This window comes from Cnephaeus nilssonii (genome assembly GCF_951640355.1).
Source record: "Cnephaeus nilssonii genome assembly, chromosome: 23".
In the NCBI taxonomy this organism is placed as follows: Eukaryota; Metazoa; Chordata; class Mammalia; order Chiroptera; family Vespertilionidae; genus Cnephaeus; species Cnephaeus nilssonii.
Window position 1 is genome coordinate 14030932 of NC_137094.1, and position 138370 is coordinate 14169301.

Consider the following 138370-nt stretch of genomic DNA (forward strand, 5'->3'; position numbering starts at 1 on the left):
GCATCTGAAAAGATGTTCAACATCGCTAATTACCAGAGAAACGGAAATCAAAACCACAAAGAGATCCCACGTCACACCCACGAGGATGGCCACTATAAATGCACACACACTTAACCCTCTGAAAATAACGAGCATTAGTGAGGATGCGGAGAAATTGGAACCCTTGGGCACTGCTGGTAGGATTATAAAATGGGTACAACTACAGTAGAAAACAGTATGGTGGTTCCTCAAAAGTTATATATACTTCATGTACACATCCAGAAGAATGGAAGCAGGATCTCAAAGGAACATTTGCCCACCCATGTTCACAGCAGCACTATTCACAGTAGCCGAGAGGTGGGAACCATCCGCATGTCCATCGCTGGATAAGTAGAGAAACAAAATGTGCTATATCCACACAAGGGAATAATATTCAGCCTCAAAAAGGAAGGAAAACCTACAACATGGAAGAAACATGAGATTCCACTGACATGAGGCATCGAAAGTAGGCAAACTCATATATAGAAACAGAAAGACAAACGGTGGCTGCCCGGGGCTGGGGAAGGGAGAAACGGGGAGATGTTGGTTAATGGTTATAGAGCAGTGGTTCCCAACGTGGGGCACACGCCCCACAGGGGGGCAATTTGATGTTTAAGGGGGGCAATTCGAGAAGGAGTTGTTAACAGTGAATTTTTTGCATTTGTTATGGTTCTAGGGGCCTCACATACAGTATATAAATACTGTGGCATATTTGTGCATTTCAATTTTCTAGCCTATGTTTTGAAACTTTATTTGCTATTTTTTTCTATCACTTCATATTATTATTTTTAACAATTTCTTAGTGATTTCTTCCTCCGGACTTCAGCTGTCCTTTCGTTCTTTTCTCTTTCATGGATGCCATGTTCTTTGGAAGCTTGTTTAGACCAAATCCGTGGCCTTTGAGGCTTCCTCCACGTGATAGGAGTGCACTTTTTGAAGAATAAGAATTCTATGTCACAGGGTGGGCATCAGGATTTTAGAGATGCTGAGGTGGGGGCGTGGCCAAAAAAGGTGGGGAACCACTGGTCTAGAGTTTCAGTTTTGCAAGACAAAAAAATTCTAGAGATCTGTGCCTCAACAATGTGACTGTGCTTAACACCCTGACTTCGACAGTTACAAATGGCTCAGATGCAGCAAGGTCCTCCACATTCCCTTCTGTCTGTCTCTTGCTTCAGCCGTGTTTGGACAGAACACACCTAGAGACGCCCCTCTTCCAGCCTCAGACCACCCTCAACCTCTTTCCTGTTGCCACCTTCGTTCCAGACCAGCCAATACCTTTCCAGATCAGCCAATACCATTCCAGACCAGCCAACACCTTTCCAGACCACCAACACCATTCCAGACCAGCCAACACCATTCCAGACCACCAACACCATTCCAGATCAGCCAACACCATTTTTTGAGCTCAACTCCTTATTGCCCAGCAACCATGAGCTCCCCAATTCCTCAATCCTCCCAGCCAGGTGGAGGCCCCCTCAGCCACCGCGCCCCCTGCATCTGCGGCCGCCCTCGCCTACCTCTCTCTGGGCTTCTGCTTCCACCTCCACGCGGGGCTCTGGCGGGCGAGGCCACTCCTTCCCGAGCGCCCAGCGGAGAAGCCGAGGGCGCCCAGAGGCTCCGGGAGAGGCAAAGCCAGGGGAGCGGCCGCGCCCTCCTCCAGGACAGGCCGGGCCCCCCACGGGGAATGGGGCCACACGCAGGCCGCCGTGGAAGCCGCCAGGGCCCTGGGGAGAGCCTGGACCAGGCCCTTCGGGTCTGCAGACCCCGGGTTCTGCCCACGCAGACCCTCAGGCTGTGACTTCCGGGAGAACCACTTCCGGGCGAGGAGGTGAGAAACTCATCAGGAAGATGGACCACACCTGACCCCCCTCCCGCTGCCGGCCCCCAGGAGGTCCATCCTCAAGCAGGACTAGGAGCCTGTGGAGCCCAGAGGCCTATGAGGGGTCCCTGTGCACCCCGGGGTGTCTGGCTTCTGCCTGAGCCGCTGCCTGCAACCACTGGGCAGCCTTCTAATCACCCCGGAGCCCTGGCCCATGCCTTGGACCAAATGGAAACAAGCTTTTTGCAACAACAACAACAACAAATGGCTAACATGGGTACATTCTTTGCTATGTGTTTTGACCATCACAATTAAAAAAAAAACACACACATTTAAAGCCCTACCCAGAAAAAATATTTTACCATCTTTTTTAAAAAATATATATTTTATTGATTTTTTACAGAGAGGAAGGGAGAGGGAATAGAGAGCTAGAAACATTGATGAGAGAGAAACATCAATCAGCTGCCTCCTGCACACTCCCCACTGGGGATGTGCCCACAACCAAGGTACATGCCCTTGGCTGGAATCGAACCTGGAACCCTTCAGTCCGCAGGCCGACGCTCTATCCACTGAGCCAAACCGGCTTCGGCTATTTTACCATCTTAACCACATTATGGGTACAATTCCTTATGTGTGTAACAATCCTTTACACAAAGAAAAAGAAATTAAAAAAAAAAAGATAAATAAAAATGCAAAAATCCATTCTTGTGCCGGCCTTACAAAAGCAGGCGGTGGCTCGATGTGGCCCCCAGGCTCCCTGTGCCGGAACATTCCACACACGACCCAGACTTGGTAACATATAAAGGCTTTCCTCCAGGACTGAGGAATGTCATCGTAGACATGAGACCATCGTGTGGCTGTTAAGACCGGCACCGCCTCAGCCCTAGCTGGTGTGGCTCGATGGCTAGAGCGTCAGCCTGCGGACTGAAGGGTCCCAGGTTCGATGCCAGTCAAGGGCACCTGCCCGGGTTGCAGGCTTGGTCCCCAGTGGGGGTCGTGCAGGAGGCAGGCCAGGTGGCAAGATTCTCTCTCATCACGGATGCCTCTCTCTCTCTCCCTTCCTCTCTGAAATCAGTAAAGACAAAACAAAAAAACAGCCTCCTGACCCGCAAGTCCTGCCCTGTCTGTCAGCAGCCTTCCCTGGAGGCCCACTGTGTGCGAAGCTCTGTGGGAATCAGCGGGCAGTTAAGTGGGAAACTGAGGCCAGGGCTTAGCCGTGGGTGGCCGTGGAGGGTTGGCGTTGATCCACAGCTCACCCAGCCCCGCCTCAGCAGTAGCTCCCTGGGGTCACGGCGGCCTTGAAGGGCACTGCAGGCCAGGTGGTGGGCAGGAATGCATTTGGTTTTTGCAGAAAAACAACCACAGATCCAATTTCAAGGCGTTTAGTCTCTCCACTCCCTCCTTCCATTCTTCCCTTAGCAGCTGCCTGAACTGGAACCCCTCGGAGGGGCGGGGCGGTGGCCACAGGCACCCCGCAGGGCTCCGCGGGAATCTCTGAGCCCCACCCGTCCTGCTGTGGGGGCCAGGGAGCAGCTTGGCTTCCTTGGGTGGGGTGCAAGGGGGACAGAGGAGTCCCTAGGCTCAGTGAGGACCAAGCCTGGGTGGTTCCGACATCAAAGCTCGACACTGCAAGACCCACCCTGGGAATTCAACCAAGAAGAACAAAAAAAAAAAAAAGAAGAAACAAAATCAGTTTTCCGCCCACAGGAGCCAGAATTTTCGGTAGCCAAAGCGACCAATGGTCAGAGATATCTATTTGGTTGTTGTTAATCCTCACCCGAGAAAATGTTTCCGTTGATTTTTAGAGAGAATGGAAGGGAGGGGGAGAGACAGACAGAGAGAGAAACATCAATGTGAGAGAGACACACCCACTGGCTGCCTCCTGGGGATGGAGCCTACAACCCAGGTACGTGCCCTTGACTGGAATTGAACCCAGGACCCTTCCCACTGTGGGCGGATGCTCTATCCATTGAGCCAAACCGGCCATGGCTGGCCAGAGATCTCTTTAACCTGTACAAGGACTCTACGCCCCCTCAGGAACCTTCTCCGCTCTCCCTTCTCCTGAAAAAAGGAGTGAAGTCGCTGCCCATGTGCATGGAAACCCGACCGAGGTGTCAGCCCCAAATGGTGGGTGCGTAGCCATTGACAACCATGTAATCAGTTGCAACTTGCCAATAACTGCCAATAATTTCAAGCGTGGTGTTTTTTCTCTCCTCCATGTCCTTCTCGCCGCTCTCTGCTTTCAAACCCATCTATGTGTATTGTACCTTCTCTAGGCAAGGGATGGACGAGGATTCCATGGAGTATAAGAAGACCCGCCCACCAAGTATTTCTATTTGAGACACCTGTGGACTGGCCAGGGGCGTTAGATGGACAGGACAGGAAAAAAACCACAAATGCCAAAAGAACTCTAGCCGGTTTAGCTCAGTGGATAGAGGGTCAGCCTGCGGACTGAAGGGTCCCGGGTTCGATTCCCGGTCAAGGGCACATGCCCCGGTTGCGGACTCGATCCCCAGTGTGGGGCGTGCAGGAGGCAGCCGATCCATGATTCTCTCTCATCAGTGATATTTCTATCTCTCTTTCCCTCTCCCTTCCTCTCTGAAATCAATAAAAATATATGAAAAAGAAAAGTTACATAGAATCTTTGCCAGTGAGGAGCGTCCCTTTAAAATCAGCGGTTCCGACCTAACCGGTTTGGCTCAGTGGATAAAGCGTCGGCCTGCGGACTCAAGGGTCCCAGGTTCGATTGCGGTCAAGGGCATGTACATTGGTTGCGGGCACATACCCAGTGGGGGGTGTGCAGGAGGCAGCTAATCGATGTTTCTCATCGATGTTTCTGGCTCTCTGTCCCTCTCCCTTCCTCTCTGTAAAAAATCAATAAAATATATATTTAAATGAATAAATAAAATAAAATCAGCGGTTCCCAAATTGCCAGGCTGTGAATTATTGACACAAAGTGTCCTATGGCCCAACGCGTTTGGGAGACAAGCGGGCTTCCTTGTCTGAAATGGAGATGTCATTGGCACCCACACTGTGACAGTCTTAGGGGCACAGCCTACGCAGGGCATCACGAGGCCTCAGGCGCCAGAGCGCACTACCGGGCAGTTCAAGACAGGGTGTGCAGCGGGTCCCAGCCGTGACCTTGAAACCGTCCTTTCTCCGTGCCCGGTTTCCCACAATCAGTGCGAGTGAATGCTCGAGCCTCCTTCTCCCCCTGAAATTTTCTCGAAAGCCCCGCCGTGCTGCTCCCTCTGTCCTCAGATCTCCTAAAGCCCCTGGGTGTCCCCAACGTAGCACCCACCCCCGTCTCCTGCTGTTTGTACGGCTCCACCCTCATGCCAGCCAGCTCGTGCGGAACACATGGCAAGTGCTCCCTGACGACGCGTGACCCGGAGCGCTATGCTCCGACGTCATGAATCGGGGCAGACCCGGGACGCAAGCTGGCGTTGGCCCGTTGGCTGTGTGGTCTTGGCAAAGTGACCTCCCCTCTCTGGGCTTTCTTTCCTTCCACTGGGCTTCACACGGGTGCTGTGAGCACTCAAGTGCCCCGCACACAGTCCACACGTAATGTTTGCTGTTTGTATGACGAACCCCGAGTGTGTTCTGTGCTGGCTGAGCAGGGGGGGCATGGCCGGCGCGTGAAGAGCCAGGTCTCAAGGGCAGCTCCCAAACGCTGGCCAAAACACAGGGAGATTGTTTGCGTATCTCTTCTGAGATCTCGGAGCACTAGAAAAAATCTCCACTTATCTTGCCCTAACCGGTTTGGCTCAGTGGATAGAGTGTCAGCCTGCGGACTGAAGGGTCCCAGGTTCGATTCTGGTCAAGGGCATGTGCCTTGGTTGCGGGCACATCCCCAGTATGTGCAGGAGGCAGCTGATCGATGTTTCTCTCTCATCGGTGTTTCTAGCTCTCTATCCCTCTCCCTTCCTCTCTGTAAAGTATCAATAAAATATATATATTTTTTCAAAATCTCCACTTATCTGTGTTCACAGGCGTTCCTTGACATAGGTTGGAATCCAGTAGAATCACCCTCGGGCCCAGGGGTGAGTGGCCGGCTCAAGGTCACTGCCAGGGTCAACCACAGGCTGGGAATAGAAACTGGCTCCCCGCCACCTCTTTGTCTCCGTGGCTTCCTCCCACTGTGGTTTTGGCAAAGAGGACGCGCCCGGGAGGGATGCAGCCACCGGAGTGAAGGTCAAAGCCCAGCATCTGTGTTTCGCGCGGCCCCGAGGACGCCTCTGTTCCTTCGTCCGCCCACGGGCGGGCTGATCTACCCAGCAGCCTCCTGTCCCCTCTGAGCGCTCAAAATAGTACTCCCTGACCTCCATTCCCCCGCGATGCCGGTGAGAGGGACGGAGGCTGCCCCGCGGTGCCACGTGGAAGGGCTGGTGCGCTCACGGCGGGCCCCTGACCTCAGGCCTGTCTGCGTGGACGTGCCTCTCTCACTGCTTTCCCCATCACTGCACTCACACCAGCTCCTCAGAAGGACCCGCAAGTCCCCTGGCGGCTCCCGTAACCAGCGAAGGACCTCTGCGGCCAGTCCCCTGCCCAAGCACACAGGACCCAGTTGGCAACCGCTCACGTGTGTCTGCAAAAGCAGTCAAGTTCAGGAAAAAGGCAGGACAGAAAGCCACAGGACAAAGGCAGTGAGAAAACTCATCGTGTGTGTGTGTGTGTGTGTGTGTGTGTGTGTGTGTGTGTCTGTGTGTGTGTGTGTGTGTGTGTCTGTGTGTGTGTGTGTGTGTGTGTGTGTCTCAAACCCCTCCCTGCCCTCCCTCTATGGTTACTCAGGGCTCCCTGCGTTACAATGACAACAGTTAATAATTTATGGAGAACCATACTGCATCCAGCGGCTCCCGTGACCTCCCAGTTTCACCCCCCTCCCCCGGGGAGTTGACTACCTGAGCCATTAGGACAGAATGGGAGGCAGAAGGTGGCCAGGTAAGGGACAGGGACCTACCTTAGGGCCTCACCAAGGGCTGGGAGAAGTGGTATGAGCAGGTGACAGAGGACAATGGAAGGGCCTGGTCTGCCTACCTCCCCGGCGCTCGCGATCTGGGGCCGGTGGGAAGCGGCTAGGAAAGGATACAGGTGGTAGGGGTGAATTCCTGCCCCAGCTGTCAGGCCACCTCCGCTGTCCCCACGCATGCCTGGAGTGACTCCGGGATGACCCGGACGGTCCTGGTGAGAGGCATGCATAAAGAGCTCGGAGTGAAGACCAGGAATCCTAACCGCTAGGCTCAGTGGATAAAGCGTCGGCCTGCGGACTGAGGGGTCCCAGGTTCGGGTCCGGTCAAGGGCATGTACTTTGGTTGCGGGCACATCCCCAGTAGGGGGTGTGCAGGAGGCAGCTGATGGATGTTTCTCTCTCATCCATGTTTCTAACTCTCTATCCCTCTCCCTTCCTCTGTAAAAAATCAATAAAATATATTTATATATATATATATATATATGTATATATATATATATATATATATATATATACATATATATATATATATATAAATATATTTTATATATATATATTTGATTTCAGAGAGGAAGGGAGAGACAGAAACATCAATGATGAGAGAGAATCATTGATCGGCTGCCTCCCGCCCACCCCACACTGGGGATCGAGCCCACAACCCGGGCCTGTGCCCTGACCGGGAATTGAACTGTGACCTCCTGGTTCCTAGGTCCACACTCAACCCCTGAGCCACGCCGGCCGGGTGGGAGGCACCTTCCTGCCCTGTTTTGTGCAAAGAGAGCATTGCCTATAGCTGAGGCAGCAAACACGCGGGACTGGCTCCCGCAGGAGACCTGGATGGAGGCTCTGTGGAGAAGGCATTGGATCCGAGCTGGGAGGTCAAAGCCGCTCAGGACGGAAAATGCAGGAAGACGGGCAGCAGGAAGGCAGAAAAGCCGGAGTTTGAATATAAATACTAGAACTGGGCTTCTCCAATGTGTGTGCTGTGAGTCCCTTCACTCAGAGGAAAAGAGTCGACAGGTTTCTCCCTCCACCACGTAACGTGGTGAGAGACCCCAGATGACTGGAATTAATGGGAAGACTGGAGCAGCTTGAGATAAGACACCAGTGAGGTCACGTCTGGCTTGGGTTAAGTATCCTCCGTAGATTAGTCACTCTTGCTAGATAAAAGGTGAAGACGCTGTCATGGGATAAACTTAAATCCTGCTGCAAACTGGCTCCCTTTGGTTCCTGGCTGGGCGCCGCCAGGCTGTGGAGTCCCAGGACACCTCTCCCCACAAGAGGACCAGTCAGCTCTGAGATCTTTGCAAACTCCTGTGGTCCAGGACCCCAGACCCCCGATGAGAGGCGGGCCGCTCAGACCAGAGGAAGGTGGCGAGAAGGCCCACAGAAAGGTCGCCTCTGTCTTCAGGACAAGAGCCAGCCTGGCCTAGCCAAAGGCTCGGGCCCCCAGGCTCCACTCACCTCCTCTTCACCTCTGGGCCTTGGAGCTGTGCCTGGAGTAATTCCTTCCATTTATTTACAGGAACAAAGACTTTCCAGGGGCATTGTTTCAACGGACCTCCCACGACAAGCAGATGAGAGGGAGGTTCTGATTGGTTAAGTCAGTGGTCGGCAAACTCATTAGTCAACAGAGCCAAATATCAACCGTACAACGATTGAAATTTCTTTTGAGAGCCAAATTTTTTAAACTTCTTCTAATGCCACTTCTTCAAAATAGACTCGCCCAGGCCGTGGTATTTTGTGGAAGAGCCACACTCAAGGGGCCAAAGAGCCGCATGTGGCTCGCGAGCCGTGGTTTGTTGACCACTGGGTTAGGTGATCGGGCAGGGCCTCCAACCAGGAACGTGGACCATTGAAACGCTGGAGTAAAGGTTCCTAGGTTGACCCGGCCGGTGAGGCTCAGTGGTTGAGCATCGACCTATGAACCAGGACATCATGATTCGATTCCCGGTCAGGGCACATGCCCGGGTTGCAGGCTCAATCCCCAGTGTGGTGTGTGCAGGAGGCAGCCAGTCAATGACTCTCTCTGATCATTGATGTTTCTCCCTCTCTCTCCCTCTCCCTCCCTGAAGTCAATACGGTTGTCCCATCTTGTCCCTGCAGTCTAGGGCTGTCAGAGGCCTGGGAGAGGCTGAGAATGGTTTTCTGGTCCCTGGCATCCAGCCCACGTACTCCTTCATGGCACTGTACTGTCTCCCACCACCCTGCCAGGGGACCCTCTCTTGTCCCCCCCAAGGCCACAGGCTTCAGAGAACTGACCAGCTGTGGGGGACAGCTGGCCAGGGCTGGTCTCCAAGGAAGAGCTTCTGTTCTCCAAAGGGACTCACTGAGGGCCCAGAAATGGACCCATTTCCCCCAGGTTCTTGCTGCAGCCCCGTCACCCCACACACCCTCTGACTCCCTGTTGGGTCCTTGAAATTTCATTTCACAGCTACCTGGCTGCTATCAGGGCATCGGGTTGTAATCCCCTTTAGTGTTGGCCCGGCGCCCCAAACAGGCCCCACAGCTGCTACCTCTGCGGCAGACCCCTCCTCCCCCACTCTGCGGCCTGGCCAGCCCGCCTGCCCTCTTGGTGGCCGGCTCTGCAGCCCTGGCCAAGAAGTTTCTCCGGGCCGAAACCGGTTTGGCTCAGTGGATAGAGCCTCAGCCTGCAGACTTAAGGGTCCCAGGTTCGATTCCCGTCAAGGGCACCTACGTTGGTTGTGGGCACATCCCCAGTAAGGGGCGTGCAGGAGGCAGCTGATCGATGTTTCTCTCTCATCGATGTTTCTAACTCTCTCTCTCTCTCTTCCTCTCTGTAAAAAATCAATAAAATATATATTTTTTTTAAAAAAGAAGAAGTTTCTCTGGGCAGGCGGCTTGGGACCATGAACCAACAGCGGGGCTGACACTGACCCCCACCCCCGGAAGCTGAGCTCTCCCAGGATCTGGAGGAACCTGGGTCTGCACTGGGGGGAGGGTAGTGGGTGGGGGGTGCTCCACCTACCTGACCGCATCGTCCATGAAGCTCTCCCTCTAAGAAGCTCAGTCCGTGTCCCTCTGCGCCGGGTGCTCCCAGGCCACCAGCCTCTGGCACCCCGTAAAGCTCTGGCCACAGCGGCGCCCGCTATGATGAAAGTCGGCCGGAAGCGTCTTCTCCTCCACCACCTCTCGGTTATCCCTGCTCTTGGCCAGGAGGGTGGGAGAAAGTAGAGAAAATCACAATGACCTTAGCTGTTGTATCTTACACTTCCCAATGTTTTTGTTTTTTTTTAATAAAAACACATGCTTGCCCTAACCCGTTTGGCTCAGTGGACAGAGCGTCGGCCTGCGGACTGAGGGGTCCCAGGTTCGAATCTGGTCTAGGGCATGTACCTTGGTTGCGGGCACATCCCCAGTAGGGAGTGTGCAGGAGGCAGCTGATCGATGTTTCTCTGTCATCGATGTTTCTAACTCTCTATCCCTCTCCCTTCCTCTCTGTAAAAAATCAATAAATTATACTTTTAAAAAAAACACACACATGCTTATGTTATTTCTCTCCATCCTCAGAATAAAAGGACATCTGGTCCACTGTAGATTCCAATGTGGGTGTCTCTTTCTCCCAATGAGGTTGGAAGGGAAGACATTGTTATCCCCGTTTTATCACCAAAAAAACCCCACACACACAAGCAAACAATAGACCGAGGCCATCATTCAAGATTCAAGATGAACTATATATATAGACGTGGGCCCTAGACTCAAGTACAGCTTTCCTGGCTGCAACGCCCAGCTCCCGGAATCCTGAGGTTGATACATGATCCTTCCTTCCTCTTAAATCCCCATCCAATCAATCCTGTGGATGCTACAGCTTTTACAATCTCTCAAATGGGTACCATCCATCCTCACTATTCCTGGCGCAGTTCGAGGCGCTTTAAATCTATTCACGAATCGAATCCTCATAGAACACCCAGGCGGGCATCGTCCTGATTCTCATTCCACGGCGGGGGAAACGGGTGCACGTAGGAGTGAGTCATTGCCCAACGTCCACCTGCTTGGCGGCACGCAGGCCCAGGCGGGCTGGTCCCTGCGCCTGGGCTTGTTGTAAGTGCCTGCCTGTCTCAGACTTGGTAAGTCCTTGAAGGCAAGAACTGCCTCGTTTTGTTCTTTTTTTAATGTACTTTTATTGATTTCAGAGAGGAAGGGAGAGGGAGAGAGATTGAGAAACATCAATGATGAGAGAGAATCATGGATGGGCTGCCTCCTGCACGCCCCACACTGGGGATCGAGCCCACAACCCAGGCATGTGACCTGACAGGGAATGGAACCGTGACCTCCTGATTCATAGGTCGACGCTCAACCACTGAGCCACACCGGCGGGGCCAAGAACTGCCTTTTGATCCTTATTCCCAAGCCCTGAGCGCAGTATCTGGCACGCAGCCTATGCCCCGTAACTAGCCAGGGAATTAACGTTGCAGTAACTAAGGAAGCCAGAGGGAAGTCCTACTGTTTCATTCTAAACTCTCAGAGCTCAAACTGGTCATGAATTCTTCCCTCTGCTGTGACCCAAGATATTCAACAGCCATAAAAACAGGTCACTGACCCTAACCAGTTTGGCTCAGTGGATAGAGCATCGGCCTGCGGACTGAAGGGTCCCGGGTTCACTTCCGGTCAAGGGCATGTACCTTGGTTGCAGGCACATCCCCAGTAGGGGGTGTGCAGGAGGCAGCTGATCGATGTTTCTAACTCTCTATCCCTCTTCCTTCCTCTCTGTAAAAAATCAATAAAATGTATTAAAAACAAACAAACCAACGGGTCACGGATTGCAAGCTAGTCCATCCTTAGATGGGCTGGGAGGAACCGGCCCTCCCAAGGCGGGCTCTGAAGGACCCGGTGCAGAGTTCCTGGGGGTTCAATCTCCCGTGTCTGTGCTTAGACTCAGCAGGCCCCCCACAAAAACGGAGGAAGCGGCTCCCAAGCTTCCCCACAGGCGCGGGGAGGGGAAGGCTTGCAGAACATCCGAGGGAATCAGCTGCTCAGGTTGGGACCCGGCCAGCACATGTGACAACACAGGGTGGCACACGGCAAATCGCGGCCTAATGGGAGCCATCTGGTTGGGAGGACTGGCCAACTGGAGGCACGGGGGGGGGGGGGGGGCTGGAAACCGCCCAGAGCGCACCCTTATCTGGGGAAACGATGAGTCAGCCCGAAAACGACAAAACGTTTCGTGAAGTCCTTCGCAACGGGCCCCGCAGAACCTATTCTTGGAGGAGGCGGAGTTGGGTAACTCCATCACAGAGGACTCCAAGCTCCAGGATGCCTGGCCTGAGCGCGGACCAGGCCTCGTTAGCGTGGACCTGGCTGAGCACGGACCTGGGTGAACATGGACCTGGCTGAGCACGGACCTGGGTGAACATGGACCTGGCTGAGCACGGACCTGGGTGAACATGGACCTGGCTGAGCAGGGACCTGGGTGAACATGGACCTGGCTGAGCACGGACCTGGGTAAACATGGACCTGGCTGAGCACGGACCTGGGTGAACATGGACCTGGCTGAGCAGGGACCTGGGTGAACATGGACCTGGCTGAGCATGGACCTGGGTGAACATGGACTTAGCTGAGCAGGGAGGACCTGGGTGAACTTGGACCTGGCTGAGCAGGGACCTGGGTGAACATGGACCTGGCTGAGCAGGGATCTGGGTGAACATGGACTTGGCTGAGCAGGGACCTGGGTGAACATGGACCTGGCTGAGCACGGACCTGGGTGAACATGGACCTGGCTGAGCAGGGACCTGGGTGCGCTAAACCTTCATTGCTGTGTCGGGGGCAACACGGGCAGGAGGCCATTATTTTGCAGCCAGTCCAGCTGTGCAAGGCAAGATGTGACCGGAAGTGCTGGCCTCGCTGGGGACAACGTAGCCTTGGTCCTGGAGACCAGCGTCCTTCTGTGTCTTCTTCTCTCCGCCGCCGTGAGTCACCGTTGCCCGAAAAAACCAAAAAGCAAACCGATGACCAGGTCTCCGATCTCCCGCAGCCTCCTCCTGGCCGCAGCTGCCCAGGCTCCTGCCAGAACTCCGCTGCACCCACACCCTGGTCCAAGAAGCCCACCTCGGCGGCGGCGGGAGAAGGCTGCACTGATCCTGAGCAGCTGGGAGGCGTCCTGACACCCAGAAGGGGCGCAGGAGTTCAACGCCCGCCCGTAGCTTCAAAGCGGCTGTGTCCCGGGCCCCTTGGCCTCTGCGTCTGGCCCGGAGGCGAGGGGCCGGCATCGGCCACCTGGACCTGCACCGGGAAATAACACAGCAATCACCAGGCACTTGCCCTGACTGCCCCCCTGCCCCGGGGAGTTGGGGGGCTTCCTACAGGCCTGTTTGTGCTGGTAGGGGGGGGGGGGGGGGGCGGGGCTCCAAGGTCAGGGTGCGCTGCACTGCCATTTCTGTCCGGGCTTGCTCAGAGCTGAGCCCGGGCCTCCCAGCTGAGCAGAGCGGGGAGATGGACTCTCTGGGCACCACATCGCCACTTGCCCTCCTACGTCGTGTCCCTACGTCGCCTGTGGGTGAGCCTGAGGCCTGTGGTCTCTTCCCGGATGGAGAGGAGGCAGCTCGGGCCTAAGGATGCCCCCAGCACCAGGCCTCCCAAAACCATCGCCTCAGGGGTCTGGACTTGCCTGAGCAGGGAGTGGGGGAGCCAGCCAGGAGGGCACCTCCGTGGCCTCCATCCTTGCAGCCCCAGGGCCCGAAGGACCAGCTGCAGTTCCTGGGCAGTTATGCAACCCGAGAGGAAGCTGGTGGGGGGAGACTTGGGACGGGGCTTTGAGAACAGGCGGGTACGGTGTGGCTGGGTGCAGGGAGAGCAGAGATCACCCACCCATTCACACGCAGACCCCATCCCGGCCTTTCGCAGAGGGAGGGAGAGGGGGAGGGAGGGCCTGGGTGCCTTCCGATGGGAAATGGAGAGAGAAGGCTGAGCCCATCAGGGTGGGTTGGTGACCCACACCTAGAAGAAAGGCGGCCCGGAAGCCAAGATGGACACGTTTCCCAGCCCTGACCCCTATGCCCACGGCAGCTCTGGAGACCAGACACTCCACGGGGCCGTGATTAAAGAAGAACGTTTCCCGACAGACGGGTGGGAGGCAGTCTCCCCGAATGGCTCCTGCTGGCCGTCAGCAAATGTGGACAGAGCGGGCCTGGCCGGGGCGCTCGGTGACAGAGGTCAGCGGCTGCCCTCCCGGCCCTGCAGCCCCGCAGACAGACCTTAAAGGGGAGCCCAGGGGAGCAGGCAGGAGCTCCCGCGACCAGACACCCCGGCCTGCCACTGGTCAGACACCAGAGACACGGGACACCGCGTCTTTGTCCCGAAGACAAAAGCTTCGCATGTTTCACGCCGGTTCCCTTTCACCGCGGCGGGAAGGCCGGCTACGGTGAGAAGGGAACGGAGCAAAGGAGAGGAATGGGGTGAGCGAGTAATGACGTGTGGGGAGAGTGAGAATGGAGCGAGAGGCTGGGGGGGAGGGGGGGCGGACAATGGCTCCTAGGCCTGATGGGGAAGGAGGCCGGACAGGCACCCAATCAGCCCTGATTTCCCTCCGGGACCTGCTTATCTCTGCATCTGCCCTCCCACAGCCACCCAGCGCTGGGAACTTGGTCGCTTTCCCTGTCTCCCTTCCTGACGGCGATGGGTGGCCTGGTTCCTGCCACCCCAGGCGGCCAGCCCTTGCTCGTGGCCTCTAAAGAGAAAGAGGGGGGGAAGACCTTGCTCCCCGTGTTTCTCGTGGTCACTGCTCACGCCAATGCCCCCTTTCCCAACTGGTCACTCTGGGCACCTCTGCCACGAAGCCCACCATGTTCTGGGGACCCCGGCCTCCCAGGAGGGAAGGGCTGAGCCTGCTCCCTAGAAGCGAGTCTCTGTACCTTTGCTCACACGATCTCTCTCTCTACCCAAAAGCCAAGCCGTTCCGTCCAAAGGCCATCATCGGACCTTGACGTTCAAAACCCAGGTCCTCTGGGCAGCTTTTTCGGGTGCCTGCCCTCACTTCACCTTCTCTGCTCAGCGGAGCTTTGTGACCTGATTGTGAAGACTGTTCAGTGCGGCCAGCAGCGCGAACATACGTTGCCTTTCCGTGCTGTGCCCTCTCCCCTCCCTTCACAAAACCCAGGTGAGTCCCAGGCAGATGCTCAGGACATGTTGACTGACTGGTTGGACTGAATGACGGGGGACGTGACAGTTGTGATCAATCAAGAGTGCACAGTCGGCCACGGCCGGCGTGGCCCAGTGGTTGAGCATCCTCCTATGAACCAGGAGGTCACGGTTCGATTCCCGGTCAGGGCACGTGCCCGGGTTGCAGGCTCAATGCCCAGTAGGGGGCGGGCAGGAGGCAACCGATCCATGATTCTCTCTCATCATTGATGTTTCTCCCTCTCCCTTCCTCCCTGAAATCGATAAAAATACTTTTTTTTTTTTAAAGAGTCCAGAGTCACCATTTCCCAGCCACCCGAGAGCTTCCACCGCAGAGCCCGCCGCTGGGTAGCGATGTCATCTGATTTATTAATTAAAGTGAACACCATTCAACCCAAAGCTCCAGGGCCTGGTTTAAAAAAAAAGAGCCAGAGCGTTTCAAAAATGATAAAAATAGCATTTCGCAGTCTAGAAATAGCTGAACTTCATTCCCAGTGCTTTGGTCACAGCATCAATCCCCACGTCCCCGCCTCCCTGCCTGCGTCAGCCCCCACCAACTGGTTGCCACCGTGCCCACCGTGCCCACCGTGCCCACCGTGCCCACCTTGCCCACATGCTGCCTTTGGTGAGTAACAGAACTCCTGCCAGGGAGGGCTAATTGGGTTAATGGAGTGACTACCCAATTGTTCTCTCTCTGTAGCCCAACCCGGCCCCCTGGCTGTTTTCCGACTACCTGCCCCTCATCTGCTCCAGGATCGCTCATTTGCAACAACAACGTCCATTGTGGTCCACATGTGGGACTCTGGGGTTTGAAGCGAAATCTCCCGAAGGCGGAGAACAGAAGATGCTGCTATTTTGGTTTGTCGCAGCCCACAATGGGGCCATTCTCCGGGGCTGATGGGCATGTGGGAAATCTGAGACGCCCCGGGACCCCGGCCAGGGCGCAGTGTGCTGAGGAGGAGGGCGGGGAGCAGGTGGGGATAAGATCCCGACCTCCTCTTCCCGGTGGACTTGGGTTTGCATTTCATTTTAATCGGTTTCAGATGAAACGGACCAGCCAGGAGCCTCTGGAATCTCAGGGCCCTCACCTTTGGCCTTTGGCCTTTGGCCCACGCACCGAGGCCCGGGGTTGGGCAGTGCGTGACCTGGCCTGGCCCAGCTTTCCCCGGAGAAGGCAGCGCTGCGGGTGGCCTTTCCCATCCCCGAGGCTCAGGGGGAGCCTGCTCTCTCACAACACCCTGGAAAAAAACAAGGCATCTTTCCTCTGTCGTTTTTTGAGGTGCATTCGCTCTGTTCCACCTGGAATGGCTCCTCACCTGCCCCAAGCAGGGGAATGCCAGGGTTCCTGGAGTGGGGTGGACCTGGGGCAGAGAGAGGCCGCTCTGAGTCGCACCTGGGGGGTGGCTTCTCGGGGGCGGGTGGCATGAGGGTGCTAGCTCAGTCTTGGATGTCTGATCCCCTGCAGGGGGCTCTGGGAAGGCGCCTTGCTTCTTAGGGTGACCTCTCTCTCCGCCTTTGCCCCTCCCTCCCTGCCCCGCCCCACCCCCAGCCTGCAGTCCCAGGGCAATTCTAGGGCCCACCGTCACAGGATCTGGGGGAGCCGCAGGGGGGTGCTCCATCAATGCCTATCTCTGCCTCTGGCTTGTTTGCAAACTTGCCTCACCCCTCCCTGCGCGCCCGGCTGCTCCCGTGAGCATGCGAGCGAGCGCCTCTGCTTGCCTGCAGCCCCCCTGGTGACAGACAGACAAGGAGGAGGTGCTCAGTAAGGACCCCATGAATTCAGCCGGCTGGGAAGTTCCCGCCCATCAAACAGGAGCCCGGCTCTGTCCCGCAAGGAAGGGATGGCGCAAAAGGTAACCAGACCCACCACCACCCACCAGCTAAGCCAGGGGCGTGGGCCCCATGGGGACCCTGTCCTTCGGGGAGACCGGCGTCTCCATGCGACCGTCTGCACACCACTGCCCTCCGCTGGACGCCGGGCCAAAGCGGCCCAGACCCGCTCCGTGTCACATTGCTTCCCTCCCCTTCTGGGCACGACTACTGGGCAGACCGGTTTCTGGGCTGGCTCCCCCTCCCAGGTCTGTGCCACCCCCACCCCCCTTGCCCCTGGCTGCCAGCACTGAGTCCCTGTAACCTGGGAAGGGACGGGGCACAGGGCGCACCGTGGGTGCAGGCAAGCGCTCCTGGCATGATGAGGACGATGAATACCAGAATCCATTTAAGAGCCCACCCTGTTCTGAGTGTAGCACAGCTCCGGCATGGACAGTTCGGGGAAGACAGCCGAGACCCGCACAGAGGAGCAAAAAGCTCCGGGAAGGAGAATTCGAAAACAACCAGTCATTTCTCTGTGTCTCAATAACAAAACCTCCCTCCTTTGGGAAAAGGTAGAGGAGAGGAAAAAGGAACGCGGGCACTGCCAAGCCCTGTGGCTGAGACCTCCCCTCCCTCCCTGGCACACGTCTCTGTCTTCAATGACAGGGGCTGGAGAATCGGCCCTATTTCCCCTGCCCCTGACCTCGTTAGCTTGTAAGCACTCCGCCCCGCACAATGAATGGCCTGAGAAAGTTACTGAATCCCTGGCAGGCGGATCTAGTTTATGAGTGGCTAAAACGTTGCCAGTGGCCCTAACCGGTTTGGCTCGGTGGATAGAGCGTCGGCCTGCGGACTGAAGGGTCCCATGTTTGATTCTGGTCAAGGGCACATACCTGGGCTCAATCCCCAGTGCAGGGGCATGCAGAAGGCAGCCGATCAATGATTCTCTCTCATCATTGATGTTTCTATCTCTCTCTCCCTCTCCCTTCCTCTCTGAAATCAATAAAAATAAAATAAAATAAAATAAAAGAGGTCTCGGGCTGCCAGGCTGGGTACGCAGCTGGAGCCTTATAACATGCACATCTGCTTAAAGCCCTTCCCTGGACAGGAAAAACAAAATCTATAGTAGCAGAAAGCAGATTCGTGATCGTCTGGGGCAAGGGGTGGGGGTGGGGAGATTGAATATAAAGAAATATTAGGGAACATTTGGGAGGTGAAGAAATAGTCTGTGTTTAGATTGCGGTATTGGGCATATGGGTATACACTCAGCGGGTACATTTGTCAAAATGCATCCAACTGGGCATTTAAAACGAAAACGTTCTATTGTATGTAAAATATGCCTCAATACACGTAATTAAAGAACGACACCCTTCTAGGCTACCCCATTGCCTGGAGGACAAAGCTCTAATTTCTTATCCTGCTGAAGTATTGATATGGCTTCTTTCCTGGTTTTCTCTCCCCCTCCCCCCTTAACCCCTCTCCCTGCCCCCGTTTCCTAAACACGGGTCACATGAAATGCACAGCAGATCTAACATGGGCCTAGATCTCCCTGACCCACAGGTGGTCATTCTTCTCTCGTGCTCCCACTGACCCTGACATGAGGGATGTCAAGTTTTCGGTTGCGTGTGGTGAACACACGATGCCACGCACAGATGATGGATGATGGAGTTGTACACGTGCAACCTGTACACCTGTATTATTAACCAATGTCACCCCGATAAATCCAATTAAAAAATAAAGAGCTTGCCGAAACCGGTTTGGCTCAGTGGATAGAGCATCGGCCTGCGGACTCAAGGGTCCCGGGTTCGATTCCGGTCAAGGGCATGTACCTTGGTTGCAGACACATCCCCAGTGGGAGGTGTGCAGGAGGCAGCTGATTGATGTTTCTCTCTCATCGATGTTTCTATCTCTCTAACCCTCTCCCTTTCCTCTCTGTAAAAAATCAATAAAATATATTTTAAAAAATAAAAATAAAGAGCTTTCAGTTGCACTCTTTGTTTATGTCTCCCCTCTCCTTACTAGACTGTGGTGTTGTTGAAGGAACCTGGGCCTTTGACCATTGCCGATAGGGCGGCGGGACGGACGCTCCTCCAGTCCTGCAGGGGGCGCTGCGGGAGCGGCCAGCTGCCTCCCAGCTCTCGACTTCTCTGGGCCACTCCAAAAAAAAAAATCACACGCTCGGGGCCCCGCCCCTTTGCAACAACCCTACTTCTCATTGGTCGGAGGCCGTTCCGGCCGTCCAATGAGACGAGGCGTTGGTGCGAGGAGGCGCCACCATCTTGGTCGGCTGGGCCCCGGGGTCGGGTGGTGGTGGCGGCGGGAGGTAGGAAGGTAGGTGGGCCGGGCCGAGCCGCTCCGGTCCCGGCCTTGCCTCCCTCTCCGGTTCCGCCGCGGGCCCACGATGCCGCAGTTCCAGACCTGGGAGGAGTTCAGTCGCGCGGCCGAGAAGCTCTACCTCGCCGACCCTATGAAGGTACGTGGCCGGCGGGCCGGTGCCTCCGGGCCCCGCCCCGGGTCAGGGGTCCCCCCGGCCGCCCGCCCGGCCCCCGGAGGCTGCTCTGCACTTGGGGGAGAGGGGCCTGGGGCTGAGAGAGATGGACCCGTCCAAGTCCCACTGTTCCCACTGCCTCTGATGAGCGGCCCGGGAAGGCCCTGAAATGGGCAAAAATCGGGGTCCTTTCGGGGTCCTCAGCCCCCCTTCCCCGGCCTTTCCCCGTCCCCCAATCCCCAGGACTTTTGTGGGTTTACGTGTCTCTAAGGGCCGGGCTCCTCCCCCACAGCTTCACTTCCTGTCCCTGGATTTGCTGCCCATTTCCCCGCCGACGCCAGGGCGGTAGGGTTCCTCGTGTAAAATAAAAATAAAACGGTCAACATGCTTGAAAAAACCCCAATTTGGAGGCATCGACACCCCCGAGAATAGCGCTGCTTCATCAGCTGGAGAAGGTGAGGGCGCTTGCACCCTTTCCTCAGCACGACGCCCTTAAACGTCAAGGTTTGCAAACCATTTTAGGGGGGCTTATGGATTCATAGGGCTTCCCCCCCCCTCCCCCAACAGAAGTTAGGCCATTATTTTAAAAAGCTAAGGTTTATTTTATGGTCATTGTCTAAAACTCACTTGGAACACCCGCTTGTTAACCAAAAAGTCCTGCTAGCTCTCTAAACCTTGATAAAAAAACAAGAAGCTGTAGGGTATTTTGTTCCGTTCTTTACCATAAAATGGTAATGTACGACGAGAGGAGTTAGACGTTTTTCTAATTCGTTTGCTCATGTAAACGAGTACTTTGTGGATGGGCGCGGTTCCTGGCTTCCTCTCTGCATGATTGATTCTTCACTCACGCCATGTCCCGGGGAGACTGGACAGGACGTTTGTCCAGGGGTCCCGTACCGCTGTCTAAGAATATTTTTTTAAAATATATTTTATTGATTTTTTACAGAGAGGAAGGGAGAGGGATAGAGAGTTAGAAACAGATGATAGAGAAACATCGATCAGCTGCCTCCTGCACACCTACTGGGGATGTGCCCGCAACCAAGGTACATGCCCTTGGCCGGAATAGAACCTGGGACCCTTCAGTCCGCAGGCCGACGCTCTCCACTGAGCCAAACCGGTTTCGGCTAAACTAAGAATATTTTATCAGGGAAAAGGAGACCAGCTCCCATCCAGAGTCGCCCCTGTTTAAATGCGACGGAGCCCGCCGTGCAGGAAGCGTGTCTAGAATAAGCAGGGGAGAGGACGCAGCTCAGAAAATGCCAGTGGCCTAAAAACATCTGCATTTTCATGACAGCCTTCTACTGGTTTTTTATTAATTTTTTTTTATAGGGAGGTGAGGGGATGTGGGGGAGAGTGAATTTCACTTTTATTGAGTGCCTTTTTTGTGATAGGTTTTTTGCATATGTTTATATGTGTAATTTAGGTGGACAGTTCACCCCTTTAGGAAGATGATGAAACCACCTTAGATCAATTAAATGGCATCCGTAGTCCAAAATGACGCTATAGTTTGAACCCAGAACTCTCAACCCCAACTCCGTATCTCTACCTGCCAGGACTCAAGAAGTAAATAAGTTCTGTCAGGCCCTGGCTGGTGTTGCCCAGTGGATAGAGCCTCAGCTTGCGGATTGAAGGGTCCTGGGTTCGATTCCGGTCAAGGGCACATGCCTGGGTTGCGGGCTCAATTCCCCCATAGGGGGCCAGCAGGAGGCAGCTGATTAATGATTCTCTCTCATCATTGATGTTTTTCTCTCTCTCCCTTTCCCTTCCTCTCTGAAATCAATAAAAATACATTTTTTAAAAAATATATATATATATATATTTTATTGATTTTTTACAGAGAGGAAGGGAGAGGGATAGAGAGCTAGAAACATCGATAAGAGAGAATCATCGACCAGCTGCCTCCTGCACACCCCCCACCGGGGATGTGTCCACAGCCAATGTACATGCCCTTGACCAGAATCGAACCTGGGACCTTTCAGTCCGCAGACCGACGCTCTATCCACTGAGCCAAACCGGTTTCGGCTAAAAATACATTTTTAAAAAAAAAAAGTTTTGTCAGAACTCTCTGAACATGTCCTCTCTCCCCCCACCACAGTGAACCTGTAGCTGGTACACGTCCCCGTCGCCATCCTCTCTGACTTCGCTCTAATTGGAGGTGGTGTTACTGCTGGACCATGTGGTCTGTCTGCCTTCTGAGCCCTCCTTCACTCTTACCCCACAACTGTCTACAAAACACAAAAACCCAGTCCTCTCGTTTTCTGCTTAAAAGCCAGTTCTTCGTTGATGGCTGGGTCAAGTTCAGACTTCCAGCTGCGGTCTGACCCTCTCTCGGTCTTCCTGGCTCTGTCGCCCCCATTTCCCCATCCTCAGCTCTAGCCTCAGGAGCCGCAGCACTCACTGGCTCACCCAGCCTGTGCCTTCAGCCTTTAGCCTTCAGCCTTCAGCCTTCAGCCTTCAGCCTACCTTCTTCCCTAATAGAAAAGCATCTCTTTCCAAAGCCGCCTCCATGGAACCGTACACTTCCCCTCCCCCAGTCTAAGGCACTTCCTTTCAGCATTTTACCTGCAGGTGCCTTTCTGTAGGACTGAATTCATGCTCTCTTGTGCTTGGGTTATCTGTGGTTGGTAGAATTCAAAGTTGCTGGAAGAGTAAGAATCCTGATTTCTCTCTCTCTTCATGGCATCTGAGTTGGTAACTTAAGATGCCCCCAAGGTACAGAATGAACCCTCTTACAATAATACTTTGACCCTTTAACTCTCATTTCTCCTAATGAAGGCAGTGAGTCTTCTTTTAACATAGCTGTCATACTTAGCATTTTAAAGTTTCATTTTGTTCCTGGAGAATTGAAATTTTGTAAATATGTAAAGCTGAATTTAACAATTCAATAAATAGAGTCGGGTAATCTAAAGATAATGAACCTGGTTGTTATTATTTATATCTACCTAAGTGCTTGGTGATTCCCTTTCCTCCCTCGCCAAGACAGATCTGGATGGCGTGTCTTTGTTTTTTTTCAGTCCCAGGAGAGCAGAGCATAATGGGAGGTCTGGAGGTTACCGCTCTGGTGGGCCTTATGATGCAGTTTGCAGAATGGTCTTGATGCTTCTGGTACTGCATTGTAACCATTTTATTTATTTATTTTTTTTTTATTCATTTTTTTTGCATTGTAACCATTTTAGACTATGTTCCTGGTTTAGCTTATAGCTACTTAGCACTTTCTGAAACACTAAACGAGAATTATTTATATTGGTTAGCCAAAAACTAATACGTTATTATGAACCCATCATTTAAAGAAATAATGTTCATGGAAATTGCAAACTCTTGGGAAATGTCTTTTATTGAAATATGCTAATATCTAAACCATGTTCATGGCTACTAATTATTTAATACTGGACAACAAAAAGTGTTGTGTAGCATGGCACTTGATATAGGAGTTATTCTAGATTTGGGAAACTTGTTGAGGGAGGCTTCTTTTCAAGGCAGAATTCTGCTTTTTGGTAACAGTGCATCATGTGGCCTCACTGTAAAGACATGATTTTGCTGAATACGTTAGCCTCATTCACCTCCTGAGCCATGGGAAAGGGCGTGTGAACTGGCTTCCAGAGGAATAGATTCGGACTTAACTCACCATTTCTGCTGTGTGACCCCCTCCTCCTCTCCCGCCCCCTTCTTTTTCCTTCATTCCTCTGTGGCTGAGTGTTGGATTAGTTATCCGCTGAGGGTTAATGTTGGGGCCCTGCAGACTAACTTGACAAAAGACAGATTAACGGGGAAATACTACCTATGAACTGGAGTTCATAAAGAAATAGGAGGCGGCCGTTAGAATCAGGAACCTGTATACCAGCTTAACAAAGCGTGATGAAGTGCAGAACTGAGGCTAGAAAAAGAAAAGGTTTTGGGATCCTGGGAAGGGGTACAACTTAATGGGAAGGTGGTGAGAAAATGTATGGTAAATAATCGTTGATTGGTACAGTTTGTTGTGCAGGTAAGAATCCTGTGTAAAGGAGAGGGGACAGTTATGTCACCTTCACACAGGTGATTTATGTCCTGCTGTTGGCAAGAAAAGGCAGAGCCCTATTGCCTTCAGTTCGTCCAGTCCTTATGCCAAGTGGCTCTTTGGAGATGGCATGCTTTGACCCCTTCAGTATATGTTTTTATTGGCTGGAAATGCCAAACCACCTTAAATCTTTTTACAAAATAAATGGTAGCAATAGGAGTGAACTATAATGCTGTGTATCTACCTCATTTCAGTAAGTTTACAGTAAAGGTGACTTTGAACATTTTGGCTATTAATTCTAAAGGATCATTTTGGCCAACCTGAAGACTAAATTATTTATGAGAAAGATCTTCTGACTTCACTGTTTCTAAATATGTATTTTTTGTTTCAGGCACGTGTGGTTCTCAAATATAGGCATTCTGATGGGAGTTTGTGTATTAAAGTAACAGATGATTTAGTTGTAAGTATACATATTTTTTATTTGTTGCATACTTTCAGATTTGAGTTAATAATTTGTTTAAAATTACTTACATAGGATTTATGCAGATTGCCCGTTAGGACTCTTATTTTGCATTTCATTCCGAAGTCAAGAACCACATTCTAGATTAGAAGCTACTTTCATAGGCTCTTGAGGAATTAATTTAACTTCATTAAGATAGCATGCTGGGTGTAGTTTAATAATTGCTCTATTTGGACCTTAATCCAGAGGAATATAGAGGCCAAAGCTGGATATGAGGGGACAAAGGTTTTCGTACGGGCACGTGAGAAGTAAGTGATGGTATTGGAACACAAGATACCGGTTTCTCCTTCGCTCTCTGCTCACTCTTGTCACTTGCTCCATCCCCTTCACTCGGTGCCTCTGCCATGCGCTCTCTGCAGGCCGGGCTCCCTCCGCTGCAGCTCGTGGTGTGGGCTCTCTTGGCAGCTCGTAATTTTCAAGCCCAGAAGTCTCCTCGCCTCCTACCTTACTTGACCTCCTGGCTGCTTTTGATACAGAAAACCACTCTCCTAGAAATCATTATTTTGGCGTCTGTGTCTCCATTTTATCTTGTTTTCTTTTTCTTTAAAAAAATTTTTTTTCTTGTTCTCTTTTTCTCTGTTTCTGTTTGATTCTTTGCTCATTGCTTCACTGACGTGCCCCCAGCGATGTGGATTTCTCCAGGACTCTGTCCTTGGTTGTCTTTTGAAACCACTTGTGGAGTAATCTGTCCAGCCATTAAATGCAGTGCTGCCTGTAGCTGCCTAGTCTCAGTTTTGCACATTTACCTCGTACTGTTTTCTGACTTCTGACTAGTTCTAAGCTGAGCACCCCAACCTCAGTACTCCTCAGTCAGCCTGTCTAGAATGGAACGTCACTTCTTCTCAAACGGGCTCCTGCTTCCTAGTTTCAGTTGCACTTCCTGCTTGAGGATCATGTGGTCCCTTCCAGCCCGTCATTCTCGTGTCCACTCTTTCTTCAGTTGAAGAACCTTGAACCTCTGGTACATTCTGTCCACTTGTCTGGGCATTTGGGGGTTGAGGATTCGAGCCCCGCATTTATTTCCTGTCATGAACTCTCCATCTTCACTGTTAGTCTCTTAAGCTTAGGGTCTTGTCATCATCGCTTGCCTGGACTATTAGAATAGTCTCCTGACTCCCTGCTTCCAGTTCCTGCTTCAGTCGTCCTGGACGGCTGCCGGAGTGGTTTCAAAAATGCGAATCTGATTGTCCTCACCCCTTAAAACCTCCCGTGGCTCCCCATCACTCACGTACACTCCACCCTCACACCCCCTAAGCTCTGTCTTCCCTATGTTAATTAAAAACTCAAGACAAGTTCTTCTCATCAGACCACAGCAGCATTTAACATGTTGCCTAACTGGTCATTTCTGAGAAGCTTCTGATAGTTCATGCAGTGTTTTTACCCACAGCAGTGACAGATTTAAGGGGTGTGATTTTCTTAGTATCACCTCCAGAGAGAATAGAGCGCACAACGTTAGCAAAGACATACATTTTTACCCAGTCAGACATCTGGTACACTGTGGATCATCTGCTTCTGCATCGTTAATGTGTGCTTTTACAATTTCTGACAGTGTCTGGTATATAGAACAGACCAAGCTCAAGATGTAAAGAAGATTGAGAAATTCCACAGTCAACTGATGCGACTTATGGTAGCCAAGGAATCCCGCAGTGTTGCCATGGAAACGGACTGACTGGTTTGAAATGAAGACTGTTTGCTATGTTCTTGGGAAGTAAATATCTTTTGAATTGGAGGCAGTGTTGGGACAGAAAATCCTTACTGTAACTAAGTGGGCTGTTCAGAAGCCGAGAGACAATTTTTTGTGCTTTGCTTCTTAATGTTTACTTTAGAGAGCTAGGAATGCAAATGCTTTCCGTGAGAAAGCCTTTATTTATTTTTGGAAATGGAACAAGAAATGTGTCTATCTTGGAAACTTTCTGCAGATTATTTGATGCTGGGAAAAATATGTAATTATTTCTTTCAGTAAGTTTGTAGCAATAATTTGAAAATGAGATACCAGGAAAAAGCCTATTCTACCTTAAGTTTAGTTTATTTGTCTTTAAAAAAAATTTAAATGTAACCATTTTGCTGGGTTGATCATTTCTTTTGGGGCGTAACATTTGTGCAGTTGATGACCAACAAATATAAAATATGGTAACGAGAATTAACTGTGCACAGCAGTACACTGATTGTGTACAGTATAGTCTAGTCTCAGTTATATCTAAAAGTAATTATGAAAACAAGTATGCTTTATCTTGAACTTTCCAAACTATTTTTGAATATAAGGGATTGTTAGTATTATGCTTATTGAGCAAACTTTGAGTCTAGTTTTCAGTGCTTAAATCACATGAACAGAACGGTCACTGATAGACTGAAGCCACCACATTACAGGGCACCTGTCGCATCTTTCCCTTGTGGAGGTTCTCAGAAGGGCTAAGGATTATGCGAACTGTTAACTCTGCGTGCCTCTTCGATACCCCTGCCCATTCCTCTCATTGCTTAACCGAGGGGTTAAGCACGACTATCACAGCTGTTATGCTTCCATTAAGCCAGAAGAATATTATTTGATATTTATCTTATATCTGTAACCTGAATTTTACCAACCAATGTAATGTCATATGTTGATTCCTACATTAAAATATTTTTGTTAGGAATTTGTCGTGTTGAGCAGCATTTTAATATGGAAAGTTCTATGAGCCATATGAATTTTGACATGTTTCAAAGAGGTCAGTAAATTATGTGAATATATATTGTTTCTCTTGAAATTTTTAACTTTACAAGAATTACTCATTTCTTGACTGGCATCTACTGTATTCATTTAGTCTAAATTGAGCATAATGATACTGTAAGTAAATTTTGTTTTGTTTCTTGGTACTCTACATTTCTCTGAGCTGTCCTGTGTTAATTAAAAGCTCAAGACCTGAGTTTCCATGGCAAGGTTCTTTTCTTGATTAAGGAAAGTGATCTAATAGTGTAGGGTTTTTGCGTTGGTGGCGTTTTCTCCCCCCATAATTAATGGGATCAGGAGTTTTTTGGGCCTTTTTTTCTTTCTCATTTACATCTTCCACTTTTTAACACTCCTTTACAAAGGCAACCAGGAAGGGAGGGGCTAGCATTTGGGTCCTTTGCGTCCTTAGGAGCTGACAGCAGAGTCGTTAAGAGCAGAGATCCCAAGGCAGACTGCCGGGCTGCAGTTCTGTCTCCTCTGCTTTCTGCTTCTGTGGTCCCTAAGACCCTTCTGGAAGCTTCCATCTTCTTCTGTGAATTGGGTGAGCAATACTCAGGACTTTCTGAGGATTAAATGGCATAATCCTATAATCCTATAGTGCCTGGAACATAGTAAGCTCAATAAATGGTAGCCATTACCATAAGTGGCTAGCTCTTACGCTTTCTCATCATTAAAATTGAACGATTATTTATTGGTAATAGCTGCCTTTTCTACCAAGCTATGTCTGTTATTAAATGCCCTTTTTTTGCATTTGGGAAATATAAGATTGCCCTCATAGAGTGTTCTTATGGGGGGATGGAGGGTGTGGAAAACTTGTGTTTATTTGTGGCTGCACAAAATAAAGTGATTGAGAACTGGTTGGTGATAAGTGGTAAATATACTTGATTATAAAAATGGTGAGAAGACAGATATGAAACAATGCTATGTAATATTCTTAAAAAATATTCTCTCTGCAGGACATTTTGTAAGTTAGCCATTTAGTATCGCCACCCCCACCCACTCCTTTAATGTCGATTGGATTTATAATCTGTTAATCTTGAAATAGGTAATCTATATATAAAGCCTAAGTGACTGGCCAACCAGCCGACAGGCCAGTAGCTATGACATGCACTGACCACCAGGGGGCAGACGCTCAAGGCAGAAGCGAAACTACAGGCATGGAAACATGGACCAGACCGATGAATCTCAAGGGGGAGCGGGGAGGGGGGAAGAGATTAACCAAAGATCTTATATGCAGGTGGGGTCCCTCCGCCTGGCCTGTGGGGATCGGGCTGAAATCGGCTCTCCGACATCCCCCGAGGGGTCCCAGATTGCCAGGGGGTGCCGGCCAGGCTGAGGAACCCCACTGGTGCATGAATCTGTGCACCAGGCTGCTAGTACTTTTATAATGAGTAATGGGTGATACGCCCTTTTGACAAGTTAACTATAATAAAATACATGCAGGGTCTGGTGCAATCACTGATCTTTCCATTGGCTGTTTATTGGTAAGAATCTAAAGAGCAGGGAGTGCCCAGGCGTAGCCCCCTGGTGAAAAAGAAGGAAGCAAAAGCTTGAGGTGGGAGCAGATAGAGAAATACATATCTAGAGAGAGAGTTATAAAGCCAATGCATGTTCGCTTCATATTAATACAGATGCCATTTCAGACATGTCCCATTACTGAAATATTTCAATGTGTGTTTTTAAGATCACGGATATTCATTTAGAAAAAATTCAAAATCAAGATAGTAACCATTAACATAACACTATTATTTAACCTACAGATCTTCAAGTATCCCCAGTTGTCCCAAAAACATACTTTTTAAAATATATTTTTTTAATTGATTTTTACAGAGAGGAAGGGAGAGGGATAGAGAGTTAGAAACATCAATGAGAGAGAAACATCGATCAGCTGCCTCCTGCACACCCCCTACTGGGGATGTGCCCGAAACCCAGGTACATGCCCTTCACCGGAATCGAACCTGGGACCCTTGAGTCCGCAGGCCGAGGCTCTATCCACTGAGCCACACCGGTCAGGGCCCAACAACATTGTTTACAGAAACCATTTCTGGTCCAGGGTCAGTCTAGAATAGAGCGCTGCCGTTCCTTTTCATGCCCCATGCCTGGTCTTTCCTGGCATTCACACTTCTGACCTTGGCCTTGTGAAGCGTAGAGGCCCGTTACTTTGTAGGCTGTTACTTAGAGTCGTCTGTTTCCTCATGATTGATTCATATCTCACATTTTGGGCGTAGAGGACGTTGTTTTCTTCCCAGTGAGTCGGGGGTCGGTCTAGATTTTACACAAAGTTTTCCCTTCGCACGTTATTTTCCGTTCTGCCCGATGTACCTGGAAACTCGCCAGAAGCTTGGACAGAGGAACAGCCTTTGTTCTGATTTTAAAAATAATTTATTCCAGGGAGCACTTCATACGCATTCTTCTGCTCCATACCAACGGCGTCGGGCCAAAGGCGGCGGAACTGTGTCTACATCTGGCCCTGCTGAGTCGGACTCTCTTTTTTATGGACTGCGTATATGTAGATTGTACTTGGAAATATCTTAGTGTTGCCGAAGCCGGTTTGGCTCAGGGGATAGAGCGTCGGCCTGCGGACTCAAAGGTCCCGGGTTCGATTCCGGTCGAGGGCATGTACCTTGGTTGCGGGCACATCCCCAGTGGGGGTGTGCAGGAGGCAGCTGGTGGATGTTTCTCTCTCATCGATGTTTCTAACTCTCTATCCCTCTCTCTTCCTCTCTGTGAAAAATCAATAAAATATATTTTAAAAAAAGAAAGAAATATCTTAGTGTCTTGGGTTTCATATCCTAAGGAGTGAGGTTACAACCTCACCGCCGTTACTTTACATAACAAGTTTGAGATATAATCCACTTACTATAAAAATTCCCCCCATAAAATGTGCAGTTCAATCTTTTTTTTTTTTTTTCGTAAATTCAGAGTGTGGTTCCCTGCGGGTCCAGAGGTTTAGGGGAACCCTTAGGGCGGCCCCTCAGGTCCCCGAGGGGGGCGGGACCGGACCCGGATGTCCCGCTGCGCTGGGCCCAGCCGGGAACGCCCCTTGGGGGGGGGGACACTGGGCGGGGTCAGTGCCTGTGCTCCGCAGATCAGAACCGGGAGCTGGAGGGACCGTGTGCGGGTCCCCGCAGGAGCCTGCGAGCCGGGAACCGACGACCGTAAGCGCCCGGGGCGGGGCGCGTGGTGCGCAGCTCGGGGCCCAGGGCGCTCCGGCGGCGCGATCGCGCGGGGAGTGGGGGGGCGGGGGCGGGGCCGCGGGCTGGGGACGCTGTGGGGCCGCACCGTCCGGCCGGGCCCCCTGCAACTTGCAGACAGACCTCGGTTTCTATTGGTGTCGTGCGCCGCCTCCCCTCCCTCCCCGATGCCCCGGGGGCGCGGGCGGGAAGAGGCCACGGTCAGGGTGTGCGGGAGATGGTGACTCCACGGTGCCTCTGGACCCCACAGGGACATGCCCGCGCGTGTCCCCCGAGGCCTGCCACCTGTCCTGCAGTCGCGGTGGCTCTGCCCGCCTTGTTCCCTCGGAGGGCCGGGCTGGCCCTGCGTGCGGCAGAGGGAACTTGGCCTTGGGGCTGTGAGAGTTCATGTAGCCGAAGCCCAGGAATGTGATCGTCCGGGGGGAGTGCCAGACTCCACGGCCCGCCCTGGCAGCGCGCACTGACCCACAAGCTGTGGATCCATCGGGGCTCCTGGCCCCTCACGTGGGGCCCCTTCTGCAGCCTTGGGGGTGGGAGGTGGGGGGCTAGCAATGCTGTCATCCTAATTTTGACGCTCCCCTTTTTTTTTTATTGATTTCTGAGAGGAAGGGAGAGAGAGAGAGAGAAATAAGGAGGAGAGAGAATCATTGATCAGCTGCCTCCTGCAGGCCCCCTACTGGGGATCGAGCCCGCAACCTGGGCATGTGCCCTTGATCGGAATGGAACCCAGGCCCCTTCAGTCCCCAGGCCGATGCTCTATCCACTGAGCCACACCAGCCAGCGCGGCAGAGAGACTTTCAGAGAAAGAGCATCCCCAACCTCCTCCCGCGGCGTCCTGGTTCGCGTGCGGTGTGTAGGCCCAGCACCAATGCCCAGGCCCCTCCCCTCCACATCCGAGCCCAACATGCCCGGGCTTCGTGGTTGTTTACCCGACACCTTGACTCTCCCCCGCCCAGCGTCCTGCCCAGGCCCAGACACGTGAAGGCAGGAGCTCCCCAGACTCCATGTCTTCAGTCCGCAAAGACATGGAACACAGCCGGGCTTCCCAGTATGGAAGGGCCCAATGCGGGCTGCTCGCCACAGCTGAAGGAACAGCCCTGAGCACACCCACTCGGGGCCGGCGTGGCACAGAGCAGGCCCGTGGCGACCTGCGGACCCTCGGATCTCACGCTCCAAACCCGCCTCCCATAGGGCCTCGATCCCACCGTTAGGGATGCATTCCTTTGAGCGCTAATGCTGATGTGGAAAGAGAACTGGCACGGGAGACGGCTCATGTCCTAGCCTGCCATGCACGCCACCCTCCCAGGGCCTCATCCGTAAAACGGCGGCGAGGTGGGGCTCTCCAGTCTGCAAGGCCCTGCAGCCCTACTGTGTGATGGCTCTGTGGTTAAGAAGTCTAACGGGATCTTCGGGAAAGGAATCATGTGGGAGGGCAGTGGGCAGTTTTGATGGGGCCTGGGTGGGCCCTGCAGCGTATGCCAGGCCCACTGAGGGCGGTTTCAATAGAGGCAAAGTCTGGCCCTGGGGCGGGGGGGGGCAAACCTCAGACAGCAAGGGCCCAGACTGAGGCCGGAGAGTCCCTTGCCCAGCCCAGCTGGCCTGCTGGGGTCACTGTGGGCCGGCCGCCTGCCGGTGCTCTTGGTAGACAGGCCCCGTGGTCGGCAAACGGCGGCTCGCGAGCCACATGCGGCTCTTTGGCCCCTTGAGTGTGGCTCTTCCACGAAATACCACGGCCTGGGCGAGTCTATTTTGAAGAAGTGGCGTTAGAAGAAGTTTAAGTTTAAAAAATGTGGCTCTCAAAAGAAATTTCAATCCTTGTACTGTTGGTATTTGGCTCTGTTGACTAATGAGTTTGCCGACCACGGGTCTAGGCCAGCACTTTAGGAGCAGAGCTGTGTGGGGAAGGTGGGGAGGCTGCAGCAGGGAGCAGGCACCCCAGCAGTCCCCTCCCCCCAGAGGGAGCCAAAGCTTTGCCAGGGACACAGCCACCCCTGAGGAGGGAGGAGCGGTGGGTGCTCGGAACAGCTCCCTCTCACCAGGAGAGAAGGGTGCAAGCCTACCCGTGACCCTTGAACCCCACGGGCTTGACCTGGGCGGGTCCACTTACACGTGGATTGTTCTCAATAAATATACTGGAAGATTTTTATTTTTTTTATTTTTATTTGGAGATTTGCAACAATTTGAAAAGATTCTCAGACGAATCTTTTATTTTGGAAGATGTTTTGGAGATGCGCGACCATTTGAAAAAAAAAAACTCGCAGATGAAACTCCCTATCTTCTTAATCACATGTTCTTTCCCTTAGTTTACTTTAGTGGAACAGTACAGTATGTAACGCCTATAACACAGAATATGTGTCAATCGACTATTGATGTGATCGGTAAGGCTTCCGGTCAACAGTAGGTCATTAGTAATTAAGGTCTTGGGGGAGTCCAAAGTTACATGTGGATTTTCGACGGCGTGGGGTGTCGGTGCCCCTAACCCCCCACCTTGTCCAAGGGTGAACTGTGTAACTCCACACACAGTTGTGCAAACCAAGTTCAAAGGGTAGCAGCCTCTTCTCCCATCCAGGTCTGTTTACTTTCCCCAGGGGTCAGAGTTCATCCTTTCTCTCCCTGATAGGGCTGCTTTCCCTCTCTGAGGCAGGGGCCAGGTAGGGCCTGAGAAATCCTGTGGGCTGGCCCTGCCGGGGCATCCGGGGTGAGTTCATGAAATGTTTAACCAAGTACAGCAGGCTCAGGTTCAAGTTGATGGTTTTGTATGGCCCGGGAATGATGTGGTAAACACCCAATGGCCCTTGGCAGAGAGAAGGTTCCCTCCAAGGCCGGCCTCCAGCCCCCTCCGGACGGACGGCTGGGACCTGGGGTGCAGCCTTCGTGCCCCCGGGTCCCGCCTCTCCGTCGTCGGCTTTTGTTGCCTGGCGGGTGGGCACTGTTCTCCTGAGGAGCCCACTCCGTGCCCGGTCCAGGCGCAGCAGAGCCAGGCCCGTGTGGCTCCCCCAGGCCTGAGGGGACGTGCTTGCAGGAGGCGGGGAGATGCTCTTCTCCTTGGGGAGTTCAGAGACTTTCCAGAAGATTCTCTGGCTAGCCCACAGAGGACCCCAGGCCGTGTCCCGGTCAGGAACAGACGTGCGTGCTGCCTTTAGCTCTTGGGAAGATGGATACGCAGACTCACTGAAGTCAGATGTCTTGTTGGCGCCCACTTGGCATCTCTGAGCTTCACTTTTAAATCTCCTTAAACCAGAAAAAATACCCCTTGCTTCTCAGGGTTACTGTAGTACAGGAGAGGATGTGTGTACTGTCCCGTGTCACAGCCCAGGGCTTCTCTGGGCTTCCTCACGGAGCTGTGGCCCTACTGTGAGCCAGTGAGAGCCGCAGGGAGGCAGGGAGCCAGGGCCCAGGAGCGGGAGGGCTGAGTGTCCCTGTGTGGAGTGTGAGAGCCGAGCAGGCTCCTCCGGAGACCAGGGCGTGGGCTCCCCACCCTCCCCCTGGGCCACCACCTCGTGGCCTCCCCCCCCCCCCACACACACACACCGCCCCCAGCGGCTCAGCCTGGGCCTTGCCTTTCCCTGTGGCTGTGTGACCTTTGCTACAGTGAGTGGTGGCTCTGGTGTGTTCCTCTTCGTTTGAGAACTGCAGACAGACACTTGGGCCTTTGGGAACGGAAGAGAAATAGTTGGCACCAGCGCCAAGGCCCTGTTTACGAGGGCAGCTCTGGAGTCTGGCTCTCAGGCCAGCTCGGGGGGGCATGGGGCTCCGTCCCCGCTCTCTGGTGGGTCTGCCTGGGGCCCAGTTGTCCCGGGAGGAGGCAGGAGAGGCGGGCCCAGCCACCAGGGGAGCGGGAGGCGCCCGCCCTGGCCTGGTTCCCGGCCTCCTTCGCACAGAGGCAGGGCTGTCCGCCCCCCAGGCCCCTGGTCGGCAAACCGCGGCTCGCGAGCCACGTGTGGCTCTTTGGCCCCTTGAGTGTGGCTCTTCCACAAAACACCACGGCCTGGGTGAGTCTATGTTGAAGAAGTGGCGTTAGAAGAAGTTTACGTTTAAAAAATGTGGCTCTCCAAAGAAATGTCAGTCGTTGTCCTGTTGATAGTTGGCTCTGCTGATTAATGAGTTTGCCAACCACTGCCCCGAGACATGGCAGCAAGCACGCTAACCCCCCTACCCCTCCAAGATACCAGCAACCTGGAACATTCCGAGGAACCCTGGCCCTGGTCTTTTTAAAAAATTACTTAATATATTTTTATTGATTTCAGAGAGGAAGGGGGAGAGAGAGAAACATCAAAGAGGAGAGAAAAATCACTGATCCACTGCCTCCCGCACGCCCCCTACTGGGGATGGAGCCCACAACCCGGGCATGTGCCCTTGACCAGGAATCCAACGGTGACCTCCTGGTTCCCAGGTCAACACTCAACCCCTGAGCCACGCCGGCCGGGCTGCCTGGTGCCCAGGGCTGTTCCACTTGAAGCATCAGCTCGTTCACTACGTCCCGGGCTAGAAGGTGGCTCTGAGCCAGGGCCCAGCCTACAGCCCATCCTGTTGCTCACGGTTGAGGACCAGCCGGCCTGGGGAGAGGAGGGAGGGGCAGAGCGCGGTGGATGGTGGGAAAGGAATCTAACAGGCGTCTCATATGGCCACTCCTATGATCCCTGACACAGGAGGCCTCGACTCAGAGGACTGCCAAGTATTGAAAGGCCACAAGCGTACTGTGTTTTCCTCGTAGGCGGTGAACTGTGTTCCACTTGGGTTGTGTCCCCTGGTAATTCAGAACCAGTGGAAACCTTGACAGCTCTCATTGTAATTGGCGGAACATGAGCTGGACCAGGACGTCGCATGAAACTCCCCGGGATGACCACGTGAGCCCTTCTGGGCGGGGACAGTCTGGTCCATCTTGCGTTATACAACTCACAGCTGGAAGGTGTATGAATGAGTTTATGGGGGGGCGGGGGCGCAGCTCAGGGGCATTTAAAATCTGTGGAGGGCCCGGCCGGCGTGGCTCAGTGGTTGAGCATCGACCTATGAACCAGGAGGTCACGGTTCGATTCCTGGTCAGGGCACATGCCTGGGTTGCAGGCTCGATCCCCAGTGTGGGGCATGCAGGAGGCAGCTGATCAATGATTCTCTTTCATCATGGATGTTTCTATCCCTCTCTCCCTCTCCCTTCCTCTTTGGCATCAATAATATATATATATATATATATATATATATATATATATATATATATATACACATACATACATACATATATATATATATATACACACACACATACATATATATATATACACACACACACACATATATATATATATATTTTTTTTTTTAAAGTATAGTAAATATATAAACTAGTAACCGGGTCATTTATCATTATCAAGTATTATGTACCGTACATAATTCTATGTGCTGTATTTTTTTAAAAATATATTTTATTGATTTTTTTACACTGAGGAAGGGAGAGGGATAGAGAGTTAGAAACATCAATTAGCTGCCTCCTGCACACCTCCTACTGGGGATGTGCCCGCAACCAAGGTACATGCCCTTGGCCGGAATCGAACCTGGGACCCTTCAGTCCGCAGGCCGATGCTCTATCCACTGAGCCAAGCCGGTCCGGGCATGTGTGCTGTGTTTTTAGAGTGCGGTCAGAGCAGTAGGATTGCTTATACTGGCATCACCGCTAACACGTGAGTCATGACTGCGCTGTGAGGACACTCGGTGATAGGGATTTTTCAGCTCCTTTGTAATCTCAAGGTCTTTCATGTGGTCCGTCAGCGACCAAAGCGTGGTTATGCGGAACCTGACTATACATATGTTGTATCGATCACCAAAAAGTAGTATTAGTTCATCTGTTTGTCTCTGTGGAGCATGAACGGCTGCAGGTACAGGGCTGTATCTTATTTCCCGGGTCATAGGCACGCGCAGTATTTGAGGGACCACCCTCTGGCCCGAGACCAAATTTATACTTACTTAGCTAAGGCACGGGTCCAACTCTCTTATTGCCTTTAAAAAACAAACGACTCCCTGATACTTCACAGACCAAGTTCAGATAACAGGAAAAAGAGTTCACTTGAGCTTTTACTATCCATCTTAAAATGCATCGTGTGTTTTCAGCCTTGCATTTTTGCTCCAAGCATAACAGAAATATTATGTTCCAGTTATGAAACTTATATGCCTCTTATCAGTGCCAGAGAACAAAGCACCTACTCTATTTGGCCTCCTATATTTAAATTATCCCCAGAAAGACAGAAGTAAACTAATAAATCACTTCACTTGTCACTTTCAAACAGTTTACATTGCGTCCGCCTCCTGAGGGTCATGGTCATCACATTCCTCAACCAGCTTTTTCCACTTGAACTCATTCCTAATTTTTCCCCACATTTCATAACTGCATGCCCAGAACTTGACCTCACTACAGAACTGGGGGGATTACACTGTATTTAATCTCATTTCTTCTCTGAGTAGCCAGTTATTTATTGCTCATCATGTTTAGCCTCTTATAACTAAACTAGAGGCCTGGTGCACGAAATTCGTGCACAGGTGGGGTCCCTAGGCCTGGCTGGCAATCAGGGCCAATCTGTGGGGCGACCAGCGAGGTGATTGGGGCTCCCCCCCCCCGCCGCTTGCACCCACCTTGGCCGGCCTGGTGCTGCCCGCTCACCGGCCCCGCCCCCACCACCACCACTGGTCGCCTCCCTTTGTGGGGCAACCAGCAGGGTGATCAGGGGGCCCCCACTGGCACCTGCCTTGGCTGGCCTGGGGCCTGCAAGCTGGGGGCAGCTCCTGCATTGAGCGTCTGCCCCCTGGTGGTCAGTGCGCATCATAGCAACCAGTCATTCTGCTGTTTGGTCGATTTGCATATTAGGCTTTTATTATATAGGATGACCACTGTCCTCCAGTTAGTGTGTTTAAAAATAATTAGGCCGCTTTACAACAAAAACTACACTTTTCTTACTAGGTTAGCTCATCACTTTTCAGAAAGAGTATTGCGATTCAAAGGGGAAAAAAATGCTTTCATTCACAAAGGCTTCCCGTCCCTCGTCCCCCTACCCCGTCAGCAACATGTGTTGTCAGAATTCTGGAAAAGTGCACGAAAAACAACAACAATCTCATTGGATAGCGTGTGTTTCTGCGAGTTCAGCCCTCGTGGCACGGGCTGGCATCACCAAGCGGACACTCCCATTTTGTACCGTGTCACTGCGGGATTTTTCACCGTGCCTCCTAAATGGTGAGACTGCCTCTTGAAGCGATTAGGGCATTTCCTACACCAGCAGGGGCTGACCACACGGGAGAGATAAGAAGAGCTCTCCTTGGGAACCTGGAGGCGTAGCAAATGGGATTCTGCCCCCCGATGCTGCGAATGCAATTTCTCAGGCGGACAGAAAGTGAGGTCTGAGCCCACCTCCGGGGACGTGGCTGGCAAAAGGCTGATGTGCACACTCCTAGGTCTGGACCCAACCAACGTGTCTCCTCCATATGTTTACCCAGAGTCACAGGGTGGGATGTCCATTGCATCAACGAGTCTGCCTGCTGTCCTTCTTCCTCCCAAGTCAGCCCTTGGTGGGGAAGGAGAGCGGACCCCAGGCGTCCACGCCATGCACTTCCTTACGTCCAGCCTACGAACGCACACAGACCATGACGGGGCTCCGGGGCGTGGGCTGCATAATCTAATCGGGACGGAGTCCCTCTGGGGTCTCCTCCAGCACAGAGCGATCCCCCACGGCAGTAAGGGATTTGGCACCTGCTCTGAGCCAGGCAATCTTCACAAACAGCCCGTGAGGTTGCATGATTACCCCCATTTTACAGACAAGATCGTAGAGGCTCACACCAAGATACCTCATAATTAAAATGACAAAGGTTAAAGACAAAGGAAGAATTTAAAAGCAGCAAGAGAAAGACAGTTATCTACAGGCGAGTTCCCACAGTTGGTCAGCCAATTTCTCAAGAGAAACATTTCAAGGCCAGAAGGGATTAGCACGAACTATTCCAAGTGATGGAAAGCGAGGACCTTCAACCAAGATTACTCTCCCTAGCAAGGCTATCATTTAAAATTAAAGGAGAAATAAAGAGCTTCCCAAACGAGAAAAAGCTAAAGGAGTTTGTTACCGCCAAACCAGCATTGTAAGAAATGTTAAAGGGCCTGGAATAAAAGAAGAAGGAAGGAGGGAGAGTGAAGAGGAGGAGGAGAAGCAGCAGCAGCAGCAAGAGGAAATAGTTAAAAGAATAAAATGGCAATATGTATGTACTTATCAGTCATCACTTTAAATGTAAATGGATTAAATGCTCCAAATAACATAGAGGAACTGAATGGATAAGAAAACAAGACCCATATATACTGAGTGGCCAGATTATTATGATCTCTGAGAGGCCTGGTGCATGAATTCGTGCATGGGTGGGTCCGGCCAGCCTGGCCAGGGGGAGGGGACATGGGCGGTTGGCCGGCCTGCCTGCTGGTCGAACTCCTGGTCGAGGGGACAATTCGCATATTAGCCTTTTATTATATAGGATATACACTGAGTGGCCAGATTATTATGCGTTCAGAGATCATCATCATCTGGCCACTCAGTGTATATGCTGTCTACAAGAGACCCACCTCCGAAAGACAGACACACACAGACTAAAAAAGTAAAGGGATAGAAAAGGCTACTTCATACAAATGGGAAGTTTTCAAAAAGCTGGGAAGTAATACTTGTATCAGACACAATAGACTTTAAAACAAAGGCTATCAGCGGAGAAAACGGACACTGGATTTGCACTGGGGTGCAGGAAGGAGGAGGGAAGTTCCATTCCTGGACCGCTGTGGAGGCGTATTTCAAGGAACAGCCCCCCAGGGCCCATTGCTCAGTGTAGAGGGGCAGCTCCTGGCAGGAGCAAGCCTGGGGTCCTCGGCAAGCCCCCCCCCCTGCTCCCCATCCCTCCCGGGCCCTGTGGGGAGTAGAGAGCACATGGGGTGGGGTTTCCTAACAAGCTCCTCCCTGCCTTGGGGTTGGGTGGGAGAGGGCGGGACTACTAGGTAATTCGCACACCATGGTAACACCTGCTTTGTAATCTGTGACCAGTGGCTCCACAGCACCACCCCTGAGCTAAATATCAATATTCTTATTATCTTAACTAGAGGCCCAATGCATGAAGATTCGTGCAAAAATGGGCTTTCCTTCCCCTGGCTGCTGGCACCGCCTTCACTCCAGCCGGAGCCACCTTTCCGCTTTCCCACGCTGTCCAGAGGCCCGAAGCTGCTGGGCGGTGCGGGACGCCCCCTGCCGCTCGGTTCTTGCATATGCAAATTAACCCACCATCTTTGTTGGGTTAATTTGCATATTCATTCCCGATTGGTTGGTGGGCATCACGAAGGTACGGTCAATTTGCATCTTTCTCTTTTATTAGTGTAGATTAGGATGCAAGAGAAAGGGCTTCAAATTTTCTCCTTGTGAGGTGGGAGCATGTAGAAGAGAGTGTAAGGGGGATATATGGTGATGGAAGGAGACTTGACTTGGGTGGTGAACAAACAAAATACAATATACAGATGGTGTATTATACATTCTACACCTAAAACCTACATAATCTTATTAACCAATGACGCCCCCAATAAATTCAATTTAAAAAAAACAATAACACTAACATGAAAAACAATCTCCTTGAATCTGTTACGTTGCCCGGACGGTGCTGGAGTGGGCCATCGTTACGCCCCTCATTCCGGATTTCCTGCGTTTATTGATTTATTTTTTAAAATATATTTTGATTGAGTTCAGAGAGGAAGGGAGAGGGAGATAGAAACATCGACGATGAGAGAGAATCATCGATCGGCTGCCTTCTGCACGCCACTACCCCCAATCAGAGGTCGAGCCTGCAACCCGGGGGGCGGGGGGAAGGCCATCAGCCCCCGAGAATCGAACCGTGACCTCCTGGTTCATAGGTCGGCGTTCAACCACGGAGCCACGCCGGCCGGGCTGGATTTCCTGTGTCCTCACTTTCTCTCTGGGCCTGGGGTTCCGTTTGCTGCCCGAAGACGAGGGGCGAGAACCACACCTCACACCCTTCCGATCAGCGGAGGCGGCAGGACCGTGCAATTGTGAAAAGACCTCGGCAAGCGAGGCCGGGCCTACCTCCCCGGGGCATGGAGCTCCACCACTGAGCGTCCTGCTTCTTCACAAGGACGTGGTCCGAGGCCGGGCCGGCGGCTCCCGCGTGGACGGGGCAGCGCTGGGATCATCCTGCCCAGAAACAGAAAGTCGGTCACCAATCCCAGAGGGAAGTGGCCGTGGTGCTCCCGTCTCTGTGCTGACCTCAGGCCAGGAGGGTGGCTTTGCCAAGCTCACCACAGACGCTGAAGAAGTGGACCCTTCTAGATTGTTCCTTCTGATTCCAGACCCCCTGACAACCCTGGGCAAAATGTGTCTGACTCGCTTCCACGACGGGGGCTGCACCAATATCGGCGGAGTGCCTCGCTGTGCCAGGGAGTGCGCTGGGCCCTGGGGGCAGGGCAGCAACCAGGACAGACAAGCTCCAGGCGGTGGTGGTGCCGCCCGGCTGCCCGGGGAACCGCGTCCACCTGCTCCTGTTGCCGGGGCAGCTCGGCTCGCTGCCTTCCGTCCCCTCCCGCACGCTCCCCGCAGGGCCTGAGCCCCACCCGGCCTGCAGCTATCAGGCAGGCTACCGCTGGCCCCGCTCCATCTTCTCAAAGGGAGGATTGCCCCGCCCTGGCCAGTGTGGCTCAGTGGATAGAGTGTCGGCCTGTGGACCGAAAGGTCCCGGGTTTGATCCCGGTCAAGGGCACAAGCCCAGGTTGCAGGCTCCATCCCCAGTGTGGGGCGTGCAGGAGGCAGCCGATCCATGATTCTCTCTCATCATGGATGCCTCTCTCTCTCTGTCCCTCTCCCTTCCTCTCTGAAATCAATAAAAATATATATTTTTTAAAAAGGTGGGATTTCCTGGCAGGGATGGAGGGTCTCTGTAGAAATGGAAGGAGCTGTTGCAAGTTGTCTTTTCTGAATTCCTTGAAACAGGAGGGACTCCTCCCCCGATCCTTCGCCTTGTTGAATCCCAGCTGACACATAGGCCAGGCACTGCTGCATGTGGGGTTGAAGGGTGAGAGCCGTGGCCCGTCTAGGGGGGGAGGGGGGCCCACGCTGACACAGCGCCGGCCACATCCCATCTCCGGCTGGGATGGCGGAGGCCTGCTCTCTGGCGCGGCCGAGACTTCCCTCGCGCGAAGGCAAAGAGGCCTTGAGCTCCTTCAGAGCTTCTCAGCCGAAAGGGGGAGATGGCCGTTTAACGGGGGACACGCGGGCTGGGTATGGGCCCCAGCAAAACTGCTCCGCCGAGCGGATTCTCGGAAGCACGCCCGCGGCCTGAGAGATGGGGTTGGCGAGCTGTCGCAGGGATCAAACTGTGGGTGCCAAGCGCTGTGGTCCAGAGGAGGGCGCTGGGCAGGGGGGGGGCTGGGTCGGAGTGGCATGGGGACTTGGTGACGGGTGGGCGAGAGGGGAGAGTCAGAGGGTTCCAGGGACTGAGTATGGGAACTAGGAGGTCAGCAGGGTCACGGTCCGGAAACAGGGCCCTGGATTTGGTGCAGGAAGCCCGGGGAGCCAACCCCAGGGGTTCCCCGCCAGGAAGTCCCATTTCTGCACCACTGTTCCCGGAACAGCCTCCCGGGGCCCAATGTTCGAAGGGCCTCAGCAAGCCCCCCGCCCCCCAGGGTCCTGTGGGGGATAGAGGGCACCTAGGCTGGGTCTCCTAGCAGGTCCCCCCCCCCCCCCCCGTGGGCTTGGGTGGGAGAGGTCAGGAGGAGGGCTCTCCCCCAGGGCTCAGGCCGGGCCGGTGGTCTCGGGGGCTGATGGCCTTCCCCCCTCTACAGGCGTCATGTGGCTGGAAATCCTCCTCACCTCGGTGCTGGGCCTCGTCATCTACTGGTTCGCCTCCCGGGACAAGGAGGACACACTGCCGCTTGGAGATGGGTGGTGGGGGCCCGGGGCCAGGCCCACAGCCCCGGAGGACGAGAGCATCCGGCCTTTCAAGGTGGAAACGTCGGACGAGGAGATCAACGTAAGGCCCCTCTTTCCGGGCAGGGCTGAGCAGAGGGAGGCAGGGAACCCTCCCCCCCCCCCCGCCCCGTTTCCCTGAGACTGGGGAGGGGGCCGGGCGGGGGAAAGGGCCACGAGTGCCCGGGTGGGAGAGGGGGTGCCCGCTGGACCCAGTTTCGTGTCTCACCTCCTTTGTGGCCATTTGGAACCTGGGAGGAGCTTAAAGGAGAAAGCGAGCGGGTTGTCAGGCCCCGGGCGGAGAGCAGGCCACGGTGACCTCAGACGCTGAAGCACAGAGAACCTGCTGCGGGGCCAGCGCTGGTGAAGCACCTACTGTGTGCCAGCCACTCACGGTCCCGTCCAGGCCCTGCAGCCCTCCCGTGGGGTGAGGTCTTTGTTCTCAGCGCAGAGCTGCAGAAACTGAAGCTCCGAGAGGGAAAGCAGTTCATCCCAGGTGACGGAGATCGCGTGCAGGATTGGGCCCGAGGTCTGCCCAGCTGTGAAGCCTTGTCCCTCTCCACATGGGGCCGGAGGCAGGAAGGACGTGACCAGCGGGGTGGGCTGATCCGAGAGGCGGGTCCCAGCAGCCCCACGAGGGTGGGTGGGGCCTGGGATGTCCCCGCCCATTTTTGCTTTCCTTCTGGGGGTCTGGGAGCACCTACTGTGTGCTGGCACTATGCTGGGTGCTTGGAAGACCGAGAGATTCTCCCCTCACCTAGCTCAGAGTTCAGTCGTCAAGGAAAGAAATGCGCAGAGAGAAAAGTTAACCAAAATCAGGTTAAAAGGGATAAATGCCCTCAGACGTGCCGAGAAAAACGTCACAGGAGTTCTGAGAAAGGAGGGATTGTTGAAAAGCAGAAACCGAGCCGCCGCCGGGAGAAGGCAGCTGCAGCTCCTTGGAGCACCTGATAGGCCTCGCTGTTTAGGACGGAGGCCGAGCCCTGAGGATAGCGCCTTTAGTGCCGTGGTCGGCAAACCGCGGCTCGCGAGCCACATGCGGCTCTTTGGCCCCTTGAGTGTGGCTCTTCCACAAGACACCACGGCCTGGGCGAGTCTATGTTGAAGAAGTGGCGTTAGAAGAAGTTTACGTTTAAACAATTTGGCTCTCCAAAGAAATTTCAATCGTTGTACTGTTGATATTTGGCTCTGTGGACGAATGAGTTTGCCGACCACTGCTTTAGCGGGAGCCTAACTTTCCAAAATCTGTTTGGGGGTGACCCCAATGCTTGGAGGGGGACACCCCGGGAAGACTCCATCAGCTAAACGAACTTCCCCCAGCCGGGGCTGGTGTCTTGGTCTGATGGACGCCCATCAGACTTGAGCTCTCTTTTATCCCAACTCAGTTATAATCTATTAATTATTCGGTGCTGTATATCAGAGTGGGCGAACCACAGCTCCTGGGACAAACCCCTCCTGCCACCTGATTTTATACAGCCCCCATGCTAAGAATCATTTTTATCTTTTTTTAAAGATGCTTTTTCTCATTTTATTTTATTTTTTAAAATATATTTTATTAATTTCAGAGAGGAAGGGAGAGGGAGAGAAACATCCATGATGCGAGAGAATCATGTATCAGCTGCCTCCTGCACGCCCCACACTGGGAGGCGAGCCCACAACCCGGGCATGTGCCCTGACCAGGAATCAAACCGTGACCTCCTGGTTCATAGGTCGACGCTTAACCACTGAGCCACGCCGGCCAGGCAGTGTTTATATCTTTAAATGATTGAAAACAATCAAAAGAAGAAGAATGTTTCATGGCGTGAAAATATGACATTCAGGTTCAGGTTCATAGTTTTGCTGGGACACAGCCTCACCCACTCCTCCACGTACCGTCGTGCATGGTGCTCTGAGGACAGTGAAGGAGTGTCAGGTCAGAAGCTTAAAATACTGGCTACCTGGCCCTCTACCGAAAAGACTGGCCAGCTCCTGCACGCAGAAGCCTAGATCAACTAAAGATGCGTGTTGTTCATACATTTAAAAACTGAAAGATGAGAAATAAACCTGAAGTCAAAAGCAAGGAACCTGGGCCCTCACCGGTGTGGCTCGGTGGCCGAGTGTCAACCCGTGAACCAAGAGGTCACCGGTTCAGTTCCTGGTCAGGGCATAGCTCTCTATCCCGCTCCCTTCCTCTCGCTCTAAAAAAAAATCAATAAAAACACATATATTTTAGCCCTGGCTGGTTTTGGCTCAGTGGATAGAGCGTTGGCATGTGGACTCAAAGGTCCCGGGTTTGATTCCGGTCAAGGGCACATGCCCGGGTTGCGGGCTCCATCCCCAGTAGGGGGCGTGCAGGAGGCAGCTGATCCATGATTCTCTCTCATCATTGATGTTTCTCCCTCTCCCTTCCTCTCTGAAATCAATAAAAATATATATTTTTAAAAAACATATATATTTTAAAAAGTAAAGAACATGAGCCCTGGCCAGTTTGGCTCAGTGGACAGAGAGCATCAGCCTATGGACTGAAGGGTCCCAGGTTCGATTCCCGGTCAGGGCACATGCCCAGGTTGTGGGCTCCATCCCCAGTGTGGGGCGTGCAGGAGGCAGCCGATCCATGATTCTCTCTCATCACTGGTGTTTCTATCTCTCTCTCCCTCTCCCTTTCTCTCTGAAGTCAATAAAAATATTATTTTTAAAAAAAATAAGGAAAGAACATGAGCTTTAGGAACAGCCACTGTGATGGGAAACACGGAGGTGTCTTCTGGGTTACACCGGACACCCCAGAGCAAAGGGCCAGGCCAGTGGCCTGCGCACCCTCTGGCTTTGCCTCTGCGGGAGCGTAGGGCTTGCTCTGTCCTCGGGGAACACACCTCCTCTGTGCTCTGCCCGCCCACCCCTCTCTCCCTGGGGCCCTCACCCTGCTCCAGGATTTGTACCGAAGGATCGAGAAGGTCCGTCTGACCCCGCCGCTGGAGGACAGCCGCTTCCACTACGGTTTCAACTCCAACTACCTGAAGAAAGTCCTCTCCTACTGGCGGGACGGCTTCGACTGGAGGAAGCAGGTGGCTGTTCTCAACAGATACCCGCACTTCAAGACCAAGATCGAAGGTAAGTTTCCATCACGCCAGCGGGAGGGGGCGACGTCACGGGCGCGGCCTTCGCACCCGCCGGACGTGGCTCAGACAAGGCTGAGACCCAGGCCCCAGGAACTGGTCGTTGAGATGTTCTTTCCAAGTTATCACAAGCCCTGTCCGGCTGGGCTCAGTGGATAGAGCGTCGGCCTGCGGACCGAAGGGTCCCGGGTTCGATTCTGGCCAAGGGCGCATGCCTGGGTTGCAGGCTCGATCCCCAGTGGGGGGCGTGCAGGAGGCAGCCGATCCATGATTCTCTCTCATCATGGATGTTTCTATCTTTCTCTCCTCCCTTCCTCTCTGAAATCAATAAAGAAATATATTTTTTAATAGTTAAAAAATAAAAGTTAGCCGAAACCGGTTTGGCTCAGTGGATAGAGCGTCGGCCTGCGGACTGAAGGGTCCCGGGTTCGATTCCGGTCAAGGGCATGTACCTTGGTGGCGGGCACATCCCCAGTAGGGGGTGTGCAGGAGGCAGCTGATCGATGTTTCTCGCTCTCCCTTCCTCTCTGTAAAAAATCAATAAAATATATTAAAAAAATAAAAATAAAAGTTATCACAAGACGCAGACATCATGCAGAACCCCAACAAATGCAACAGTTGAAGCCCAAGTTCCCACGCCATCGCCCGGCCCCCATGGTGCTGAGCTGGCCGCCTCCCGTCCCTGCCCCCACCCCCGCCCCGTCCCTGGCCCCCCAGCCTGGGGCTGGTCCAAGGCCTCCCTCCTCCCGCTCTGCACGCTGCTGTCCTCCCTCATGTTCCCATCTCGTCAAGGTCCTCCCAGCCCTGCACTGACCTCTGTGCTCCAGGCTGCTCAAGGCTCAACCCCCACCCCAGTGTTGTGTCCTCGTCCCCACTGACCTCACCATTTCATCCTCCCTGGTCTGTGGTGAGCCTCTGGCTCCAGCCCCCCGCCTGAGCCTCCCACACCAACCCAGCTGGCTCTCCAGACTCCCAGCCCGTCCCAGCTCAGGCCCAAGGCCATGACCTCTCCCCACACCCTCCCCTCACCACCCACCAGGCCCAGCACGGCGTCTGAGCCCAGCGTGGCTCCTCACCCAGCAGCCTGGGCCTGGAGCAGCCTGCGGGCACCACAGGCCGATAGAGAAACCAGGAGAACATGTCCTCCTCGCAGGAGGAAATTCTGAAAATTCAAATACTTAAAATTCAAAAAGTACAGAAGGATACGCAGTGAAAATGAATCGCCCCCAGCCCCCAGCCCAGGGACATCCGCTTCCAGGGAGAGCTGTGTACATGCAAGCACGTATGTCTATATGGGTTTTGTGCTTTTTTTCCTAATTTTATCCCCCAATGACAATGCGATCAAACTTGAATTAAAAATAACCTCCCATCCTGCAATGTGCCTCAAAGGAGGCAAGATTCCCAACTAAAATAAACCGGAGGATGGGGGCAATTTGAGCAGCATAGAAGGGTGGCCAGGATGTATTGCTCAGTGAAAAAAAAAAAAATAAGGTTCCAAAATAGAATGTGTGTAGGGTTCTGTTTGGATTAAAGGAAGGGATGTTCTCTAAGCATTTTTTAAAAAAATATATTTTTGTTGATTTCAGAAAGGAAGGCAGGGAGAGAGAGAGAGAGAGCAACATCAATGATGAGAGAGAAACATTGATCAGCTGCCTCCTGCACACTTCCTACTGGGGATGTGCCCGCAGCCAAGGTACATGCCCTTGACCGGAATTGAACCCGGGACCCTTCAGTCTGCAGGCCGATGCTCTATCCCTGAGCCAAACCGGTCAGAGCTGTTTTCTGTTTTTACCCTAAATACGCATTACTGGTGAAATGAAATAACTACAGAACGTTAGCCAGGCAGGGCCGTCAGTTCCAGCCCCCGTGGTGGAGGTCTCAGGGGTGGACAGCAGCCTGGCCTTGTTTGCTGTGACCCCCCCCCCAGATGCTGCCCGGGCCCCTCGCTGGGGAAGGGGCTGCCCTCAAGGAACCCCTGGGAGCCGGGAATCCATCCACCTGCCCCGGTCAGACGGTGTCCCCAGTGCCCAGCACTCGACCTTAAAAAAAGTCTCCGCTGACAAAATAAAATCATTCATTTAATATAGGTAGAAAATATGCCGTTAAGATGCATTAAGTATGCACTTCATGGTGCAGAAAAATTAGAGAGCACATGTAACCCCAAAAAGAACATGAAAGCACTTGCCATTCTCCTGCTCAGAGAGAGTTGGGTAATGCCAAACGTTGGGCGCCATTTAGCGCCGGTGGTCTTGATCCGGCATCTAGAAGGGTTCAGCAATCTGGAGAAGTGGCTGTGCATAAATTAAATAAGAGTCCAGAGACGAAACATAATTTTGAAAGGCATTTGGGAGCTGGGGGGGGTGGGGTGCGGGCAGAGGAGCTTGGCTGAAGAAACCAAGTTCTTGTCTCAGGACCCCTTGCTTTTTATTAACACAATTTGTCCTAAGGCAAGGTGGAGATATACACATCAAAGGCCAGGATTAGGAACAGAATCCATTGTCAGATTGGGGAATTGCCTTCCGCTGTTCAGGTGTTTGGCCAGCAGGAGGCAATAACATGTAGAGTAAGATGCCCTGAGCTGTCTGGCAGCAAACAATCATCCCTTTCAGGTTTGGGGAAATGCCTTTCAGCCATTCCTGCAGGCAATAACATATGTGACTCAGCCCTTGTTGAGTCCCCACGTTCCATCAACCTTTCGATGAAACTCTTGCAATTATGACATGCTGGAACTGGCTTCCGGCAATTGGGGTTTTTTGTGGGTTTTGTTTTTTTACATTTTGGTAAGTTATCCTCCCATACTTTACAATTCATACGCACGCAGAAGAAATGTGTGCAGACATAGGGCTGTTTACGACAACTGGACCAGACGTCCCCCACAGAGCAATATATCACGAACGGTGTCCTGTCGGATAAATGCACATACATGCTGTCTTTTTAAACAACGGTATTGCATTCCAGGGCACTGTTGGACTTCAATCTATCCCTTACTCTGTGGCTAAGACACATGGGCATTTCCCCCGATACTTAAACTACTAAACAAGTGTTCAGTGAGCCCTGCCAGGAGCCAGGACCTGTTCTGGGAAATAACAGTGCATGACCACCCGGCCCTGGCCCCGGCCCTGGCCCTGGCTGGGCACTGGGGCCTCATGGAGTTCCCCTTCTCGCAGGAAGGCCGTGGAGGCTGAGTGAGGGCCCATACAGCTGGCGCGAGTGTAAGCGCCCGGCCAGTGCTGGTGGTTCCTGCTGTTAGTTACCACTGTGATCTGTACCCCGGGGTGGGGAGCTGAGGTGGCAGAACCCGCTGGCTGAGCTCCCAGCTGCAGGGCCCTGGCCCCCTCGCCCCCCCTCGCCCCCCGTGACTGTGGTCTGCCCCCCCCCCCGCCAGGGCTGGACATCCACTTCATCCACGTGAAGCCCCCACAGCTGCCCCCCGGCCGCACCGCCAAGCCCTTGCTGATGGTGCACGGCTGGCCCGGCTGCTTCTATGAGTTCTACAACATCATCCCGCTCCTCACGGACCCCAAGAGCCACGGCCTGAGCGACGAGCACGTGTTCGAAGTCATCTGCCCCTCCATTCCCGGCTACGGCTTCTCGGAGGCGTCCTCCAAGAAGGGTAGGTAGGGGCTGCTGGGGCCCGGGGGCCGCCCTCCCCCCGTGGGGCCAGGCGTTCCCACCAGCTCTCCCGGGGCACGGAGGGAGGAGGGCAAAGGAGGGCATAGCCATCAGGGGAGGGCCCAGGCCTCTTCGCAGGGTCTGAGAAGTATGGTGGGCCTGACCCACGTGGCTCCGTGGTTGAGCGTCGACCTATGAACCAGGACAGTGGTCGGCAAACCGCTGCTCGCGAGCCACATGTGGCTCTTTGGCCCCTTGAGTTTTTAGCAAAGGCCAGCTTAGGAGGACCCTAATTAAGTTAATAACAATGTACCTACCTATATAGTTTAAGTTTAAAAAATGTGGCTCTCAAAAAGAAATGTCAATCGTTGTCCTGTTGATATTTGGCTCTGTGGACTAATGAGTTTGCCGACCACTGGACCAGGAGGTCACAGTTCGATTCCCAGTCAGGGCACATGCGGTTTGGGCCCCAGGATTCCTGCTCTCCTCCTGAGCTGCTCTTGGCTAGCCTGGGGCCAGGGGTGAGGAATTTCACAGGACATGGGGGTGACGGCTCCATGACACGCTGTCACACCCCCCACCCCCCGCCCCCCGTCTCCCACAACCAGGCTTGAACTCCGTGGCCACCGCCAGGATCTTCTACAAGCTGATGCTGCGGCTGGGCTTCCAGGAGTTCTATGCCCAAGGCGGGGACTGGGGGTCCCTGATCTGCACCAACATAGCGCAGCTGGTGCCCAGGTGAGGGTCCTTCAGGTGTGTGTGAGCATGCGTGTGGGCACAGCACCCACCCGCCGGCCGTCTGTGCAGCCATCGGGGAGGCTCACGCTGCCCCCCTCCCACCCCCGATGGGGACATGGTGTGGAGCCTTGGAGGGTGCTGGGATGCTGAGCCAGGGGAGGGGGGTTCCCTGTCGCCCAGCTGCACCCGGGCACTGGGGACACCGTCCGACCAGGGTTGGTGACGCCGGGCCAGATGCCCAGGCAGAGAGGGCAAGGTCAGGGAATAGACCTTCCTGACGGACCGAATGCCGAAGCAGAACTTTCTAGAGACTCTGTATTTTCTCGCCAACCGGCCCCTGCGCCTCCGATGGCCACCCCAGGGGGTTGGGTGCCGCAGGGGGCTGGCCCCGGCGTCCTCTCCCTCCTCTGCTTCTCCCCTCCCCGCTGCCCCCGACACCCGCCGAGCCTCACCGGCCCCTCTCCGCCCCCAGCCACGTGAAAGGCCTGCACCTGAACATGGCCTTCGTGCTGAGGAACTTCCACACCCTGACCCTGTTCCTGGGGCCGCGTTTCCGGAAGCTTTTCGGCTACACCGAGCGGGACATGGAGCTCATGTACCCCTTGAAGGAGAAGATGTTCTACAGCCTCATCAGGGAGAGCGGCTACATGCACATCCAGTGCACCAAGCCGGACACCGTGGGTGCGTGCCCGAGGGGCTCCGCGGGGGGGGTGGGGGCGGGGGGAGGTGGTTTACATCCGTTCCATCCGGGAGGGCTCCCGACCAGGGGACCCCCAGCACCCCCAGGGGCCCCCAGCACCCCCAGGGGCCCTGCTCACAGGTGACAGCCTCTTGGAGGAACTCGGAGGTCTTCTGACCCTTAAACCGCAGTTTTCCATAGCAGCGAGCGAGGTGATGGGTCGCCATCCAACTCTCGAACATTCCCGCTGAGCAGCTGTCATATTCCTGGGGGCTTTGACTCCTGACCCCTCCACCCCTGAGGGATGGAGAGCGGTGGGGGGTGGAGGGGTGTGGGAGGAGGAAGTCTGGGGGGGGCAGAGGAGGGGGTACCCCAGGGCACAGAAGAGGGGGGGTCCCCCATGACACCAGGGGAGGACCCAGCAACTCTTTCTGCCGCCAGGATCCTGTTCAAGGATCATTAGGAAAAAAGACTGAGGAAGTCAAAAGGTAAGGTCCTACCCAGGTACAGGGAACACAGGTTACAGGTTTTCCTTCCCTCGCCGATGGATAAAGGAATCAGCAGAAGGTAAACCGGCACCACGCACAGGCAGTTAGGAACCCTGACGTTAAGGGGCTAGCGCCGTGGCCGGCAAACGGCGGCTCGCGAGCCACATGCGGCTCTTGGGCCCCTGGAGTGTGGCTCTTCCACAAAATACCACGGCCTGGGCGCGTCTATGTTGAAGACGTGGCATTAGAAGGAGTTTAAGTTTAAAAAATGTGGCTCTCGAAAGAAATTTCAATCGTTGTACTGTTGATATTTGGCTCTATTGACTGATGAGTTTGCCGACCACTGGAGTGGGCACAGAGCGTCAGCATCCACAATAATCGCCATTTACACCCCCACTGGCTTCCCCATGAACAAACATCCCTGGCGTGACGCCCCGTCTTCTGCAGTTTACAGCGTTCTGAACCAGCTCTGAGACCGGGGAAGAGGGGACCCCAGAGAGTCCCCTAACCCTGGGAGCGCCCGCTAGGTGACTCCCCGAACCCCACTCAGACAGCACCCATTTCGAAGTCCCGGATAGTTTTCAGGGCAGCCCCGTGCCCCACACACGCCAAGCCGCTCACGGAGAGAACAGCGCTTCCTTCCTAAAACCGGTTCTCCCGTGAGGATACAAACGTGACCACACTCGTTGGCAAAACATCGAAGGATGCGAAAAGCGCAAAACAGAAACGACCGTCCCCTGTCACCTCTCACCACCCTCCACCCTACCCCCCCCCCTACCCCCGCCGCACCCAGCTCCAGCTCCCGTCCCCAGCCCTCAGGCGAACTCGCTGACATTGTGGTTGATGAATTTCCACAAGTGGAGCTCACCCATCCATGTAACATGACAGAAGGCGACCCGCCAGCCAGCCAGATGCCCCACTGCCTCTTCCAGGCGGTCTCACCCCCCCACCCCCTCCCCACCCCCCCACCCCACCTCCCCGGTCTCAGGACAACACCTCCCGAGCTGGGACAGACAGACCCGCTTTGCCCGTCCTGGTCCTGTTTATATGAGGTGGAATTCTAGAGCCGGTGCCTCTTCGAAGTCTGGCTTCTTTGCTGAACGTTACGTTTGGGGGACCCCCATGCGGGAGTCCCAGCCACGGGTCGTGCCTGCCCAGCGTCTCAGCTTGTGGGCGGATCAGTATTTCCTTGTGACTGATCCCCAGGTTGACGATTATTGCTCATGTTTGTACTCATCATAGCATATTTAAAACAAAAAGACACCCCCTTTTAAAAACCAGCATTCATACACTGGAGCTCACAAAACCCAGAGTCCTAGACCCTTCTGTCCTAAGGAAGCTGCCCGGACGGGGTGACGGTCCCCCCGAGGCCGCGGGGAGGTGCTGCCCCTTCCATCAGACATGCGGACCCCGAGGCGAGGGTGAAGGAACGAGGGGCAGGCGCACCCGAGCGCCAGGGCACAGCCGGGCCCCACCACGGGCTCCCTGGGCCCGGGCCTGAGCCCTCGCACCCCTTTCCCCCGCAGGCTGCGCCCTCAATGACTCCCCCGTGGGGCTGGCTGCCTACATTCTGGAGAAGTTCTCCACCTGGACCAACTCCGACTTCCGGGACCTGGAGGACGGCGGCCTGGAGAGGTGAGAGAACGCGACCCCCTCACCCCCACCCCCGGTCCCAGCACCCCTTCCTCACCCATCACCTCCTCTCCATCCTCACTGTGCGGGGCACCGAGCCCCGAGTCAGGGTCCAGCAGAGAAGGGCCTGGGGGGTCAGCGGCTCCAGGGACCTGGGTGTCCTCACAGGCAGGAGGGCAGAGGCTGAGGGTGGCACTGGGTGAGGTTGGGACCCTCTGAGGTGGCAGCTGGAATCGGAGAGCACGGGTTCCTGAGCGGACTCGGGGGGCAGGGGGCGGAAGGCCACAGAGGAGGACATGGAAGGGGTGAGCGTCATGGAGGCTGGAGGGTGCGGGGTACAATGGGTGGTTATTCGGGGGTGAAGGGTGGAAGCTGGTGGGGTGGGTGATGGGGTGGGGAGAGTAGTGGGGAAAGTGGGGGCCCAGAAGGCACAGCCGGTGGGCACCAGAGGACAGGGGAGGCCATGGAGGGCCCGGGGGGTCCCTGGACGCAGGGTGGGGTGAGGGAGCCCAGCACCAGGAGAGGGAGGGGCTCTCCGGGGTCCACAGAGCACGTGCTCCAACAGAGAGCGCCCAGTTCTGTCTCCTCCTGCAGTGGGGGGCAGTCCCAGGCTGGAGAACAAAAGGGGTGTCTCATGCGGAGTGGGGGACCTCTGCAGGGCCCGGGGCTCCCTCCTGGGGTGACCCAAGTTTGGCAGGAGGCACGTGAGCAAGCTGGGGGCTGGTGAATAAAAATGCCCCAGGAGCCCGGCCAGCCTGGCTCAGGGGTGGAGCGTCGACCTTTGAACCAGGAGGTCACGGTTCGATTCCCGGTCAGGGCACATGCCCAGGTTGCGGGCTCCATCCCCAGTGTGGGGCGTGCAGGAGGCAGCCGATCCATGATTCTCTCTCATCATTGATCTCTCTCTCTCTCTCCCTCCCTCCCTTCCTCTCTGAAAATGAATAAAAATATATTTAACAACAAAATGCCCAGAACTGCTGGTTCTGCCCTCCTGCTCCTGGGGCCATACTGGGCAGGTCCCGGGCTCTGAGGGGTGCCTGGAGGCGGGGTCTGCCGAGGGCCTGGCAGGGGCACTGCCATCTGAGGATGGTGCGGGGCGGCCTGTACTGAGGACACAGGAGTGGGGGTGCAGCGTCCTGCCGCAGGCCCCTGGACCCCTGCTGGCGACCGGCTCAGGGCTCTGGGCTCAGTGACCTCCTGGGTGTAAACTCAGGGGGCAGTTGGGGGAGGGACGGGCCGACACCCCCCAGGAGGACGGTGAGAACCAGCTAGCCGGACCCACACGCGGTGGGCACTCCGCATGCATCCCCTGCCATCGTGGTAGCCGGTGACGCTGGCCTGCCCGTGGCGTGGGGACCCCGCCCCCACCTTGCAGGGAGGCCCGAGGAAGGAAGCCGGGCGGGCACGGGGCCTGGCACTGCTCGCAGCCGAGAGGGGCAGCCCCTGTGTGTGGAGCTGAGGGTGCCTCCCTCTGCCTTCCCAGGAAGTTCTCCCTGGACAGCCTGCTGACCGTCATCATGATCTACTGGACGACGGGCACCATCGCCTCCTCCCAGCGCTTCTACAAGGAGAACATGGGGCACAGCTTCCTGAGCGACCGGCACCAGCGGTGAGCCGCCTCAGGGGGCCTCCCGGCAGGGGCAGGGGGAGGGGCAGGGGGCAGGGGGAGGGGGAGGGGGCGGGCCTGCTCTTGAACTCGGGAAAGGACAGACAGCCTGGCCTTCGGGGCCCTGGGCGGGGAGGGCGAGGCGGGGTGTCCGGGGAATCCCTCGGCCTTTAGAATCGGGGCCCAGAGGGGCCAGGGTGCTGGGACGGCCGCGTCCCCCTTTCCTAATCTCATGGAGGACCCTGCGGGCAGCAAAGGGGGGGGACAAGGTGGGGGGAGGCTGTCCCGCCCACTCTCCAGCCTGGGCAGCCCTTCCAGAAAAGAGGGTTCTTAGTGGATCGGAATCGAGGGGGGTGGCTTATGACACCCCCATACCCCCGTGAGCCCCCTGCTGCGGGGACAGGCTGCCGCCGAGCCTGCCCCTCAGTGGGATCCCCGTCCCCACCAGGATGAAGGCCTACGTGCCCACGGGCTTCGCGGCCTTCCCGTGTGAGTTAATGCACGTCCCGGAGAAGTGGGTGAGGTTCAAGTACCCGAAGCTCGTCTCCTACTCCTACATGGCCCGCGGCGGCCACTTTGCCGCCTTCGAGGAGCCGGAGCTGCTGGCCCGGGACATCTGCAAGTTCGTGGGGCTGGTGGAGCGGCAGTGACCGCCGGGGGCAGCGCCTGCCTGGGGGTGCTCCCTCGCGGACACCTGCCCTTTTCCTGCCAGGCCCCCCCACCCCCACCCCACCCCCCACCCCCTGGCCGCCCAGCGCCAGCTCCGGACCCCCACGCACACCGCCTCCTCGTGCACATCCCTGCACGCACCCCGCCTCCCCCACCCACACCGCCTCCTCGCGCACGCCCCGCACACGTTACGCAGCACGGCTTTGAGAATAAACGCTTTTACTTCTAAGAGTGGCTGGGACTGAGTGACCTGCACGTGCCCCGACCGCACTCGGGGCTCCCCTTCGAGCAGAGCCTGGGCCGGGGAGGGGATGCCATCCCCCTGGCCGGGAGGGCAGGATGCCCTGCGGGGGCACCAGGACTCCGCTCCATCCCCTTCTGTGCCCGGGCAGCTCAGAGCAGAGGCCGAGGGGCAGAGTGACAGGAGGGGGGGGCAGAGGGGGGGGCAGGGTCCGCACAGGTGCCCCAGATCCCACCTGGCAACCTGGCCGGGCCCACCTCTGGGGATGGAGGCGGCCGCCCTGGCTCTGCCACCACCTGCGCCCACCTGTGACTCTGGCGCCCCCTGGAGGCAGTAGGAAGGCGGTGTCTCCAGCAAGTGCCCAAATTCTCTCTCAGCCCTGGGATCCCTGGGGGCGGGGGGTGGTGGGGGGCGGGGGGTAACACACTACCCATCCTTCCTGCCTCGGCCACAGCCCTGCACCCGGCCCAGACTCCCCACCCCTGCCACTGTCCTCCCGTGGCTCCCAGGAGGCCCTGAGCACGCCTCCCCCGCCCCCCACGAGGAGGGAGCAGACAGGAGGTGGCGAGGACTGGAGACCGAGCCCCCCGCACCAGCGCTGAGAGGCCGACGGGCGGACCTCACCATCTGGCTGAGCGGGCACTTGATTAGGGTTCGCGCTGTCCCTGGCTGCCGCGGTGACCCCGGCCCAGCCACAGCCTCACCGGCAACATGATACAGAGACAGAGAACCAGAGCGGGGCGCAGCGTGTGGGCAGCTCCCCGCGGCTCCCGCCGGGGGCAGGGCCGGTGCCCGGCTGGCTGCAGAGAGGGGGGTCCGGAATGGCCCCATCTCAGGCTCGTTGGGTATCCGCGGGGCGCACGTGTGCCCAGACGGGGGGGGGGGGGGGGGGGGGTGCGTGCTCAGAGGGAGGTCTTCCCTCGTCCCCTCTGCCTGTTCCCCGAGAGCCACCACCAGGGCCTGGAGGGACACCGTTCCAGCACGTGATCTCGCTACGAGGCGCGGGGACATCGTCCAGCGACAGAGCTGGACGCCGCGGAAGGGGACGGGCCATGAGCAGGGCCCCAGACCCACCAGCAAGGGTCGGGGTTGCACCAGGTCCGGCCCCAAACCCCCTCAGCCAAGGGCTGGAGCCCCTTCCCGGCTGGTTTCATGTGTTCGGAGCAGCGGGGGTCGGGGGGAAGGGGGCTTCAAAACGTGGACGGACGTCCTGGACGCGGCTGGGGTCCATGTCAAGCTACGTCTCCGCCGGCGTCTCCTCACCTCCGGGCCCCGCGCCGGGCCCCGCCCAGCCCCGCCGCGCTCCGGCCCTCAGGCCTCCTGGGGGGCCACCCCCACGCTGTCCGCCGGGCTCGGGGCCAGGCCCTGCCCCGCGACGGTCCCGCTGATGTTGCGGACGGCGCCGTAGGTCTGCTGCAGCTGCGGGGACAGAGCTGTTCTCTCCGAGGCCATGCCGTTCAGAATCCGGGGCACGTAGGGCTGCCGACAGAGGGGGGCGTTAGTGCTCGGCTGGGGCGGGCACGAGACGCTGCACCCCGTTCCTCCTCCACTGTCCCCCCTCCTCCCAGCCGGAGGGGGCCCAATGCTCATGGGGGACACATAAAGAAACAACACCACGCCCTGGCTGGTGTGGCTCGGTGGGTAGAGCGTCGGCCTGCAGACTGAAGGGTCCCGGGAACATGCCCAGGCTGCGGGCTCGATCCCCAGTGGGGGGCGTGCAGGAGGCAGCTGATCGATCCATGATTCTCTCTCATCATCAATGTTTCTATCGCTCTCCCTCTCCCTTCCTCTCTGAAATCAAAAAAAAAAAAAAAAGAAAAGAAAAGAAAGAAAAGAAAGCCAAAACCGGTTTGGCTCAGTGGATAGAGCGTCGGCCTGCGGACTGAAGGGTCCCAGGTTCGATTCCGGTCAAGGGCATGTACCTTGGTTGTGGGCACATCCCCAGTGGGGGGTGTGCAGGAGGCATCTGATCGATGTTTCTCTCTCATCGATGTTTCTAACTCTCTCTCCCTCTCCCTTCCTCTCTGTAAAAAATCAATAAAATATATTTTTAAAAAAAAAGAAAGAAAGGAAGGAAGAACATTAATTTAGGACATCAGGACCCAAAACGTGCCCACTGCAGAGTTTCCGAGCAGCCAGAGCAAAACGGAAAATGCCGTCAACTGCACGGTTCTCACGATCACCAGGAAGGAGGACACACGCCCGCCGTTCCTCAGAGGAAACGGCGGTTCCCGGTTCCCGGCGCGGGACCCCCGGGGATGCCTCGCGTCATACTGGACATGGAACCGCACAGGACAGGCTCAGGAGCTTCCGGTGGGACCCTGGAGAGCGAATCCGTGGCGGCTACTTCCCTTCCCCGTCCCCGGCTCCAGCTGCCGACCCAGCGGCACAGCCCTGCTCTGCTCTGCCCCTCCCCAGACCCAGGCTGACAACGAGGGATTTCCTGCCTTGGCCGGTGTGCTCAGTGGTTAGAGCGTCGGCCCTCCCACTGGAGGGTCGCAGGTTCGATTCCCGATCGAGGGCAGGTACCTGGGTTTCAGGCTCCTTCCCTGAGCCTCACCCCCATCCGTTCGGTCGGGGTTCTTGCAGGACGCAACTAATCGATGTTTCTCTCCCCCCACCCCCTTCTCCCTTTCCCTCTCTCTAAAAATCAATGGAAAAAATATGCTTGGGTGAGAATTAAAAAAAAAAGAAAAAGAATTAAATAAAAAGGCATGAGGGCTGTCCATCATCCATCTGCTCCGCCTCCTCCCGGGTCTGGCGGGCACAGCCACAGGTGTGTCTCTGGGGCCGGAGTCTCCCCAGAACCTTCCCTGGGTCCGGTCCAAAGACAGACACTGATAAGAGGGCCTGGCACCTGGGAGGCAGCCGCTGTCCCCCTCCACCCCCTCCCCGCCCTGTCAGGGGGCAGTGGTCACGGCTCTGGGGTCCCATGTCCCAGCCCCATCCAGGAGCAGGCAGACCCAGAAGGAAAGGAGACCGTCTCGCCGGTGCCCGCACGCAGCAGGAACTCCACGGGGAGCCGGTCTGGGCAGCGTGGGGGACCCACCGGGCAGGGGCTGCTGGAACGCTGGGGATCGGCTTCACCAAACCACAGGCCCGGCGACGGAGCCGGCTCTCCAGGCATTAAATATGCAGAGGAGGAAAGTGAGCCGGAAGCCGACACCCGAGGGGATGGGCGCACATCCTGGCAAAACGAACTCTTCGTCTCGCCTCGTGGGGGATGCGGCGTCATGTACCCAAGTTACAGCCCCAGAGGCCCCTGGGACGCCGTCTCAAGTGACATGAATCCAGCCACCTGCCCCACGACACGGGATCGAGGGGCTTCCTTCTTAACGAGATGGTGGGAGGGTGCCTGCCGGGGCCCCGGCCGGGGCTGGGTCCTGGGGGAGCGCCGTGACTTACTGTGTACGGAGCGGGCACGTGGGCCAGGGCCTCGCTCCCTTTGTCAGCGGCCGACTCCTCCGTCTGCAGGGAACAGCAGAAACTTCCCACGATTAGCAACAATGATCGTCCCGAACAACACCCTCCAAACAGGCCGACTATGAACACCCCGAATAACAGTGCCAGCTGGCCCCGGGCTCCCAGCGACAGCCCCAGGGGGCATGGGGCGGGGGGCAGGGAGCAGGGAAGGGGGTGGGAAGGGAAGTCTCACATTGCACCCAGCTACCCACACCTTTCGGGGGGGGGCGGGGGGGAGATCAGTAAAACCTGGAGAAGGTTGTTGATGTGTGAGTGGGTGGAGGGGTGGAGGGTGGACCCACATCTCCGCCCAGGTCCTGGCTGGGTGGGGTGATGGGGTGGCGCCCTTTACCTTGTAGTTCAGAGGGCTGAGGTGCTTGAAGCAGCCAAAGCAGGTGTAGCCCAGGCAGACCAGGATGGTGAGCAGCAGGACCAGGAAGTTAAACAGCGTGGCGGGGGCCGTCAGACCTGGGGACAGAGGGATGCGGCCTTAGAGAAGGAGGGAGAGAGGGCTGCCATTGACCCTCACCCTGCTGAGGAGGGCCCACACCTGGGCAGGTGACCTCTCTCTGGGGCAGAAAATAAAGAGAAGGCACCGCCCCCTCCCCGCCCTCAACCAGCTGGGACCCCCGGTGAGGGCATCGGCCAGCTTCCCGCTGGTCAGGTCCTTGCAGCCTCTTGTCCCGGTGAGGTAGGTGGAGGCCCCCGCAGACTCAGGCAGGCACACATCTCTCCTGCCTTTTCCTTTTTCCCAACAGCGTTGGTTTTTCCCTCCGCCACGTCCCCAGGTGAGGTGTGAGGGGTCTGGACCCGCCTCCCCGTCTCCTCTGGCTCAGCCTCCCCCACGGCAGACGAAGGGACCATCCTCTCTCTCAGCTGCCTGGGGCAGTCCGCCTGGCCTTCACCCGTTCCACTCCAGCTGGGCTAGCTCAGGTGGTCCAGCTGCACCCAGCCAGCCCTCACCCCGGGGGCCACATCCTGATTGGATAACCAGCCTCACCCTGGATGCCACATTCTGATTGGACACCCAGCCAACCTTCACCCTGGGTGCCACATTCTGATTGGACACCCAGCCAACCTTCACCCTGGGTGCCACATTCTGATTGGACACCCAGCCAGCCCTCCCTGGGGGCCACATTCTGATGGGACACCCAGCTAGCCCTCCCTGGGGGCCACATTCTGATTGACACCCAGCCAGCCCTCCCTGGGGGCCACATTCTGATTGGACACCCAGCCAGCCTTCACCCTGGGTGCCACATTCTGACTGGACACCCAGCCAGCCCTCCCTGGGTGCCACATTCTGATTGGACACCCAGCCAGCCCTCCCTGGGGGCCACATTCTGATAGGACACCCAACCAGCCCTCCCTGGAGGCCACATTCTGATTGGACACCCAGCCAGCCCTCCCTGGGTGCCACATTCTGACTGGACACCCAGCCAGCCCTCCCTGGGTGCCACATTCTGATTGGACACCCAGCCAGCCCTCCCTGGAGGCCACATTCTGATTGGACACTGAGTTGATGCTATTAAAGCAGCAAGGGATTTGACTGGCTGGTATGTGTATGGGAATGTAAGACTAGGGCTGCCTTATATTCTGATTGGACACCCAGCCAACCTTCACCCAGGGTGCCACATTCTGATTGACACCCAGCTAGTCCTCCCTGGGGGCCACATTCTGATTGACACTCAGCCAGCCCTCCCTGGGGGCCACATTCTGATTGACACTCAGCCAGCCCTCCCTGGAGGCCACATTCTGATGGGACACCCAGCCAGCCCTCCCTGGGGGCCACATTCTGATTGGATACTCACCCAGCCCTCCCTGGGGGCCACATTCTGATTGGACACCCAGCCAACCTTCACCCTGGGTGCCACATTCTGATTGGACACCCAGCCAGCCCTCCCTGGGGGCCACATTCTGATGGGACACCCAGCCAGCCCTCCCTGGGGCCACACTGGGTCAGAAGGGGCCTCACCCAGGCGCAGGAAGGAGAAGAAGAAGAGCCAGAAGAGGCACAGGATGGGGGCGGCCAAGGCCTGGTTCACGGCCGCGAAGTGGATCCTCTTCTCCAGCTTGGCCGGGAGGTAGGCAAAGTAGAGGTTGTGCCGGTCCACCAAGTGCTTGAGCAGGATGTAGATGAGGCCTGCGGAGGGGGGCTGTGAGCGGGGACCCGGCGTGGCCACAAGGGGGGCTGTACATGGAACCGGGGCTGGGGCAGCTGTTTGACCCCAGGAACAAGAGGGGGGCAAAATGCATAACCTGGCTGCCAGTGTTCCTGGTCTCTCCCCCTCCCCTCCTCCCCCTCCCCTCCCCTCCTCCCCCTCCCTCTCTCCTCTTCCCTCTCCCCTCCCCGTTCCTGACTCCAGGAGTGGCAGTGTCTGTGACTCGGGGCCCACAGAACACTGAAATTCCAGCATCGTTTCGGGGAAAGAGGCTACTTTACACCCCCAGACCCCTCAGTGCTCCCACCCTCCCTTCCTTCTCCCGCCCAAGTGACCTCCTGCCCTGGGCCAATGGATACTCAAGGATCTTAAGGGGCATCCCACTGCCTTTTATGTCAGGTTCTTCGACATTTTTTGGTTTTGCTTTTTTTTAAAAATATGTTTTTATTGATTTCAGAGAGCAAGGGAGAGGAAGAGAGAGAGATAGGAACATCAATGATGAGAGAGAACCATGGATCGGCTGCCTCCTGCACGCCCCCCACTGGGGATCGAGCCCGCAACCCAGGCATGTGCCCTGACCGGGAATCGAACCGTGACCTCCTGGTTCACAGGTCGACGCTCAACCACTGAGCCACGCCGGCCGGGCTGGTTTTGCTTTGTTTTGAGAGAGTAATCCTATACTTTAAAAACAGTACAGGAGAGCCAACAGGGAAAACCCCCACTTCCTCCTACCCGCCAGCCTCAGCTCGCACTGCCAACCGTCTCCTGGTGCTGGGTTTTCCTTCTAGAGCCTTCCGCCTGTCGGCCCGTTCCCGATGTTTTATTTTAGTTGCCAGACCCTGGCCTTTAACGTCGAACCGTTCCACGTTCGAATCCTGACTCTACGCCTCACGGACAGGCACCGAGTGCTTCGTCTGTGAGGGGGACAGAAGCAAGGCCTGGCTGGTCGAATGGTGTGATCCCCCATGGGGGGTGCGAAGGTGACGGCCAGAGGGACAGCCCGCATGAGAACCTCGATCGTTACTGCCTTAGTGTGTTCAAGAATCCACCAGGAATAGAGTGTTCAGCCCAGCTGGTGTGGCTCAGTGGTTGAGCATCAACCTATGAACCAGGAGGTCACTGGTTCGATTCCCGGTCAGGGCACACGCCCAGGTTGTGGACTTGATCCCCAGTAGGGGGCTTGCAAGAGGCAGCCGATCAATGATTCCTTCATCATTGATGTTTCTATCTCCCTCTCCCTCTCCCTTCTTCTCTCCAAAATCAATAAAAACATATTTTTTAAAAAATAAGAGTGAAGTGGTCAGCTGGTGGAGAAGCCCAGACCAGAAGTACTGAGTGAGGCCACAGTTTGGAAGGCCAGGGGAAGGAATTCACGAGAAGTGAATTAAATTTGGTGGCACCCGTGGCTCCTTGACAGCATGTGGCTCTTGTGGCTTCAAGAGGTCCCCTGTTTGTGGGGCTCCAGAATGCCCCGTGACGGCTGTCTTGGGGCGCCTGGTGGAGTCAGCCACCCACCCTCCCTGGACTGGCCTCAGGGTTGCTCACCGAAGGGCGCGATGATGGGGCAGGTGATGCTGTAGGCCATGATGACGGAGAAGACGCACAGCATCCACGCGTACATGGCTCCGAACTCGAACTCAAAGGCCTGGTTCTGGGAGGAGAAGGAGGAGGATGAGAAGGAGGAGGAAGAGGAGGAGGAGGAGGAGGAGGATGAGAAGGAGGAGGAAGAGGAGGAGGAGGAGGATGAGAAGGAGGAGGAAGAGGAGGAGGAGGAGGAGGAGGAGGAGGAGGAGGAGGAGGAGGAGGAAGAGGAGGAGGAGGAGGAGGAGGAGGAGGAGGAGGAGGAGGAGGAGAAGGAGGAGGAGGAGGAGGAAGAGGAGGAGGAGGAGGAGGAGGAGGAGGAGGAGGAGGAGAAGGAGGAGGAGGAGGAGGAGGAGGAGGAGGAGGAGGAGGAGGAGAAGGAGAGGTGCTGCGAGGCCTGCTCGGCCCCAAGCCCCTCGGATGGCTCCCGGTGGTGAGGGCAAACCGGGTGAGAAGGACTTTGGAAACGGGAGACTCACAGCTCCCCCACCTCGAGGTCCTTTTTCTTTTTTTTAAAAAAAATATATTTTTTAAATTGATTTCAGAGAAGAAGGGAGAGGAGAGATAACAACATCAATGGTGAGAATCATGGATCAGCTGCCTCCTGCACGCCCCCTTCTGGGGATCGAGCCGACAACCTGGGCATGTGCCGTGCCGGGGATTGAACCGTGACCTCCTGGTTCATAGGTCAATGCTCAACCACTGAGCCACCCCGGCCGGGCGTGAGGTCCTTTCCTCCCTCCACAAGCCTTCTCCAGCTTCACTCCGCGCACGCCCAGACCTCCACGGTGCCGTGCCTCATGCTTCCCTAGGGTCACCTCTGTCTTCATCGTGTCTCCCCAGCAGGCCCCCGAGCCCCCGGAGGGCCGTGACCCCTACGGACTCTGGCATCAGACGCCACGTCAGCTCTGCCCGTTCCAGTGTGCGTCCGGGGCTCCTAACCTGCCTGCGGCTTAGGCTGTGCGTCTGCCAGGTAAGGCCCCAGCAGGGCCCGTCTCAGAGGGTTCGGACTGTCCTCTCGGGGTGCCCACAGCCAAAGGAGAGTAAGAGAGAACCCACGTTACCCATGTGGGAACAGTGACGATGCCCCAAACGCCTTTGACAGCTGGGATCATCTTAAGGGTTTGTGCACACGGATGGCCCAAATATGTGACATGCTGATGTGTGTGTGTGTGTGTGTGTGTGTGTGTGTGTGTGTGTGTGTATGTGTAAGACCGGTTAAAATGTGAAAATCCAGCTCTAGCTGGTGTGGTTCAGTGGATAGAGCGTCGGCCTGCGGACTGAAGGGTCCCAGGTTCGATTCCGGTCAAGGGCATGTACCTGGGTTGTGGGCACATCCCCAGTAGGGGGTGTGCAGGAGGCAGCTGATCGATGTTTCTCTCTCATCGATGTTTCTAACTCTCTCTCCCTCTCCTTTCCTCTCTATAAAAAATCAATAAAATATACTTTGAAAATAAATAAATAAAAATAAAATGTGAAAATCCAGCCGTAGCTGGGTCCTGGGTTCGACTCCAGTCAAGGGCATATGCCCAGGTTGCAGGCTCGATCCCCAGTAGAGGGCGTGCAGGAGGCAGCCGATCAATGATTCTCTCATCATTGATGTTTCTATCTCTCTCCCTCTCCCTTCCTCTCTGAAATCAAATTTAAAAAAAAAAAAAAATTTGAATGTAAAAATCCACACTCTCTCTTCCAGCCGGTGAGTCGGAGCGGACGGAGGTTTATGAAGACCTGCCCCTGGCAAGCAGGGCCTGGCCCTCCGCCCCCACAGGCGGCCTGGGCCCTGGTGAAAGGCACGTGGCAAAGTGCCCGGCACTGAGCAGGCGGCTGGGGAAGTGCCGAGTGGGGCAGCTCAGGGGGGAAGCCCGTGCCGCCCTCCGCGCCAGCCCGCACCTGCTTGACGTTCCTGCGGTCGGCGGCGGTCTTGGCCATGACCATGCGGAAGGTGTAGAGGATGAGGCCGGGCAGCCGCAGCAGCTCCATGCCGGTGCCGATGAAGGCCGAGGCGATGACGTAGTTCACGAAGAAGGCGCCCTGGTCCGGCAGGAAGACGCACCTGGGGACCCGGGCGGGGCGGGGGCCGAGTCAGACGAGCCGGGACCCGAGGCCCCGGCAGGTGCCTGTGCAGCACCCACGTGTGCCAGGCGCTGAGAGCGAAACAAAGCCCCTGCCCTGCCCTCTCGGAGCTCACATCCCAGCGGGGGGCACCCACAGACACGCAAACACATGGGTGCCGGGTGTGCGGGTGCGAGGGGAGAGCGGGCGGCGATGTTCCCGTGCTCGGCGGGCGTCAGAGAGCCTTCCCGAGAAGGGGATGTGCAGACAAGGTGAAGAGGGAGGGCCGCCCTGGCCGGTGTGGCTCAGTGGATAGAGCGTCGGCCTGGGGACCGAAGGGTCCCGGGTTTGATTCCGGTCAAGGGCATGTGCTTTGGTTGCAGGCTCCTCCCCGGCCCGGGCCCTGGTTGGGGCTCGTGCAGGAGGCAACTAATCGATGTGCTTCTCTCACATCGATGTTTCTGTCTTTCCCTCTCTCTTCCACTCTCTCCAAAAAAAAAAAAAAAACAATGGAAAAATATCCTCGGGTGAGGATTACAAAAAATATAATAGTAATAATTCACCCCTTACATGGTGATGGAAAACAAATAAAAGATTAAAAAAGGAAATTACAGCCAGCCTCACTATAAATATGTCTTTGGGAAAATCCGTCATGGGCCTAAGAGCCTATTTCAGGACCTAAAGTCCAATGCAATAGGGGCTGAGGTCACGTCCCAGCTGCATCTCTTAACTCCCTGGGTAGCCTTGGGCAAGTTATTCAACATCTCGGGGCCTCAGTCTCCTCATCTGTAAAATGGGGACAACGACAGGACCCACTCCTCAGTGGCTGTGAAGGTGAAACGAGACCCAGAACCCAGCATGCAGCTCGGTGCCTTCTTAAGTCATAAGCATTACTGCTGAGTGGGTGGGGTGCGAGCTGGAAATACGAACAAGGACCCGCATCAGCCATCAGCTGAGCTCCGTTCTCCTGGCAAAGGTAACCCACAGTCCCGACAGTCGTTCTGGCTGCAACGTTAATTATTCCTCCCCCTCCTGCCCCCCGGCACCACGGGGGCCCAGCACCTCCTTCTCCCCGGCGGCTCAGGTCTCGGTAAGTAAGTCTCAGAGACAGAATGAGGCTGCGACTAATTGAGTCTCGGCCTAAAAAGTGAACCGCATGTTTTGCACACAAACTGGGCCAGCTCCCCCGGCGTGGCCGAAGGCTCTGCCCCGCCTCCCCAGCAGAAACCGGGGTCGGGGAGCCGGGAAGGCCCAGGCCGTGTGGTCTCCGGGAGGAAGTGGCCTGTTCCGACACGAGGACCACCCTCCCCGCGGGGGAGGCCGAGCCCCGTGGGACATGTGCTCTGGGCCGTGGCTCCATCACCTCCTCGAGCAGCCGATACTCACTCCAGCCTGATGGAGGTGTCCGGGGAGGATTTGTCAAAGAGCCACCGGAAGAAAAAGTCCAGGCTGCAAGACAAACAGATCCCGTCAGAACCGACTTCCAACCGCCTCGCGATCACAGCACAGACGTCCCTTTTCCTCTTCTTCTAAAGACAGGCCGCATCTCCAGAGCCACACGTGTCCTTCAAAATGCCGCTGACGCCTGGCCGGTGTGGCTCAGTGGGTAGAGCGTCGACCTGCAGACTCAAGGGTCACGGGTTTGATTCCCGGTCAGGACACATGCCCGGGCTTCGGGCTCCATCCCCAGTAGGGGGCGAGCAGGAGGCAGCCGATCAATGATTCCCTCTCATCATGGATGTTTCTATCGCTCTCTTCTGTTCCCTTCCTCTCTGAAATCAATAAAAATCTTAAAAAATAAAAATAAATAAAAAATAAAATGCCGCTTACTACCGTGTGACGTGCCAGGGCCTACTGTACCAGAAACTTCCTCCCCGGAGAGAAACCAAGCCAGGATCAGACCCTCCCCCTGAGAGGACAGCCCTCGTGATAAATTTGTTTTCAAACGTAGAGAGATCCTGTCTCCAGGAGAATCCATGAGCAGCCCAATTGCCCTCCAAGAGAGTGTGACAGGCTTCAATGTTGTCAGGAATATGCATCCACTCCAAAACCATTTCCAGCCCAGCTGGTGTGGCTCAGGGGTTGAGAGCATCAGCCTATGAACCAGGAGGTCATAGTTCGATTCCCAGGCAGGGCACATGCCAGGGTTGCAGGCATGATCCCCAGTAGGGGGCGTGCAGGAGGCAGGCCATCAATGCTTCTCTCTCCCTCTGCCTTCCTCTCTGAAATCAATAAAAACATTAAATATATATATACATTTTAAAAAGTGAGAAACAAGCATAATTATATATTTTTTTAAAAAGTTTCCATTCTCCGGGCGACAGTCCTCTCCAGCTACGACCAGACTCTGAATGGCGAGCAGGCGGCAGCCCCGTGTACCTGGTGAGGCCGAGGGAAGGCAGGATCAGCACCATGAAGATCAGGAAGATGTAGACCTTGGTCACCATGATCCGGTTTTCCCCGGACCTGCAGGAAGTCAGGCGTGAGCACGCCCAGGCCCCGGTGTCCCCGGGGCCCCCAGGAGGCCGTGTGCCCGCTGCCCTAGGGCACGGGGGCCAGCGCCCCCCACACTCACTTGGTCCAGTGAGACTCGAGCAGCGTGGAGTAGTAGACAATGGTCGGCAGCAGGGCGGAGAAGGACCAGAGGAGGAGGGTGGGGAAGAACTGGCTGATGATTGGGTCCTGGAACACAAGGCCCCCAGCGGGGAGGGTTGGGGCGGCGGAGGGGGGTGAGACCACGACCTACTGGCATGGCGGCTCAGTGAACTCCGGGGCTGGGGTTTGGTCCTCCTGGCCCCCCAGAACCAACACTGTCCCTGGTACAGGGGCCCCCACCCCTCCTCCCCGCACCAGCCCTCCTGGGATGGGCCTTGCAGAACGGTCACTGCTCACATTCAGCGCGTGGATGGGTTTGGTGACGTTGAACTTGTCCATGGTGGAGAGGATGATGGAGGGCGTGGTCAGAAAAAACAGCACCACGAAGAGCACAAAGTTGATGCCCAGCCACTGGAGCCACCAGCGGGCGCCCTGGACGGAGAGGTTCTTCCTGCGGAGGAGAGGACACGGGCCCTGCAGGCTCAACTCCCGGGACCCGGCCACCAACCCCACCAACAGCGCCCGTGGCTCAGGGGGGGGTCAGAAAGCCCACGTGAGTCAAGCCAGGGGCTCTGGCGTGGGGCTCATTTCGACCGGGGCGCACAGACGAGGTCTCTGCACCGACCTTCAGCCACTGGAAGGTCAAATGTTGGGGCCCTAGGAGCTCAGGGGAGATACAAGTTATTCTCCGCTAACTGTCGGACGGATAATATTTTAGTATCTATAGAGAGATCGATACTATGATGAAAATTAATTTCAACTTTTTTCTTTTTACTCTTTTAACCTTTTGCACTCGGATGTCGAGTGTGACTCGACACGGTTAGCATCGGCAGCAGCTCGTATGTCGAATTGTATTGAATGTATCAATAATTTGAAATATAGCTGAAACCGGTTTGGCTCAATGGATAGAGCGTCGGTCTGCGGACTGAAGGGTCCCAGGTTCGATTCCGGTCAAGGGCATGTACATTGGCTGCGGGCACATCCCTGGTAGGGGGTGTGCAGGAGGCAGCTGGTCGATGATTCTCTCTCATCGATGTTTCTAGCTCTCTATCCCTCTCCCTTCCTCTCTGTAAAAAATCAATAAAATATATTTAAAAAATAAAAAATAAAAAAATAATTTGAAATATAAAAAAAATCCAAATAAATAAGTTTGTATGAAAAGAAACTCCAGTTTTTTATTCTACTGCCGCGCTTTGTAAAATCTGGGGTATTTGAAAAATTAAATCCCGAGTAGAATAAAGGAATCGAGAAAAACGCAAGCGAGTGCAAAGGGTTAATGTGCCCCAGGCGAACGAAGCAGGGGACACTTGACCTCAGGCTGTCCTGTCCGAGACAGCAGCCACGAGACACGTGTGGCTCCTGAGCACGGGGCTGTGGCCCCGGCGGCCTGGGGGCTCACCAGCAGATGTCCTCGGGGTAGGTGGCGAAGGTGACTGTCCACTGGGAGATGCAGAGCTCTCTGCTGCAGGAGGACGGCTGGGGCTCCCCTTTGCACCTCAGGCCCTGGCACTTGCAGGCGTTGAAGTCCTTCAGGATGCTGCGGGGAGGGCAGACTTGGCTTTATTACTATTGATTTATTATAATTGATGCAGGACGCTGGCTTTATTACTATGGATTTATTATTATAATTAACTAGAGGCCCACTGCACGAAGATTCGTGCAAGAAGGGGCCTTCCTTCACCTGGCTGCTGGCACTGCCTTCGCTCCAGCCCGGAGACGCCTTTCTGCCTTCCCACGCTGCCCAGAGGCCTGGAGCAGCTGGGGCAGGGCAGAACACCTGCGTCCCACCCCCGGCCACTTGGCGCCTGTGTATGCAAATTAAACCACCATCTTTGTTGGGTTAATTTGCATACTCGCTCCTGATTGGCTGGTGGGCGTCGCAAAGGTACGGTCAATTAGCATCTTACTCTTTTATTAGTGTAGATGCTATGAGAGAGACAACATGCATGGCATGCTATCTGGCGGGTTTTGTTTAATCCTCAGAACAGCCCTGCAAGCCAAGGATTATTATTCCTATTTTACAGATAAGGAAACTGAGGCTCTCCGATCAGGTTCTACGCCCCATCTGTCTGGCTCCAGTTCCCATGCTGTTTACACTGCCCCCCTTCACCCCCCGCCGGGATCCTGCTGCCAGTGGCTTCACCCTTCAAGGCTCTCGCTTACCTCCCAGGCCCCAGAGTCGCTATCAGGCCACAGTACACGAGGCGTCTCCCATTCTGATCCACGATTTCCCTCCCTCGGACCCCACCTCAACCCTCGCCAGCTCCTCCTCTTTCCCCCTTTGTCTCCCATAAAGGGCCCATCTCTTGACCCCACGCCTCTGCGGCTCCCAAGGCTCGGGGACGCCGAGGCTCCAGGCACAGGTAGGCTTTACGAGCCAGACCACAGGCAGGCGGAGGTGCGTTATGCAAACGCCCTCCCCGGGGCCAGGCTGCCTGCAGCAGTGAGCACCCCGAGTGCCCCTTTGTAGGAAGATGGGGAGCCCATGTTCAGAAGCAGGATCTGGGGTGCAGAGCGGCTATCTGAAGGAGGGTGGCATCCATCCCGCTGGCAGGATGCTGGGACGCAGAGCCGATGGACCCCTGGGGCAGCTGGTGCGAGCCCCGCAGCTGGGTAAGGCCACATCCACGAGAGGGTCTCAGCTAGAGTCACCCGAGCCCCCTGTCCCACAGACACCAGGCTGGGCCCCCCGGGGGGTAAGCGTGGTGGTGCCTCCCGAGCCAGACCTGGGGAGGCAGATGGACACGCCACCGGCAGACCCCAGCGATGTGACTCGGCGGTATCATCTCTCCCCGAGAGGGCCAGCGGGGCGTCTAGACAGGGGCCAGGGGGCCAGCCCGGGGGGGGGGGGGGGGGCGGGGCACTCACTAGGTGGCCATGAACTTCTCCTGGAAGGTGACGAAGGCCATGCCCAGGGGCTGGAACTGGACCCTGGACTCCTCCTCCGTGATCCTCTCCATCAGCCGGTCCTTCAGGCCCGTGTAGTAAGCGATGGCGTCCTCCTGCCAGAGGACACGTCCCGGTGAGGCCGTGGCCCCGTGCGGGTGGCCGGGGCCCCCAGCGCCCGCGCCCGGCCCGGGGGGCGGGGCCTCACCCGCTCACAGCCCTGCACTTCGAAGCAGCAGAACTGGCCGCAGGGCTTGGGGTTGATGAGGGTCCGCTGGCCCGTCTTCGCCTGCAGGTTTGTGTAGTAGCTCAGGCTCTTCTCCGTCTTCTTTCTGCAGGTGGAGGTCGGGGGGAGGGACCTTAGACCCACCATCCTGCAGCACGGACCCCGCACCCTCCACTCAGCCTCAGTCACCCAGAGCGGGGAGCCCAGCCTCCGAACAAGCTGGAGGCCAGCAAGGAGGGAGGGTGGGCATCTCCGGGGGGGAGGGTCAGAAGGCGCAGGCCCGCTCACCCACACACGCACACCCACTCACCCACGCAGGCCCACTCACCCACGCACGCCTGCTTCCCCCCACACACATACGTGCACGCATACCCGCTCACCCGCACATGCCTGCTTCACACACACACACACACACGTGCACGCATACCTGCTCACCCGCGCATGCCTGCTTCACACACACACACACACACGTGCACGCATACCCGCTCACCCGCGCATGCCTGCTTCACACACACACACACACACACGTGCATGCATACCCGCTCACCCGCACATGCCTGCTTCACACACACACACACACGTGCACGCACACCCGCTCACCCGCGCATGCCTGCTTCACACACACACACACACACACGTGCACGCATACCCGCTCACCCGCGCATGCCTGCTTCACACACACACACACACGTGCACGCATACCCGCTCACCCGTGCATGCCTGTTTCCCCCACACACACACACACGTGCACGCATACCCGCTCACCCGCGCATGCCTGCTTCCCCACACACACACACACGTGCACACATACCCACTCACCCGTGCACAACCGCTTCCCCGTGCATGCACACCCACTTACACACACACACACACACACACACACACACACACACATGCAGGCACCCCGTACCTCTCCTTGCACAGGTAGATCAGCTTGGCCACGTTGTAGCACAGCTGGACCTCCACCACCTCGCACGTGGGATACGCGTCCCTGCGCCCAGGGCGGGCCGGAGGCAAAGGGCGGCATTGGAAAAGGAACCCCCAGGCAGGCGGGACACCCCCCCATCTCCCAGGGCCGCAGAGCAATCCCGCCGCCCGTCCCGGGCCAGCAGGGCCTTTGGAGGACACAAGGCGCTCACCCCGGCGCCCGCCCACGGGACTGGGTGGTCCCACCGGCCCTGCTCACCGGAAGTGGCTCTCCACCGCGTCCTTCGTGGCAAGTCTGGGGAGTCCAGTGATGAACAGCGTCCGCCTCACCTGCCGGGAAAACACGCGGAGAGGAAGGTCAGCAGGACGAGCCGTGGCCGGGGCCCTGGGCGCTCCTCCTGGCCGGCAGAGCCCGGAAGGGCGCCTTCCTCCCGGCTACACAAAGCGCATTTCCCAAGCACCGCCACGCGCCCCCCTGGCATGACCGGGGACCGAGGAAGACCCGGGAGGGGGCGGGACTCAGGTGGGGCCACACAGCAGCTCAGCGGAGGGCCAGGCCTGCAGCGAAGTCACCGAAACGGAATCGTATTCAGAATCGGTACTTTAAGTTCACAGCCACAAATCTAAGGGCTGGTTGGCCCTTAAGCCCTAAATCCTAAAACGACCTACCCAGGAAACAAGGTGTTAAAGGGAATACCAGGCCCTGGCCGAGGGGGGGGGGGGGGGGAGGGGCTCGGTTGGTTGGAGCATCGTCCTGGGCACCAGAAGGTAGTGGGTTCGATTCCAAGTCAGGCACGTGCCTCGGCGGTGGGTCTGATCCCAGGTCGGGGTTCGTTGTATGAGAGGCAACCAATCGGTGTTTCTCTCTCACATTCACGTTTGTTTCTCTCTCTCTAAAAAAAAAAAAAATTTAATAAACGTCCTAGTCGAATTGGCTCAGTGGATAGAGCATCCGCCCGGGGACTGAAGGGTCCCGGGTTCGATTCCAGTCAAGGGCGCGTGCCCAGGTTGCAGGCTCGATCCCCGGCCTTGGACGGGACACGTGCGGGAGGCAACCCATCGATGTGTCTCTCTCACATTGATGTTTCTCTCTCTCTCTCTCCCCTGCCCCTTCCACTCTCTAAAAATCAATGGAAAATCAGGTGAAGATTAACAACAACAAACCAATACACATATCCTCAGACGATGATTAAAAAAAAAAAAAAAAGACAAAGCCAACGTTGAGTCCAACACGCAAGCCGGGGTCCAGAGGACCCTCCTGACGCTCCCCGCTGTCCTGCCAGGGGACCGAGCAGGGGGTGCCATTCCTCTCGGCGCCCCCTCCCCAGCCCCCGCCCACCCCACCCCCACCCCAGCCGCACTCACCAGGCTCTCATCCTTGTACTTGATGGACTGGGTGTGGTGCCGCATGAAGCCCAGGGTGAGGAACAGGTAGATGACGGCGAAGACGGTGTGCAGCCAGAGCAGGTCGTTGCTGCGGGGACACCGCCTGCGATCAGCGGGGGGGAGGGGGGAGGAGAGAGGGGGACCCCAGGCAGGGCGGGGGCGCAAGGCCTGGGCTACTTTATGAGGCTGGGGGGCCAGCCCCCCCTTAAAGCCCCTTCCTGGCAAATGAGCCCTAGACGCAGGGGCCCCCCCTGGTTTCCTACAGCCCCTCAAAACAGCAGCTGCTAACGGGGTGTCCGTGCCCAGAGCCCAGCCACACGCTGGCTGCAAGGGGGCCTCGGGGCATCAGTCCGCCCACGTGGGGCCCCCTCTCGCCGGGCGCTGGGCTCCAGATCCCGCCCTCTCCCTGGCCTCGCCCATCGGCACCCTCAGACCCGTCCACCCCCACTCACTCGGTCTGTAGGTTTGCTATCGTCGTCCTCCCAAAACTGTAGGCGTCTTTCTCTGCGGAGAAGCACAGGGACTCAGCGCCAGGGCCGCCCCAGCCAGCCTCGGGGAGTGCGGCTCGGAGGAAGGGGCCGGGGCACAGAGCCGTCCAGTCTTCCCAGAGTCACCCCGACAAGGCTCTGCTTTAGCCCCCGAGGCTCCCCGGCAACTTCTCAACCCGTCACGGGGGTCGAGTCACAACCTGCCTTCGTCGGGCTGTGAGGTTTTGGTGACATTTCTTGGGAAGTCTGGACCCACCCTCAGCTGTTCCCAGAACCAGGGCGGGGAGTCCCGGGGCGCAAGGAGTGAGGTCGTGGTGGCATTTGGGGAGCTAGCTTCCGGCGGACGCTTGGAAATAGAACTCCGGGCTCTGGTTTTGACGCTGAGGGGGGGCAGGGAGATGTCAAACTCGCTCGGGAGCCCCCGATTCTATAAATCTTGGGGTTTTTTCCTCCTCCTACTCAGAACCACAAGTGGATATTGGGTTTGGGGTGGATTCTTCTCTGGATTTTTAATCAGATGGAAAAGTCCAGAAAGCCACCGAGCCTTTCTCACATCTGAGCGTGAGCGTGGCTCCCCCACAGTGAGCCCCTTTCCCGAGGCCTGCGCCCCACGCAGATGAAGAAGACAGCCCGGCCGGCATGGCTCAGGGGTTGAGCGTTGACCTATGAACCAGGAGGTCAGGGTTCAATTCCCGGTCAGGGCACATGCCCAGGTTGTGGGCTCGATCCCCAACAGGGGGCGTGCTGGAGGTAGCCGATCCATGATTCTCTGTCATCATGGATGTTTCTCTCTCTCCCTCTCCCTTTCTCTCTGACATCAATAAAAATATCTTTAAAAAAGAATAGTTACGCCCTGGCCGGTTTTGCTCAGTGGATAGAGCTTCGGCCTACAGACTGAAGGGTCTCCAGTTCGATTCCCGGTCAGGGCACATGCCCGGGTTATAGGCTCGATCCCCAGTAGGGGGCGTGCAGGAGGCAGCCGATCCATGATTCTCTGTCATTGATGTTTCTCTCTCTCTCCCTCTCCCTTCCTCTCTGACATCAATAAAATATATTTAAAAAAAGAAGAACAGTTACCCAGCAGGTTGCCCGAGAGGTTGACGGGCAGGATGACGCACAGGGACGAGAAGCTGACCACCGCCAGCAGGAAGATGATGTGTCTCTGGAAGGACAGGTAGTGGATGGCGTCCTCCCCGCACCACTCCATGATCTGGTCATCGCTGCTCAAGACACAGGCAGGGGACTGTGATGAGCAGCAGCCCCGGGCCGGCCCTCGGGGCCTCGCACGAAGGGTCTCCTTTAACCCCTCCTGGCCTTCCCTCCAGGGAGGTTCTAATTTCATCCCCGTTTCTTAGCACAGAAGGAAACAGAGGTACGGAAAAGCTGCTGGCCATCGCCGGTGTGGCTCAGCGGATAGAGCATCGGTCTGCGGACTGAAGGGTCCCGGGTTCGGTTCCGATCAGGGCCCATGCCTGGGTTGCGGGCTCCATCCCCAGTGGGGGGCGTGCAGGAGGCAACCGATCCATGGTTCTCTCTCATCATGGATGTTTCTATCCCTCTTTCCTTCTCTCCCTTCCTCTCTGAAATCAATAAAAATACATGTATTTTTTAAAAGTTGCATAACTTTTACTATCACGTAGCTTGCAACAGAGGAGCTAGGAGGAGAACTCCAGAGCCTGACCTCTTAGCCCCACCCCCAGCTCCCGGGCAGAGGAACCTGCTGCCTCTCCCTCTGCGTCTCTCGTCTCTCAAAACACTGGGTCCCACGTTAGTGTGGGGTGAGAAGACCAGGTGCCCCGATCCCACAGCCCCCACGTACGGCTTTGAACCTGAACTGAAGGAAGTACCTAAGAGGCCCTCTTTCAAGGTCAGGCCTCTGGGCCCTTTCCTCCAGATTGGTCACTCAGACACACACACACGCACACACGCACACACACACACGCACACACACACCTGCCCATGCTGTACTCACTTCAGACGGAAGATCGCAGTGAGCCAGGGGCAGCATCCCTGGAAACAAAGAGATCGGGAATTAGCTTCGAGCGTGTCTGTCTTTGGGAGCAGATATAACCATCGTCTTTGACATTAATAACGAGCTAACCTTCTTCTGTATAAAAACAGCACTTCTGCCCCAAATTCAGCAAGCTACCCCTTGTCCCGAACGTGACAGAGTCCGCATGCTCCCAATCCTGCCCAATATGCACTACAGGCTTGGAATTCTTCCTTCCTTCCTTTCTTTTTTATAAATGATTTCAGAGAGGAAGGAAGAGGGAGAGCGAGAGAAACATCAATGATGAGAGAGAATCATTGATCAGCTGCCTCTTGCACTCCCCACCCTGGGGATGGAGCCTGCAACCCCGGGCACATACCACCTGACTGGAATCGAACCCAGAACCGTTCAGTTCACAGGCCGACGCTCTATTCACTGAGCCAAGCCAGCTGGGGTGCAGGCTTGGAATTCTTGCAAAACCCGCTCAAATTTGACAATCTGTGGGGTTACACAGGTTCCGGGGTCAAATCATGAAACTTGAATCAACAGCTGATGAAACCTCAGGCCCGCTCTGGAGAAACGGCGGTGGGTTCCTGTTTGTTTCAAAACGGCCGAGCAAGACGTGGGACAAGAGCGTGGAGGGGGACGTAGAGAAGGAAAAGGTGTCTGCAGGTCTGATCGTCCGCGGATACTCCCTGAAGCGGGACGGTTACCCAGCATGACTTGTCTTTGTTGGAAGACAAGCATTTGTTCATCATTCACTTGACAATGACTAAACAGCTCCTACTGGGTGTCAGGTGATGGGGCACAGCACTGGGTGAGACAAGGCCCCTGCTCACATGTGGCCCACAGACTAGCAGGCAAGTCAACCATTAACCGGCCCTGGCCGATGTGACTCAGTTGGATGAGCATCATCCCATGCGCCGGAAGGTTGCCGGTTCGACTGCCAGTCAGGGCACATGCCTGGGTTGCGGGCTCAATCCCCAGTCGGGTGCGTACAGGAGGCAGCTGATCTCACATCAATGTTTCTCTCTCCCTCTCTCTCTCTCTCTCTCAAAATTAATAAAAACATTTTTCTTAAAAAATAATATTGATAACTGACTGTCACACAAAGCCGTAAGCATGGTAACAGAGACGCGTGCTAGGACCACATGCGGATCCTGTAGCCCTCTGAGAGGCAACCAAATCTCACAATCCTGGGTCCCCCAGCTGCACCCCCACCTCCCCCGCCACGTGGTATGTACCAAGTCCAGGTGACTGTCAGTGCGGAGAAGAGCTCTGACCCCCACTTGCCACGGGGACAGGAGCATCGCTGCCCTCGCCCCGCCGATTCATCGCCGCCGGCCTCCCCTGCCCGCCCCGCGCCCCGCCGGCCACAGCCACAGGCACAGCCTTCCCTGAGACACTGACCAGATCACTTTCAAAATCATGTGGCCCTTGAGAGGAAGACGACGATGACAGTCTCTGGAACCTGGACTCACTAGAAGCACAAAAGGGAAAATAATTTCTTTTTAAAAATCTGAAAACTCATTCCCAGGATCTGGCTGCCTCACAGAGCTCAGGGCCAAAGCTGCTAGCCCTCAATGACCGGGGCAAAGCCTAACTCGCCCTGTGAGAAACACAGACACGGGCAATAGCCACGCCTAGGGGCGCGAGACAGAACACGGCGATGCGTGGCTGTAACGTGGGTCACGACACCCTTGGCTCCCAGCACGAGGACTGGTTTACCTAAGTGACTTCAAAATGTGGCCTGTTGCCCTGGCTGGTTTGGCTCAGTGGATGGAGCATCGGCCTGCGGACTCAAGGGTCCCAGGTTCGATTCCGGTCAAGGGCATGTACCTTGGTTGCAGGCACATCCCCAGTAGGAGGTGTGCAGGAGGCGGCTGATAGATGTTTCTCATTGATGTTTCTAACTCTCTATCCCTCTCTCCCCTCCTCTCTGTAAAAAATTAACAAAATATATATATATATTTTTTAAATGTGGCCTGTTTGCAAGGTATTTCCCAACAGAGCAGACAACCCTTGGCATAAACACTGTATTTTATCAACTCTAAGACACCACTGGGGTCAGGGTCATAATTATGAACCACGAAGAATGAAAAAAATGCTATCAATGAAACTATAACTACCAATGATGATAAGCTGCCTTCCGATTTCAGAGACAAGAAAAGGCCAAAACGTGCATTTTAAAGTTGCTAAACTCTGGCATTTTAATATAGTTTTATTGATTTCAAAGAGGAAGGGAGAGAGAGAGAGAGAGAAAGAGATAGAAACATCCATGATGAGAGAGAATCATTGATCGGCTGCCTCCTGCACACCCCCTGCTGGGGATCAAGCCTGCAACCAGGGCATGTGCCCTTGACCAGAATCAAACCTGGGACTCTTCAGTCCACAGGCCGACGCTCTATCCACTGAGCCAAACCAGCCAGGGCTGAACTCCGGGATTTTATATCGTGGCATTTTAGTCAGATCCCTTCTTCTGAGTAACATGCAAGAACACCCGTGCACTGTGAACTGTTTGCATTTTTTGCTTCTGTTTCCCTACTCCTGGCTCCGCCCTCCCACTCCTAAAGGCCTAAGACAGGGGTCGGCAAACTGCGGCTCGCGAGCCACATGCGGCTCTTTGGCCCCTTGAGTGTGGCTCTTCCACAAAATACCACGGCCTGGGCGAGTCTATTTTGAAGAAGTGGCGTTAGAAGAAGTTTACATTTAAAAAATGTGGCTCTCCAAAGAAATTTCAGTCGTTGTACTGTTGATATTTGGCTCTGTGGACTAATGAGTTTGCCGACCACCGGCCTAAGACACCGTGGAACCTCACTTTGAACTCTCTCTCACTGGGCCTTCCCGGTAAGCCTGCAGGGAAGAGAGTGCAGGAGGAAACCCCCAAAAAGTTTAGGGACCTGACCAAGATCACACAGCCAGGGGGCTGGCCAGGCCCCCTGATTCCCAAGAGCTGTACTGTGTTGTGGCATTCAGCCCCGCCTCGGGGTGCATGTCCCCAAAAGCATCCGATATCCCAACAGGCTCCGACTCAGCTGAAGCGAGGGGCCCCTCAACCTCACCCCAACACTAACACCCTCGGGCTTTTGCAAATGCCAGAGACTGTGGAGAAGGAGGTGCATTTACACACACCCCCCTCGGCCCTCCCACAAAGACCACGTTTCCCCACGGGGCAGCCTGCGGAGCGGGCGGAGGGTCTGCCTGCTGATGGCAGGGCAGGCGCTGGGCGGGCAGCCTGGGCCAGCAAGCGCTTCCCAGTCACTTCCCACTGATGCCAGGACTGCAGGGGGGCGGGGGGGGGGCAGCCAGCTGGCGCTGGGAATTCAGGTGCCCGTCTATCCGTCCGGGGGATGGGAGCAGAGAGCCTTCCGAGCCTGCGGTGTGGAGCAGGCTCGCCCGGGGCCGGCTGAGTGAGGGCCATCGGCCGGCACGAAGCCAGGAGGAGGTCAGGGGCCGTTCGCTCAGCCACGGCCCTGCAGCCCTGCGTAGCCAGCCCAGCCCTGAGCGAATGAACGGCGGCAGAGGCACGAGAACACATCCCGGGCGGGACGGCACACGGGCGTCCTCCTCCTGCTGGTTCCGAAGCCCCGATAACCGAAGGAGCACCGTGTCCTCCAGAGCCCGAAGCCAGCAAGGCTGGCGGCCACCGCCGGGCCGAGGCCTGGAGGAGACCTGGGCGCGGGCCTCGGCTCCCCCACGGGGCTGACCTCGCGGGCCTGGGCCGCGGACCAGACAGACGGCGTCTGGTACCGGCTGGGAGGATGGACACGGTGAACGTGATGTGATTCCAGCATCGTGGGTGGGTCCTGCTGCTGGGCTTCCCACGCCTCCAGCCCATGCCAGTCTCTCTCCCCCCACCTCTCTTTCTCTCCCTCCCTCCCTCTCTCTCCCAGCCCCCAGCCCATCCCAGTCTCTCTCTCTCCCAGCCCCCAGCCGATACCAGTCTCTCTCTCCACCCCCCACTCTCTCTCGCCCTCTCTCTCTCCCCCACTCTGTCTACCAGCATCCAGCCCATCCCAGTCTCCCTCTCCCCCTCTCTCCCCCGCAGCCCCCAGCCCATCCCAGTCTCTCTCTCCCTCCCTCTCCCCCTCTCTCTCTCCCTCTCTCTCTCTCTCTCTCTCTCTCTCTCTCTCTCTCTCTCCCTCTCTCTCTCTCTCACACATACACACACACACACACTGAGATTCTAGGTCATATGACTCCCTTACCTGCCCACTTCCGACACCAGGGCAATGCGTCCATAGTCCCAGAATCTTCTCCGTATGATGGAGAACACCAATATTAAAAACTAAAAGTAGAAGAAAAAAGAAGAAACCAAGTGAAAGCTCCTCGGGTGGCCTGTAATGAGAGGAGGCAGCGGTCTGAGGGGCAAAGCCCACCTGCCTGGCCTCAGCGGGGAGAATGGGAGAGAGAGCATCACTGACTGGCTGCCTCCTGCACGCCCCCTACTGGGGGGTACGGGTATGCGTCCTGACTGGGATTTGAACCGTGACCTCCTGGTTCATAGGTCTCTCTCATCATGAATGTTTCTCTCTCTCTCTCTCTCCCTCCCTCTCCCTTCCTTTCTGAAATCAATAAAAATATATTTTTAAAAAAACACTACCTCCCCAGCACACTCCCCTGGACAGCAACTCGCTCTTCTCAACCTACCCTGTTCCAAACATACCCGCCTGCCCGCCCCCCCCCCGCCCCGCCCCACCAGCCGCCTGGGGTCCCTGCCCATCGACCCTCCCAGACTCTCCCCTCCCTGACACACTGCATTCCGGCTCCAGGCCACCCTCCGCCATGAGCCCAGCACCCTCAAACCCACCACCTCACTCCAGCCCACTCTTCCCTCTCAACCAAGACCAGTCCATATGACAGTATTCTCAATCTACAAGCGAGTTTTAGCCAAGACATGGGTGACCGGGCACTTAAGGAGCCTTTTCCATAAAAGCAACACGAGTAGCATGCCTGTTTGCACATCAGCCCGCAAAGGACCAACAGTGTAGCGAGACTCGAATGCACACACTGAGACCTTAATCCTAGGGACCCAACTGGAAAGAGGGAGAACTCCACCCCCATCCCATGGGCTGTGTTTGTGCCTGCACACGTGTCTGGTACCTGCCTCTTTCCCTCGGGAACTGGGGCCCTCGTGCTCCCCCTAATTCCGTCTCCCCCAGCCCCCCACCTAGCCTCTGGCCCCAAGCCGGCCCGTGTCTTCTCCCTCTGCCCCATCACACCTCACTTAGTCACATGTCTCCTCTCCATGGCAGGAGAAGGCATCAGAGGGACCACCCATCGCATGGACATTTGTGAAAAGCAGGTGCTCTTTAGCCCCAATAAATTTCACCTTGCCCATGTTGAGTCAGCGGGGGGCATATTTCAAATTGGGGGAATCTTTGGGGACAATAACAGACTGGTAACTCAGAAATGATGGTAATCAAGCCTGGCCTGCGTGCTCCATGGTTGAGCGTCGACCTATAAACCAGGAGGTCACGGTTCCATTCCCGGTCAGGGCACAGGCCCACTTTGTGGGCTCCATCACCAGTGTGGGACATGCGGGAAGCAGCCGATCCATGATTCTCTCAATCCTCATTGATGTTTCTATCTCCCTCTCCCTCTCCCTCTGAAATCAATAAAAATATATCTATTTTTAAAAATATATTTTATTGATTTTTTACAGAGAGGAAGGGAGAGGGATAGAGAGTTAGAAACACCGACGAGAGAGAAACACCGATCAGCTGCCTCCTGCACACTCCCCACCGGGTATGTGCCTGCAACCAAGGTACATGCCCTTGACCGGAATCGAACCTGGGACCCTTGAGTCCCCAGGCTGACGCTCTATCCATTGAGCCAAACAGGCCAGGGCTAAAAATATATATATATTTTAAAAAGAATGATTAGTTCCATTTTACAGAGCAGAAGCCTGAGGCCCAGACGAGCTACGTAACGTACCCCAGGGCACAGAGCGGGTAAGTGGCAGCGCTGGGATAGAAAGCCAGGTCTGGCTCCTCCCCTGAGTTTCCCAGAAGGCCCTGGGTGGGGTTTAAATAAACAAATAACCAGCGGAGGGGGAGGGAAGCATGATTCACCAAGGTCTCACCAGGAAGCAGCTGACGTCTATGAGCAGGACGATGGGGACGCCGCCGAAGGGGACGCCCTGCAGCACGGTGCTGTTCTTGGCCGAGTTGTAGCAGTAGGAGTCATTGGGGTGCTCCCTGATGCCCAGCCGGTCCCGCGTGGACGCCGCCTTGGACTGCCACAGCTCCAGGAACGGGGAGTCGGTCATGGTGCCTGTCCCCCCTGAAGAACGGGACCAGGCGGGTGGTCAGAGCTCAAGCTCTCCCATCGTGTCCCCAGCCAGTGCTGGCAGAACCAACGGCGGTGTCTCCTGGCTGGTGGGGGGGGGGGGGGGAGGCACGGGGAGCCAGCAGCAAGGGGCCGGGGAGAGGAGACACCAGGCCCCACGTGCTGGGCAGAATCTACGGAAAATAGCTCCATCGGGGGAACAGTCCCAGGGGTCAGATGGAGGGGGCGGGTGGCTCCTGCAAGACACAGCTGGTACCCTCCCCAGAGTGGGGGAGCACGGCACGAAAGGGAAGGACGGGCGCTGCGTGTCTGCCTGCTTAGGGGGTGCCCACGTGCCTCCGGCCTCCAGGACTCCTGCTGGCAAGGTCATTGCTTCCCGGGGGAGCCCCTGGGAGCACCAGTGCGGGCTGGGCAGAGGGTGGGGGGGACAAATAAGGAAGAAGGGGCCCTTAATTATGCAACAGCTGCTAAGCATGGGAGCCACGGGGAGCCCCTGCGCCCACTGTTCATGGATGTCAGAGACGGGCCCATTCCACACACTTGGAAACTGAGGCTCAGGGGCTGAACCACCTGCCCCAAGATCAAGGAGCTGGTCCTGGCAGACGCGGGTCTCAGGCCCAGACTCCTGACTCACAGGCTCCCGCCCCAGCTGGCAGACAAGCTGGTGAGCCCAGTGAGAGATGAAAGGCCGGAAGGGCAGATGTGGGAACGGAGAAGAGAGGGGAGGGGGTGGTCCAGGGAGAGGATATGGAGAGAGTCTCAGGACTTCCACAGGGACCCCCCAGTCACCCACCGAGCCCTCCCAGCTCCGCCCTCTGCCCCCTGCCCCGCTGAGGACCTTTGGTCTAAGGGAAAGGGCTGACATGTGCAAAGCAAGCATGAACAGCCCCAGGCGGGCGGCCGGCCTCTGCCTCCCTGGCTCCTGGTACCCCCGGGGGCGAAGCTCATGAAAAGCCCCAGTGTCTGTCCCTGACCCCGGCGGCCCCAGAGCCAGTGCCCGCGTCCGGCCTCCTGTCCACGCCGGCTGTGGCCGAGGAGCAGGGACATGCTCAGCACCTGCTTCCTCCACTCCCCGCTCCCCTCCCCAAAGCTGGTTAAACCACATTCCCAGGGGCCGCTGCTCGGGCTGGTCTCTCCACCTGCCGCAGGGACCCCGATCTTGGGACTTGGGACGGGAAGAAAAGGCACAGGGGACCCAAACAGAAGTCTGGACCCTGGTAGTGCTGGTGGCTTGTGGGTGATTCCCAGTTCTGACCCTGGGGACCAGAAGTGCAGGCAGGGTGTGTGTGTGGGGGGGGGCGGGGGGGCAGGTTCAAGTCACGGGGGGGGGGGGGCCTCTCCCCTGTAAGAGCCGGAGGGCGTGGTGCCAGAACCATGGACGGGGCAGAGGCATGAGAGCTGCTCTGGGAGACAGATGGTCTTGGCTCCCCTCCCTCACACCCCACCCAGTGGCACCAGCCCAACGGAACACCCAGCCAGCGCCCGCCCGCCTCCTGGCCCCACACTCACCGGACACCAGGGGGGGGGGGGGGGCACGGCCTGGGGATGAGCCCCTCGGAGAGGCCCTCAGCTGGAGCTGGCTCTCAGGCCGCCACTCATCTCCCGCAGGGTCTCCTGCCCGCAGGGCCCGGGGCACCAGCCTGTGCGGGTTTTCCTGGAGGAACACAGACAGCCGGCATGAGAAGCTGCCTCTCCCGGCCCAGCTCTGGCCTGGGCCCCGCGGACACTCGCCCCGCCCCCCGCCCCCCCCCCCACGCGCCTGCCCCGGGGTCTCTGATCTCAAACGCTCACAGGGACCCTCTGTCCTCCCCATGGGCGCCCTCCTGCCCTGGCCTCTCCCAGAACTGGTTCCGGGCCGGCTCCTCTGGACCACCCGGCTCCTCCCGCCTCCCCCAGCACCGCGGGGGCTCCAGCCTCACCCTCCTCTCCTGTGGCTGGAGGCCCTGCAGGGGCCAGGGCCGTGGTCTGCCCCCCTCCCCGGAAGCCCTGGGAGCCCCACGGGTGGCTGCTGCCAGGGACAGGGCAGACCGGACAAGGAAGGCTTGAAAGTGAAATGGTACGAAAAGAACATCCTCGTGAAATGCTCACAGAGGGAGCACTGTTCCCGAGGAGCGGGGCGCCGCGGGGCGGGGCGGCGGGGCCGGGCGGGGCGGGGGACAGCCCGCACCAAGGCTGCTGCATGCTGAGCTTTAGGGGAGCAGAGGCCCCAAAGGAGGAAGGCACTGCGGTTCCCCTTCTCCCTTCAGCCCCGGTCATGCCTCCCTGTCCGTTTCCTCTTGCCAAACAGGATCCCTTGATAAGAAGGGCCCGGAGGTCAGCCAGCCAATACCGCCGGCCTGGGGCTGGGGGCTGGGGGCTGGGGCCTGGGCCAGAGCCATCCCGCAAGCCCCTCCAGGTGACGCCACTGAGCGCACAGCTGTGAGGCCCTCAGTCTCCGGCCTTCAGCTCAGCTGTAGCCTGTCCTGCCCGGCGCGCACACACACAAAGTCCAGCGTCTGCTGAAACATCACGGCCCCTCCAGGCGGGGCTGACGAGGTGCGGGGGGAGAGGGGACTCAGGGGGCAGAGATCAGGAGGGAGCTGGCTCAGGAGCTGAAACACTGACCCTTCTGGGCAGGGGCCGAGCCAGCGAGTAGGCCCTGTGGCCACAGGAGCCCTGCCTGGCCGCGACCTTCGCAATATTCAGTTATCTGATATTTGTTTGACACGTGTATGCCAATGCCTAGCGCTTACCCATGCCCCCTCGGCTCATTCCTAGCCAAGACCCTGAGCGGAGGAGATCCAAGAATTCCCGCTGAGCCAGGTGGGCAGCCGGTGACTCCCGCCCCCAACTCCAAGTTCAGCCCACGTGCCCCCCAGAATCTGGTTGTGGCCAGTGGGACAGAGGGCCGAGTCCAACAGCTGTTCTCAAACTTGCCGAAGAAAGTCAGCCACCAGGCCCTGGCCGGGTTGGCTCAGTGGGCAGAGCGTCGGCCTGCAGACTCAAGGGTCCCAGGTTCGATTCCGGCCAAGGGCATGTACCTTGGTTGCGGGCTCATCCCCAGTAGGGGGTGTGCAGGAGGCAGCTGATCGATGTTTCTCTCTCATCGATGTTTCTAACGCTCTCTCCCTCTCCCTTCCTCTCTGTAAAAAATCAATAAAATATATTTTAAACAAAAATAAAAGAAAGAAAGAAAAAGTCAGCCACCAAGGCTAACCCGCTTGCCCACCTGACCTGGCAGCAAGGACCGACCCCGGGGCACACTTCCCCTGAAGGTCTCTATTTCTTCCAGAAATACCAGCAGAATGAGGCAGGAGGCATGTACGCATCACTGGCTCTCCAAAGAAGGCTCTGCACGAATTCAGTGTCTTCTCAGCATCACCCAGTCACCACATTTTCAGGTTTTGTTACAATGATCGCGGGGCTACAAGCGGCCGGAGCCCTTCTGCCACAGAGGAAGGTTACAAAGTAAACACCAACTTCTAAGGGCCACCAAACAGGACCCAGCACACACACACACACACACACACACACACACTCGTCAACCCTGGCCCAGTCACGAGAGGCAGTGCGCCTGGCATTTGCAGGCACACACCGGAGACAATGCCCATGAAGCCATAAAGCACACAGCCCAGGGCCCAGCCCTGGGAACACTTCAAAGCCGTTTGCTCTCTCCATATTCCGGAGAGGAAGTGACAGAGGGAGAGAGAGCAGCATCAAGGATGAGAGAAGCATTGACCAGCAGCCTCCTGCACGCCCCCCCACTGGGGACAGAGCCTGCAACCTGGGGCAGGTGCCCTGATCCGGAATCCAACCCTGACCTCCTGGTTCCCAGGTCCATGCTCAACCCCTGAGCCACACCGGCCAGCAAGAGCTTTTAGGACCCCCTCCAGCGAGTGGGAAGCCGCAGGACCCCACGGATGTGTTCCCTGGTAGAGCCCAGTGAACAGCGGAGAGACCTTTGTCCCAGCTCTACACAAACAAGGGGATGGGCGAGGGGAAAGGGCCTGGGCTCCGTCTCATCCACTTCAGGACTCGGCCAGGTGTCCCAGGAGGGGAAAGGAGAGAAAGACAGTGGGGCTTGTGGAGGGAGAGGGAAAAACTGTAAGGGATGCCCCTGCCCCGGAGTCTTTCCTGAGCCCCAGTGGGAGCCTGTCACCCTGCAGGGCCCGGGAGGGCCCCTGGCGCCCACTGCGCCCACTGCACCCACTGCGCCCGGGCCTGGTGCGCAGGACCCACCGGCTGCCCTCCAAGGGCCGGGACTCAGCCGCACAACTTCAGGGAAGGAGGAAGCTCCCAGGTGACCTGGTCAACCACCAGGTGGACTCCTACCCCTGTGGGCACTGCCTGGGCTGAAAGATGGAGGCCGCCCAGGGGCCGGGGCGCCCGTCTGCTGAGCGGAGTTCTCCTCTCTCCCCGTCCCTCCCCAGCCTCCCGCCTCCTCCGCGGGACGGACGCCGCCGGGACTGCAGGGAGCGGTCACCGAGGGGCAGACCGAGCCTCCCGGCGCGGGGGACGCAGGCACCGGCCCTCCCCAGGCCCGCCGCGCGCGGTGCCAGGAGGACGGGCTCCAGGCTGCGCTCCCGGTTTGGCGGGGAGGTCGGCTTCCCGCTGACAAATCCCCGAAGTCCGGGAGGCCTGGGGGAGGGGGAGGGGGAGGGGGAGGCGTGGAGCCAGACCTCGGAGAGGGAGGGCGGGGGACGCAGCCGGGTGGTCGGGAGGAGCGCGCGGCTGCGGGGCCCGGGCTGACCCTCTGCGCCCACCCACCCTCCCCGCCCCCCGTCCCCCTGCTCGGGCCTGGGGGCTGCGGGGTCCGAGGGCCGCGCCCCGAAACCTGACACTTGCGTGGCACCCGGCGCCGAGCCAGGTCCCGCAGGTCCGGGGGGGCGAGGGCGACACCCCCGGCGCGGCGGCCCCTTCCCACGTTACCTGCGGCGGGGGCGCAGCGCGGCGCCCGGAGGGAGGAGGGAGGAGGGAGCCGTCCGCCCCCCTGGCCGGCGCGGCGCGGCGCGTCCCGAGCGCCTGAAAGTTACAAAGTGAAACTCCGGCCGCCGCACATGCGCAGAGCGGCGCCTGCTCGCCCAATTTGCAGCCGCCGCGGGGCGGGCGGGCGGGCGGGCGTCCCGGGGCCGCCACCTGCGCGCGGGCCGCGCTCCCTCCGCCGTGCTCGCCCTGCGCCCCGCCAGCTCCCGTCCAGGGGCCGAGGGCGCCGTCGCCAGGGCTAATTCCGCTGCTCAGCGCCCTCCCTGCGCGGCCCGATCCCCGCACCTCGGGGAGCCCCGGCCGCGCACAGGTGGTCGCGCCGCGCGGAGGCGGCGCCGAGGGAGCCTTCGCCCACGTTGGTGGTCGCCCCCGTTTTGCACTCGATTTCCTAGACGGCGCCTAGGCCGCCCCGGAGCGGGGGGCTCTCGGCTGCGCTCAGCACCTCCGCTCCCCTCAGTCGGCGGCCATCGGTGTCGCTGCGAAAGGCCGCGGCTCCCCGCGCCGCCGAGAGCGCCCCGAGGGAGGGTCCTCGGTGCAGCCGCAAACGGAAGCCGCGCGGTACTGCCCGGGCCACCGGGGTCACCGATCCGGCCCAGCTCGCTGAGCGCCGCCTGTCTCCCGGGCTGGGTAACGGGGTGCTTCCTCCCAACTGGACGGTAAGCGGGCGGGGGGCGCGGGGTGTGCACCCGGCGGGACGCAGGGCGCAGGACGCGGGGCCCGGCTCCATGAGGACGCGCAAACTGCGCTCCTTCTCGGGCCTCGGTTTCCGCACCTGCCAGACCGGGGGCTGGACCCAAGCGTCCTCCCAGGTCCTTCCAGCACCGAATCGGTAACTCCTCACGCACACGTGCGCCGCTCTGCGGGGTCCCTGCCCTCCGCTCCATTCCTAGGCTCTCACCCTTTATTGGGGTGCCAAACCTCTTCTTACCTCCCTGCCCAGGACCCTAGCACCAGCCTGTAGTTCGAGGGGGGTTCAGGGGGGTCTCCCCCGGTGTCTCTGACAGTTTCTTTCTGTCCCATCGGGCTTACTCCTTCTCCCCGCCCCCCCAAACCCGTTACCAACCTTTTCCCAGTTTGCCCTTGGGCTCAGCCCTTGTCCCTGGGTACCAACGCCTGCCATCTCCCCTCTCCTGCTGCTGCCTCCTGCTGACAAGGCCCCCCATCTGGCCTCCAGCGGGTTCCTGGGGTGGCCCCCTGGACTCCCCCAGCTCCTCAGACTGACCTGTCCACTCTCTTCACATGCCCACACCCCTACCCGCCCGTCCTCATTCCTTCCGGCCTCCACGGCGCCCCCTGGGAAGAATTGCTCCTTCTAACCCAGCACTTAGAAGCCACTGACACAAAGAAAAAGTTAGGATCTTTGCCTTCAGAGAGGGAAGGGGCTTCTAAATCCGATTTTCAGGGGGTTACGTTTATTTCAAAATCAACAGGAGTCCCAATTGGGTCCGAGTGTGAGTTCAGGTACCCTTAGACCCTGTTACGTGTCACGCAAGGTGTGGAGTGCTTGTAAAAAAAACATTATTATTTCCTAAACGCTCCAGTAAATGTATGGCAGGCAGGGGTTTTCTCACTTGACCGAGAAGGAGATGGCGGTTTAGAGGGTGTCGAATGTACGGCTTACAGGAGCGGTGCAGACTAGCCAGGAATCCAAGGTGGTCCGTGCCCCTGTAATCCTGGCATTCTAACGTGTGGTTTCTAACAGTTTCAACACTTGCTCCCCTTACCTGCCCCAACATTTACTGTGTGACCCACATTACGGTGGTCCTGAGGATCAGATGTCCTTATTTGATCGCAAGTCGGCTTGAAACGAGTCAACAGGTCGACAACAAGGACACGTTTCTGCTTCAGTTCCAAGCGGACGGGGCCCTAGAATCCGAATGCATTTCAACTCGAGCTTCCTGTCCTTCTGAACGGAGACCTTGACCACGTCTTTCTAATCACGTTAACCTTGCCCCTCTAGAACATTTTGTTTCCTCAACCACGGGCAGGCTTCTTGGTAAAATATTAAAAATGCAGAATAAGATGCGTTTTTTCTTTCTTGCAAAATGCCCTCCGTGTCTGAGATGAGAATGCACAACCTATACCTGAGCCTCGGTTTGAAGCCCAGAGTGGCAGCTGGGTCTCTAGCCCATACCAGAGCTCAGCCCAATGACAAATTGGCTCTTAGAGGACAGAACCTACCCAGGTAAGTGCTTAGGATCTAGTGCAGCGGATAATACGAAGGAGCGAGAAGCCTGGATGGGCTGCCCGGTGACCAGGGAGTCTTGTTCCTGGGGAGTGGATAGTAGGAGGTGAGCTGACTGGTCGGAGGAAGCAAATTCAGAGCTCAGCAGACAGCACAGAGCATTTGCCCATCCGCAGCCCCCCCTCTCTCCTGGCACCCAGTACACTTCCGAGGCACACAAGTCAAGCCCCACGTGGCCGTGCCCAGCGCCTACGGCTCCAGCCTCCTCGGCACGGGCGCCCCGTCCGAGGCGCAGCTGCACTTCTGCACCCGCATGTTGGGCAGGCTGACCACCTGGACGCGGGGCCTGCCGCCCTCCGGGACGCTCACGATCACAGGCAGCGAGGTCGTCTCCGAGGCGATGCACTGCCGCGGCCCCAGGAACGGCCACTTGGAGGTCAGGGTCTCCGGGGGCTGCTGGCAGGCGCCCACACACTCATAGGCCAGGAAGCCCGGGGGCTCCAGCACCCAGTTCTCCGCCCACTTCATCCCCTGCAGGTCAATGTACGTCTCCTGGCGGCAGCAGCGGGTGCCCGCGGTCACGGGTGCCTCGGGGTCACAATTGCCCTGAGCTCTGTGGGGGCAAGGAGAGGCGGGGTCAGAGGTCAGTTGGGAGGGCTGAGGGTCAGGGGACCCAGGGCAGGGCCCAGTGGGGCATCTGGGAGGGAGACGTGTGATCCATCTCTCATGATGTTCAAAAAGCTGGATGTGGCCCTGACCGGTATGGCTCAGTGGATAGAGCATCGGCCTGCGGACTGAAGGGTCCCAGGTTCGATTCCGGTCAAGGGCATGTACCTGGGTTGCGGGCACATCCCCAGTAGGAGGTGTGCAAGAGGCAGCTGATCGATGTTTCTAACTCTATCCCTCTCCCTTCCTCTCTGTAAAAAAATCAATTAAAAAAATATATAAGCCGAAACCGGTTTGGCTCAGTGGATAGAGCGTCGGCCTGCGGACTGAAAGGTCCCAGGTTCGATTCCGGTCAAGGGCATGTACCTTGGTTGCGGGCACGTCCCCAGTAGGGGGTGTGCAGGAGGCAGCTGATGGATGTTTCTCTCTCATCAATGTTTCTAACTCTATCCATCTCTCTTCCTCTCTGTAAAAAATCAATAAAATATATTTAAAATATATATATATATATATATATATATATATATATATATATATATATATATATAATAAAAAAGCCGGATGTGTGTGACAAGATGGATAACTGGAAATAACCAAAATAGAGATAATCAGGTGCTACTGCTCCTGAGATTCAAAGGAGAAACGTTACACACTCATCCATTCCCGTGGCGCCAGAGGAAAGATGCCCATTTCAATGGCGGTGTAATTCCCTATTCGCCGTGTCCATCAGGGTCACCCTTAGCCCGCAGCGCTCACCCGAAGTGCCCGAGGTCCAGGGTGTGCAGCTCCAGCTGGGGCTCGCCCTGCGCGCCGTCCGGGGGCCCCCGGGGGGCAAAGCGCACCAGCCTGTGGGCACTGGAGGCCAGCGGGCCCAGGTGCTCCCGCTGCACCGACACCTGCAGCAGCAGGGGCTCCCGGGGCCGGCTCAGCTGCTGCCAGAAGGTCACGGCCTCGGTCACGTCGAAGGCCTTCCAGCCGCTCTCGTGGACGGACACCAGCCTGCGACGCCAGGGGGGACCGGGCGCTGAGGGGCGGGGACCGGGGAGGCCTCTCCCCCGACCCCGGCCTCCCATCCCTCTCCCTGAGACAGACCCCCTCGCCCCCTCCTGCCCTCCCCTCCCAGCACCCCCGGGCACCCCCCACCTGGAGTCGATGAGGGCGGTGCGGTTGGAGCCGTCGGCCCGCACGTGCAGCCACTCGACGGTGACCCGGGCCAGGTCGCTGCGAGGGGACAGCCGCTCGTGCCTGCGGAGCGCGGCCTTGGGGACCGGCTCCCGGAAGAGGCGCAGCACGGCCTGCACCAGCTCGCTGTTGGGGGGCAGCCGCCGCTCCATGCTGAACACCAGCAGCTGCGTGGAGGCCTCGGACACCAGGAACCTGCCAGCCACCTCTGGGGACAGCAGCGGGGTCAGCGGGGCCTCTGAGGGGGCAGGGCTGAGCCTGGGGCAGGGTCTCCCCAGTCATGCACAGGGAGAACCCGGGCCCTGGGAAACGAGGGGGCCAGGTGCAGAAGAGGGCACCTCCACCTTAAAAATATTCCCGGTCCGGCCGGTGGGGCTCCGTGGCTGCGCATTGACCCATGATCCAGGAGGTCAGGGTTCGACTCCCCGTCAGGGCACAGGCCTGGGTTGCGGGCTGGATACCCAGGAGGGGCATGCAGGAGGCAGCCGATGATGAAGTTTCTCTCTCGTTGATGTTTCTCTCTCTCTATGCCTTCCTTCCTCTCTAACAATCAATAAAAACAGATTTTTCAATATTTTTATTGATTTCGGACAATCATTTGCATTGGGGCTTATTTGCTAGCGGCCCCGCCCTCCATGGGCAGAGTGAACGTGGACAGGCAGCCTTCCCAGGCAGAGGTGGCGGCACCAGGACGGGTGAGGAGGGATGGGCGTGGGAGGCAGAGGACCCGGGCAGTGGAATCTGGTACCAGCTGGACCTGGCTCTTCCTACGGGGCCGGGGGAGAGCCCTGAGTTCATCCTCCTTCTCCTCTTCGGTGAAATGTCCCCCAAAGCAGAAGAGGAGCTAGGGGCCTATGAACAGCTTTCCCAGACGCCTGAGCCCAGAGGTACATGGGGTCACGTACAGCAGAGGCACCGGGCACCCCGTCCCCAGCACCCGAGACTCCAGGTTGGCAACAGGAGCTGAGGTGTTCGTGCCCGGCCTCCTCCTCTCCCCACCACCCCACCTGGCCGGGGAGCAGGTCCCTGGCCCCCCAGATGGGCACATCCAGTCTCTCCTCCCACCCCCACCCCTTCCCACAACCGGCCAGGGTGCAGGGAGGGCCTCACCTCGCAAGTTCTGGCTGAACCGCTTCCCGCGGGAGGGGACGCCGTGGCCGCGCTGCAGCAGGGCCACGTACTGGGCCCGCACGTGGGCAGGGGGCACCGGCCGCTCCGCGTCCCTCCGGTCCGGCGCGGGCACCTCGCGCAGTTGCAGCTGCTGCAGCAGGCTGCCCAGGATCTGCTCCTCGGTCACGGCCGCCCCGGGGCGGGCCAGGGGCAGCGCCCACAGCGCCCAGCACAGCCACAGGGCCCGCATGGTGCCACTTGGGAGGAGGAGGAGAGCGGCTGTGTCCCCTGATGAGGCTCCGGGAGGGTCCCAGCTGGGCGTGCTGAGGGCCGGGCTGGGCCAGCTTTATAGCCAGCCCTGGGCTGGGCTGGGTGGTGAGAGGGAGGGAGGGAGGGAGGTCACACCCCTCGCCCTCCTGGGAGCTCATCAGCCAGACAGGGCCCTGGGCTTGAGGAGGGGCTGTCTAGAAAGGGCACAAAGGCCGTCTGTGCCCTGGAGAAGAGGTGGGCACCTCATTCTCTGCTTCACCCCGTCTCCCAGGGACGGAGCGGGGGTCCCTGGTGTGTGGACTTGGAGCCCGTTCCTTGCTGCAATGCCAGGGCTCCCTGAGGACCCACCTGCCTGCAGGGCCGAGTGCCAGGGGGCGCCTGGGGGCAGCTGGGATGCCGGGCTGCCCATGGACAGGAAACCCAGTGATTCCCATTGTCGGGGGGGCGCGGGCGCCATTGGGGTTTTGTCCACTAAGGAGCCGCGTCCTCTCCCTCTTCCTGGCTCTTTGTGGGCCTAGATGTCAGAGTGGAAAGGCTCTACATGGTACCTCCCGTGGGCAGGGGGGCAATGCACCCCCTTATACAATGTTTGAGCCCAGGAAAACGAGGTTCAGCGAGGGCACAACCTCCCCAGGGCCACACAGTTCGTGATGGATGCACCAAGTCAAGTCTTCAGCTGTCCAGCCCTTTCCACTCCCCCGAGCTATCTCCAGCCAGGCCCTGCCCGGCCCCTGAAGCTGGGCCTAGTACCCTCTGTGCAGGTGGGGGGTCCGGGTGGGGGCAGGGGGCCCGTCCCCCGGCTTCCTGGGCCTGAATGTGGATTGAGGCCAGAGGAACAGTTTTCCTGGGGAAATAAAGCACCTGGGTGGAGAGCCAGGGGCGGGTGACTAAGTAAAATACAGGACACCGTGTGGGACGTCCTGACAGGAGCACATTACTCGTCGTTTATCGGAAATGGAAATTTTCCTGGGAGTTGTGTGTTTTTATTTGCTAAAGTTGGCCGCCCTCGCTGGAGGCTAAAAGGAGGAAGGACTGTGGATTGGGAGGCTCTTCACAGTGTGGCCCGGCGGGAGGGAGCCCCAGGCTTTGTCATGCAGAAGGAGGGGCGGCTCCCCAACCTCCCACCCACCCACCCCCACCCTGCCTCCACCCCCACCTGTGTCTGGCCCAACTCGCCCACGTCTGGTGGCTGGAGGTGGTCCATGGGCCCTGGAATCAGATCTTCCATCCTGAGGGAGGAAAGGGAGGCAAAGTCATGGGGGGCAAAGTCATGAGGGGCCCTAGTTGAGGACCAATTTGGACCAGGCCCTGAGCCCAGCCTGGGGGCGCTCTGCCTGCAGGTGAGGAGAGGGTCATGTCCACCATTGCCCTCCTGCTCCTAACAGGCCGCGATTTGACCCCAACCAGGGTGCAGGCTGCCGGGTGAGGCCATGAGGGATGTGGGGTCAGAGGTCACCCTGCAGACTCCATGGGTGGGTGGGGGACAAATAGGACCAGGGCCGGGGTTCAGATCAAAGGCAGCTGTGAGGTTGACGAAGGCACGTCTGCTTTTGGGTTAGAGCCCCGCATCTGGGGGGTCCCCAGGGTGGCACAGGTCCCCTTTGCAGCCAGGGGCAGATGCCTCAAGAGCCAGCCTTCCCCCATCAGCCTCCCTGACCCCAGGCCTGGGGGTCCCTGGTTGCTCCTTGGAGTCTCCACACATAGCCCTGGGAGAGCCTCCCTGGCCTCCCAGAGCAGCCTGGCCTGGGGCTCCCCGGAGCCCGAGAGGGCGGGGGACAGGGACCCTTGTTTCCGTCCCTCCAGCCCCTTCCGGGCAAGAGTGAGTCCTGGGCTCCGCCCGGGCTGTGCCGCCGGCTAGCTGTGTGACCTTGGAGGAGTCTGCCACCATCTGCAATAGGAGATGTCTCCTATGAGATGGGGATAAGGTGCTTTTTGCACCAGGAACGTGTCTGACACACAGTAGGTGCTCTAGAAAGAGGAGTCTTGCACATGGTTAGTAACTTTGACGATGTTTCGCCTTTTAAATTCTCTTTTTTTTAAATATATATATTTTTTTTATTATTATTTTTTTTTTACAGAGAGGAAGGGAGAGGGATAGAGAGTTAGAAACATCGATGAGAGAGAAACATCGATCAGCTGCCTCCTGCACACCCCCTACTGGGGATGTGCCCGCAACCAAGGTACATGCCCTTGACCGGAATCGAACCTGGGACCCTTCAGTCCGCAGGCCGACGCTCTATCCACTGAGCCACACCGGTTAGGGCGCCTTTTAAATTCTGAGTGAGCAGTGCTTCTTAGTTATTTTTATAATTAGTTCGCAGGTTCAATCCCCAGGTGAGGCACCAACAGGAGGCAACCAGTCAATGTTTCTCTCTCTCTCTCTCCCCCCCATCTCTAAAATCAATTTTATTTTTTTTAAAATATATTTTATTGATTTTTTACAGAGAGGAAGGGTGAGGGATAGAGAGTTAGAAACATCGATGAGAGAGAAACATCGAGCAGCTGCCTCCTGCACACCCCCTACTGGGGATGTGCCCTCAACCAAGGTACATGCCCCCAACTGGAATCGAACCCGGGACCTCTCAGTCCTCAGGCCGACGCTCTGTCCACTGAGCCAAACTGGTCAGGGATCTGAAATCAATTTTAAAAAACATATCCTCGGGTGAGGATTTTTTAAAAAATAATTTAAGTAAAAAGAAAGAGAAAAATACCCACCTCCACCAGCCCCTCCCCCTAAATCCATCCTGGAAAAGGGATTTTCTAAAAGCCGTTCACCTCCATAAGCTCCACTTCCTGCCTCCTTTTCTTTTCAATTAATTCAGCAAATATTGACTGATGATGTGGCCTCTCCGATGTGTCCTGGGTTCACACCTGGAGACAAAGAGGAAGGAAGCTCAAGAGCAGTGTGGGGACCCCAGGGAAAGGCGGGGGGCCCCAGGGTACCCTAACCAACCCGCTTCAGGTGGCCCCACAGCGTCCTCCCCCCCCCCCTCCCCTTTCCCCTTCCCGCTCCCCTCCACCCTCAGAGGAAGACAATGTTGACATTTGACAAAGGAGCTCAGAGCTCTTCGGGCCCTTGCCCAAGGTCACGGACTGATAACGAGAGCAGGAGGGGAGGGGGCCCATCCTGGCCAGTGACCTTGGACAAGTTCATCACCTGCCTGGGCCTGGGCTTCCTTATCCTGGGAGATGGGGTGCTAATAACACGCCCCTGCGCTCAGTGTGAGGGTTAGAAGAGGGCCAGGGTCCGCACCCCATCAGCATCACTCCTATCTGCATGCCAAGGCCCCCTCCCAGGCCCTCTTCTCAGCATCTGGGCCGCGCCCACCGCCCCACCCCACCGACTAGCAGAGGGAGGATCAAGGACTGTCCTGCGAATGGCACCGCCAAGACTGAGCCCAGGACTCGCTCATGCCAGGAAGGCACTGGATGGACGGACACGGGGGTCCTTACTCCTCCCTGCCCCCACCCCCGGGAGCCCAGGGAGCCCAGGGAGCCCGGGAAGGGCCGCCCGCTGATGCCAGAGGCCCGGCTGCCCGGGGAGATCCGGGAGGCCCTCCCAGGGGCGGCTCTGCAGACTCCAAGGAGCCACATGGGCTTGGGGTCAGGGGGCGATGGGTGCAGGTTTGGGGCAGCCCAGGGCTCCTGGGGCTGGGCCTCGGGGCGTCTCTGGAGCCCCCACAGCAGTGTCTGGCCCTGGCTGGGAAGGCGACACGTGCCACCCTGGAGGCCCCAGATGCTGGGCTCTATAACCCAGCAGTCCCCAACCTCGGCGTCCCCTCTGACTCTGAGCCCGGGCCCAGTTTCAGCTCCTCCCCACCCATGGAGTCTGGGAGATGACCTCTGACCTCACCCTTCCTTGTGGCCCTCCCCTGGCAGCCTGGACTCTGGTGGGGGGTCAAACCCTTGCCTTTAGGGGCAGGATCTCCACCCCTACAACCCATCTCCCACCATGTCCTCAACTCCAAGTCCAAGGTTAGGCCCTCGGTCGGGCGGAGACCTTCACCTCTCCCCACTCCGCTGTTCCTCTCCAGCACTGCAGATCGAGCTTGGGGATGACCTCCCGACCTCTGACCTCCAGGCCCAATCCAACCTGCAGAGGCCAGACTCCCCCAGATGCACAGCCCGGGCAGCAGGACTCCTCCCTCTGCATGACAAAGGGTGAGGCCGCTGGTCGCCCTCAGGAAAAGCCCCAATCCACATCCGCTCTCTTCTGGTTGATTGTCCGCTTATTTCCCCGGCAGGACGCTTGCACCCAGGGGGAATCCACATTCGGGACGGGGCCGTGTTTGCGGAGGGATCGGCGGTCTGGGGGATTTGCCCTGTGTCTGCCCCTGCGGGTGCCCTCCCTTCACCCACTCCTGTAGGAAGGGCGTCCCGCCAGCTCTCCGAGCCCCGCCAGCAGCCTGGCTAACAGGTCCCGGGAAGAACTGCTTCTTGATCCTCCTAAGAGACCCTGCCCAGGCTCATGGCTGCGCCGGCCATTCATTCCTGATGACTGCGGCCTGAGCCTCCGCTGGGCACCCGAACTGCTCCCACCTGCCCTTCCAGCCTACCCGCTCCGGCTCAGTGTGGCTCCACCCCACACCCAGCCAGGCCTCCAAACCTAGAGGTCACTCTGTGTGTGTGTGTGTGTTTTTAAATATGTTTTTTATTTATTTCAGAGAGGAAGGGAGAGGGAGAGAGAGAGAGAGAGAAACATCCATGATGAGAGAGAATCATGGATCAGCTGCCTCCTGCAACCCCCACTGGGGATGGAGCCCACAAACTGAGCATGTGCCCTGACCGGGAATCGAACCTGGGACCTTTCAGTTTGCAGGCTGACACTCTATCCGCTGAGCCACACCAGCGAGGGCCAGGGGTCACTCTTGATTCCTGTCCCACCAGGGGCCTGGCCTCCCTCATGGGGGCGTGGGGACAGGGCACGGCAGACAGAGGCAGCCCGAAGGGAACCCTGGGTAGGAGTCTGGAGGCCTGGATCTGACCTGGCCGGGTCACCAGCTCATAACGAAGACACTCCTGTTCCCTGGGCCTGCGGGACAGAGGGCCTACGGTTCCAAAAATAAGGCTCCGTCCCCAGCCTTAAAAACAAACACATGTGTGACTCACAGATTCCGTGAGGCAGGAGGCGGGCACAGCGTCACGGGGCCTCTGGGGCCTCGCAGGCCTCCGTCCAGGTGTCAGCCAGGCTGGGGCGGGAGCCACGCCTGCGCTCCCTCAGGCTGTCGTCAGAATCCGGGTTCTTGCGGTTGGTGGCAGGACCGTAAGGTCCCAGCGCCCTGGCTTCTGGCTGCCCTCAACCCTCGAGGCTGCCTGCAGGTCCTGGACACACGGGCGTCCCCATTGTGGCTGCTACTCAAGCGTCCCCTCCCTTTTGGAGCAAGAAAGCTGCAAAAGGATCGAGCTATTGCGGGGGGGGGGGGGGGGAGGGCTGCTCTTCCTGGACCCCGCAGCTGAGACCAGGCAGATGGTGGCGCCACGGAGGCCGGGAAGGAATGAGGACTCAAGTAGGGGGGTGGGAATGTGGAGAGAGTGGACAGGACAGTGTGAGGAGCCGGGGGAGTCCAGGGGCCACCCCAGGAACCCGCTGAAGGTCGGGGGGGGGGGGGGCCTTGTCAGCAGGAGGCAGCAGCAGGAGAGGGGAGATGGCAGGCCCAGGTGAGGAGCGACAGGGGCTGAGCCAGGGCCAAGGGCAAACTGGAAATGGTTAGTAGTTAGTAGCTGAGGTTTGATGCGGGGGGAGGGGGGACCCCATGGGACAGAAAAGAACTGTCAGAGAAGCAGGAGACACCCCCCCCCCTCAGAGCCACAGGCTGGTGCTAGGGTCCTGGGCAAGGAGGTAAGAAGAGGTTTGTCATCCCAATAAAGGAGGAGAGCCCCGAAATGGAGCGGAGGGCAGGGACCCCGCAGAGCCACACGCGTGTGCATGAGGAGTTACCGATTTAGTGCCAGGAAGGCTCAGGGAGGAAGCGTGGGTCCAGCCCATTTCACAGAGGGGAAAACCAAGGCTGCGGAGGTAGCCCTACGCATTGACGGCAGCGCCAGGCCGGAGTGGAATGTCTGGGTGACCGGATCGGTCCCCCCATTTCCAGCTCCAGGCCCCGGCGCCCCATGTTCTGTGCGGTGGGCCCCCGAGGCCTTCCTTTGAGAGAACAAAAAGCAAATTAAGAAGCTGAGTCTCTCTGGCTCAGCCGCGAGGCCCTGCCGCCTTGAATCGGTAATTAAACGTGGGCGAGCCTGTCCAGGGAGGGAGGGAGCTGCTTCTCCTCTCCCGGCCCAGGGCCCCTGAAAGCTGCTGGAGGGCGGGGTGGGGGGCAGGTTGGAGGCCCCACCTCGGACCCAGTAACAGGACCCGGCCTTTTCCCATCCCACAGGCCAGGGGCCCTGGGGCCCTGGCGGGAGAAGCTCTAGTAGATTCCAGAGGTGGACAGCATGGGCGGAGGAAACTAACAGAATGGGCCCCTTCGGAGCCGGGCGGGCTGAAGAGCGTTCACCGTGGGGCCCTCCTGGTACACCCAAGTCTGTTCATGGCGTCGCCACGCTGGGACCTTGGCCCGGCCTGCACACCTGCTTCCCCTCACCTGCCCCCCCACCGCCCCGTATCAGGCGTCTGTTTGCTTCATTAGCTCAACAATCCCCTGAAGCACTGACTCACCGATAGCCACTGTGGTCTGCAGAGCACCGGAGGGAGCCTGGGGCGCGAGGAGCTTGGGGAGTGAGCAGCTTGGCTTACCGGCTGCAGCTTATCCATGTACACACATTGGGTTTTACAGTCAGTTACGATATAAAGGGATGTGTCGGGGAAAGGGGGGTCCTTAAGCCTCGTGGATTACCCTCCTCAACTGGCCTCTCTCCTCTGACACCCAGCTGGCTGCAAGACTGTTCCGCACGGCTTCCGGAATCTTCTTTCTCAGGCAGAACCAGGCCTGATCCCGCCCAGCTTAACACCCTCCGTGGCTGCACCTGCCTTCCAGCCAACGGGCCCAGTCCCGCGTCCGCATGGTCCCGCCTCACCTGGGCCTCCCTGCACCCCCTGCTCCCCCCCCCAGCCAGCTGCCCTGCCCGACAGCACGCACTCCCTTGGGCATCAGCCCCCCCTCATCCCTCATTGCCGGGGGTCCCTCCTGAGCCCACCCTGGCCCGTTACCATCTCTTTCTATCTGGAAAACTCACCGTAATTTCGAGAGCTGTCTCCCTGAGTCCCCCTGAACCCCTCCTCTCTGCTCCCCCAAGTACTGCCTCCATCCGAGCCCTGATCAGCTCACAGGGTGGACTCTGCAGCAACGTCTGTCATAGCAGTCTCCCCGCCCCCCCCCCCCCCCCCCCCCGTCTCAGGTCAGGAGAGGCTTGTGTCTAACACACAGTGTGGCTCCATGTTTGCGGGCTGAGTCAATGCACGAACGAATGCACGTGAGTAGAACTGAGTCAGGTGCTTCTCACACCTCATCCCGTGCAATCCTCACGCGGCTGAGCAAGTACCTGAGCAAGTATCTGGTTGCAGGAAGGCCAGCTTCTCCCCCTACCCTCCCTGCCTCCCCGCCCCCCCCCCCCCGCGACCCCTGGGGCTTCTCTTGACCTGGGCCTCCATTTCCCAGGGAGGGTCCTGACACATGAGCGAACCGCGTTTTATGGGCCCGTAATAAGATCTAAATAAATACATATCGATTGGCAATCATGCAGGGATTCTTCTCGGCTTTCCACCTGTCTCCCTGGACACCCAGGAATGTTGGCTTCGGGCCACGATCAGCTCCATTCAATTTAACAAGCATTCGCCCCCTGCCGCACTTAGAGAGGCCGGAAAGATGAGGCAGCATTTCCAGCGGAGGCAATGGGGTGAGCAGAAACAGTGGGAAGCGTATGGTTAGGGGTCCAGACAGAGAGAGTGTTTTGGAGAGCTGAGGGTAGTAAGATTGGAAAGAGAACTCAATACAGTCCATGCATTTCCTCTCCACTTCCCTTCATTTAAAAGATTTTGAGCCCGGCCGGTATGGCTCAGTGGTTGAGCGTCGACCCATGAACCAAGAGGTCCCAGGTTCGATTCCTGATCAGGGCACATCCCTAGGTTTCGAGCTCCATCCCCAGTAGGGGGCGTGCAGGAGCAGCCCATCAATGTCTCTCTCTCATTGATGTTTCTATCCCTCTGTCCCGCTCCCTTCCTCTCTCTCTAAAATCAATAAAAAATAAATCTTTTGAGAACCAGGTCTGGAGCCAGAGATGCCGGGGGAGAGGGCTCACGTGCCCACCCAGACCAGAGCTCTAGCTCCACCAGGCCCTGGCTCCGGGCCGGTCCTCCTAGCCACCTCCTCTGAGCCTCCAGCTCCTTAGCGATGCCCATAAAATCCACGGCAGCCTCAGTCCCCATACGCCCTCCTCACTCACTCCATCCTCCCCGCCCGCCAGACAGCAGCCCCACCCCTACGCTCACCTGATCCCGGCTCAGCCCTTCCAGGTGGGAGGGGACGGCCATTGTCCTCCTGTTGCAGGTAAGTTCCTGGAGGGTGAGTAGGTAGCCCAAGGTCAAGTGACCAGTGACAGATCTGCCTCTCAAGGCCTCTTGAGCAAGACTGGCGTTACTCATCAGGTGACCTGCGAGACCCTGAGACTCCTCTTCCTCAGCCCTGGACGCCCGGGGAGGGCCCTGGGAGAGGACAGCGAGGGGCAGAGGGGAAGGAAGCGCTGTGTGCTGTTCCAAAAAAAAGATCCCATCGCTAACCAACGCTGAGCTGCTTTGCTTTGTAAACACACGAATCACCTGCCACAGCTGGCACGCAGGGCACCAAGCTGGCTGCGGGGCACCGAGCTGGGTAGGGTTTCTCCCCAGGACCCCGCACCCTGGAAGCTGTAGCCCCGCTGGTCGGCCTGGGGCCCTCACTGGTTAGCGCCTGGCGCCCTCTAGTGGTGCAGGCGAGCAGCTGGCCAGTGGGGCGGGACAGAGCTGGGCTTCCAGGACCAGCTTTCCTGGGGGCCTGCTGCACAAGGAGCCACCTGCTGCACAAGGAGCCACCTGCTGCCTTCAGAGCTCGGCTCAGGGACGCCTGGGAGGGAAACCGGGAGGAGGCCTTGGAATCCGGAGGCTGGGGTCCTGGCCCAGCTCCCCTAGTGGTGCCTCAGGAAAGCAGCTGAATGCCCCTGCAGGCATTTTAGAAGGACTGCTGTTCGAGGTCAGCGCAGCGTTTTTAATAAACGCACTGAACGCTCCCTCCCTCCGTGCCAAGTGCCCCGTGAGGCCTCAGTGCACCCTAGTCCAGTGATGGCGAACCTATGACACGCGTGTCAGCACTGACACGCGTAGCCATTTCTGATGACACGCGGCCGCTGAGGTTTATTAAATACAATGATATATAACAATTATACATTTATGTTATTTAAACTATAAATATTGCGAAATAATGTTTTTTCCTCAAAGTGACACACTACCCGAGTTACGCTCAGTTTTTTGGCGAAGTTTGACACACCAAGCTCAAAAGGTTGCCCATCACTGCCCTAGTCAGTAACATTCCCGCCTTGCTCTGAGTTGCCCAGGGGCCGAGGACAGATGTGGACACAGAGATGAGGAAAAGACGGGAAGGCAGAGGAAAAGGCTGCGAGGAGAGAGAGGGGCTAACCATCCCCTGCTCCTCCCCCTAGAACAGGCCTCAGTCCCCATTTCTTAAGTCCCTCCTCTCGGGACCCCAAAGCTCCGTCCCCGCTGTGAACAGTAGTTACTTCGGGGCAGTGGGATTGCGGTTGGCTTCTCACTTGATTTCTTTTTTTTTTTTAATTTTACTTTAGATTGCCGGTTGCCATACATAGGTATCATCTCCATAGTTAAAAGGTTAAAAAAATGTCTCTACTGCTCCCCATTGGCCTTGCAGGAGCACAAACACACCAGGCTGCATCCGTGTCCCTAGGTAACCGTTGCTAAGCAACGCTCCCTGGGATGCTGGAGAGCCTGAAGGCACTCCCCTGCTGTCCACAGCCTGACGGCCCCTCAGCAGGTGCCAGTGTGGCCCTGCCACTCCCCCCTTCCCCTCTGCAGCCCCCACACTGCAGGGCTTCCTCCTGTCTCGGGTGGGAGCCCAGCCAACGTTCCGTCAAGCAGCTTCCCGTCCGCAACTGAAAACATAGAACGTGTTTTCTTTCCAAGCGCCGGGCCACCATATTTTGCGTGCAAGATACACACTCTCATTTCATCTTTAATTGAACAATTATAATGTACTTTTTGTTTCCCCATTTCACTGATGGAAGCACGGCGGCCTGGTAGGTTAGGAATACAGCCAGTGAGAGGAAGGCTGAATGAGGAGCTGGGGAGGGTCTAGGCAGGGGACAAGGCTGCAGGGGTCCCTGGGGAAGGAGACCCAGACCTCAGAGTGGGGTCGGGACTGGCCTCGTTTTGAGAGACTGGGAAACCTGCTCAGAGAAGCAGACATTTTAATTGTTTGCTTTGATTGAAGCAAATCAAACCATCATCCTCCCTGCCTTTTGCATTAAGAGGAAGGAGTAAGAATGAGCATTCGTGGACTTCCTTTTCCAACAGCGCTGCCCGCCACTCCCGGTCAAGACTCCCTTTGCCCTAAACGGATGTGTCTGCTTCTGCTGAGACCCTGCCTCCCTGCTCTCGCTCACCTCGTTGGGGTGCCTCCCCTTCTCCTCACCCCTTCCCCCAGCTCTGCCCCCAGCCCAGCCCTTCATTGGCCCTTGGCATCCTGGACCTCACTCTTGGTTATTTCCTCGTGAGCACATTACTTTGCACGATGACTTACAACTAAGCAGGGCAAAAGCAGGAAGGCGCGCCCTGACCGGTTTGGCTCAGTGGATAGAGCGTCGGCCTGGGGACTGAAGGGTCCCAGGTTCGATTCCGGTCAAGGGCATGTACCTTGGTTGTGGGCCCCTCCCCAGTAGGGAGTGTGCAGGAGGCAGCTGATCGATGTTTCTCTCTCATCGATGTTTCTAACTCTCTATCCCTCTCCCTTCCTCTCTGTAAAAAATCAATAAAATATATATATTTTTAAAAAGCAGAAAGGCGGGGGTAATAAAAAATAAAACTTTATTAAAGCGGCTAAACTTAAGCGGGACCGAATCAGACTTCCTCCATCCAGCACAGTCTCACGTTGTGCGTGCCTGCTGGGGACAGTTCCACGCTGCTCACGCTCATGCGAAGAGGAGTGCCCTGTCATGGGCTACCCCTCACCTCCTTGACGTGGCAGCGCACGGACGCCGCTCTGGGGACCGCACTGGGAGGTCCTCCCAGGCCTTCCCACCTGAGCGGGGCCCTGACAGCGGGAATGTGCGGGGCTCACCTGGCTCCTAGCATCTACCGCCCCTGCCAAGCATCTTCCAACGGGGGCTGCTTGGTCTGAACAGACTGAGGAGGTTTTACACGAGGATCTGAGGACGACTGAGCCTGCCCGGCCCGGCCCCGCGGCGAGGGCTGTCAGAGGGGCGGGCTACCTTAGTCCTTCTTGCCGCCCGGGGCCGGGCTTCTCGTGAGGACCTTCGTGGAGCTGTAAGGGGTCAGCGTGGACACTGTCGGGGATTCCAGCTTCACTCTGTCCAGGAGGGTCTTCTTGAGGGCGGCTGGGGAGACCTTTTCCTGGTCGGCCATGGACTGCAGCTCTCTGCAGATGGAGCCCGAGGGGGAAGGATAGGAAGGCATTAAACCCTGGAGCCAGAACGTCTCAAGGTCTCCCCACCCACATAACACCCCACCTTGCTGACTGGATACCACCCCAAATTACAGGTCCAACACACCAATCAAAGATAATCCCAACAATGGAACGGTGGGGAGAACTAAATGACGTAAGGCCTGCGAACCTTTAGCCGCTAAGTGGTGGCTATTAAAGCACAGATCCCCACACCGCTAATGGGGCCTGGGCGGAGGAGAGAGACCCACCGTGTGCGGATGCAGGAGGCCTCGACGGCATTGATGAGCAGGGAGCGGAAGCCCCCACTCTCCAGGAAGTGCAGGGCATGGATGGTGGCCCCCCCGGGGGAGCAGACATTGTCCTTGAGCTGGCCTGGGTGCTGGTCCGAGTCCAACAGCATCTTGGCAGCCCCCTGGAGCACAGGCGGAAAATGAGCACACACCTTCCCCAGGCCTCACCCCAGCTCCCAACCCAGCCCTGCCCGCCCCAACTCACTGACCCACAAGCCCCCCAGGCCGCACCGGGGCTCAGAACACGCAGAGGGAAGGTACTGACCAGCAAGGCCTGGGCCCCCAGCCGGATGGCCAGGCGCCGCGGGAGGCCCATCTTCACCCCGCCGTCAGCGAGCGCGTCCAGGGCCATGAACGCCTGTGGAGACACTCGGTGAGTCTTGGGGCAGCAGGCACTCAAGGGCACCCCTGAGGGTCTGCTTTCCCCCACGACTGGAGCTAGAGCCAAGGACCAGTGTCCTCCACCAGCTCCCCAGAGGTGGGGGCCCCCCCCGCCCCCGCTGCCTGCCAGCCCAGCCTGCTCCGAGTCCCCAGAAGGCCGCGTCAGCCTATGTAAGTGAGTGAGGGCTCACGTAGGCAGGCCCGCTGCCGCTGAGCCCCGTGACGGCGTCGATCAGGTCCTCCTCCACCTCCGTGCAGAAGCCCACGCTGCTCATGAGCTGCTCCAGCAGCTGCCCATCCTCCACCAGGGCGTGGGTGCCCGTGGCGTACACCGTGGCACCCTCCCGCACCACCACGGGCGTGTTAGTCATGCAGCGGATCACCTTGGGGGCCGGCTGGAAGGCCGTCAGCTTCTGGAGCGAGGAAGAGGGCGAGAGTGTTGCCAGGGCCCAGCTCCCACGAGCAGCCCCCCCCCTCCTCCCACCGGGCACAGGAGCGGAGCCAGGCACCTTCTCCACCGAGCTGATGGTGACGCCGGCGGCACAGGAGACCACGATGTGCCGGGCCTGGACGTCGGCCCCGATCTCGTCCAGGATGAAGGGGATGATGTGCGGCTTCACGGCCAGGAACAGGACGTCGCTGTGCCTCACCGTCTCCTTGTTGCTCCGGGTCAGGTTCACCCCCAACTTCTGCGGGAGGAAACAGCCCGGCTCACAGTGCGGGCAGCCCCACCGGGCACGGACCCTCCCGGGGAGCCGCCGAACCCCTGCCGCCAGCCACTCCTCTGCCAGCCGCCGCCGCCTGGCATGCCCTGCCTTGTCCCCTCAGGGTCTGCCCCTAACCCCACTGGCACATGTTGCTCCTGGGCAAGTGAGCACAGGTGCCGAGCATGGACCAGCGTCTCCATGGCAACCAGGAAAGGGCTGTCCCACATCCTCACCAGTGTCGGCCAGCACAGGCATCCCTGTGTCAGCTAAATCTCCAGGACTGGGCCCTGACCGGTTTGGCTCGGTGGATAGAGCGTCGGCCTGCGGACTGAAGGGTCCCAGGTTCGACTCCAGTCAAGGGCATGTACCTTGGTTGCGGGCAAATACCCAATAGGGATTTGCAGGAGGCAGCTGATGGATGTTTCTCTCTCATCGATGTTTCTAACTCTCTATCCCTCTCCCTTCCTCTCTGTAAAAAATCAATAAAAACATATTAAAAAAAAAAAAAAGAAAAGAAATCTCCAGGGCTGGGAAGCGACAAAGGGAAATGCTAGCGCCCAACGGTGGGAATCAGAGCTGGGTCAGGCCCCAACCCACCTGGTCTCCGCGTGGTCCAGGGCGGGTGGGAGGACACCCCTCCCTGCAGGACTCCCGTGCTGGGAACATCAGCCATCATCCCCGGCACAGGCCCTGCCTGTCACCTGCCTCATTGGACGTCCCCTCCCACGCACCAGGTTTGGGCTGAAGACTTGGAATACTCTTTTTGGAGAGAGGAACATCGACCCGGCCTGGCTCCTTCCTGCCTCACTGGATGTAACTCCACAAGAGGGGCTACTGCGCTCTCCGTTATGAGGCTCAGAGTGCCTTGAGGACAGGCAGACAGCCCATGAAGACACACGAATATTTGCAGGGCACCTACTACGTGCCAGGTGCTTTCCATGCATAAATATCTCAATTAATCTAAGCGCCCCGGTGCCAGCATTTGAACCCCCGTCTGTTCGCCTGGGGGGAGAGGGAGGATCCTGATGCTAACAGATGGGGGTGGGGGGTAGTCAGCCGGCTGATGGTCAGCTCGGGGGCTCGAGGGAACCAGGCCACCCTCCTGGGCCTCCCCGCACCCTCGGCCCCACCTACCCTGAGCGCGGACACCGTGGGCAGGTCCATGTCCGGGGAGCTGGCTATGATCTTGTGAGCCGACAGGATGCCTGCAGCAGACGGGGCGTTTCAGCGGGGGGCCATGGCCCAGCCCGCCCCGTGCCCCCCCCCTGGGGAAGCAGAACCAAAAGCCCACGAGGCTCCCGCAGCGCCGGGCTCCCCGCTCGGTCCCCACGCCGGCCGCTCGCGCACCGTCCCCGCCTCCGCGCGCTCACCCGCGGCCGTGAAGCCCCGCGCCAGGGCACAGGCCAGCTGGCCCGCGCCGATGAAGCCCACGCTCATGGTCCCGGGCCCGGTGCCCCCGGCGGCCGCAGGAACCGCCCCACGCGGGCGGGAGAGACCGTAAGGGGAGGCGGCGGCCGGAAAAGCCCGGCGAGCGGCGCCTCGGAAGCCGGACCCAGCAGCTTCCGCCCGGATCCCGACACCCTCCGCGCGCACTCACAGCCGCGCGCCGGGCCACGTGGCCACGCCCCGCGCCCCGCCCCGCCCCGCCCCGGCAGCCAATCCTCGGCCGGGAGCTCGGAGCGGGCCAATCCGAGGTGTCGGATCGCGGCTGTGCGCCCGCCTCCTCTGCAAAGGAGTGATTAAATACAGAGATGCCTAAATGCATGGACTCAGAGTGAAACCACTTTTATTCCTGCATATTATCTACATTCAATTGTTTTTTTTTCCTAAATAATAATAATAACACAACGTAAATACTTGTGGGGCTAACTCGTGATAAGTTCTCTAAAACAGGGGGTAGGTAATAAGTATGCGCGGGCAGGCGGATTAGGGGGGCAGAGGAGGGGGGAGGTAAGGGCTGCGGGGTCCCCAGGGCGATGACGTCACAGCTTGGGGCCCTGTTCTTTCCAGAAACCAGGTGTCCTGCTCCCCTGTGCACCGCCCCTGGCCCGAAGTCCCTCCTCCGCCCTCCAAGCGCCCTGGCAGGGGAACCCAGGCATGTTTACAAAAGTCCACAAGGATTCCACATTGGGGAGATGGGGTTCCTTTTTAAAACATCCTCCCTGTCTAGGGGAAACAGGGATTTTAGGGTTTGGTTTGAATTCATCATGTAATAGAGTAAACGAGTTCTTTCCCCAGTTCTTATCTTAGGGTGTGTTGTCCCAAAGTCGGTTGGGAATTTGCCAGAGAACCGTCTGCCCAGGCTCAGCCACACCGGCTAGCCAGGAGCCAGGATCTCCTGCTCAGCAACGACAAGTGGCAGTAGTTATTCATGTAAGTGCTTAGGGGACGGACAGGAGGACGAGGACTGGAAGAACACGCGGAAAGGTAAAATAGGGGCTCTATTTGGGGCAGGGGTGACTTGCTAAGTAGGAAACTAAAACCTACATCAACACCTGCTTCGGTGCACGTGTTGAGTCAGAGGCCTCAGTGGCCGTGCCCAGCGCCTACGGCTCCAGCCTCCTCGGCACGGGCGCCCCGTCCGAGGCGCAGCTGCACTTCTGCACCCGCATGTTGGGCAGGCTGACCACCTGGACGCGGGGCCTGCCGCCCTCCGGGACGCTCACGATCACGGGCAGCGAGGTCGTCTCCGAGGCGATGCACTGCCGCGGCCCCAGGAACGGCCACTTGGAGGTCAGGGTCTCCGGGGGCTGCTGGCAGGTGCCCACACACTCATAGGCCAGGAAGCCCGGCGGCTCCAGCACCCAGTTCTCCGCCCACTTCATCCCCTGCAGGTCAATGTACGTCTCCCGGCGGCAGCAGCGGGTGCCCTCGGTCACGGGTGCCTCGGGGTCACAGTTGCCCTGAGCTCTGTGGGGACAAGGAGAGGCGGGGTCAGAGGTCAGTTTGGAGGGCTGAGGTCAGGGGACCCGGGGCAGGGCCCAGTGGGGCATCTGGGAGGGAGACGTGTGATCCATCTCTCATGATGTTCTAAAAGCTGGATGTGTGTGATAAATGGTGAATGAATAAACATCCAAAACATAAATGAGCTACTGTTTATTAAAGGTCTCCTAGTCCTCCAGGCACTGACCTAGGGACTTCACGTGTCATCTCAGCTAGCACCTGCATTTATCCTGACATACACCTCAATGAGGGTCCAGCATTACCCCTATGACCCCGAGGACGCGGGGACCCAAACGTGTGAGGCGACATGCCAGAGGCCCTGCAGCCAGTCAGTCGCAGGCAGAGCTCCGTGGAACGCAGGCTGTGTGATCCCACAGGCCTGGGCCTTGTTCCCTGAAGAAGCCAGGATGTCAGGGGAAAGCTGTTCAACTTAGCAACAGCTCATGCTCATAGTTTCCAAAGACTTAATCATGGGTGCCTGGCTGGGTGTGGCTTAGTGGTTGAGTGTCTACCCAGGAACCAGAAGGTCACTGGTTCGATTCCGGGTCAGGGCACAGACCCGGGTTGTGGGCTTGATCCCCAGTAGGGGGCGTGCAGGAGGCGGCCAATGGATGATGTTTCTCTCTCATCATAGATGTTTCTATCTCTCTCTCCCTCTCCTTTCCTCTCTCTCTAAAAGTCAATAAAAACATATCTAACAAAAAAGAATTATTTTTTGGAAAAGGGTAGAATGAAATTAGACGATTGGAATAATGTGTGTGTCAATGGCAACATAAAAACCCATTGAAAATATCCGAAGGTATTTGTCAGTAAAATGGTTGCATACAAAGTTCTACCATTGGAGACGGACGTGCAGTGGGGATCGCTTGCCTCCTGGGCTGTCTGCTCACCCGCCCTGCGGCCCCACTCCTCCCCCAGGACCTACCCGAAGTGCCCGAGGTCCAGGGTGTGCAGCTCCAGCTGGGGCTCGCCCTGCGCGCCGTCCGGAGGCCCCCGGGGGGCAAAGCGCACCAGCCTGTGGGCGCTGGAGGCCAGCGGGCCCAGGTGCTCCCGCTGCACCGACACCTGCAGCAGCAGGGGCTCCCGGGGCCGGCTCAGCTGCTGCCAGAAGGTCACGGCCTCGGTCACGTCGAAGGCCTTCCAGCCGCTCTCGTGGACGGACACCAGCCTGCGACGCCAGGGGGGACCCGGGCACTGAGGGGCGGGGACCGGGGAGCCTCTCCCCCCGCCTCCCATCCCTCTCCCCGAGACAGACCCCCTCGCCCCCTCCTGCCCTCCCCCCCCAGCACCCCCGGGCACCCCCCACCTGGAGTCGATGAGGGCGGTGCGGTTGGAGCCGTCGGCCCGCACGTGCAGCCACTCGACGGTGACCCGGGCCAGGTCGCTGCGAGGGGACAGCCGCTCGTGCCTGCGGAGCGCGGCCTTGGGGACCGGCTCCCGGAAGAGGCGCAGCACAGCCTGCACCAGCTCGCTGTTGGGGGGCAGCCGCCGCTCCATGCTGAACACCAGCAGGTGCGTGGAGGCCTCGGACACCAGGAACCTGCCGGCCACCTCTGGGGACAGCAGCGGGGTCAACGGGGCCTCTCCAGGCGAGGGGCAGCTCTGAGGGGGCAGGGCCACGGAGGGGGCAGCCGGGGGCGGGGCGGGGGGAAGAACAGCCCTATTCCGTCTCCCCGGTTACCTACAGATCCCCCTGGGGCCTGGGGTCCTATAACAACCTCCACAGCCGGAAGGGCAGCCCTGGCCCTGAGCTTTGGGGTCAGCTGGGCGGTGGAGGGTCAGGATCCTCACCTTGGGGCACTGGGCATGGAGGGTGAGCCCAGGCCCAGAGGCAGGGGCTGAGCAGGCAGGGTTCAGGCCCCTGCGTCCCTGACAGCGAAGTGACTGCACTTTACAGCATCTGCCAGGTCCCCCCTCGTTCCCCCCCACGTTCCCCCCCACAGCGACCCACTCGCATGTCCCCAGCCCTGGAAGGGAGGGCAGCCTCGGACATGGGTGCAGAGACGCAAACAGGGTCAGGGGTGATTTTCCAGCCACTTGCTCAAGGTCAGGCCTTTAGTGGCCGTGTGAAAACAGACCCCAAGGAACCCCAACCTCACCCAGGCCTCTGAGCTGAGCCTGGGTTCTCCCACCCCCACCCTCACCCCTACCCCTACCCTCATTGGCTCAGCTCCATCCTTCCACCCTCCTCTCCTCTGATGCCTTAGCTTTGGCAGGGTCCAGCCTGGCACGCTGGGTGGGGACCTCGGCGCAGAGACCTGCCCTCCTTACAGTCCGTGGTCCCCCTCACTGCCCTGGGACCCTGGGCCTCCTTTGTACCCATCTCCATCAACAGGAGGGGGCAGCTCGGGGCCCTGAGCTAGCTAACGGGCCAGCTGAGATGTTGAGGGGCAGAATTCTCACCTTGGGGTACTTGGGTCTGTCTGGGGGCACCAGTGGGGTGAGCCTCAGGCCCAGAGAGGGGCCCCAGACAGCCTTCCCAGATGGGCACTTCCAGTCTTAGCACACGCACATGCACATGCACACGCACACGCACACGCACACGGGCCAGGGTGCAGGGCGGGCCTCACCTCGCAAGTTCTGGCTGAACCGCTTCCCGCGGGAGGGGACGCCGTGGCCGCGCTGCAGCAGGGCCACGTACTGGGCCCGCACGTGGGCAGGGGGCACCGGCCGCTCCGCGTCCCTCCGGTCCGGCGCGGGCACCTCGCGCAGTTGCAGCTGCTGCAGCAGGCTGCCCAGGATCTGCTCCTCGGTCACGGCCGCCCCGGGGCGGGCCAGGGGCAGCGCCCACAGCGCCCAGCACAGCCACAGGGCCCGCATGGTGCCACTTGGGAGGAGGCGCAGAGCGGCTGTGTCCCCTGAGGAGGCTCCGGGAGGGTCCCAGCTGGGCGTGCTGAGGGCCGGGCTGGGCCAGCTTTATAGCCAGCCCTGGGCTGGGCTGGGTGGTGAGAGGGAGGGAGGGAGGGAGGGAGGTCACACCCCTCGCCCTCCTGGGAGCTCCTCAGCCAGACAGGGCCCTGGGCCTGAGGAGGGGCTGTCTAGGAAGGGCACAAAGGCCGTCTGTGCCCCGGCTTGGGCCTCTGGCCGCTGCTGTCTGGCGGCTCAGTGATAACTCTCGTGCCTGCTGAATTCTGCTGGCCCTGGCCCAGTCCTCGTCCATGGAAAAGCCAGTCCACGCTGTGAAAAGGTGAGGCCCACCAGCCAGCCCAGCCGCTTACGACTCTTCCCTGGAGACCAGCCTGGGGCAGCTGTGCCCACTGGGAGGGACGCAGGGACACACCTGATCCCTGCCCACTCCGGCCAGGCCCCTGCAGGGCACCTCACAGCAGCTCTGACTTCTCCCTCCACCTCCAGTCCCCACAAACGCCTGCTCGCCTCTCCAAACCCTCCCCCCTGCCCCCCAAGGGGACCTTGTCCTCCCTGTGACAGAAGGAGGCTCAGAGGCTCAATGCTGTCGGGACAGGGATCTGGCAGCTCGGCTCCCGGGAAGTGCCAGGGACTGAGATTTCGGCAAGGCCCGCAGGCACGGCATCTTCTGGGCAGAGCACTATGCAGGGAGCCCGGCCGAGGGCCCACCGCCCGCACTCAGCTCGAGCCCATGTCACGCCCAGGCAGCGGTCACGGGCAGAACCTAGAAAGCAGAGGCCAGAGCTGCCCGGAGTCCTGTCCAGAGTCGCAGGGACTGGGCACACGGGGTGGGCGGGAGCCCCCTGTGCCTCCTCACACGCACAGTTTTTTTAACCAATGTTTGTTTTTATATATTTTTAAATTGATATCAGGAAGGAAGGAAGAGGGAGGGAGAGATAGAAACATCCATGATGAGAGAGAATCCTGGATCGGCTGCCTCCTGCACGCCCCCCACTGGGGATCGTGCCCGCAACCCAGGCATGTGTCCTGGCCGGGAATCGAACCGTGACCTCCTGGTTCATGGGTCGACGCTCAACCACTGAGCCACGCCGGCCGGGCTCAAACACACATCTTAGCCTGGCTGGGTTCAGATATGCTGCTTGCTGGCTGTTGGACCTGCTGGCAAGTTCCTTAACTACTCAGCGCTCCGGTGTGCTCGTCTGAAGGAGGGGCGATGGTCACGGGGTCTACTGCAAAGGGCCAGTGGGAAGAGGAAATGGATGAGCACGTGTAAGAGGCCTAGCCCGGTGCCTGGGGCACAGTAAACCCTTATAAGGGTTCGCTGTCCTCATCACCTGCCAGGCCATTGCATTCTCTGGGCGTGGCTGATCTATAACCCGGGCAGCCCGCTGTGTGCCAGGCACCGTACTAGGCTCTGAGCATGGATTCACAACCGCCTGGGAGGCGGGTGTCAGGACCCCCGCCCCCTGAACTTGATCTTCCTCCGGATGCAACATCAGAAGAGCACCCGGCAAACCTGCCACAACCCACTCGGCACGTGGAGGACTGGGCAGGTCCCCTGTCCCCCGAGGTCCCCCCTGGCCCAGGGGATGTGAGGATGTGCAGGAGGAAGTCCTTCCCCAGACCCGTGTTCCGTCGCGTGGGAGGCGGATGAGGGTGAAGGAGGACAGGATGTGGGTGAGGACCATGGGGCCCGGGAGGCGGGGAGCACCCCTCCCCTTCCCTTTAGGTGACCTGTGTCATGGCCGGTGGCTGGTGCCACCCCCCTGCCCCTGTGCTCCCCACACATCCCAGGCACAGGCAGAGGGAACCTTCTGGTGCACAAGGGCAGGGTGTCCCCTGTATGAGCCCAGGGGCATCAGGCACCACCTGCCACCATGTGCCAATGTGCATGTACATTGAGGGGTTTCAGTAGTGAGGTGTGTGGGGGGGGAGGCGGGGGACTTAGAAACTGCGGACGGGGCCCTAACCGGTGTGGCTCAGTGGATAGAGCGTCGGCCTGCGGACTGAAGGGTCCCAGGTTCGATTCCGGTCAAGGGCATGTACCTTGGTTGCGGGCACATCCCCAGTAGGAGGTGTGCAGGAGGCAGCTGATTGATGTTTCTCTCTCATCGATGTTTCTAGCTCTCTATCCCTCTCTCTTCCTCTCTGTAAAAAATCAATAAAATATATTTGAAAAACAAACAAACAAACAAAAAGAAACTGCGGACGGGGAGGAATAATATTAACACCGGTAATAGTCACAGTGGCTAACAGTGCTTACGGGCTGTGCACGGTTCTGAGCATCTTACATACTTGAACGCTGTATCCTCACCGCTTGCCGTTATTGTACCCATTTCCTAGATGAAGAAACTGAGGCATGAACCCTTACCTGTCTCGCCCAGGGTCACACAGCTGGGACGCGCCAGAGCTAGGGTTGTTTGGAGCAAAGGAAACAGATCCTGACAAATACCAGGGACGAGGCAAGAGGAAACTGAGAAATGCTGACAACTGAGCCCCAGAGGGGAACCTCAGGGGGAGACAGAATCAGTGGCGACCTCCCCTGCCCCCCTGCCCTCTCCTCTCCCCGCTCTGTTTCCAGGGAATCTGTGTAGCTCACAGGGAGGAACTCAGAGCCCATCACGGGGCTCCTATCTCAGCGTCTGACCGTTCCGGAACTCGGGTTGCGCCCGCACGGGCCCTCCTGCGCTCTCTCTGTGACAAGCGTGGCCGTCTTCAAAAGGCGGCGGTTGCTTTTCTTTGCAAGTGAGGATTAGCGGGGAAAGGACTTACTGGATGCAAACATTTGGGCCTCGAGTCAGGCCAAAAGGTGCAGAAGCGTCCCATTGACAGGCGACCCGGGGCCGGGGAGCTGTCCCCGGGCTGGTGTTCCATCAATATGCGAAGCCCGCCACCCTTGGCGCTGCGGGAGAGGAAGCCCCGTGGCTTATCACTGGCCAGGGTGGTGCCGAGGATCTAACACCCAGGCTGCCCCTCGACAGCCCCAGCAGCTAGACCCCTGCGAGCTCCCTGGGGCTGGGGGCCTTGGAGGATCTGCAGGGACCTGCTGTCGCCAGGCTGAGGGGGTCCAGCCCTGGGGCTGCGGCTCCCTGACCAGCACGTGCCTCCACGAGGCTCCCTCCCACCGAGGACATGCCTGGGGCTGAGGACCCATGGGAGTCCCCAGTGGCCAGGAGCCCCTCTGCAGTGGGGGTAACTGACCAGCTACATAGACACCTCCTTCTCCAGAGCACAAGGTCGAGGGGAAGGTCCCTCCTCCACGGGATTCTCTGGCTCCCCTCAACCTCCCCCCATTTTAAAAAATATATATTTCATTGATTTTTTACAGAGAGGAAGGGAGAGGGATAGAGAGTTGGAAACATCGATGAGAGAGAAGCATCGATCAGCTGCCTCCTGCACACCTCCTACTGGGGATGTGCCCGCCACCAAGGTACATGCCCTTGACCGGAATCGAACCTGGGACCTTTCAGTCCGCAGGCCCACACTCTATCCACTGAGCCAAACCGGTTAGGGCCCCCCCACCCCCATTTTTTCAGATGCTCCTGTACTGGCCTCCCAGCACGGAGCCCCCTCCAGAGCTGTGTCCTCAGTGGGGACTGGAACTGCCCGGCCAACTCCCAGCGCCTGCCTGAGGACCAGTCCTGACTGCCTTCTGGTCCCCGTCGGGCTCAGGGGCTCCGAGGGGCCGCTGCGAGCCTGGGCACGTGGCCCAGCGCTGGGAAACTGAGAGCCCTTCCCAGTCTTGGGGACCTCCCTGAATGGGGGGGGGGGGCTGGGAGCACTCAGCACCCCGGAGGGCTTGCCCAGCAGAGTGTCATACCCTCCCCTTCTCCCTGTGACTTTGGGGAACCAGAGGGAAACGGTCCTACAGCAGGTCTTCCAATAACGTGGTTTGCTTGGCTGCCATCTCATTGTAACGTTGCTGAGAGAATTGTCACTTCCTGCCCTGGCCGGTTTGGCTCAGTGGATAGAGCGTCGGCCTGCGGACTGAAGGGCCCCAGGTTCGATTCTGGTCAAGGGCATGTACCTTGGTTGCGGGCTCAATCCCCAGTGTGGGGCATGCAGGAGGCAGCCGATCCATGGTTCTCTCTCATCATTGATGTTTCTATCTCTCTCTCCCTCTCCCTTCCTCTCTGAAACCAATATATATATATATATATATATATATATATTATAAAAAGGAAGTGTTTGGGGTCTTTATTTAGAAGTTTGGGGGTGTTTTGAGACCGGGAATACGCCGTAGGAATTTAACGTGTCTCTACCGATGAGCTGGAGAAGCTCACCACCACTGTAGGCGAGGATTACTGTACAGATGAGCCCATTCTTTGTAGAATCAGAGCTGAAATGGACCATCAGGCCATGGTCCTGCCTCCCCGCCCCCCCCGCCCCCCCCCCCCCCCCCCCCCGCGCTTAGAGCTAAGAAGACGGAGGCTGAGACGTCAGGGTGTCCCCAAGCTCACACACTGGATGGGGTGTCTGCAGAAAGCCGAGTCTCCCCTAAATTCCTCCCACACCCCGAGCTATTTCCAGCGCACAGTCTCCCCGACCCCCAAAGCTGGGGGGAGGCAGCCAGCAGCGCCGGGTGAGCTGGGGACCAGCCAGGCCGGGGTGGGGCAGGGCTGGGCAGGGCTGGGCAGGGGAGGCGCGAGAAGCAGACAGACACGACAAATCTCCAGACCCCTGTGGCTTCCCGGACACAGGCTCCCGCCCCGAATGTGGATTCCAGGCGGCCTCACGTTTTGCTCGGGGGAAATAAAATAATTGGGCAATTAGCTAGTGGCCAAAGGAAGGCCAGGAGTGTGGATTGGGGCGCTTTTCCCGAGGGGCCCCGTCCTCGGGAGGAGGCAGCTGCCCTTTGTCATGCAGAGGAGGGACCCGGCCTCCCCTCTGAGTGTGGATCTGGGCGGAGAGTCTGGACAGTCGGTCAGTCGGTCAGTCGTGGGGTCAGGACGGGCTTGAAAAGCAGAAAAACCATAAAACAGCCTCTTCCGACCTCGGAGGGGGGAGGGGAGACTACTTCTAAAGCTGCCCAAAGCAGACCTCTCCCCACAAGGCTTCCTACGGTGTTTACAAACCCACGTTGTTAGGGATTTTTAATGTGGTGAAGACTTCTCCCCCAGAGAGATCTTTTAATATATTTTTATTGACTTCAGAGAGGAAGGGAGAGGGAGATAGAAACATCCATGATGAGAGAGAATTATGGGCCGGCTGCCTCCTGCACGCCCCACACTGGGGATCAAGCCCGGAACCCGGGCATGTGCCCTTGATGGGAATCGAACCCGGGACCCTTCAGTCTGAAGGCTGTCGCTCTATCCACTGAGCCACACCGGCTAGGGCTCCCCCGGAGATACTACGTTGCGGATGCCCTAAGTGAAATTGCAGGAGGCTCCCTTGCATTTCCATTAGGACTGAAGATGCTTAAAACAGGTCTCCCCCAGGTCACGGGCCAATTCCCGGTCAGGGCACACGCCCGGGTTGCGGGCTGGATCCTCAGTGCAGGGCGTGCAGGAGGCAGCTGATCCATGATTCTCTCTCAACATTGATGTTTCTATCTCTCTCTCTCTCCCTCTCCCTTCCTCTCTGGAATCAATAAAAATATATTTTATTAAAAATAAAACCAGGTCTCCTCCAACCCCGAGAGGGCCTGGCGATCACCCAGCCTCCCAGCCAGCCCTGCCCTCTGGCCCGCAGTCCCTGGTTCCTGCCACCACGCAGCCTGGCCCTCCCGGGGCCACAGTGCAGCTGCCCCTGAGCTTTGGGGTGGCCCCCCATTCCATTCCTCCCCTTCCCTCCCCTCAGCCCCAGGCAGCTTCTCCACAGCCCGTCCTGGGCTGGTCCTGGAGTTTGCTCTCTGCCCGGGATCACCCTGAGGAGCTTGGGATTCCCGGACGCCAGCCCAGGCCTGCTGAGGGGGCTTGGCTGGGGCACCGGGAGGCATCGGCTGTGAGAGCTTCTCCCACGTTAGTCTGGGAAGGAGGGGAGGGGAGGGGAGGGCAATAGCAGGCCTGTGAGGACAGGCGACCCGCCACAGCACGAGGGTTACGGGTCCACACTCCAGGCGGGTCCAGAAGGCGCCTCGGCTTCCTGACGGGCTGTGAGGATAAAGAAGGTGATCAGGAAATACCATCGGAAAGGACATTTCCCCTGAGGTCTTCCCTGAGCTTTCCCTGAACATCGGGGAGTCAGAGCTAGGGAACAGAAGGGGTCTCTCTCTAAATGCTCCGAATAGAATCCCATTGCATGCAAGTTACGTTTACCATCCAACCCTCTTCAGGGGACAACATTTCCCTGCACATTTCTGTGGCTTCTCCACCTCCCTCTCCTGCATAAAACCCAGGTATGTCTTTCCCAAGAGCTCCAATACATGAACTGTGACATGGCCCTGGCTGGCTTGGCTCAGTGGATAGAGCATCGGCCTGCGGACTGTAGGGTCCCGGGTTTGATTCCCATCAAGGGCACATGCCCGAGTGGCGGGCTCAATCCCCAGTGGGGGCGTGCAGAAGGCAGCCGGTCCATGATTCTCTCTCATCACAGATGTTTCTCTCTCTCCCTCTCCCTTCCTCTCTGAAATCAATAAAAACATATTTGAAAGAAAACAAAAAAGAACCCTGATTTAGCAGGTGACCAGGGTGCTGCTTCTGCATGTTACCTCTCGGCCCCCCAGTGGCCCCTAACCTGTCATTTGTCATTTCCCAGGGCTCTGGCTGAGGCTCTTCTCGGGCCCAGCCTGGCCTTCCCACCCCACTTCCTGCTTCATCAGCCCCTCCTTAGCTGTCTGGCCTCTCACGGAACAGCCGCTGGATGCTCATGTGCTGGCTCATTCTCTTCCCTCGGCCTAAAAGCCCTTCCAGCTTCTTCACCTTTGAAATGTCCTCATCTGCTGAGCCTCAGAGGAACTTCACTTCCTTCACTCCAATTCTTGTTTTCCCTTAAGGTTTTTGTATTGATTTTAAGAGAGAGAGGAAGGGCTGAAACCGGTTTGGCTCAGTGGATAGAGCATCGGCCTGCGGACTGGAAGGTCCCAGGTTCGATTCCGGTAAAGGGCATGTGCCTTGGTTGCGGGCACATCCCCTGTAGGAGGTGTGCGGGAGGCAGCTGGTCGATGTTTCTCTCTCATCGACGTTTCTAGCTCTCTATCCCTCTCCCTTCCTCTCTGTAAAAATCAATAAAATATATTTAAAAAGAAAAAAAGAGAGAGAGGAAGGGAGAGCGGGAGAGAGAGAGGGTGGGGAAGAGAGAGAGAGAGAGAGAGAGAGAGAGAGAGAGAGAGAGAGAGAGAGAGAGAAACATCGATGTGAGAGCAAAACATCATTGGGCTGCCTCCTGCACGCCCCCTAGTGGGGATCGAGCCAGAAATCTGGGCATGTGCCCTGACCAGGATTTGAACTGTGACCTCCTGGGATTTGAACCATGACCTCCTGGTTCATAGGTCGACACTCAGCCACTGAGCCACGCCAGCTGGGCTCTCCTGTTTTGACCTGACAGCATGTCCTCCATCGCCTCTCTGCCCCTGGAGACACAGCGGGCAGGTGTCAGGGCCTGAGCTGAGCCCAATGCTCCTGACCTCACATGACTTTTTTGGCCTTTCTCCAGGACCACCCTGTTCTAGATGGAAATTTCTTAAAAAACAAACAAACATATATATTGTCATTGATGTCAGAGAGGAAGGGAGAGGGAGAAAGAGAGAGAAACATCAAGGATGAGAGAGAATCATGGATCGGCTGCCTCCTGCATGCCCCACACTGGGGATGGAGCCCACAACCCGGGCATGTGCCCTGACCAGGAATCAAACCGTGACCTCCTGGTTCACAGGTCGATGCTCAGCCACTGAGTCACGCGGGCCGGGCCAGATGGCAAATTCTTAGTGTCAGGATGGCCGAGCGGTCTAAGGCGCTGCGTTCAGATGGCAAATTCTTAAAGGCCTGGATTGAATCCTGTTTTCTCGGCTGCAGGTACCGAGTTCATTCATCTTTGTGGAGCCAGACTGCAGGGGTCGGCAAACTCATGAGTCCGCAGAGCCAAATATCAACAGTACAACAATTGAAATTTCTTTGGAGAGCCACATTTTTTAAACTTAAACTTCTTCTAACGCCACTTCTTCAACATAGACTCGCCCAGGCCGTGGTATTTTGTGGAAGAGCCACACTCAAGGGGCCAAAGAGCCGCATGTGGCTCGCGAGCCGCGGTTTGCCGACCACTGAGCCAGAGCTGCAAGCCGTCCAGGAGAGAGCATCAGCGGCGGGCGGGCGGGCGGTGGGATGGACAATGAGGGCTGTTCCCCTGCTCTCTAATCTCCAGGGCTCGGCTGATGAAGCCTGGAGGACAGATCGGCACGTTCGGAGAGGTAATTGGAAAGGCGGGCAGAGTAAACAAAATACATAACGACGAGTGTGGAGTCATCTGAAAATCAGGGGGATTAGCGCTCTCCTGCTGGGAAGGATCCTCTTCGCACAAACTTAAGCACTTTATCAACACCGCTCCGTGAGGCAGCTGTCGGGGGAGGAAACGAGCTTTTGCCCTCCAGCCGCTCAGGTGAGAAGCTGCGGGCACGGTTGACCCCCTCCCTGCAGGTTCTTTAGGGAACGTGACACTCCAGCCACCGCGCAGCCCCCACACCTCCTGCAAACACTTTCTGCTTCCCTCTGCGAGGCAGCTGCCAGCTGGTAAACTGTCCTCGGAGCATTTGGCCTGCCTGGTGGGAGCGGATGGGTTTTCCAGAGGCTGTGTGTGTGTGTGTGTGTGTGTGTGTGTGTGTGTGTGTGTGTGTTCAAAGACATATCTATTGCACACAATCAAACAGCCAAGAAGGGTTTATACAGAAAAGCCAGCCTCCCACGCCATCCTTTCTCCCACCGCTTCTGATGGTTTACCTCCCAAACCACAAACAGAAGGCTTAGGTCACGTCTCTGTCATCCTCCTCTCAAGTTTTTAATAAACACATTGCTCGCGTTAGTTCTTTTCCTCACTGTTGCAAATGCAAACAACAGACTAAAACCGCTATTTCCGGTGCCTCGAGCTTTAGAGGGCATCCATTCAGGAAACGAGGAACCAACACGTCCAACAAGACGATGAAACCGCCACGGCCCCCCCACCTTCTCCCTCACCCTTGTCCCCCAACCTCCACCAGCGACACCCTCCCTTTTGCTTTGTCAAAGTTGGTAACCTTAACATTCTGCCTGGTCCTTTGTTTCTAAGTTGATTTTAAATGCTTAAAAACTAATAAATATAGCATTTATGTTGCCATTTATAATAATAAAAGTGTAATATGCTAATTAGACTGGACGGCCGAACAGCACAGCAGAATGACCGCCCGGAGGGCCTTCCGGGCGAAGCCGGGGCTGTGAGGGCCGAGCCCCTTGCACGATTTCCGTGCATCAGGCCTCTAGTGAGTATATAAATATTATTTCTTTTTTAAAAAATATATTTTATTGATTTTTTACAGAGAGGAAGGGAGAGGAATAGAGTTAGAAACATCAATGAGAGAGAAACACCGATCAGCTGCCTCCTGCACACCTCCCACTGGGGATGTGCCCGTAACCAAGGTACATGCCCTTGACCGGAATCGAACCTGGGACCTTTCAGTCCGCAGACCGACGCTCTATCCCCTGAGCCAAACCGGCCAGGGCTAAATATTATTTCTTGTAGAGCCAAAAAGGATGCTAAGATGACTTGTTTTGTTTTGTTTTGTTTTGTTTACCATGGATCCAAAATAAACCCTGGCTCACTCAAAGAAAAGTGTTATTGGCATTAAAGACAAATGAATTCACTTTTCTTATATAGCCGGTCAATGACCCCCCAATACACTTCATTTTAATTTGTTTCATTTTTGGACCACGATTTTCTTGTTCAGCCTTTCATTTTTCTTAGAGGTGCTGATTATTTTTCTTCTCGTTGACAAAAGAACAACGTGCCTTCACCACATCTTCAAAATCATTCAGCCTTTTTTCATCTGCCCATGGCAGGGATTCAATTCTGTTTTCCCAGAGGCATCGTCCCTTCTTCCAGGGACTTCCATTCTCTCGCTTAAACATAGATAAGGCTCTTCTCGGGGGCTGCTATACCATTGTCATTGGTATTTCCCTCCACTACTATCTTGGCCAAATGCACCATTTTCTAGACCCCTGGTTTTCCTCTGTTTTCTTCTTCATTTTGCTGGACTACATCTTCAAGTAACTTTCTCAGAAAAGAAGCTTAAATGTCTGAAAATGTCTTCACTCTTTCCTTTGATTTGATTGGCTGGGTGTAGAATTCTAGTTTCAAAAATCACTTTCTCGCCCTAGCAGGTTTGGCTCAGTGGATAGAGCGTCGGCCCTACAGACTGAAAGGTCCCGGGTTCGATTCTGGTCAAGGGCACATGCCTGGGTTGTGGGCTCAATCCCTAGTAGGGGGCGTGCAAGAGGCAGCTGAGCAAATGATTCTCTCTCATCATTGATGTTTCTGTCTCTTTCTCCCTCTCCCTTCCTCTCTGAGGTCAATAAAAAAAAATGAATATTTTTAAATCACTTTCTCTTAGAATGTTTAAGGCATTGCTCCATTAACTTACAGAGATCAGGGCCGTTAGGGCTGCTCATGAAATGTTAGATGCCATTTTAATGATCTATGATGATGATGATGATGATGATGATGATGAATGTTTTCTCTTAAAGCTTTTGGATCTTCAATGCTGCAATGTAAGTTCTTGAGCATTCCTCTCTGTGTCCTGTCTGGGTATTCCTCTATTAGTACTCTCGTGGCCTATTAGTATAATGTGTACATATGTTAACATACATTTATAGATAAAGGAAGATTATGTATTTCTCTAAGATGGATACTGAGAACTGGGTGGAAGGATGTGCATATTTTACAGTTTTATCAGATTCTGCCAGATCCCCCCAAGAACTCTCTACCAATTTAATAGACCCAATCAACTGTGTCTGAGAAAATGTGTGTCCTCACCCTCTCTTAAGTTCCTGTAATCTGCTAATCTAACGTGGGACGGGAGTGGAGGGAATTGTATTGCCTTTATTTTCCATCCCTCTGATGAAAGTGGGCTTGAATGGCTTTTCCAATGTTTGTGAGCCATTTGGATTTCCTCCCCCAGCTTTTCTATCTTGTGCTTTGTCCTTCCTTATCGATTGGCAGCAACTTTATATGCATCCTGGACACAGGGCCTCTCTCGATTATACGCCGGCAAACATATTCTCCCAGACCATGGCGGGATGCTCCAATTTTTATAGTTTCATTTCAAGTTTATAGTGCTTTGTACTTTGTTGAAGTGAAATTTATTAACCTTTTCTTTTTTTTCATCGTATTTAAGAATGCCTGCTTGCCCTAACCGGTGTGGCTCAGTGGATAGAGCGTCGGCCTGAGGACTGAAAGGTCCCAGGTTCGATTCCGGTCGAGGGCATGTACCTTGGTTGCGGGCACATCCCCAGTAGGGGGTGTGCAGGAGGCAGCTGATCGATGTTTCTCTCTCATCGATGTTTCTAACTCTCTATCCCTCTCCCTTCCTCTCTGTAAAAAAATCAATAAAATATATATTTTTAAAAAAAGAATGCCTTCTTTACTCCAAGATCTGAGTCCTTTTCATATGAAGTTCTTTAATTTTAAGAAATCTCTTCCTCTTCTTTTTTCTTTAATAAAATCCATCCTCCCAACCGTTTTCCATGGTCTCTGTTCTCCTAGTCTCCTTCCCTAGAACTGATTGAACCTCTGTATTTCACATTTAAATGCCATTCTAATGATCTATTATCACACACACACACCCTTTATACATATACAGTATCCCCAAAAATGTATCCACACATTTTGAATAATTATAAAAGGCAGTGTGTATTAAAATACTACATTTCATTTTCAAAATTGAGCTATCAGCTGTTGAAGTGTGGATACATTTTTGGGGGGACACCCTGTATATATATCACTCCCCTATACGTTCTGAAATATTCATGACTTTATAGTGTAGCCCTCTGTTGCTGCTTTTTAAACACATTTGTACTTTAGGACAGTTTCATAGTTACAGAAAAACTGCAGACAGTACAGCTGGTTCCCATACCGGTATATCCCACACAATCCCCCCCATTATCAACGTCTTCCATTCGTCTGGCACTTTTGTTACAATCACTGAACCAACATTATCATTAAGTAAACGGCATACTTGTTCAGATCACCTTAGCTTTCCCCTGACGTCATACTTTGTCCCAGGACAGCCCCCAGGATACATTCCAGTTAACTGTCTGGGTTCCTCGTGGCGGCGGCAGTTGGGATTTTAACCTCATAAATCACGGGGAACGTGGGAGCAGCCGTGATGGCTGGAAACTCTGGGAAGATGTTTCGGTGGGAGGAGCTATCGGCCCCGGCGTCCCCGGCACAGAGGCAGAGCCTAAAGCCACGAGGCAGAGCCCACCCCCCAAGGAACCTAACGGAGGAGGAGGAGGACACCCAGCAAACCAGTGGAGAGGGCGGCCCAAACCTCTCCAGAGAGAGGATGCTGCGTAACAAGTGATCTCAAGTCAGTGGTGAAAACACCCAGCGTCGATTACCTCCCGGTTTTTATGGGTCAAGAATCCAGGAGCTAACGACCATGAGCTACCATCTCACACCTGTCGGAATGGCGGCCATCAACAAATCAACCAACGCCAAAAGGTGGCGGGACAGATTCCCAGTCGGGGTACGTACCTACGTTGTGGGTTCGGATCCCGTTCAGGGTATGCATGGGAGGTCAACGTTTCTCTCTCTCTCTCTTTCCCTTCCTCTCTCTAAAATCAATTTTAAAAACAGCCCTAGCCGGTTTGGCTCAGTGGATAGAGCTTCGACCTGTGGACTGAAGGGTCCCGGGTTCGATTCCGGTCAAGGGCATGTACCTTGGTTGCGGGCACATCCCCAGTAGGGGGTGTGCAGGAGGCAGCTGATCGATGTTTCTCTCTCATCGATGTTTCTAACTCTCTATCCCTCTCCCTTCCTCTCTGCAAAAAATCAATAAAATATATATTTAAAAATCATATCCTCCGATGAGGATGAAAAGGATTGCTAGGAAGCGAGGGAGGACGGAGGGTGTCAGCATCACCTTCCATGGTCGGATGTGAGGAGTAACCTTCAGTCCGGCTAAAGGTCAGGAGGGTCTGGACACCATGTTCAGGCCCCTCCCAGGCCATGTGCACCTTTTATTTTTATTTTTTTAATATATTTTATTGATTTTTTACAGAGAGGAAGGGAGAGGGATAGTTAGAAACATTGATGAGAGAGAAACATTGATCAGCTGCCTCCTGCACACCCCCTACTGGGGATGTGCCCGCAACCAAGGTACATGCCCTTGACCGGAATCGAACCCGGGACCCTTCAGTCTGCAGGCCGACGCTCTATCCACTGAGCCAAACCGGTCAGGGCCCAGGCCACCTTAAGGCTCTGACTCCGAGAGCCAGGGGAAGCCACCGAGGAGTGTTAAGCAAAGGGAATTGATCCGATTTGCATTTTGAAAGATAATCCTTAGGGATAAGCAAAACACGGTATACACATGCAATGCAATATTGATTCAGCCTTAAAACAGATGGAAATTCGGGCACATGCCACGACACGGATGCACCTTGAAGACATTAAGCCAGTCACAGAAGGGCAAGTGTTGTATGATCGCACTTACATGAGGTCCCTGGAGCAGGCAAACTCAGGGACAGGGAGTGGAATGGTGGTCACCAGGGGCTGGAGGAGGGCAGTGCGGAGTGAGTGTGTCAATGGGGATAGAGTTTCAGTTTGGGAAGATGAGAAAGTTCTGGAGATGGATGGAGGTCCTGTTTGCACAAGCGTGAATGCACTTAACCGCAGTCACTGACGTGTTTAAAATAGTACATTTTCTATGATGTGTGTTTTACCGCAGTAAAGAATGGTTACAAGATGATTGTGCCTGCTGTGTGTGTGTGTGTGTGTAGGGGAGGGATGGGCAGCAGGGCTGGGGCTTAAGGGGAAAAGCAGGAAAAAAAAGAGGGGGAGCAGAGAGAGGTTGGAGGCCACAGGAGTGGGCGGCCTGTGAGGGCCTGGAGGCCTGACTGCGCAGGGGGTGGGCGAAGTGGGCAGCCTTGCCATCCAGGTCCCTAGGACTTGGCGATGGCGTGGATCGGAGGTCAATGCCGGTGACCTCCTAACGAGCGACAGTAACAGGATACAGGATGGAGCAACTCGGAAGCATTTCCAGAAAGGGTTGTGCCCGCTTGGTATTCAGTATGTTTGAATTTCCAGAACTGTCTTTAATACTGTTGTCTTCAACATGCTACCGATCATTTGTTCAACAACAAGATTAAAAAACCCTCATGAAAGTCTCCAGCCCAGCCTGTGTCAGCCTTCAGGGCGCCCGGGCACCCCACCGCCGTCTCCAGGAGACTCAGACCCCTCAGAAAACAACAGCAAACGCTTAGGAAGGAGTTGTCTGTTGAGAAGGAATTCGTTGCATGGGCTACCCAGCAAGCCTCTAAATGATTTATTCACGCCTGGCAGAGCGAAGAGCTGGAGCGACACATGAGAACGCAAGAATCAGAAAGGATAGAACCCGGTCAAGTTCAGGCCAGCTGCACCCCACCATCTGTCCGCCACTTACCCTGGAGGAGGGGGGCGAGGGGGGCCGTCACGGGGCTCGCAGGGACCCACCTTCGGAGCAGTGGCCCGGGGGAACCCGCCCGGCTCCTGCTCACGTTTGTTAGTGCCCAGCACCCTCTACTGGCAGCAGGAAGGGTCTGTCTTTGCTCCCGGAAGTTGGTAGCGTGTTTTGAGGGTTGGCAGGTGGTGCGCAACAGAATCCCTTCCTACAGGACTGCTATTCGGGCTGCACTTTAATTGCTCTCAGGTTGCATTTTGTTAAATACTCAGTCCCACTCATTTTCCTCAACAACCTTCATCTGGGAGGCACTTCTTTTAAAATGTTTTTTTTTTTTTTTAAATTGATTTCAGAGAGGAAGGAGAGTTAGAAATATAAATGATGAGACGGAATCATGGACCGGCTGCCTCCTGCACGCCCCCCACTGCGGATCCGGCCTGCAACCCGGGCATGTGCCCTTGACCAGATTTGAACCTGGGACCCTTCAGTCCCCAGACCAACGCTCTACCCACTGAGCCAAACCGGCTAGGGGGCACTTTTAATCTCGAAAATCCACTAACAGGTGCTGGTTTAGGTGGTAATCTGAGCACATCTACTTAACTCCCTCTTGCAAACTCCCATTGGAGTAAGAAGCGAAGAAATGGAACGAGGAACCTCAGTTGTCAGCACCAGAAACCGGGGAAGGAGAAAGGCTGACGCTCAGATCCAAGTGTCATCACGTGACGTGGACCCGCAGCAGAAGCCCATGAACACCCCGGCGCGTGGACCCGCGAGCGCCGGACTGACAGCCGCGTGGGAGGACGGCGAGGCGGCCCTCTGTGCGGTGTGAGCCTCCCTGCTTCCCGCCTTTCATGTTACAGGAAAGGAGACTTGCAGAACTACAGTCCTTTCACTCTGCCAGTCAAGGTCAACGAGGCAGGGCACAGCAGGAGAGCAACCGGAAGGGCCTCGCGGTGCCAATTAGGGAAGGGCGCTGACCCGGCCCCAGCATGCTGCCGCCACGGGAAAATGCGTTGGGCGTGGCGGCCCGACTCCCACAGTGAAAGAACCTGATCTGGCAAAGTACTAAACCTCCGCTCCATCTGAACGCGCCCCTTCCCTCTTTGCACAGCCCGGCCGGTGTGGCTCAGTGGTTGAGCGTCGACCTATGAACAAGGTGGTCACACGCCCAGGGTTTCGGGGCTCGATCCCCAGTTGGGGGGCTTGCAGGAGGCAGCGGATCAGTGATTCTCTCTTATCCTTGATGTTTCTCCCTCTCCCGCTCCCTCTGAAATCAGTAAAAACATAGTATTTTTTTAAAAAAGTGCAGACAGCCACATAATTTAGAGAAAACTGTTCTCAAATGCCTAGAGTACCTGGCTGAACCTCCCTTGAAACTACACTGAAGCGGACTCTTCCTCCCCAATCCTCCCCCATTTCTGCACCCCCCCCCCCTTGTCTTCTGCACTGGCCCCACCAAACCCCTCGTACCCCTAATTCCACCCTAGGCCTCCATTCACGCACATTTGGACATCCTTAAAAAAGGAATAATTGTAATCAATTGCGGGATCACAAGATATACCACATCCTTAAAGCATACACACAGAGTTTCAAGAGAACACATCTATAAAAACAGAAGCAAGCCCTGGCTGGTTTGGATCAGTGGATAGAGTGTCAGGCTGCGGAGGTGGGGGGTCCCGGGTTCGATTCTGGTCAAGGGCACATGCCTGGATTGCAGGCTTGACCCCCAGTGGGGGGTGTGCAGGAGGCAGCCAATCAATGATTCTCTCTCATCATTGATGTTTCTGTCTCTCTCTCCCTCTCCCTTACTCTCTGAAATCAATAAAAAAAATATTTTTAAAAAACCAAACAGAAGCAAGCAGGAAGAGGGACTCATCTGAGAGTGAGAAAGGTGTTTTTGTTGTTAAAATACGTTTTTATTGATTTTAGAGAGAGAGGAAGGGAGAGGGACAGAGATAGAAACATACATGACAGACACATAGATCAGCTGCCTCCTGCATGCCCCTGTTGGGATCAAGCCCACAACAGGGGCATGTGCCCTGGTCAGGAATCAAACCTGGGACCTCTGTTCATGGGTCACCACTCAACCCCGGAGCTGCACCGGCCTGGCGAGAAAGCTTTTTTTAAGGGAAAAACGTAACTGCTGAACTGACAAACACAAGAGGCGTGGCAAAGGGCAAACTGGATACAACAGAAAATGAGGTTCCCTGGGAACCGGGCAGAGAATAAAAGCAATAATCAATTAATAGGAAAATGATAGTTTAAAATAGAAGGCTAGTCTTCAGACCTCAAAAGGGTCACCCAATACTAAGAAATATTAAGGAAGAGACCAGACCTAGAAATAATCTGGGGACATCTGTTTTTTTTTCAACCCTCACCCAAGGATATTTTCCCATTGATTTTTAGAAAGTCTGGGGAGAGAGGGAGAGAGAAACATTGATGTGAGAGAAACACATTGATTGGTTGCCTCCTGCATGCGCCGTGACCAGGGCCTGGGCCAGGGAAAAGCCTGCAACTGAGGTTCCTGCCCTTGACAGGAATCGAACCCAGGACCCTTCAGTCCGCAGGCTGATGCTCTATCACTGAGCCAAACTAGCTAGGGATCTTGGTGACATTTTTTAATTTGAAGGACAAAGAAAAAATATTGAAGTGTCTAAGGAGAAAAACTCCCATTATATACACTAAAAAAAGAAACTCAAAACAGGCATAAAGCTTTTCTTTCACAATACCATATACCAGAAAATAACAGCAAATGTCTATTGTTTGAGGAAAAAACAAGATATTGCGTATGCACAGGCAACAGAAAAACATTGTCGAATATGTGAGGATTCAGAAAGTGTACCCATGTACTCTTTATTTTTTTGGGGGGAAAAAAAGACACCCCCCAAAAATAAATAAAAAATTTTAAAATTAAAAACAAAAACAATACACACACAAAAAAAGAAAGAACCCTGACTGGTGTGGTTCAGTTGGTTGGGCACTGAAAGGTTACCAGTTCAATTCCCAGTCACGGCACATGCCCAGGTTTCGAGTTCGATCCCTGGTAGGGAGCATGCAAGAGACAGCTGATCTCACATCAATGTTCCTCTCTCTCTCTCCCCCTCCCAACCTCCCAACCTCCCTCTCTTCCTCTAAAAAATCAATAAAAAAACAAAGAAATTACTGTAAGAATACCAGAAGACAAAAAATAAAAACAATGAAAGGATTGGCCAGACCATGTCACAGAATGGTATTTGAGCCCAAATAAAAACTTAAAACATTACAGAAAAGGGAGGGGAGGGGAGTTCAGATATAGTTCAAACCAAGAAAATGAATAGAAACCAAGAAAAACGAAGAGCAATGTCTTCATACGGTTGTTACTATCATCATGAAACAAGGCAAGTATCCAAAATATTACTAAAAGATCATAAAAGAAAAAAAACACAGTTCTTCTTGAAGCTTTAGCCTTTTCCACACATCTAAGATCAAATGCAGTTTGTACCACTCTCAGAAAGATTAAGCCAAATGTTGAGCATATGTATTTCACTCACGCTTACTAACTCCCACCTGCCCCCACTGAATCGATCTGGCAAATTTCAACAAAATTTGGGATCACAGAAAATGTTTTTTCTTTCGCTACGACTTTAAGCCTGTGATCTCTTTGAATAGCCACGTGACTTCCTAAAGAACTATTTACCATCCAGCTTTGCCCAAGACCTTTCAGTGACTAGCTGTTTTCTGTGATAACCATACATGAACAGAGGATCCCTGCTAACACTGGGAGAGAAGTATGGTACGGCTGGCTCCCTTTCAGGAAATCATTTAAAAACTCAGATGCAAAAAAATAAACAATCCCCTGAAAATATAACTTACCAAAAATCTGAATAGTTATGTTTATTAAATTAAATTTGTTATTAAAAACCCTTCCCACAAAGTCAGGCTCAGAGGGTTTCACCCATTAATTCTATAAATGCCCTAACGGGAAAGCGGCCGATTAGAACTGGCTCGTTAAAAAGTCAGCTAAGCATCAACAAGAATCAGGGCCAGGAGCCCCCATTAGGCAGGTTGTACGTGCTGGACCAGACAGAACAGGACATCCGCTCACGAGTTCACTTCCTCTTCCCTTTCGGGGGCCTGGCAAACAGCGCGGGGTCTATCTGCTCCGGTGCGAGGCCCCGGACGGAGAAGAGCCGGGCGGCCCGCTCCTGGAGGGTGCCCCCGCACTTCAGCCCCCGGGCCATCAGTTCGCACTTGAGCTTCTCCAGACCCAGCGACTCCATTTCTGCAACGGAGCTGAAGGCCAGCAAATCTACAGATTCCTGACCCAAAGCCTGAGGGGAGAATAACACAACAGAGAAAATATTTAAAACAGGCTCCTTTCATCAAATCTCAAGTACCATCTACCTTAATATGGCTCCCGATTGAATGCATTACTAAGAAAGAACAAATAATACAATTATGCTATAATTTGGGATATACATCCAAATTCAGATTAACATGTGAAAAGCATAGAATTAATGAAAGGACACCACCTAGTGGCAAAAAACACACAAATTCTGGAGCTAACAAAAAAGTCTAAGGGTTCTTAGGGGCCAAGACCAGCATCACCACCATCAACCTGCACTTTACCTCTGATGATCGAACAAGCCTTCCCACTGAGCAGCCGATGGGAAAAGCGCCTTCATTTCACTGCCTCTGTGGAGCCTAAACGGACTTGGCTTTAGACACGACCCCCAATTACTTACTGTGCTTCCGGCCTGGCTGTGCCCCCGTTTGGTGCTGGGAATGCTCTCGCTGTCTTCCCCAGGTGCTGCCCTGGCAGCGCGCTCCCCATCGGTCACTTCCTCTGCCTCTTTCTCCGTCCTCGGTCCGGGCCCAGCTGCCGCTGCTTCTACAGGTCCTCTCCTCTCGGCCTCCTTCTCCTCCCGGGCTGTCTCCGTTTCTGCAGCCCCCTTGCTTTCCACACGCTCCTGCGCAGCTGTGTCCCCGCCCTGGGCACACAGGTCTTCTGAAAGACCGTGCCCAGAGCCAGCGCCGGGGCTCTGAAGTGCTTCTGGTGAGCGACAGTCTGTGCTCAGGACTCCGGCCCTCTGAGGACTCCCGGGAAACGCGCCTGCGCTCTCCACTCCGGCACTGTCCTTGTTCGGAGCAGGCGAGCTCATTCCCGAGGTGCCAGGGGCTTCGTCGCTGTCGTCATCGGAGCTGTCAGAGCTGGACCCCTCCACAGCCTCCAGGCCTTCCATGCCCAGCCTGTCAGAAACCACAGAAAGGTTAGCGCCACTCACAGCTGCTACTTGAAAAGGGGCCGTGGTTTGGGCAGGGATCAGACTCTGTCTGAATAAAAATATCTAACCTGAGAGGGAGAGGAGCTAAGTTTCAGAAAAAGATATCCCAAGGCATAAACAGAAGGGGGGAAATTCAATGAGACTGGAACCAACCATCCCCAAGATCCAAGAGGGTGTCCTTTCTAAAGCTGTGAATCTCGTAAAACAAAACTGAGTCCAGGTAAAGCTTTCTCCCCATATTGTATAGATTTCAACCGTTAGAAATTACTCAACTGGAGAATGGATAAACAATTGTGGCACAGCCACACCACGCAATAATATTTGGCAAGAAGAAGGCACAAACTACTGATACATACAATACTGTCAACAGAGCTCAAAAGCATTGTGGTCAGTGAAATAAGCCAGACACAAAAGGTCATATGCCATTCTGGAAAAGATAAAGCCGCAGGAACAAACATTGTACCAGTGATCGCAGTTGGCCGGGGTGGGGTCAGGGGAAGGGAATTAACTGCAAAGGGGCACATGGGAAATTTTTAGGGTGATGGGAAGATTCTGTATCTTGGTTTTGGTGGTGGTTACGTGACTGTATTTTTTTAAACTATTAGAAGTGTTCCGTGAAAAAAGGTTCACTTGACTGCATGTAAATTATACCTCAATAAACCCGATTAGAAGAAACACACAATGCCTTTTCTTCCAGAAACATTTCATGCCCATTTCAGAACGAACACATAAATTTCTATGCTGGACTCACAGAGTTACATGGTCTTTGGTTAATGATTGTCTTTCTGTCCCCAAGGGCAGGCCTACAAGGAAGCCAGATCCATTTGGACTTATCTAGAACATGGCCCCAGGGAACGGAGCTGGAAACCAGAGGACCAGCTGGGGAGGGCGGGAGAGCGCGCAGAAGAAAGGCTAAGAAAAGTCCTCTTGTGCTCTTGACCCACGAGTGCAAGGGCGGTGAAGAGAGGTCTGGCAAAGCGACCAAAGACCTCGATTATGACTGTGAAAAACCCCAGGAAAACACAGAGCCACCTGGCAAGGACAGCTCGGGCATTTGCACTTGGACTTCTTGAAAGTTAACCCTTTCAACACCAAACAGTAATTCCAGCATAAAGCAGTTTGTGTGATCTTTCATGTACGGGAAAATATTGTCCTTCAGGTTCTATTAATGGCACTCACAGTGGAAACCACCACTGGTGGGTACAACGTGACAATCACTGACCTCTGGAGGGGGAAGCACGCGGGGAAATGTCGGAGCTGCGATCAGTGATCACTGAAAGATGTGTTTATCCCAGACGAACCAGGAGGCCATGCCCCAGGGCAGTCCTCCAGGATCAATTTGGAATGAAAATGAAACAGACTTACCAAAAGCACTTCCTTTTCGGGGCACTGGATCCTCTGTCTGCTTCGGGTTTGTTGGGCCGCTTCCGAGTCTCCCCCATTTCTGCTGATACCACCTTGCTGGAGGAAGCCTGCATACCTAGCCAGAAATGTTAACAACTCAGTGTCTACTATCAAGACCAAGTCTAATGAAAGACTCTAAGTAATCCAGATTGCAAAAAGAGCGGCGATCTAGAGCTCTAGATTTAAATTTCATAAGATATCATATTCAAGATGGTGAAAATGAGATTAACCTCAAATTCACACCGAAGTAAAACAGTAAGCATGCTGGACCTGAACCAGCATTATAAAGCACAATGTCCAACTGGTTAACTTTGAGGCCGACAGGGTCAGGCCTCGCCCTCCCCACACCCAACGCTTCACCCCTCGTGTTCATTATTTGCATGCATTTGTCTTTCCCTTGTTGTGCCAGAACCTTTTTGACGGGAAATATTCCTTCTTATTCAGTTGTACCCACAAGAGCCCTAGCATAATGCTCTGGATTCTAATAAAAGTTCATGGCCATCATTCTTACTACAAACCATTAAAAAAAAACCCAAAAACTAACCTAAAACTGGAAGCAAATATGTTAAGCTCTAGGCACCTCCTAAAGACTTAACTTATCCCGATGAAGCACAAAAACTGTTCTTAACCGGGGCCCACAGGATTCAGGCATTAAAGATACCAAATGCTATGTGGGTTTGAGGTCCTTTTTTTCCTGGGCTGTAAGGTACACTGTGACCAATATTGAGGGGAGAGGTTGCACAGCTGTCATCAGATCTCAGAGGTCCGGCCTTAGCCGATTTGGCTCAATGGATACAGCACTGGCCCATGGACTTAAGGGTCCCGGGTTCAACTGCGCTCAAAGGCTCTATCTTGGTTGCAGGCTCTATCCCGGCCCTAGTCAGGGCCCCAAAGCGGGAGGCAACCAATCGATGTTTCTATTTCTTCCTGTCACTTCCACTCTCTCTAAAAATCAATGGAGCCCTAGCCAGTTTGGCTCAGTGGATAGAGTGTTGGCCCTCGGACTGAAGGGTCCCGAATTCGATTCCGGTCAAGGGCATGTACCTCGGTTGCAAGCTTGATCCCCAGTAGGGAGTGTGCAGGAGGCAGCAGATCGATGTTTCTAACTCTCTATCCCTCTCCCTTCCTCTCTGTAAAAAATCGATAAAAGTATTTTTTTAAAAATCAATGAAAAAAGAAAATAATAAATAAATAAAAAGAAAGAAAACTGAGAAAAGGAGAAAAAAATCAATGGGAAAAATATCCTTGGGTGAGGATTAACAACAACAACAACAGAAAATAGATTCTCAGAGGCCTGTGACCCCAGAAACCTGAAAAACCCCTTTGTGCAGTGTGGGCGAGTCAGGAACAGCTGGCCTCAGGGTGCCTGCTGCCCACACCGAGGACCCCTCACCCTCACCCCCACCTTTGAGGACGGAATCCTCCAGGCGCTCAGCCATCTCGTGGCACTGCTGCTGGTAGTCGGGGTTGGTGAAGCAGTGCCTGGGCTCCGCCAGCTTCCGCTGCAGGCGTTCTAGGCGCTTCTGCTCCTTTTCAGCTTCTCGCTCAGCTTGCTGTTTCACCCACTCAGCCATTCTGCGGGAGGGGAGAAAGAGATGTAACTGAATGGCTCTCTTATATGTATTTCCTCCCCCAACAAAGTGACACACTCTTGCTCATACTGTGCTGCTCCCTCAGAAAGGTGTGCCTCACTTACTACCAGCATACTGTAACGGGGTTAACTAAGACCTAGAGATAACTATTAAATTATGGAAAAGGTAAATCTGATAACAATAAATCAGAACACACGTTTATATTTCTGATATGCATGGCGCGTGTTTCATCACCACTGCTAGAAACAAAAACAAAAACAGCCTGACTGGTGTGGCTCAGTGGTTGAGCATCAACCTATGAACCAGGAGGTCACAGTTTGATTCCGGTCAGGGCACATGCCTGGGTTGCGGGCTCATCCCCGCAGTGTGGGGCGTGCAGGAGGCAGCCGATCAACGATTCTCTCTCATCATTGATGTTTCTAACTTTCTCTCCTTCTCCCTTCCTCTCTGTAAAAAATCAATAAAAATATATTTTAGAAAAACAAACACAAACGGCATCTTACGCTTTTTCATGATTGACATCTCGTAGCCTCCTGCCGCTGAGGTCCCGGCAAGCTTCTCGATTGGTTGTCTTCTCAATCTGCGCACCGAGTGCTCGGAGCATAGACCCAAAGCCTGAGCAAACACATGTGGGGAGAGCGGGTTAACAAGCGTTCAAGGACGGTAAGTGCTGAACTCGTGAAAACAGTGATGCAGCAGAAGGTCAAAGGTGAACTCTGCTTCCTTTTTCTTTTTCTCTTTTATTTTTTTTTTATAAATGATATTTTTATTTATTTATTTATTTATTTTTAAAATATATTTTATTGATTTTTTTTACAGAGAGGAAGGGAGAGGGACAGAGAGCTAGAAACATCGATGAGAGAGAAACATCGATCAGCTGCCTCTTGCACACCTCCTACTGGGGATGTGCCCGCAACCAAGGCACATGCCCTTGACCGGAATCGAACCTGGGACCCTTGCGTCCGCAGGCCCACGCTCTATCCAGAGCCAAACCGGCCAGGGCTTCTTTTTCTCTTTTAATAAAGGAAATGGACACCAAGATTCGAACCCAGGGAACAAAGGTCAAAGTGAACTTGATTCAACCTCATGCCTTTCCTGCTTCCTCTTCTACTTCTGAAATACTGTACCTGCACCACTGAGATATTTTAAAGGCCCGGACCCAGTGCCAAAAAAAATACACAGGATTCCCAGATCAGGACCTTTAAAAAGTAGATGGTGAGATTTCATAGTGAGTTTAAAAGGAAAGGTGAATCTGATAACAATAAATGAGAACACAAGTTTATATTTCTGATATGCATGGTGCGTGTATCATCAATTTGGAGGTCTCACTGGCTGGTATCACACACTTCATTCTTATTGACACAATTTCAAACAGCAGGATGATGATCCTCTGAGATGCCCGCTCTCTGAAAATGACGGTAGATTTTGAGAAAGCGGAGGGACTGCATATTAGTGCATGGGGAGAAAGACTAAGAACTGTGCATATTTAGTGTTCGCTCATCTAGTTTCTTCTCTTTTCTTAGATGTGTTAATACAACCAGCACCTTAATCTACTCCAACATGTGAACAGTTGTATTTCATAAAGTGACTTAAGACCTCCTTAGAAGTACAATAATGAGACCAAATCTTCATAAAGCGGATTTGGATGTTTTACATGCTTTCTTCAGCAAACTGGACAGAATAAGGACCATCTCTCTCCATCCATCTTCCCAAGAGCTTTAGCGCCTCGGTTGCCTAGGAGCTACCCAGCTGGAGAAGGTGGGAACTATATCACACAGCATCTCCCTCAGAAAGAACAAGAGAGAATATATTCAAAACCCGGTAAGTAAAGGATTTCATAAGGCAAAACATAAGGCTGGCAGAGTACAGGGACCCGGAGTTTTTCCCTTTAATGCATCTGCAGAGGTGACACAACTCGGCAAGCAGGCGACACTCATGTCCTACCTCCTTTTCCACCGCGAAGTCTGGGCTCCAAACTGTACACAGCTCCATGCCGCACTGTGTCCCTGGTGTCGGCCAGCGAGCCGTCGCACGTCACAAAGAAGCACTCCGCGGGAACACCCTGGGAACAAGCGGGACCTTTAAAAATGCTGTTTACGAGAAAATACAAGTTCTTTGCAGGAAGGCTCCTAGCTTGTAATCTTATTACTCCAGTGACAAGCAGATAGTGTGTTCAATTCATACTTACTTAATTGAAAATGAAAAATAAAATAAATAAAACCAGTAAAAGAAAAAATTCATGTCATGTGATGTATTCTGCGTACCATATTTTCCTGATAGTCACGATATACAGAAGAAGTTTTCATCTTTTGGGTGAAAATAAAAACTGCTTCTTTGTCCCTCTCTAATGGGCATTCAGAGTCGAGGCAAAAGACTATACAGGGCGTAGATCTGGTAACTCTGGAGGCCCTACGTCCTCTGACTTTTTGAAACAGATAAAATCAAGACTGGCCCCCAACTTAAAAGTGAAAATATCCATCCTGAGAAGTGTAGGTAGAAGGACAAGAAGATCGGAAGGAGGGAGACAAGGGTCTGGTTTTCAATATCCCTAGATAAGCTTCAACAGTCTCAGGGCCGACTGGCAGCCAGTGCTGGTCTGCTCAGCTGGCCTCCCCCCGAACTACAGCCAAGCACTGCAGAAGCCCACGCGCCCCCAAAGCCACTCTGTATTCTCAGATCAAGTGATGAAAAGAAATGATAAAACTCTAAGTCTTTCTGAACCAATTTTTGATGCTGTAAACTTAAGACAATAGAGAAGTAGTCTCCAACGTTACGTGGAACTTAAGAAGTACGCGATTACAATTACATCGTCAAGAAAGCAGAGATCTCAACACCATCAGAGAGGACAAGAGCATTCCATACTGGTCTCTTCCTGAAGTGGGAACGATGAACGTGCATTCTGAACCATACCACACAGCTACTTCAATGGGAACCACTCGTTCATGCAACAAACATTACATGCCCTTTTTTCTTCTGGTTGAACCTTGGATCAATTGTTTGGAAACCACTCACGAGATAAGAGTTATTATCAGAGATGTTAAAATCCAACTATTTTGGTCAGAGGGAAGGGTGGGAGGGATCAACCAAAGAACTTGTGTGCATATATGCGTAGACATAGGGTGGTGAAGGCCGGGGCTGGGGGTGGGGGCGGGCTAGAAGGGTTCAATGGGAGAAAAAAGGGGACATATGCAACACTTTCAACAACCAAGACTTAAACATTAAAAAAAAAAAAAAGTGAACTATTGAGAAATAAATAAATATGGAATGCTTCATGAAAAAAATAATCCAATTATTTTGTAAAACATTTCCCCATTCAGAGGGTCAAAAACAGCTCTGACAGTTGTTGTTATTTTGTTTTTTGTGTTTTTTTGGATTGCAGTGTAAGAAGAAAAAGGGGAAAGCTGAAAAACCACATTATTTGCAAACACACATTGCTTTTCCATGGAACCTGTCCAAGATTTGGTTTAGACTGGCGTAACGTGTGTTAAGCTTATAAGTGACGAGCAGAGGAAACAGCCTAAGGAAGCAAGGATGCAGTGTGGTAATAAAGAAAAACAAACCCTAGCGGTTTGGCTCAGTGGATAGAGCGTCCACCTGCGGACTGAAAGGTCCTAAGTTTGATTCCAGTCAGGGCACATGCCTGGGCTGTGGGCTCAACCCCCAGTGTGGGATGTGCAGGAGGCAGCCCATCAATGATTCTCTCTCACCATTGATGTTTCTCTCTCTCTCTCTCTCTTCCTCTCTGAAATCAATAAAAATATTTTTTTTTAAAAAAACTTTTAAAAAAAGAAAAGTAATACTAGATCAAGGGCCAACATTAAAATTAGATCCAGGGAGACCACTCAATTCTTTAGGTTACTGAACAGGTTTAATATCTTAGTTGGTAAAAGCTTGCCTGCTTAATAATTAAGGAAACCACACATGTAACTTTAGAAGTTCAACATAGGTTTTCAAAAATATGCATGGACAAATGAGACTATCAAATGATTGGTGAAAACATCTAAATAACAGGCCCTGCTCCACTAGCACTGACCATTCGATTCCAGGTCAGGCCACCTGCCCGGGTTGTGGGCTTGATCCCCAGAGTGGGGCGTGCAGGAGGTAACCCATCAGTGATTCTCTCTCACCATTGATGTTTCTCTCCCTCTCCTTTCCTCTCTGAAATCATTTTTTTTTTTTAATGACAGGCCCTGAGAACCCCACAATCCATACCCTCAACAGACACGTGTGTTTGGCTGTCCCAGCCAGAGAGTGACCAGGTGAATCCATGTCCCTCCCCAACCATCCTTGGGCCTGGGTTTGGATCTGATCTACTTCTCCTCTAGGCTGGAGTTCGTTGGAATGTTTCATCTGTGGACAAAATGTGACCACATCAGATCATCACAGAACGAGTGTAACAAAATGAGTCTCAAAAGTCATCTGGTCCAAATGGCCCATTTAGGAATGAAAATACAGAATACCCAAGTGTCTTCTGTTAGTCCGGACTGAGGGCTGGCCTAGGCGTCTGTGAGCGGAGTTTTCCCCTTTTCTGTGGGGTGAGAAAACCACCATCACCACCAAAAAGCAAAGGGAGCCCTCAGGATCAGTTTGAAGCACCTTAAAACGGAGGAACCCTCTGTCTTAAAAAACCCGAAAGCCCCAAAGAACAAACACTCCAGACCAGACCCCTCTCGCATCCAACCCGGTCGGTCCCCTGGCCGGCCGGCTCCTTCCCCCTCCTTCCGGGAACCGCGAACCTCACCTGATCTTGGCAATGGCGGTGGATAAGGTCTTGGACGGAGCACGCGGCCGAGACATCCCGCACCGCCCTGCACCCAACGCCGGGGCCGCGAACCCACACGACCGCCGCCGCCTCCGCCATTTCCCCCAGTCCCGGAAACAGAGACTCCCTGGGCCGCTGCGACACAACTGGACGGGGCGCCTCTTGATGACGTCATCCAGCCGCCCGGCGGCCCCGCCCCTCAGGTCTGCCGCTCGCCCCGCCCCTCTCCTGGGGCAGGTCACGTGGTTCCCCCGCCGCCCGCCCAGCCGAGCTGGCAGCGGGAGGGGAACAGGAAGAGCCTGGCGGAGGCCGATAGCGCGGGGAGCGCCGGGGCGAGGCGTTGCTAGGGGAGGTTGCTAGGGCGGGGCTCCGGGGACCCCGTATAAAAGGCTGGCGCGGGGTTAGGTTTCCAGGCTCTGGCTGTCAGCGATAAGGCGGGCCTTGGCACCGCCCTGGTCCTCACATCTGTGCAGTTATTTTTGGGTCGCGGGGAACCGTGGCCTGGGAAGGCCCTGCTCCTGGGGCGGGAGGGGAGCGGCTGCGATCCCGGAAACGGTTTGGGGGTGGAGGGGGGGCTGCCTCCTCGGCCCCCGGGGAGCTCCCCCCTACCCGAGGGGGGGAAGGAAACGACCTCTGGAGGTCTCTAAACAACGGCCGCCGCGTGGTTTTTTTCCCTCCGGGTGTACCACGCATCCTCTTCCTTTGCAGAAACCGCCAACCTCTCGCTTTCTGCCAGGCGCGCTCCGTGCATCCTCATTTCCGCCTGTTGGCGCTCTGGTGTGATCGCCACTTCAGCTCTCTGTTTTCAAAATATTTCACGGCAAGTGGGCCCTCGTGCAAGGCAAGTGGCAGGAGAGCCGCTTCCGGTGACGCTGCTCGCGACACCCTGCCATCCCTTTGGCTCGGCACCATGGAAACGCACGCACTCGCGCCGCTTTGCACAGCGTTAACTTTGAGGCTCTGGGAATCTGGAGTCCCTGAATATTTAATATGCCGAGGTTAGGGTATTTCTAAAATCGGGAGCAGTTTAAAAGCCACTGGGGTGAAGATAGGAGGGTGGGTTTGGAGATAGCTGTGCCCACTGGACAGAAAGGGACTGGCCCACAGACACGGATTCTCTGCTAAGATGACTTGGCGGAAGGAAACGCAATGCCAAGGGGAAAGCCACAGAGAAATTCAGAAATCC

The 138370-nt window shown here is 56.0% G+C and overlaps 7 protein-coding genes across 11 annotated transcripts; 2 read left to right on the forward strand and 5 right to left on the reverse strand.

Annotated features, from left to right (window-relative positions):
- Positions 1-19020: 19020 nt before the first annotated feature.
- Positions 19021-26653, forward strand: SRP9 (signal recognition particle 9). The gene is made up of 3 exons (XM_079763549.1): positions 19021-19224; positions 23625-23693; positions 25303-26653. Exons 1-3 carry the CDS (start codon positions 19153-19155, stop codon positions 25420-25422), a joined length of 261 nt encoding a protein of 86 aa, XP_079619675.1. The 5' UTR covers positions 19021-19152; the 3' UTR covers positions 25423-26653.
- Positions 26654-29509: 2856 nt separating this feature from the next.
- On the forward strand, positions 29510-54127 carry EPHX1 (epoxide hydrolase 1). The gene is made up of 9 exons (XM_079763377.1): positions 29510-29615; positions 41491-41678; positions 44521-44701; positions 48092-48319; positions 48927-49056; positions 49529-49737; positions 51750-51858; positions 53339-53464; positions 53910-54127. The coding sequence occupies exons 2-9, from the start codon at positions 41496-41498 to the stop codon at positions 54109-54111; spliced, it is 1368 nt and encodes a 455-aa protein (XP_079619503.1). The 5' UTR covers positions 29510-29615; positions 41491-41495; the 3' UTR covers positions 54112-54127.
- A 1541-nt stretch (positions 54128-55668) lies between these two features.
- TMEM63A (transmembrane protein 63A) lies at positions 55669-86653 on the reverse strand. Of its 5 annotated transcripts, none has more exons than XM_079763366.1 (24): positions 86440-86653; positions 81924-82068; positions 80209-80408; positions 78332-78411; positions 75534-75603; positions 74106-74143; positions 73211-73353; positions 72098-72149; positions 71625-71733; positions 70519-70589; positions 70243-70323; positions 69315-69438; positions 69089-69222; positions 67620-67757; positions 66518-66671; positions 66201-66307; positions 66005-66091; positions 65012-65074; positions 63464-63626; positions 61538-61643; positions 59806-59973; positions 58186-58301; positions 57777-57839; positions 55669-55850 (listed from the first exon to the last, which is right to left on the reverse strand). In XM_079763366.1, the coding sequence occupies exons 1-24, from the start codon at positions 86494-86496 to the stop codon at positions 55683-55685; spliced, it is 2637 nt and encodes an 878-aa protein (XP_079619492.1). In that variant the 5' UTR covers positions 86497-86653; the 3' UTR covers positions 55669-55682. The 5 variants fall into 5 exon arrangements, with proteins under 5 accessions (XP_079619492.1, XP_079619494.1, XP_079619495.1 ...); XM_079763368.1 differs by lacking the exon at positions 86440-86653 and adding an exon at positions 85323-85465; XM_079763369.1 differs by lacking the exon at positions 86440-86653 and adding an exon at positions 82334-82446.
- An 866-nt stretch (positions 86654-87519) lies between these two features.
- On the reverse strand, positions 87520-90769 carry LOC307094495 (left-right determination factor 1-like; the record flags this gene model as incomplete). The annotated part of the gene is made up of 4 exons (XM_079763380.1): positions 87520-88174; positions 88984-89226; positions 89371-89617; positions 90520-90769. 4 exons carry the CDS (start codon positions 90767-90769, stop codon positions 87811-87813), a joined length of 1104 nt encoding a protein of 367 aa, XP_079619506.1. The 3' UTR covers positions 87520-87810.
- An 11029-nt stretch (positions 90770-101798) lies between these two features.
- Positions 101799-105362, reverse strand: PYCR2 (pyrroline-5-carboxylate reductase 2). The gene is made up of 7 exons (XM_079763650.1): positions 105162-105362; positions 104926-104996; positions 103594-103773; positions 103276-103497; positions 102969-103061; positions 102662-102825; positions 101799-102386 (listed from the first exon to the last, which is right to left on the reverse strand). Exons 1-7 carry the CDS (start codon positions 105226-105228, stop codon positions 102221-102223), a joined length of 963 nt encoding a protein of 320 aa, XP_079619776.1. The 5' UTR covers positions 105229-105362; the 3' UTR covers positions 101799-102220.
- Positions 105363-105669: 307 nt separating this feature from the next.
- Positions 105670-109611, reverse strand: LOC307094683 (left-right determination factor 1-like). The gene is made up of 4 exons (XM_079763739.1): positions 109305-109611; positions 108041-108287; positions 107660-107902; positions 105670-106701 (listed from the first exon to the last, which is right to left on the reverse strand). The coding sequence occupies exons 1-4, from the start codon at positions 109552-109554 to the stop codon at positions 106338-106340; spliced, it is 1104 nt and encodes a 367-aa protein (XP_079619865.1). The 5' UTR covers positions 109555-109611; the 3' UTR covers positions 105670-106337.
- Positions 109612-125920: 16309 nt separating this feature from the next.
- SDE2 (SDE2 telomere maintenance homolog) lies at positions 125921-137320 on the reverse strand. Its single transcript, XM_079763792.1, has 7 exons — positions 137164-137320; positions 134367-134484; positions 132926-133037; positions 132236-132405; positions 130792-130906; positions 128887-129391; positions 125921-128472 (listed from the first exon to the last, which is right to left on the reverse strand). Exons 1-7 carry the CDS (start codon positions 137281-137283, stop codon positions 128251-128253), a joined length of 1362 nt encoding a protein of 453 aa, XP_079619918.1. The 5' UTR covers positions 137284-137320; the 3' UTR covers positions 125921-128250.
- Between the last annotated feature and the right edge of the window lie 1050 nt (positions 137321-138370).

Coding starts and splice junctions, on each gene's coding strand:
- SRP9 (XM_079763549.1), top strand. CDS start 19,153: ATGCCGCAGTTCCAGACCTGGGAGGAGTTCAGTCGCGCGGCCGAGAAG. Junction 19,225..23,624: donor ACCTCGCCGACCCTATGAAG/GTACGTGGCCGG, acceptor TTTTTGTTTCAG/GCACGTGTGGTTCTCAAATA. Junction 23,694..25,302: donor AAGTAACAGATGATTTAGTT/GTAAGTATACAT, acceptor AATTTCTGACAG/TGTCTGGTATATAGAACAGA.
- EPHX1 (XM_079763377.1), top strand. CDS start 41,496: ATGTGGCTGGAAATCCTCCTCACCTCGGTGCTGGGCCTCGTCATCTAC. Junction 49,057..49,528: donor ATAGCGCAGCTGGTGCCCAG/GTGAGGGTCCTT, acceptor CTCCGCCCCCAG/CCACGTGAAAGGCCTGCACC. Junction 49,738..51,749: donor CACCAAGCCGGACACCGTGG/GTGCGTGCCCGA, acceptor TTTCCCCCGCAG/GCTGCGCCCTCAATGACTCC.
- PYCR2 (XM_079763650.1), bottom strand. CDS start 105,228: ATGAGCGTGGGCTTCATCGGCGCGGGCCAGCTGGCCTGTGCCCTGGCG. Junction 103,498..103,593: donor CCATCAGCTCGGTGGAGAAG/GTGCCTGGCTCC, acceptor TCCTCGCTCCAG/AAGCTGACGGCCTTCCAGCC. Junction 102,387..102,661: donor GCCTCCTGCATCCGCACACG/GTGGGTCTCTCT, acceptor CTCCATCTGCAG/AGAGCTGCAGTCCATGGCCG.
- LOC307094683 (XM_079763739.1), bottom strand. CDS start 109,554: ATGCGGGCCCTGTGGCTGTGCTGGGCGCTGTGGGCGCTGCCCCTGGCC. Junction 108,288..109,304: donor GTTCAGCCAGAACTTGCGAG/GTGAGGCCCGCC, acceptor TGCTGTCCCCAG/AGGTGGCCGGCAGGTTCCTG. Junction 106,702..107,659: donor CTGGACCTCGGGCACTTCGG/GTAGGTCCTGGG, acceptor TTGTCCCCACAG/AGCTCAGGGCAACTGTGACC.
- TMEM63A (XM_079763366.1), bottom strand. CDS start 86,496: ATGGCAGGCGTTGGTACCCAGGGACAAGGGCTGAGCCCAAGGGCAAAC. Junction 70,590..71,624: donor AGTACAAGGATGAGAGCCTG/GTGAGTGCGGCT, acceptor TTTTCCCGGCAG/GTGAGGCGGACGCTGTTCAT. Junction 63,627..65,011: donor GACACCTCCATCAGGCTGGA/GTGAGTATCGGC, acceptor CCGGGTCCCCAG/GTGCGTCTTCCTGCCGGACC.
- SDE2 (XM_079763792.1), bottom strand. CDS start 137,283: ATGGCGGAGGCGGCGGCGGTCGTGTGGGTTCGCGGCCCCGGCGTTGGG. Junction 134,485..137,163: donor ACCGCCATTGCCAAGATCAG/GTGAGGTTCGCG, acceptor GCTTGTTCCCAG/GGTGTTCCCGCGGAGTGCTT. Junction 128,473..128,886: donor ACAGCCAGGCCGGAAGCACA/GTAAGTAATTGG, acceptor TTCTCCCCTCAG/GCTTTGGGTCAGGAATCTGT.